Source organism: Salvia hispanica, chromosome 2, assembly GCF_029641045.1.
Source record: "Salvia hispanica isolate PSC_SH4W2 chromosome 2, Shi_PSC_v1, whole genome shotgun sequence".
Lineage (NCBI taxonomy): Eukaryota > Viridiplantae > Streptophyta > Magnoliopsida > Lamiales > Lamiaceae > Salvia > Salvia hispanica.
This window is the reverse complement of record NC_142693.1, coordinates 60919226-61063058: the sequence shown is the minus strand read 5'-3', so window position 1 is coordinate 61063058 and position 143833 is coordinate 60919226. Positions and strand designations below refer to the sequence as shown.

Here is a 143833-nt window from a genome sequence, read left to right as displayed (position 1 = left end):
TAAGTGTACATGACATCATTTTACCCCATTAGATCTTTAAAATCTTAATGCCTAAATTTGGTAGAAGTATTAATCAAATAAGGCCTAGATAGCAATTGATTGCAACTCTATAGAGTCATATTAAAATGCAGATAACACTCTAATGCATATAATCAAAACTAATTAAGGATCATTAGATCTTAAAATAATGGACAAGATTATAGCTCCCGAATTTTTATCAATATTGCACAAAATATGAACAAAGTAATAAATTCGTTAACATGTTAGGAACTACTAGCAATTTTTGTGGTTCTCGTGACGTCAGCATTATGACATAAGTATATCATCACATCAACACTTGCACAAAAAAAATCAACATAATGATGGATTTTTGTGTAAAATACTTGATTATTTGACATGTGTGACACATGGCATAATAAAAGACTCTATTTTCATTCTCCACTTATATAAGCAATGGCAATACTCTGAAATGTGTGATCTGGCCTCGTGTGTCCATTGATGGTGATGCCCGATTGAGGCATAATCTATAAAACTTTGCACCAAGGTGGACATGATCAGTACATCATTATGCTTGTCTCCGTTGATAAAAGTAGTAGTAAAAAACATTATTCACACCATGAGTGCTAATGATGACGACATTCACACCATGAGTGCTAATGATGACGACGACGACGATGATAATAATAATAATAATAATAATAATAATAATAATAATAATAATAATAATAATAATAATAATAATAATAATAATAATAATAATTACTAGAATTGTTGAAACATTAAACATGATACATAGATAGAAAACATAAACAGAGTAGTAGAATTAGCAAGAAGTTGTTAAAACATTACATATCACATAGTAGTAGAAGAAGAATGGAACAATCAAACCTTCGGCTATGGTTTGAACCTCCACTCCTTAAGCTCCGTTGGGGCATTAAAGGGATCGGAGACAATTGCTTGGATAGTGATATTATTATTAGTAGCAGCTTCTTCTGCCTCTACTCTTTTCACAGCCAGCGTCAAAAACATCAGCTCAAAGATGGGCCGCGACTGGACAGCCTTGACAACTTCCACAAGCTCGAAAGTTTTGCTTTTCTGCCATTTAAACATTAATGTTGTTTCAATCATAAACAAAACCCAATAGTTGATCATTCATTAAATACTACTAGTATATGTGTATAGCATATATACCATGTCAACATTGATTTCATCAATCGCAAGCTTTGCTAGCTCATACAATTCATCACGATTTTCGGCCACAGGAAGGTGGATGAAATTCCAGCCCAGCTCCAGCCAACGAGGAAGCTTCACATCCACATCAAAACCCTAATTCATACCAATTACTCAAAACTAAGCAACTCCAAATTAAATACTCACTACAATTAGTATGTTAATATTTGGATTTGATGGACTTACACCGCTATTGCGGACTTGACTGATGTACTTGAGAACGGGCTCGTTGTCGAAGGGGAGACTTCTTTTCATCTCCTCTTTCATATCAGTATCATCGTCACTCTCGCAATAGTCTCTCATAAGATCGAAATCTTCCTTTTCGAAGATCAACTCATCTTTAAAACGGTGCAGCAGCTGATCGAAATCTGTGAATTCCAATACATGCCGCGATTCCTTTGCCTTTGCCTCTTTTGCTATGAGGCCATCGATTTCCTCAATCTCATCACCTCTTTTTCGTTTACCACACAAATCCAAATCGGATGCTGTTTCTCCGATCGATGATTCTACAATCGATAAATTAGGGTCTCCAATCGAGAAATTAGGGGATTGCACAAGATGATTCTACAATCGACAAATTAGGGTTTCCCACGAGAGCCATCGAAGACAATACGCTTTCACGATACCTCTCTGTTTTCATCTCGTGTATAACCCCTCTCTCTCTCTATATATATATATAGGGGTCAAAATATAATGGATTTAATGATCGTGCTTTCTGTCACGGATATATCATATATTGAATTCCTCATACTTCTGTTGTAAAAGGCCTTGATAGCCAAATCTTGCTCATTTTACTCTCTTAAAAAAATATCTTAAAACTTTATATTCATATAATTATCTTTTTTAATAAAATATATATCAAATTAAAGATAATATTATAAGGATTCTTATAATTGAATTGCATATATTTGAATAATAAAATTTGATGTTAAATTTCAACCTAACTATATAAAATGTCAATCTAATACTTGCTTGATTATAGTATTAATATAATTGTGTTGACATACTCCAGTATTTGTGTTGATATTTTTTTTGTTTATATGTTGACATTACGAGAATCACAAAAAGTACCATATTAGGAATAACATTGATATCATTTTATAATAAAAATAATATTTTTTAAATTAATACCGACATCATTTTAAGCCATTATATCTTTAAAATCTTATTGCCTAAATTTGGTAGTACTAGTATTTATAAAATAAGGACTAGTTAGCAATTGATTGCAACGTTGTAGGGTCATATAATTATATTAAAATGATAACACTCTAAAGCATATAACCAAAACCAATCAAGAATCATAAGTTCTTAAAACAATTACACAAGTATAAAGCTCTCGAATTTCAATTGATAGTGCATAAAACATCAACAAAGAAATAAAATCAACATGTTAGAAACTACTAGTAATTTTTATGATTCTCGTGTTACCAATATAATGATATAAGTATATCAACACACAAAGCATGCACAAAAAAAATCAACACAATGCATTTTTGGATGGAATACTTGATTATTTGACATGTGTAACGTAATAAAAGAGACTATTTTCATTCTCAACTAATAGAAAGCAATGTCATCACTCTGGAATGTGTGATCTGGTCTCGTGTGTTTGTTGATGGTGATGCATGAAATTCATGCAAAATATTTGAGACCTAAGGGGGAGATTTTCGATTGAGGCACAATCAGTAGAACTTTGTACCAAGTTAGGCATGCTAGTATCTAATATTAATAGGATATAAAACAAAGTAGTAGTAGAAGAAATGGAACATTCAAACCACCTCTGGTTTGAACCTCCACTCCCTAAGCTTCCAAGGGGCATTAAAGGGATGGTACACAATTGCTTGGACAGTGAGAGTATTAGTAGCAGCTGCCCCAACTTCTTTCACAGCAGCGTAAAAAACGACAGCTGAAAGATGGGCTTCGACATGGCAGCCTTGACAACTTCCACAAGCTCGGACGCTTTGCTTTTCTGCAATTTAAACAGTATTAACAATATGAATCTTTGGCTTGCAGGTGGGCTGATTGGAATGGAATATACAGAGAGGACATTACAAAATTCATGAAGGTGCTGCAAGTGGAGAAATTCTCAAGTAGAGGAATAGTTTCCTATATTTCATTAATTACTATATTAAAGTAATGAAAAATATGTGCAATGTGTGAACTTTCAATATATTGACCGAGGACAAATAGTTTCATATATTTCTTTATTTTTAATATTTGAACTCATTTTTAATTTGTATACTTGTTAATACTAATCTTACTATTGAGATTTAAAATTTGCGTTTTAAAATGGTTTTTCTGTTTTAGTACAATTTATAAAATGTTAACCCGATCTGTTAGATCGATTCAATGGTTTGAAAAACGAGAGTATGAATAGTGGCTAGGTAAATTCATGTATTTTTTTTTTAAATAACTCAACTTTGTTGGGACAAATAGTAATTATCAAATAAGGACTCTCTAAGGTCATGTTAAAATATAAATAGCATTGTACTCACTTCATCACAATAAGAGTCACATTTTGCCATTTTGGTCTGTCCCACAATTAGGGATACGCTTTATTTTTACTATAAATGGTAAATAGGTCTCACATTCCACTAACTTTTCCAACTCACTATTCTTACATTTCTAAAATCTGTTCCCCAATAAGAGTGACTTTTATTGTGGGACGGAGGGAGTTGTAGCAACCCAAAGAAATGACCTTAATCGGAAATTGATTTTCCAATTAGGAAACCGGAGAATAAAGACTCTTGTCGAATAATTTGATATTGAAAATAGTAGTAATGAATAATATGATTAAAATGTTATGAGAGTGGAGATTTTGAAATAGTACATGACTTATAAAGAATGGAAATGATATTAGAAACTAGTATAAATTATCTGTAAGATGTTTTCGCATATTAATTCGAAATCGAGAAGGAAATAAATTGAAATATTAAAGTATATGATTAGAAAGTGATTAAATGAAAATTAAGTGTTGGAAAATAATATAAGGTTGGAAATGGAGAGTTTAGAAGAAATTATATTAAGAGCGTCTCCAATGGCGGACGTCCCGGTAGGATGTCGTCGACGTCCGACCGGACGTCCGCCGTAGTGGCGTCGAAGGACGCCCACGCCCGTCCCATAAGCCCGTCGGATTGGGCTCGCCTGTCCTCCCCACGGGCGAGCAAACGTCCGCCGTAGTGGCGACACTCGGACGTCCCGGTCGGACGTCCGATTTATATATATATATATATATATATATATATATATATATAGGGTTTTGATCTATAAAGACCAGATTTAAATACAGAAATGCAGAACACGGTCATACGTAAGACATTTTTAGGTCATAGTTAGTTTATTTTTAGGTCATGCTAACAAAGCATGACCTAAAATGATCTTAACATGACATAAACCCAAATCTTATAATATGACCTAAAACTACTTAATTATGACCTTCCGTGTTTTGGGTTAATTATTGACCATTAGATCATCTAATCCTAGGGCCAAGATTTGGGCTGCATTTCTGGATTTAAACACATACTTGTTTTGATCATCTCCCTATATATATATATATATAAACTCTATAAATAGGGCTCGTTGAACTTCATTTCATTCACACCACTTGTGTTGACAAGTTTCTCTCTCTAAATCTACAAATTTCATTTCTACTACAATGGAGTACAATAGGAACTCCCCCACCACGAGCGGAGGAAACACACCCACGATTCCCACCGGAACGGAGGGAAACTTTGCGGGGATGAATCCCCAGATGGCAGGGATGAATCCCCAAATGGCGAGGATGACTCCCCAAATGTTCTAGCAGCGGGGATGGGCGGTATGCCGGCAAATATGGCGGGGGTGGGTGGGATGATGCCCGAGGCAGTGGGGATGGGCGGTACGCCGTCAAATATGGCGGGGGTGGGTGGGATGATGCCCGGGGCAGTGGGGATTGGCGGTACGCCGCCAAATATGGCGGTGGGTGGGTCGATGCAGCACAGGAGCCCGATGACGCCTAGGGAATCTGTCTATCGCCCATATATAGATTTGTTGGCCGATGATTCACCTAGTACTGTTCCGGAGACTCAGTACGCCGACATCGAGACTTTCTCCTTTGAGCAGTTGGGGCAGGAGTTGGGGCTATCGCCGATATGTGAGACTCCCGATGAGGCGGAGCCTGCTGCAAGGGCTAGGAGCAAAGGCAAGGGTAAGGCCAGGGGCGGGGGTAGGGGCAAGGGAAAAGTTCCGAGCTCTTCCTCGCACACGGGGGCAGAGGAGGAGGAGGATGAGCGGGAGAAGAGGACGATCTGGACCGTTTGGGAAAATGTCGCGCTTGCGAAGGCCTGGATCGGTGTAGTAGAGGATCCCTATGTCGGGCCGAACCAGTATGTTGACCGATTGTGGCTTCGCATTAGTGAGGCCTACCTCATATGCAAACCGTCTGGGGCGAAGCCTCGCACTACCGAGCAATGTCGGAAACAGTGGCTTCGGTTGAGGCCTAAGCTCAGTCGTTTTGCCGCCCTCTACCAAAACAACATGCGCATGGCAACCAGCGGCATGTCTGAGGATGATGTAAGGAAACGAGCCTTGGCGCAGTACCCCGACAAAGATTTGAAGATCAAAGATTTTGACCAATGGGAGGCCTTTCTCGTGGTCAGGGATTCGCAAAAGCTTTTTGTGGGTGTCGACTCGGGCTGGAAGCTGACGAAGATCAATTCTTCCGGTGAGTATAGCAGCAGTGCTGGTTCGCACAAGGTCCCCGAAGCCGAGGAAGTGGCCCCACTACCACGATCAGACTCTCGCCGTCGTCGTCGCTCGATGGGGCAAAAGGCTGCGTAGCGGATGGCGAGGGGAAGCGGCAGCGGCAGCGGGTCCTACGAGGTCGAATCGGAGGCCCCAGAAGGCGAAGATAACGACCGTCTCGCCCACGCGCAGCTAACAAAGACCCTGATGCAGAGTACGAGTAAGTGGTTTAGCACACACGATCATGTGTACAAAAGGCTGTGCAAGGGTGTGGTCGATGCATGTCGGCGCGATTTAGGAATGCCACCCATTAATGATTATGGCGTCGAGATTGGGGCGGGGACGTCGGAGGCGGCAGCGGCACGGGTGATGGGGATGAGGACGAGGAGGAGTGAGAGCCGAGGGTTGTATTTCTCGACTTTTTATGATTATGTAATTTTTATGTATTATGTATTTTTTTTTAATTATGTAATTTTTTTTAAGTATTATGTAATTTTTTTAATGAAGTATTCAAATTTTCTCGTATTCTGTGTCGACATTTTAATTCCGTAAATTTAAGTCCGTAAATTGAATAATTGTGAATTTAATTTTATTGCAGGAAGTATTAGTGGGAAGTCCTAGTGCAATGAGAAGTCCTAGTAAAATGGGAAGGACTAGTGATGACATGGCAGGAAGTTTTTGTGGGAATTCCTAGTGGAAGTCCTAGTGGGAAGGGCGCCGCGGAGACCCTCTAAGAAGAAGGGTAAAACATGTATATCATGTTTTCGGTGATTGTTTTGACGACGAAAATGACCAATTAATTAAAATAATAAATGAGGGGTGATGAAATATGGTTTATATATTTTTTTATAAGGAATAAAGTACTATTAGAAGTAAGTATTAGAAGTATAATGTGGTGAGAATGAGAAGAAAATCGGAGTTGAATCAGAAATCAGAAATATAATATGGTAGAAGGGCGAAGGGAAAAATCATCTTTGCACATGAAATAAAATAAATTATCTTGTTTAAATCACAGGGAAAGAAATTTTCAGCATCTTTAACATGTTTGGACTTCAATATATGCCTTGAAATTAAAGGAAAATTCTAGATATAGGAAAGGCAAAATGTGTTTAATTGGAATTGTGCCACTTGTGCAATTGATATTAAAGTGATGAGTTGATATTATTTGATATACTTAAAACTTCATCCCCAACCTCATTCTGGGAGAGAAACTCACGGTTCATTGGAGAGAGAAAGGAACCGTGAGGTTCAATTTCTAGCCACGTTCCCGATTTTCATCATACCGATCGTCCGATCGCATAAACCTTAATAAATTGAGTAAGCTCTTTATCCGTACTATTTTTATAGCATGATGGGGTATGTTAGAGTTATAGAATCTGGAAATTTCAACCTTCATAGTACTAAATCTATATCATGTGATTTAATGTTCAATAAATTGTCGAGTACGTAACGTTTTAACGTCGTAAAACATGTCTTGATAGTTTAATTCAAAGTTAAAGTGACATGGTATGAACTTGATATTAGGGTTTATGGTTTTGGTGGTTAGATGTTCATGATAGATGAAATAAATGATTTAAGAGTTGATTTAAACATGAATTGGGATAGAGTTAATTTAAGATAAAACCTTGAGGAGAATAAAACTCCCTGTTCTGCCGTCTCCTATTTTGGATTATTAAGCATGTTTAGAAAGGTGAAAACTTTGGTTTAACAATTTTTAAAACAACTTTGATGAGTCTAGTAATGCCTTGAATATTTTGGAGAATTTTGGAATTCACTTATTACATCAATAAATTGTTATAAAAATACATCTATAACTGTCATAATCTTCGTAACACAACCAATTTTTTTTCTGTGTTTTATCTGAATTATTCAGAGTGCTTGAACTAGAGGTAAATTTGATGAAGCAATTTCTAAAGTGACTATAAGGTGTCTAGACACTGTCTGAAATTTATGAAGAATTTACAAGTACTTTTAGTATTTATAATAATTGATTTGATAGTGTTGCCAGAAACTGTTCGGTTTTGGTAGTTTGGGGAAAACTGTTGATATGTCTCAAATCATCGGGAATTTTCAAGTGAATCCTATTGCATTGTAAACTAGACTTCCGAGGATATTTGAAAATACTAGGTTACACCTCTAAAGCCTTTTGAATGAATATATAACGTTAATGAGAAATCATTCCAACGCAATTGTTATATTAGAAGTTAATTGGTGAATCATGGAATTATTCTACATCTAGGATATTAGATGAGGATAAAGAGAAGAGTTTACCTTATCGTACTATTATTTCTCGATAAATTAATGTGTGTCATAATGATATGAGGTAGTTACACCCAAATGTTAGCAAAGGAAAGGAAAATGGATGGGCGAAAGAAGAATGTCGAATGGAAAGGTTTGGAAAATAAACGTCATCCAAGTAGCATGCTCCGCACTTAAATGGTCTAATTCTCTTGTGTGCTTTAATGTGATTATTTTGTGACCTATTGTCTTGATAGATTATTATTAAGTATGTGCTAAAAGACTTATGAAGTAAAATATGAAAATAAGATTAATTGTTGAATAATTTGGTAATGAGCTATGAAAAGAGGAGAATGCAATTGTGACTATAAATATGACATGATAAGGGTGGAAATGGATTTTAAAGTGAATATGATATACTCCCTCCGTCCCACAAAGATAGTCCCACTTTGATCCGGCACGGGTTTTAAGAAATGTAATGAAAAGTGAGTTGAAAAAGTTGATAGGATGTGGGTCCTACTTTTAAAATATTAGTTTTATAATAAAATGTGAGTAAGAATGAGTTGGTGGAATATGCGGTTCACTACCAAAAATAGTAAAAGTGAAATGGGACAAACTTTGTGGGACGGACGGAAATGGAAAAATGGGACAATCTTTGTGGGACGGAGGGAGTGTTATTGTAACGCCCCACTTTTTCAAACCCTAATTTTCGGGTTATAAAATGTTTGCATTAAATGCCTTAAATGCTATGATATGTGGATTATTTGATGAGTGATTAATTGCATAGTGTCTTTGTGACCTAGTTGCGTATGAGAATGGAGATTGAGTTGAATAGTCAACTTGTTGAAATGTTGACGTGGCTATTGAATAGTCAAAGATGGAAAAAATATGACGTGGCCGTTGAAAGGTCAATGCGTTGAGAAAAAGAGAGGAAATAAGGAAATGATTGATTGGGTGTGAATTTTTGATGCGGAGAAATAATATTGTGGGTGAATTATTTTCCTAAGGGATGAGTGAGAATTGAATAGGAGCATTTTTTTAAAATATGTGGAAATTTTCGGCTATCATATATTGGAGAAGAAATAATATTATTCTTGGATTTAATTATTTGTTTGGGATAATTATCCAAATTAAATCCAAAGTCCAAATACTCTATAATTCCTACATGGAATTTTCGAACCACCACTATAATTTTTCCCATGAGATTTTCGAAAATCTCATTTATTGGAGAAGAGGGAATTATTTATTTATTTGATCCCTTATTTATTCTCTTCCATGAATAAATATAAATATGCTAGAATATCCTACCATATCTTGTCATATCTAAGAAAATATTGCATATCCTAATTAAATTAGGATTTGAAATTCAACTCCCTTGAAGATTTGGAAAAGTCACGCCTAGTTCCTATTAAATTGGGGAGTTTAATTATTATTTTTCTTGCTCCGTGATATATTATTCTACTCCGTGAAATATTTGAATTTAAATTATAGGCTAATTAAATAGTCTATAATTTTCGAAATCCCCATGTTTCTCAACCAAGTTAACGCCAATCTCCTCAAATCTCTCCATATCTTCTCAAATCTCTAATTTATTTAATTATGGGATATTATTATTTGTGACTCTATAAATAGGAGAGAAACCCTAACCCTAGAGATCACAAAACCGGCGCCCACTCTCCCCAATATTTTCGAAAATTCTCTCCCCACTCTCTCCATATTTTCTTCAAGTTTTCTTCAATATTTCTTCATCAATTGAGAAGAATTCAAGTGAAATTCAAGAGATTATTGAAGAATCAAGACTAATTCCTTATTTCTACCGTTCGTTCTTTTGGAAAGGTACTTTAATTATTGATCTCCTCTTCTTCTACCGATCAATCGGTGTTCTTGTTTCCACATGCATATAGATTGAGTGAAGGGGGAATAAATTGATGAATTTTGGGATATATGTGTGCAAGTGTGTGTGTGCGAGACCGTGTGTTTGTGTGTGTGCACGCCTCGGTCGGCGTGCACATGTGTTGTGATCGTGTGCGTGTGTTGTGTGTGTGGAACACTCATGCGTGACACGATTTAATGATGATTTGGAGTTGTTATTTGAATAAAAATGATATGCTAATCATACCTTGATTTTGATTGGTGATTATGAAAATAATCGATGGGAAAAAGGGAAATATGGGAGACATGCATGATTTGAAATCAATGATTGAAACTGATTTATAATACGCCTAATTTAAAGGTGATACTTCGTGCTCTCAGCGTGATAAGCGAGGAGAAGAGAATACTATCAAGCTAAACCGACGAGGTGGGCTTTCTTTTAAAATAAGGACATTGTCCTAAAATGATATTGATGAGAATGAAAGATGTGTTATCATGCCTTGATTTGTTTTGTCGTGCCTATCCCTCGTGGCTATGCCACTATTGATTTAATCGAATTCGGATCCTTGTAGAGCCGCAAACTCTACTTGGGTTAGTGTACACCAATGTTAGACCGAGAGTCAGCGTACGGGTTGGCCGGTCTAGTGACCTGGATTGCGGCCGCATTCCTTGTCATGTAGAATGAGGATATGGTAAACGTCTATGAGAAAAAATGGTTGCGCGACCGTGATATTTGAGAAAGAAGATATTTTGGTGCCTCGGGTCTTTCTAAAGTTAAAACCCCGATGGACACTTGAAAATGGCATGATGATAATAACTATAATTGTGATAAAACTGTTTTCGGCAATGAGCCCATTGAGTATGTTTATCGTACTCAGCCCTGCATGTGTTTTCCTTATGTGCAGGTTGAGTGGTGACGAGCGGGCGACGGTGTTGAGTAGAGAATAATAAAATGATCGGTTGGTACTTAAGGTGTCGTTGTGTCCTCATACATAGCCTCACTTCTTTCTTGGTCGCTTCCGCTATTGATTATGAAAACTGTGATCTTTTGTTGGGATAAATACTTCTATTCTTTCTTTTCGTGGGTATATTTTGGGATATGAACAGTTAGAGATATTATTTTGAAAACTTTGTTAAGCTTTTATTTTAAATAAATCTTTTGTTGGATTCCTTTGCTAAGGCATGATTCTTACTCTACTTAGTTGTTCCTTAAATGCTTTGGTCAAATCATTTTTAAATGAAACCCTAGCCTATGATCTTTGATGCATTTAAGTCTACCTAGTTAGCGAACGCCGCATTTATTATATCCTAAATGGGCGGGTCGTTACAATTATATATGCTGATGAGGTGTATACATCTGATCTGTCTATGATGACATCTGATCTATCTGTGATATGTCTGATATGTCTGTGATAATGTCTGATCTGTTTGAGATATGTCTGATCTCTCTATGATGATGTGTTACGTTTGAGATTGTCGGAAATAAAGTATGCTTGACTATGTCTGCGCCCCGTGCTTGAGTGTATTCTGTGGGTACAATTGGCATGCCATAGGACAACAGCGCTGCATCATCTCGGATTACTCATCTTCTGGATAACCGAAGCGATGATCGTTCTGATCTGTTTGATATCTGATTATCTGTCTGCACTCGAAATGGGTGGTCTGTGCGGAGTCCTCTCGAGGACAAAATCCGCGTCTGCATCTGATTCTGATATTCTGATTCTGTCTCTGATCTGGTCCGTGTACCCTAGTATGTCACTGAGCACTTAATGAGGCTATATGTGTTTGATTATGTGAAAATTTTGGTTAGTGTGTGCATAATAATTGGTGATATGCATTTTACTTTGTACTCTATCCTATTGATTTACAAAGTGATATATGATTATAAATCTGGTAAATCCATGAGATAGAGGATGATGGCTGTTGATATGTTGGATTGATATTACTCATTGTTGGTTTCTAGGCATGTGATGGTTCATGGTTATAGGGGAGATGTTGCCTAAATTATGTTTGAAATTAATAAAATAATAATAATATGATAGAGGTGGTAATATTTTGTAAATAAAACAATAATAAGAATTGTTAGACTTTTTATGTTGTATGATTATTACTTGAAGAGAATATTGGTTAAATTGTTGAGTGTGCTATATGTTAATTAGCATTGGAGAGTACCAGTCGATGTTTGTTCATGTCTGTCTCAGCGATGCATCCTTGGTTGGTCACTGAGCTCTGTTACCGTTAGTTCTTTCGAATGGTTAATTGTGGCATGTTAGCACTAAATAATACTAAGCTACTTTCGCTATAATTGTAAATATCAATTATTGATTTAAAGATTTTTTTTTAATAATTCAAAAATTAAAAATTTTAAATTGCCTTACTTTATGGTACCGGAATTGTGACATCACCTACTCGGCCGGCGGACGATTGAGTAGGGGAGGTGTTACAGGAGTAGTATATATCCAAACCCAATCAAGGACATTAGATCTTAAAATGAGCGGACAAGATTAAAGCTTTCAGATTTCAATTAATATTGTATAGAATATCAATAAATAAGTAAAATAGTCTACATGTTTGAAACTACAAGTAATTTTTGTATTTCTCGTGGTGCCAACATAGTATATTAACAACATTAAGACAATAACATAGGTATATCAACACAATTATATTGATATACTGTACAAGTGCCAAAAAAAAATCAACACAATATATGATCGGTGGGCGGTTGGTGGATTATTGTTATAACTCCACCTCTGGTTTAAACCTCCATTCCTTAAGCTCCCAAGGGGCACTAATGGGATGGAAGACAATTGCTTGGATTGTGATAGTATTATTAGCATCAGCTGCCCCAACTTCTTTCACAGCAAGAGTCAAAAACGACAGATCAAAGATGGGCTTCGATATGACAGCCTTGACAACTTCCACAAGCTCGAAAGTTATGGTTTTCTGCAATTTAAACATTAATGCTTCAATCATAAATAAAGAAAACACAATATTTGATCATCATTATATGTATAGCATAGCATACCATGTCAACATTGATTTCATCAATCGCAAGGTTTGCTCGCGCATACAAATAATCACGACGAGATTCAGTGACAGGACGGGGGATGAAATTCCAGCCCACATCAAGCCAACGAGGAAGCTTCACATCCACATCAAATCCCTAAAATATCATACTACCAATTACTCAAAAACTATGCAACTCAAATCAAATACAGAGTATAATTAGAATGATAATATATGGATTTGATGGACTTACACCGCTATTGCGGACTTGACTGATGTATTTGAGAACGGCCCCCTTGTCGAAGGGAAGACTTCTTTTCATCTCCTCTACCACATCATAATCTTCATCACTGTCGTGTCGCAGTAATCTCCCATAAGATCGAAATCTTCCTTTTCGAAGATCATCTGTTTTTTGAAACGACGCAATAGACCATTGAAATCTGTGAATTCCGATACCTGCCGCGATTCCTTTTCCATGGAAGCATCGATTTCCTGAATCTCATTACCTCTTTTTCGTTTACCACACAAATCCAAGTCAGATGCTGTTTCTTCAATAGAGAAATTAGGGTTTCCCACGACAACCATCGAATACAATACGATTTCACGTTTCCTCTCGTGTATATACACTTCTCTCTATATATATATATGGGGATTTGTTGGCCCCCACTAATCGATTTTTTCCTTTTGCCAGCCGCTCTTTTCAATCTGTTGTTACATAATTATTTTGCCAGCCGCTCTTTTCTCTAGCTATTTGTGCTTTCTGGCAAGTATATCTTGTCTCTTTATGTGTGTTGTTTTTAATGTATATTGTATAAGACCTTGAGAGCCAAATAATCTTGTTCAATTTTCGCTTTTAAAAAATCTCAAAATTTTAAATCTATATAATTATTTAAATTTGATTATTTTTTCCAATGCATGTATCAAATTAGAAGTAATAAAGTAGTATTATAAAGATTCTCCTAATTTGAATTTTCTTATATTTCTATATCGGTCCAATTATACAATGTCAATATAATTGTATTAATATATTTCATATAATTGTGTTGATATTTTAATATATTATATTGATATCACGAGAATAACGAAAAATGTTATTTATAACAAATAAAATTGATATCCTTTTATAAGGAAATAATCTTTTCTAATAAGCACGTGATAGACCATTAGATCTTTAAAATTTCATTGCTAGTATGCCTACCGTCCCAACGAAGTGAGCAAAACTTTTAGATTAATTGAAAATAAAGTAAAATATGAGAAATAAATAAAGTATGCGAGATATGATAGTAAAGCATGTGATGGAATAAAATAGGAGTATAAGTTATTTCAGGATCCATTTTTTAGTCAAAAAAGGATAGTAATTAGCATTGTAGTGTATAAACAAAACCAATTAAGTACCATTAGATCATGAGGGGACAAGATTAAAACTTCCGTATTTTAATTAATAGTGCAAAGAGTGTCAATAAATAAGTATAACCGTCTAAAAATGATACTCCCTCCGTTCTCTCATAGTTAAGGCGGAACTTTTCGGCTCGGAGTTTAAGAAATGAATGTTGAATGTATTAAATAAATAGATAAAAAAAGTAACAAAGAGAAAAAGATAGAGAGAATAAAGTAAAAAGTGAATAAAGTAAGAGAGAGTAAAGTAAGAAAGAAGAAAAAGTTACTATATATGGAAATGATTCAACTATGAGGGAACTTCCCGAATGAACGGAGGGAATAGAAACTACTAGAAATTTAGTTCTCATAGCAACAACATGGTATATTAAAAATATTAACACAATGATCATAAGAATATCAATATAATTATATTGTACAAGTTAAAAAATGTAACACAAAAATATGATCAGGGAGTGGATTACTGTTATAGCCCCACCTCTGGTTTGAACCTCCACTCCTTAAGCTCCCAAGGGGCATCAATGGGATGGTAGACAATTGCTTGGATAGTGATACTATTAGTTGCAGCTGCCCCAACTTCTTTCACAACCAGCGTCAAAAACGACAGATCAAAGATGGGCTTCGACATGACAGCCTTGACAACTTCCACAAGCTCGAACGCTTTGCTTTTCTGAAATTTAAACATTAATGTTTCAATCATAAACAAAAACACAATATTTGATCAATCATTAAATAGTACTAGCATATATGTATAGCATACCATGTCAACATTGATTTCATCCATCGCAAGGTTTGCTCGCTCGTACACATAATCACGACGATGAGGATCACACAGAGGAAGGTGGATGAAATTCCAGCCCACATCAAGCCAACGAGGAAGCTTCACATCCACATCAAAACCCTAAAATATCATACCAATTACTTAAAACTATGCAACTCCAAATTAATTCAAATTAGTATATAATGATGATATTTGGAGTCGATGGACTTACACCGCTGTTGCGGACTTGACTGATGTATTTGAGAACGGGCTCGTTGTCGAAGGGAAGACTTCTCTTCATCTCCTCTACCACATCATAATCTTCATCACTGTCGCAATAATCTCTCATGAGATCGAAGTCTTCATTTTCGAAGATCATCTTATTTTTGAAACGACGCAGTAGATCATCGAAATCTGTGAATTCCGATACCTGCCGCGATTCCTTTGTCTTTGCCTCTTTTGCCATGGCGGCATCGCTTTCCTGAATCTCATTACCTCTTTTTCGTTTACCACATAAATCCAAATCGGATGCTGTTTCCCCAATCGACAAATTAGGCGATTGCACGGAAGTTGTTTCTCCAATCGGGAAATTAGGGTTTGTCATTCGAAGATATTACGATTTTACGATATCTCTCGATTTTCCTCTCGTGTATATACTCCTCTCTCGATATATATAAACAATGGGCTGAATGATGGGCCACCGTTCTATTAAATACTACTACCTCCGTCTTTGAGAAATAAAAATCCTTGACAAAACGGATTTTATTGCACAATTGATAAAATAAGAGAGAAGAAATTGGTAAAATAAGAAAGAATGAGTGAAAAATCAGGAAAAAGTAGATTGAATAGAATAAGTGGATTGTGGGGTCCTCTTCCTGAAATAAATTTTTTTTAAAATTTCTATTTTTAAAAGATGGTCCAAAATGAAAATAATTTCTATTTTTAAGATATGGAGGTAACAAATACGGAGTATATCAATTTCATTTATCAAGAATTTCAAAACAATCAAATTATATTAGTATGTGATTTTCTGAAAAAATCACAATCTACCATATGAACATCTATCTTTGAATTCCAATACAAGGCACGATTCATTTGCCTTTGCCATGGGACAACCACCATAATCGACTTTTCCTCTCCCAATACTATTTTATCGATATCTGATAGAATGATTTGCAAATAAAGTTACTATTGTAAATTGATCAATAATAAAATGCGATATCTTTTTTTAAAAAAAATCACACAAGCATATATGCATGTAAATTAGCAAATAGCAACAAGACTAAAATATGATAAAGTTAGTGAGATATATACGGTACATCCGTACATTATAACGTATGCCTCTGCGACACTTATAATAAGCATAATCAAATCACAAGATCGACTAAATTTTTATAAAAAGGGCAAAAACATGATTGTGGATATATATAGTATCAATCTCTCGATATGTACTTCGATCGTAGAACCAATCACCAACGGCTTCTCCTCTACATCACACATATATATGTCACACCAAGTAATTATTACTAGTATATAAGAAGATTGATCTTACCAAAATACTATATACTCTTATAAAGTATAATATTCTTACTTGTACGAAGTAATGGTGAGCATGTCCAATATCTTCCCATTATATGTGTATGAACATAGCACGAATCCACAAATACCCCTCTTACTCAAAGAGTTATCGAGTTTCATTAATGTCTCTTTAAAAATATGTCCAAAATCTAGAAATATGAATGCCAATGATGAGAAATTAACATTTGATTTCACAATTTGAAAATGGAAAACAAATTAGTTGAAGCTACCTTTTAAGATTCCTATTTCGGTAGCATTGCACTGCGTCAAGTTGCTTAAGCAATCCCAATCCAGACCAGGCATTGTTAATTTGAGATTGTGTTTAATCTGCAAAATGTTAAATTGGATATAGAAAAATAAGTATGGATAACCCTCTCCCTTATAAAGTCTTTTAAGGGATGAGTGGTTTATTTTTAATATTTTTCATGAACATGGATGTTACATTTTGTTAAATGATTGGATCATAGATTGATTTGTTAGTCCCCTCAAAATAGAATAAAACAGTAGGTTAAACTCAATACAAGAATTTTTTTTAAAAAAATTACATTCTACAAAGGTAAATTTATTTCAAAAACATAACTTTGTATTAAGGAATTAGTCTATTCTTTAAATCTATCATGCTTTCTCTGAAAATGAGTTAGGTAGTTAATGCATCACTTAATGTAAATATGTACTCCTATTTTCATTGAAATTAAAAGTAGCCAATAATTTTTGTAATAGTTCAGTAGTCTTTAGCAATTTCTCTTGCATTGTAAATCTATCTCTGGAGAGAGAATTTTTCTTTTTTATATACTTCATCCGTCCCACTATGCATGATTGATTTTTATTTTTATTTTTCGTTGTTAGAACTTAATATCAGATTCACTTAGGAGTACTTGATGTATATGACTTATATTATTGTCATGGCAATGTCATTAGCATTTTTAAGAGTTTTATATTCTTATTTATGCTACTTTATAATAATAACATCTTGTAGCTTAATGGTAAATAGAGTCTATCTCATTAATAATCTATTAGTAGCACCAATAGCACTTTTGAATGATACGATAAATATGGAAGAGGAAAAAAATGGTGTATCAATTGTTGTCATGGAACATAATTTCTTATATAAAGATACCTTCGATAAATAAAGAAGTTGCCTTGTGGAATTTTTTTTTAAGAAAAATTGTTATATACATTTGCACTATCTTGCAGTTTTACAACACTCGAACCTCAAAATGCACGGTAGACCAAAAACTTTGTCAACATACATTGACAAATTTCAACTTAGAATATAAACAAATACTAACATATTGACTTATAGAAAACGATTAGAAATGTACCGAAAATATTTTGTTTTTAGACATTTACTAATCTTGATATAAAAATAGATGCCAATAGATTTGTGAACGAACACCTATATCTTTTAATGCGTGAAGCTAAGGCAATATGGAATCAAGAAGACGTTCTTACTTAGAAGTATTATATACTCCACAATTCGTCATCATCATCTATTATTATCGCAATCATTCACTAGATAAGTGTCGATGACTCGATCGATGTACTTATTTCTTTTTCTTCAAAAAATCAATCCCAATTACCTATTCTTTTTTTTTTTTCTTTTGGAGTCACGAAATAATTATATAAGCTTACTTACTTTGAGCCAGGCGCATTTATTGAGAATATTAATTTTATTCCCATTCACGTACAATATATAGCTAAAATTTGTTAGTTACTAGTATTAATTTATTATCTAGACACGATTCGGCAATCGTTCGTATAATTCTTTTTAATTACTATTATACTTAAAAATTTATTTATATTTTAATATAATTTCGTGTTAAATAAGAAAAAGTATTTCACTTACCGAGGTAGTATTATGAAATTGCTCATTTTATCTTTTTCTAAATATTAATTTCGCTGATGTATTTGTAAATTTTAGGTTGGTCAGTGGTGAGGCTGCACAGAAATTGCAGTATGGTGTGGCAGTAGTGGAAGTGGCGGCGGTCACGGATCATATGGAGACGCCACTCCCAATATCTACAGTGGGACCCGCTAACCTACTTTCCAATTGAAATTCTCAAAATAAATGTACTCCCTCGAAATTTTGTAAATAAATTACCCACTAAATCCCGATCATTAAACTCTTATTTCTACCGGTTATAAGAAAATATCTGCGCCTGAAAATCTGCCGCCTATTTTCACTTTCATCAGTTTTCAAAAATTTATCTTATCAATCTCACATTTCATTATTCATACTCATTCATATTTTATTATAAAACTAGTATATCAAAGTATGACCTACATTCTACTAGCTTTTTACATTCACTAACATTTTTTAAAATCCGACAAATTATTAAGGACAAAGGGAAATAAAATTAGTGAAATATATACTCTATTCATCAAATATAGTACTACATCCTTCTCATTCATGATGATTATATTTTCTTTTTTGTTTATCCCAACTAAATGATCACTCTCTTTATTTCTGGAATAATCCACCCCCCGTCTTTACTTTATTTCACTCAAAAATTTCACTTAAAATCTGATTGCACTCAAGAAACAAGAATGAAATAATCTTGAACGGGACATGAAGAGTAAAAGTGAAATGGGTACATTAATGAAACCAGATGTAAATGATAAAATGGGACAATTGATAGGGACCGGATGGAGTAGTCTTCGTAGTACCGATACAAGTTTAATTTAAATTGGTAAAAAAAACGAGATATAAAAAAATGGCTGAAGTGTTATTAATAAAATTAACACATCATATTATAAAAATAGCTATCATAAATAGATACTCCCTCCGTCCGGGGATTAGGAGTCTCATTTCTTGGCGATATGGATTTTAAGAACTAAAATGAAAAGTGGGACTCCTATTCGCGGACAGAGGGAGTATCAATTAATTTTGATAAATGATCAAAGATAGAAAGATAAAATTATTTTTCAAAGTACTCCCTCCGTTCCACAGTAATGGAGGCGTTTCTTTTCGACACGAAGATTAAGAAAAATTGTGTTAGGTGAGTTAGTAAAGGAAGAATAAAGTGGTAAATGAAAAATGTAGAGAGATGAAGAGAGAAAAAAGTATGAGAGTAAATATATGTTGACTTTTACTAAAAAGGAAAATGACTCTATTACTTTGGAACGGAGAGAGTAGTAAATGCTGGATTTAGAGTAATACTCCTAGGAAATTAATCAAGAAATGTGTGTGTTCCTTGTATATGTCTATACAGTGAGATTGAAATTGTGTGTCCCTACGAAATTCTACTATAAAAAGTGTAAATGTATTGCATAATTTTTTTATAAAAAAAATCATTTTATACTATCTTGGTAAAAAAAATACACAAATTTTTATTTATTTCGGAATTTAGTATAAATTGAATTATTCTCCAACAGGATTGAGTATAGCTCGTTTATTTGTGTAGAATTTTTTACCCTTCCACAAAAATTGGCGAATTCAACTGCCGCATATTTCAAAATCAATAGATTGATTTAATACATTCACATAATCGACTAAATCAAATGAATGATGATGATTATTTTCATCTATAAATGTGCTTACTTCACTCCAAACAAATGTAAGGATTGTGGAACTCTTCAACACCACTTAAAAAGTAACACACTCCATTACCTCTTCTTTCTTAACATGCTTTTTTTCACATACATTGATATTGTATTATTGTAAAATCTCTTTAAAATGATGTTTAATCATGAGTGTAGGTAATTAATAGGTGATTAAGATTATGAATGTGATGGAGGTTATGGTGGTGTTTGTGGTGATGCTGATGACATTTGCAAGCGGAGAAGGAAGGATTGCAGAGTCGGGTGAGTACTCAGCAATAAGTTGCAGAGGTCACACCGCATCGATTCTGGAATTCGGAGGGGTCGGCGACGGGAAGACACTCAACACGGCGGCTTTCCAGAGAGCGGTGAACGAGCTGAGTAAGTACGCATCGGATGGCGGTGCACAGCTGTTCGTCCCTGCCGGTAAATGGCTCACCGGAAGCTTCAACCTCACTAGCCATTTCACTCTCTATCTCCACAAACAAGCAATTCTCCTCGCTTCTCAGGTATCTAGGTATCTAGGTATCCCATGTAGTAGTCATTATGCTTCTCAGTTTTCCACACACAACTAGGTTAATTTATAGCTTGGTTTGATAGCGCAACTGTGTTGATAAGAGGTGTTTCAGGATATAAAGTCGTGGGGCATGGTGGATCCGTTACCATCGTACGGACACGGAAGGGATGCAGCAGGAGGGAGGTATATAAGTCTTATTTTTGGAACAAACCTCACTGATGTTGTCATTACTGGTAAGACCTCATGTTAGTGTGTGTGTATGTTATTGAAGGGTGAATGTGATTGTTGTTGTATATATATATCAGGTGAGAATGGTACAATTGATGGTCAAGGTGGAGTTTGGTGGCAGCAATTTCACAAGAAAAAGCTAAAATACACTAGGCCTTATCTCATTGAAATCATGCATTCACACAAAATCCAAATTTCAAATCTCACCTTTCTTAATTCTCCTTCATGGAATCTCCATCCTGTTTACTCCAGGTTCTCTCTCTCTCACACACACACACAAACACAAAATATGTACTACTATAAGTAACTGAAAACGCTATGAAAACTGCAGTGATATAATTATTAAAGGCATCACAATCCTAGCTCCAGTAACATCCCCAAATACAGATGGGATCAATCCAGGTATGTGAATGTCACTTTCTTCAACCAAAATTCTCCCTATAAACATCAAAACCAGTGATGAATCCATTGCTCAACAGATTCTTGCACAAATACGAGAATAGAGGACGCCTACATCGTCTCTGGAGACGACTGCATAGCAGTCAAAAGCGGCTGGGACGAATACGGTATAAAATATGGTATGCCTACAAAACAGCTGATCATCAGGCGCCTCACTTGCATTTCGCCTTACAGCGCTGCCATAGCGCTAGGCAGTGAAATGTCGGGTGGGATAGAGGACGTTAGAGCTGAGGACATAACGGCAATCAACACTGAATCGGGTGTCCGGATAAAGACGGCGGTCGGGAGAGGAGGGTATGTGAGGGACGTATATGTGAAGGGAATGCGTCTGCACACCATGAAATGGGTGTTCTGGATGACGGGGAACTACGGCTCTCACGCTGATAGTCACTATGATCCTAAAGCTTTACCAGAGATCAAGGGGATCAACTACAGGGACGTGGTGGCGGAGAATGTGACAATGGCTGCTAGGCTCGAGGGAATATCCGGTGATCCCTTCACCGGAGTCTGCATGTCCAATGTCACGATTGGGATGGCAAAGAAGGCCAAGAAGTATCCGTGGACATGCAGTGAGATCAAGGGGGTCACAAGTAGGGTGGTGCCTCAACCGTGTAGTCTGCTGCCCGATAAGGGACAAGACAAACAGGTCATGTGTGACTTCCCAACGGATACTTTACCTATCGATGATCTAAAGCTACAGAAATGCTCCTATGTGAAGAACTACTTGTAATAGCCTGGTTCTTGAACTCAATGCATATGCATTATGATGATGTTATTCGTATGAAACATTTAATACAGAAACGAGGAATCTTGAATTTATCTCATTCAGAAAATTACAGAAGACATCAAATTGTAGTTGGTGGTACGTTTATGTTACTTCAGCACAGCTGTAAAAACATTCACGCGAAGGAAAACACAGGCAAATAACATGCTATGACCTAAAAGGAGTCCTTTTTATGCCGATATATCTCCATCTAGAGAATATTTGTGAGATATACAGATTCTACAAACATGAGAGCACGCATAATAACATATTTCAATGAGTTGGGTCAGGATTGAATCTTACGGATTCCCTCCATATGAGTTCCTTGATGTGCTCTTCAGTAACTGATGGCTGCTCAAAGTCGAAGGAAAAGGGCTGAGGGCAAACAGGTTCCTCGTTGATATTATGAAGGGGTGCTAAATATGGATGACACAGAGCCTCGTTAACTGCAAGCGATCAAGAAAATATGAGCATTAATGAAAAGAGTCGGGATGATCCGATTAAATGAAAACAAGAGAAGGCATAGAATACATAATTTATGTTATACAGGTTTAATGATCCACTATTCAATTTAAAGAAGTACTTGGCTTGTCTGGGAGGGTAACAAACAACCCACTTTCAGTTAAATCATCTACTAAGAGAATTTCATAGTTGATGACTTTTATCTCAATAAAAAATCGAGCTTTTAAATTGCATTCAAGCATTGCCAAAATGGGAGATGCATAACACACATTTCACGAAAGACTTTAAAACACCATCCCATACTTCAATTCAATGATAACAATATAATAGAGGATCAGGAATCGAAAATCACGGGTCACGATTTATGAGCAAGACTGTCGACAAAACTGCTACGCTGCTAGTCCTAGGTGAGGGTTTCTTTTATTAACACAACCATTCTTTGAAATTGAAAAGAATATGACATTCTGATGAATTGAAGCCTCTAAATAGTTCTCAGCTTTGCAACTGTAGATGTATCTTTCAATGAAGGAAATAAAGCTATAATAAACTTCGGCGGAGAATTCAGGTACCATAACATATTTAGATACACAAGGGTTACATAACCATACTTCTACTGAAATACTAGGAAACTTTACCTGTAATGCGCCTGCTTGGGTCAAACACAAGCATTTTCTCTAATAAATCCAGAGCTCCAGGATCACTATTCGAAAATCTAGCAGAAAATTGTTGCTTTGGGTACTGTGGGAGCTGCCTAACATATCTTCGGGCATTGTTGCTTCTTAGAAACCCAAGACTGTCATCATCTGGGGAGCCAATTAGCTTCACAAAATGAAGAGAGACGACACAAAGTCAGTATTTAAACAAACACTTAAAAAAAGAGAACTTAAAAATAGAGAATACGGAGTATGAATTTAAGTGATGATTAGAATGCATGAGAAATGGGATAGCAAGGTTGCAATTTCTAAATTCATATTCGATCTTGTTATATACTACTGTAGAGCCTTCCCAAATTACTGGGACACCACTATATCATCGTGCCCTTAATCGATTTATACTCAAACACGAATATTTAGAATCATTCATGCTTATGCCATCAGAATTTGTAGAGCCGAGCATAACCACAATATCAGCAGACAAAAATTGTCATGATACTCAGATCAGATTATACTAATAAACGTACAAGAATATCTAATATCAAGAAAGCTTGATCATACAAATTGAACATGTAGTAATATTTTTATATTTTTTTGTCCATATAAAGAAGGAATATTGATGCTCATGAATAACAATGAATATTGCACTATAAAAACATATTCAATTGAAATCCTATGTGTCTTTGGACTTTTTGAGCAAGAATACCTCTGTGATGAGTCTCAATTGGTGAACATAATCTTTTCCGGGAAATAGAGGTTGTCTTGTCATGATCTCACCGAGTATGCAACCTACGGACCAGATATCAATTGCAGCAGTGTATTCTGAACAATTCAGGAGCAGTTCTGGAGCTCGATACCAACGAGTAACAACATACTCCGTCATGAAATCAGTCTCAGATGTAGTCCTTGCGAGGCCAAAATCTCCGATTTTCAGATCACAATTAGCATTGAGGAACAAATTACTCGGTTTAAGATCTCGATGCAAGACGTTTGCAGAATGGACATACTTAAGTCCCCGTAGGATTTGATAAAGGAAATACTGCAAGTTTTCATCGAGAATCAGTTGAGTTCCTAGTATATTGAAGTCAAGTTTGACAAATAAAATATAATGAAGGCATCGAGTGTTGTTAGTAGTGTATTTGTACAATGCAGAACAAACTAGATCTCATCTATGAGATAAGAAGGCGAGGCCAAACCCGACAATGGTCGTCGGCTAATGGTTGGTTGGACCGGATAATCTGGTGAAGATCAGTGTCCATAAGTTCATAAACAATGTAGACATCGTTGAAGTTCTCCTTCTGAGGTGGCCGTATTATGTCTTTAATTGCGATCACCTGTTACAGTAAGAAAATAAAATATTTAGGGAACTGGCCCGAAAACATTCACAAAGACGTGATGACTAGTTATATAAGTTGTAGAAATATGTCCCTGATTAAGTAATACTATCGCTTAGAAAAAAACTAATTGTTTCGGGGAGTGAGGTCTGTTAATTTTCCTGTTCACCTAGAGAGCTATAGAAATAATTCTCAATGTGCCACCTCCTCTTTTATCCATTTCGATTAGATTCAGTATTGAAACTATTTACATCTCGGTTAGATGATTCCTATATGATAATATGAGCATCATGAACAATTGAACCAATAAGACACCCAAAATTACAAATCTAAAGAACAAAATTGCACATGAAATAAAGGGTCAAATTAAATCTTGAAATTATCATAATGGGAAGAACTAATGGCCGAAATCCACTGGAAAAATGAATCTCCTGATGCATACGAAAAAGAAGTGCTGACGATCTACAGGGTTTAGGTGAAAAAGCTCACATTATCATGATCCATGTGAAGTAGAAGTTTGATTTCTCGTAATGTCCTCTTTGCATCAATTCTGTTATCAAATGCATTGCCAATCTTCTTAATGGCGACTTCTTCACGTGTCTCAGAGTTTACAGCAGCACTGAAGCAAGTAAAAAAGATTTAATTCCCCTCAATCATTGATAAAATCAGATTTTTTTTGGCAAACAGGATGATAAACTAACATTTTCAGATTCTAATTCTAAAACCAAATCTAAAATCGTGTTTCAAGCTTTTGGGTTAACAACAATAACAGTCTTAAAAAATACACAAACATCCGCACAAAAGATAACTTGCAGAGAAACTCAATAGCTACCTACCAATTATAAGAAAATTAAAAAAAAACACAAACCATGTTTGATATCTACAAAATGAGATGCGTCCTCATTACTCATCCCATCACATTGCCGTTGTGATAAGATCATAAGAATAAAAGTTTGCATCATGCCAGTTGGACAATGATATATAGGGAAAGATTTGATGAGAATCCTGATACACTAAAAATGTGTATATGATAATATAACTATAAACCAAAGTCAACAGAGTCAGACCATCAGATTGCATTCTATATCAATATGCTTTTTTTAGGGAAAAAACATCATCCATTAGTTATTTACTCTTTGAAAAACCTAAGTTTCCACATATGCCCATGTTCTACGAATGCATAATTATGCTAGTCAGATTATTTTATGATACTACCAGCTGCACTTTTCGGTTACCCATTTCCAACCAAACTAAGTGCATCATTTTATAGCAAGACCGATTATCCGAGAGAAAAGCTAGAGCTCCTCGTCATATAAATCTGATCAAGCTAAAACATATAAGCTCCCTAACGCCAGCACCTCCCTAGAATGGGGCTCTAATACTTCTTATAACTTCAACCCCGATGCATCCGTATTTTTACCTAGACCGAAGCCATTAAAAAGCATTCGATTCACTTCAGCTCAAACAAACGGCACAAAAGCAACACCATACAGTCCTTGTCAACTTCACATTTTCATCAATTCAAAACCCCACCAAGCAGAAAGCAACAAAGGCAACCCGAAATCAAACCATACAATGATCAAATAACCAAAAACCCTACTTGATCAAATCACATTCAACAACAGATTAATCAACATTTCCAAGTCAACCACAGACGAAGAGGCAAGTCAACAACCAAAATCAACCACAAAATCCAATCCTCAAGCAACAGAAAACCAAATTTTTCGAAGCAAATCAAATCAAGCAGCTCGATTTTAACAGAGAAGAGAATCGCCCGGATCATTACCATACAATGCCGTACGCCCCACGGCCGACGGGCCTGAGAGGGACATACTTTCTAGAAACTTCGAAGAGGTTTCCGTACAAATTGTACTGCGTGTATCTTCCGCCATGAGTTGGCACGCCATGGAAATTGTTCCCACCGTGATCGCCCGAACTCGGCTCCTTAGACATAGCCGACACAGCCAGCAAGCACAAGGCGCGGGACCCTTTGTAATCCGAAAGAAATATGAGAAGAATTGAAGAAGCCCAGTTTCAAAGACTGGATTTTTTGGTAGGTTGATGGATTTGAAGCTTTGGGGATTCGCTTTGCCTGTGAATTTTGAACTGGAATAACTTGAGATTACCCGTGAACAACTTTCAACCATATATTTCTAATTTCTACACTATAGTTGACTAGACTACTTTTCCAACAATGAATAGTATTCTATGTTAATTGTTAATTCTCACTTATGAGAATTTGTATTACTCCAACTTGCAAAAATACTAGTACTACTAGTTTGAGTGAATATAGTAAAAATCAAATGTAATCAAAGGAGAAAATGTAGAGTAATCCCTCAGTTCCATTCAAGATGATCATATTCTTGAGTGACACGGAATTTTAAGAAGTGTTGTTAGGTAGAATAAATAGAGAGGAAAAAAAATAGTTGAATATTTTAATGAGGAGATGAGGTTATTTTCAAAATTGAAAATTGATCATCTTGATTGAAAAAAAAAAAAAGGAAATGTGATTATCTTGAATTGGAGGGAGGGAGTATGTTTTATTTATTTGTATTCATAAAAAGAGAACTGGGTCACTTTTATTGCAAAGCACATTGATATAGTCCAATATGCAAAATATTAATTGAAACAAAATAACTAAAACATCGAATAAATGTGTATTAAAAGAGGATTACATTAGAACTCTACAACCATTTTTGTAACAGTGAAAGGAAAAGGGTGTATTGCTGCAAATGAGAATTTATGGATATGAGAAATAGACATAGTAAAAACTAAAAGTGATACTACAACATTTTGCTTATGAAATTATGCATGGAAATAATCTCTTTAAAATAAAAAGAAATATATGAAAAAGGTTGAATATTCAATCTTTTCAGAGTGATGGAAGCTTTATGGTTGTTTTATTGTTTATGGAGTGGCCTTTAGGAGACACCAAAATATATATGTATGTGTCTAGTGGTTGTCAACAATAATTTTTCATGGTGAGTTATTGAGTAGGATATGTTGCGAGTGGAATAAGAGATTTTTATTTGAGTTAAAAATAATGACAAATGAGTTATGACTGAATCAAAGGAAAATTGTGACAAGTAGGGAGTGAATAGAGAAGTATAATTTCATAAAATTGGATTCATTACAAAATTACAAAAATCATTCATTTCGCATTTGCTAATCAACAATGCTTTAGGCACTAACTATAGAAAAAATGGTGATAAATAATATTTTGGTACATTGAAAAGCCACAAATCTGTGCACTATCTCCATCTAGTTGATGCGTGATGGTTGTTCATACTGCTGCTATCTCCTTCACTAACATCAGGTGTACCTTCGTTGCTTTGTTTGTTAGTCACCTCCGAGCCTCGATGACTTTCTCCGCGGTGGGAGCTCGTAGAATCACGAGCAATTCGTTTCTCCTGGATTTTTACGTGACATTTTAGTAAACACGGAGCTCAACATTAGGACAATGGACCATTCGTCCTATGCGTTTTGAGGCGTACCTCATTAGACAACAAGTCCTCGGATTCGAGCATGTGTATTACATGGCCCATTTTTGGCCTCTTCTGGGCATCGGGATCAACGCATTTAAGGGCTATCAAGATTAGACGTTTGAGCGCTTTCGAAGCAGGCATTTCAGCCAATTTCGGATCCACTACCTCCTCCGACTTTCTGTTTCCAACCATCATTTTCAGCCACTCGACCAGATTAACCTGTAATCATGTACTCGTGAGCGTAGCAAATAAACGCAGAAACATCAGACGTTTCTTTGGATTTTACTAGGATTTACCTCTCCCTGTGGTCGGTTATAATCAACAGGAGTTCTTCCGGTAATAACCTCCATAATTAGTATCCCGAAGCTATAAATATCACTCTTCTCGTTCAGCATACCCGTGCAAGCATATTCTGGAGCAACGTATCTAGCAGGAGAACGAATATTATTAGTACTAAACTTCGAAAATCAGCTTAACGTAGATATATCAAGACAAGTTTACGAACCCAAATGTTCCCATTACTCGAGTTGTCACGTATGAGCTCTCCGAATTCAAGAGCTTAGCAAGCCCAAAATCTGACAGCTTTGGATACCATTGACGGTCGAGCAATATGTTGCTGGACTTGATATCACGGTGAACAACCTTCGGTTCAAGACCTTCGTGTAAATAAGCCAAGCTGCCACAAAGACAAGTCGAAGATTGTAAAAAACAAGGTGCACAATGCAAGAGATCATACTAATCTTACACCACATACCCTCTTGCAGTTCCTAAAATTATATTCACCCGGATATCCCATGTCAACGGGCTGACTTCCCCGACATCTCCATGAAGCCACTGGTCCAAATTTCCATTATCCACATATTCGTAAACTAGCATCCTATATCAAAGAAAATGCGCGTTAGAACAAAATGATGCTCAAATGTGTAAATCATGCGATGACTAGCGAAAATGGACTAAGTATTAATCATACCTATAAGCCCCTTCCACGCAGTAGCCATACAGCCTAACAAGATTCTTGTGTCGGACTCGCCCTATTGCATCAACTTCTACCTTGAACTCTTTTTCGGCCTGTCCCCTGTTTAATAATGGCACACCATGGCTTAGCTGACAAGCAAAATGATATAATACATTCACACATGTGACATAAAACTTGCTAAATGCAGTTCCTAAATTACTAACTTGACATTTAACGATGCAAACGATCAAATGTTCCAACTCCGAGATGCATAAGAAAATGAAGGACTACTGTACAATTTAAAAGCATATGGCTCTAGTACTGGACTTCAAGTTCAATCAACCATTCTAGTTAAGCCATTGTTGCTCGGTGCGTGCATCAGACTATCTATCCGAAATGAAAAAGTTAACCATGACAACTGAAATTGCAGGAAGCAAAAAGAAGAAGAGACTCACTTGTTATTGAGCAAGTTCTTTATAGCAATCTTCGTATTATCAGCCAATACACCGTAATACACAATACCATATCCACCTTCCCCGATCACATTCTCATCTGCCAATCCATTCGAGGCTGCCTCGAGTTCCCTCAGAGTATACCACCTTCCCCATCCCAAATGAGACACCTCCGGCAACGACCCACTACCACCTCCACCAAACGACCACGTGTCGGCCCCACTCGTGGCCCTGCTCTCGCCACTCGACGCTCCCCTATCAGAAAACACCACCCTGTGCTCCACTTTCCCCATATCTATCTGTATCTCCGGAACAGCCTAAAATATCAAATATCCTCAAATTAGTCTAGAGCAACATAAACAACAAGATGATTTGATGAATTACATTATTCCAAAACAATTACTACAACTGAATAGTTAAATAACTCACTTCATTAACAAATACTACAGAATAATAACCATTTAAATTGACATGTTTCATGAAATAAAGTTGGAGCAATTGAGAAAAATTGAATCTTTCTTGATTCAACATTTTGTTTTCAAGCCAAATTTGATTAAAAATTCATGATTTGAATTACAATCCTTGAAAATTAGAGTTGAAATTAAGAAATTAGATCTCGGAATGAGTATACCTGAGGCCCAATTGGGCGGTGATCGGCGGCGGCGGAGACGATCTCCTTAATTTCCTTGGAGACGACGGGAGTAATCTCGGCGGCGGCGGTGATCTTGCCCTTGGTGGTGATGCTGCGGCGGCGGGAGGCGGTGATGCAGAGAGATAAGAGGAAGAGGATGAGCACAATGACGGCTCCGAGGACTATCCCTATAACGACCCAGAGGTGCAGGCCGAAGATCGAGGTCCTCTTCGACAGCTGCGTGTTCAGAAACGCCGCATCGAACACCGACATTTTTGAGTCTAGTGTGGGAGTAGTGAGAGAGGTGGAGGAGCCGACATGCGAATTGAAATTGGAGCGACTGGAGCGATTGGATGCAGGAGCGGGGAAATTGATATCGGAAAGCCTCCCGCCGGTGAAGTTTATTCGCCGGCGAGCTGGTTTGTGTGTGTGTGAGAGAGAGAGAGAGGATTAGTACATGAAATGGGCGCCTGTCTGAGTGTAATACACACTGTCCGAACGAAAATGTGCCCACTCAGTCTACCTTTTTTTGTATTTATATTATTATTAAAATCCACGTAATAAATTTTGTAATACTATTAGTAATAATTTAACTCATATGATTTGAAATATTCGAATACTACTAGTAAATATATTACTCATAACATTTGAAAATGAAAGTATTAAATGAAGATTATCACATTGAATTATATCTTTTACTAATGTTGAAAATAATACTACTACTATTTGTTATACTGATTGAAACGATATCGTTTAAACATAAAAAAACGACGTCGTTTGTACACTGATATAAAACTTACGGATATAAAAATTGAGAAAATTTTAAAATTTTGAGTTGTATACCAATTTTGGTAGTACTCCATTTACCAACTACGGAGTATTTCTATAAAAAAGCAAATTAATTTGACATTTTTTCACTCGACTTATAACATTGCTCCAAATAAATTCATTAGTTTTGGATTATTTACTTCTATAATCCTAAAAAAATGTTATATAAATAGCATCAAATTTCAAAAAGTGTTCGAAACTTCGAATGAAGTAAAATGAGCGAAGAATGTTATAATTATATTCTCAATTTTTGAGATGGGATAAATATCAGGGAATAAGAAAATAAGCTAAAGTGGGAGGAGAGTATTAAAAAAAAATTGAATTTCTTATTTTTATTAGTAGTTCTTCAAAGAATAATTATACTATAAGTCTATAACAGTTTTCATGTACATGCCATTTTAAACATACATTAATTACTCATGAAACGTTGGGATAACGAAATTTATTGCTGCATTGACTTTTGTACTATACTTATGCATATTAGGTATATAAACAAGTACACAACAATGAGGATTTGCTTAATAATAAATCCGTTATAAATGGGTTTTTTATTTAATTTTTATTGTAACTTCAACTAATTTTAGTATTATTTTATTCTTACATTGATAAAATGCAATTCAGATTTTGAAAAATAGGACAAGAGGAATTTTCACAAAATGAGGCAAATATGGAGTAAAGGGTATATAACTATTTTAATTTATCCAATAACAATAATTAATATTTAATTAATACTATAAGTAATGGAGTACTTACTAGTACAATATTACTCTAATTATAGTGGGGGACTATAATATTGCCATATAGCATCACTCTTTATTTTATTTACATCAAAATTTCTACTACATCAAAATATACTGAAATATTGACTAACTATACTACTGAAACTTTGAGTATCTATGTTTGACTTTGATTTAAGTATCATGAATAAATTAAATAAAATGATGTTGTCCGGTGAATTAATAATTTAAGTTTGAGTTTAAAGATAGTTACCTTTATTTATTTTATTTCGTTGAAGTAGTTTTATTGTAGCATACATCGAACTCAATTCCAAACAAAATACTTATGTAAACAATCAAATTTATTTATTTTGGTTATTAATTAATAAATCTATCTTCAGTTGCATACCAACACAAATTAATCTGTGACCAAATTTTGGGGCCAATTTCCAACGGTCTGGTAATGAATTGAGACACGGTTTCATCTACAATACCAAAAATAATCAATACGCTCCTATTCATTTAATCAATTTATTTTGTTGTTGATGAATAACTAAGCACACAACCACAAGGTGTGTTTTTATTAATAACACAGCTCATATGGTTTGTTTGTGTATGAGTTAATTCCCGTGAAATTTGAAAATTAGGTTGCAATGTAATTTAGTTACTTTATTTTACAATACGATTTTATAATTGTTTCAATTAAAACGTCATTTTTATAATTTAATCTGATCAATCAACAGATTATTATACAAATAGTATTTTAGAATTATGAGTCATAGTCTGTGCTGTACTGATAAATTATTATTATTATTATTATTATTATTATTATTATTATTATTATTATTATTATTATTATTATTATTATTATTATTATTATTATTATTATTATTATTATTACTTTCTTGAATAATATAAGAAATTCACTTTAACTATTAGAAAAAATCATACTACATGTTAATAATAATTTAATTATTACGTCTAGTAACTAAATTTAATTAATTAATTTTTATTATCTTTCTATTAAGAAATATATATTCTTAAAAATCATATATTTCAATAACCTTACTTTCTTATCAAAAAAACGACCCTACGTACAATCTCCAATTATGTCGATTTAAACATGGTTGTTACTTTTTACACACACCTATGAACATAATAAAATTTTATAGTACTACCTCTGTCCCTAAAAATTTGATACATGTTACAATTTCGGTCCGTCCCTGAAAATTTGATACACTTCACTTTTACCAATGTTGGTAGTGGACCTCATATTCCACTAACTCATTTCTACTCACATTTTATTATAAAACTAATACTTTAAAAGTAGAACCCACATCCCACTAACTTTTTCAACTCACTTTCCATTACATTTCTTAAAATTCGTGTCGGGTCAAAGTGTAGCAAATTTTGGGGGACGGAGGTAGTAGACATTTTATGTTGGCAAAAGTTGGGGACAAGTTCTAGTGTCGAATTTTTACAAAAGTATGTTCATTGAAACTAGTTTACAATATCTCAAACGAGATTGATGCATCACATGGTACATACATTTGAAAAATTATTAGTTTGAGACTGAGTTAATATTCTTATGCCACATGATCATGTAATTAAATGGGATGTGTACTAATCTTTATGAGCACTTGATTTATTTTAATATAATCTTTACGTAGTGTCCTTTTTCTAGGTATAAGTTATAGCTTAATTTAGAGGAATTATTCACTTTTATTAGCCTTCACTTAAAAATATAATTTGGTAACCACTACAAGGTCATTTTCTGGAAGTGATTGATCCAGTTGGTACATATTCACTATCTTTAATTATTGGTGTCATAATTAAGGGGAAGAGTGTTACTTTAGGATAACTAATTATACTGCCACTTTTGTTCTTTTAGGCTTTCATTATAAAGTTGAATTATTTTGCATCTTACAATAACATTTCATTTGTTTGTTTTATCATACTAGTAAACTAGTGCAGTGTTAATAAAGTCATCACTGCATCGGCGAATATATACGTCTTGTAAGTGAAAATATATTTCTTTTTTATACAAGATTTAAGAAAATACTATTCTTTAGTTGCATGCAAAAAATAATAGAGTAAAAAAGAGAAAAAAAATTTAAAAATTTAAAATTTTAATTTTTGTCAAAAAGAAATTAATCCTTATCTAAAATACGAATTGCCTATATCAAGAGATCGACGGAAAAAGTAGTACTCCATATATTAAAGGATAATATACTATTATAACAAAATTATCAGTCAATCTGGGCTTTTGGTGTAGATGCAAAAATAATTCCCCCTCTGTCCCGGCTACATATATATCCCACTTTTTCTAAATAAAAGATTAAAAAAAATGGTGGAATGTATATATATTCTAATTTTATATACTTAATTTTGAAATAAAATAGTATGTTACTAGTAAAATATGTGGCCCGTTTATGAAATACTAGTATGTATAAAATGAAATATTTAATAGGGAATATACTTAAAATGAAAAAAAAAATAGAACAAATATGGAAAGACAGAGAATATGATAGTATTTGAAATATTGCATAGTTAGGGGATTTTTGGTCATGACTCATGAGCTGTGAATATGGCTTGAGGCGGTAACTAAATTCTACGGAGAAACATAGAAAGCTTAAAGCAAGTATAAATATTCTTATTTGTTTTAAAAATTATAATGAAAATATATTCCCACTTAAACATCAAAACAACGAAGTTGGAAAATATATTTCCAGCTTTCAAAATTTATTTTGATTTAAAATAACAATTTTATAGATTAATTTCATAAATGATTACTTAGCTATGTTAAACGTATAAAATTAAAATAAGTGAAAACACGGTACAGATTCAACAATGTAACAATGAAAAGTACTACTACTTCGGATTCATGCTCAATTAATAGTGATTTGAACATGGTACCTTCATAATTTTAAATTTCTAAAACTCACTACTATTAGTGAAAATAATTAATGACAGGCACATGGTACCTAAGTCAAGAATCTGAAGATATTTAGGTAACAATTATTTAAAATTGCACTTTCTCTCCACTAAATTATTACATCATACAAATTATATACTATGTGCTTTGGTTATTTAGTAAATTAATTGGATCATGAGAAGTTCATATTAACCTTTTAAATTTGCTAAAATCACATATTACTATTAATTTGTGTGAACTAAATATATAGGGACATGAGGGGTATAATATTTTGATAATTGTAATTTGAAAAGAACCATATAATTTTAGTAAGCATGAAATTATGTTAATATACTTTAATCAATCGTGCCAATTGACTCTTTACTATGTCATTATAGTTCTAAAGAGCAAATAACAAATTCTTATTCTCAAACCAAACACCCTAAAATAAACAAACTGCACCAAATTTACTAAAAAAAAGTCAGCTTTATCCCATTGGCTTTTACTACGACTTTGTAACGTTCATATCATACACCCTAAATTATGTACAATAATCATAAAGTGACACACGACAAGTAAATTAATAGATACCTACCAAATTAAATATTATAACCAAATAAAATTTATAATAACCCTCCTATAAAGAATAATGTCATGATTGGCTGGATACTTTTCCAATCCTTCCTTCTTAAGACTTGATTTCAGGCTTTATTTTGGCTGAACACTTTATTTTCCCATGAATGTTTTTTTATCAAAAGAGGCAAGTGCTTTTCGTTACGTTTTGTTTTCTATTCCCTTTATTAATTGGACTTTAAGAAACCATTTTTTAACATAACTAGTATTGATTTTCATTAGCTGTTCTCCCTTATATTTTTAAAAAACACGAAAGTTTGCCTTCCAGTTAATATGAAATCGTGAAATAATTTAATCACTAATTTGTGCAACTACTACTGTTATACTGGAGTATAAGAATAACATAAATGGGCCTTGAATTGGTTACTGTGTGCAGGGTTACCAAGCCTACTTAATATTGGGCCGACCAACGAATTCTGTTAGTTCGGCCCATTAGTTTATAGTCATCTTTAACAATCAAGCCCACGAATATTATCTAAGCTTATTTATTCATCACTTATATTGGAGAATTTTGCCTGTGGTTTAATTATACGTAAATAAGGGGAATTTTGGAGGTATTTAGGTAAATAATTTATAATTTAATTATAATTATTTTTAAAGAATCATAATGGTAATATTTTTAAATAATTCATCATAAAGCATTATTCATGTTTGGTACGAAAGTAATGAACATGTAATCTAAAATAAGATATATTAATAGTTCAACCAATATTTATAAATTACTATGAATATATTAATCTGAAAGACTTTTGAAGATAACAAGTAAAGTATTTTTATTAGACAAAGCGGAATTCATCGGCTTATTACTTACATCAGTTAAAACACAAAAATATAATTTACGTAAATTTACACAACCCTAAACCCTAAATATAAAAACGCAAAAATATAATTTACACAACTTCTATTTTAATGGGAGTAGTGGCTTTTAATTAGTGGGAGTAGTGACTCTTGATTAGTTGGCGTCCCACATTTACTTAGTTTTATTCAATCCAAAGTCATTTTTTTCAAAACTCAATGGAAAGTTTGCTACCATCTGCACAATCGAAGACGGGCTTTGGCTATGACGAACTTGCAATGTTGATATTGTTGTGATCTGGGAGAAAACGAAGGGAGAGTATGCTGGCCTCGAGCACGAGGTTGTTCCTGGGGTCGTTGAGAGCTCGAACGTGTTTGTTTATTGAATTTTTTGCTATGTTCATTTCTTTTGTTGATGCAATTTACTGAATTTAGGAAATAACTTTGTAATGTTTAATTTTACTTGGTCAAAGACGGATCGGATTGGATTTCATGATAATATGAATAATTTGGTAATATATGTTCCCTTAAGTGAATGTAGAAATTGAATTTTTTTTGAGTTCTGCGATTGCTCACATAGTGTTAGAATCAATCTTGTGCTACTTAGTACTTGCAAAAGTAACACTTATTTTCTGGATAAAAAGATTTGAAGTAATTAAACTAAAATTATTTATCTTTCATTTCATCATTGCACACATTAAAATGTAGCGTGTACATTATGCTTAAACTATGAAAGCTTACACTTATCCTATTTCAATATAGTGTATCACATTTATCATATTGTTCAATACTATCAATGTTTGAACGAGTAATTGTCATGAGACATTGTTTGACCATATACACATTTTTAGACGAAGATCTTGGGGATAAATATTCACATGCTTTATTTAAAAAAAAAACTCAAGAATTTATGTTACCTATTAAGAATAACATTATTTTTTCTACGTATGACAATGCTGATGTAGAATTTGAAGTAGACATTTGTGATAGATTTAGAGTACTATGATTATTAAATTAATATTGAACGATAACCTTTTTTCTTTAGAAACTAAAATTTTTAAAACTTCGATAGCTATGATTATTGTTTAAGTATTTTATCTAATTATTGATTTTATATATTGCAAATTAATTTTGTTACTTTTTAAAGTTGTGGTATGACATATTTATTAATTACATATATTTATTTTATGTAGTTATAGGTGAGACGAATGACTTTAAACAAGATAAATGAGTTCTTTTATCTTTGAGTTTTGTTTGGAGAGTGACAAGTTGTGTAGAAAAGTGAAGGTTTCAGTTTATAATGATGAAGTTAATGATTTTTTTTTAATTTTAAATGAATGTAGTGTATAAATAAGTTTTTTTTAATAATTATGAGTAATCAAAAAAATTTGTTACTCTTTTTGTTCATTGTTAGTAGTACATTTTTGTTTACAACTTTAATATAATAGATTAATATTAATTCTAATTTTATTTAATTAAATTATAGTCTTTGGAAATTAATATGTTGAAATATTATAGTCTGTGCATAGCACAGGTGTGATACTAGTGCTTATTTATTCATCACTTATATTGGAGAATTTTTCCTGTGGTTTAATTATATGTACTATTTTTTCTCATTAGGACTTTGAGACTTTCTATTGTCGTTGTATATCTGATAAATTTATAACTAATGTGTATTTTAAAATCAACATAACTAATACAAGGGAAGTGTTATATTGCTAATTCAATGCTTAATTGCTAACTACAACTCAATAATTGCCATTAGATATTCAAATTAAAGGCCTAGATCATCAACCACGAAATGTCAATACGATCAACAAAAAAACGTCAATAAGACTATAAGATTAATTCCAATAAAAATCAATAGGGGTATTAATGTCAAGTTAGTTATAACTAACTTTTAAAAGAAATCTCAAAACTTTAAATTCATATAAAATATATCAAATTAAAGATAATTTTATAAGGATTCCAACGATATACTACATGCATATGTTCCGACGTCAAAATTTGAAAAAAAATTGAATTTTTTTTTTGAATTTTCGTATTTTTGACGAACAGATTTATGTCAATACACCTTTCATAATATGTCAATATTATGCTTGTAAAATGTCAATATGAAATTGTTTTGACATTATTATGTTTTCGTGTTGATGTATTTCATACACTGTATTGATATTGTATTTCTAAATCCTAAATTTGATAGTTGCTATTATCTTTTTAATATTAAAAAATGAAAAACAAAATTACACATGGTAAATTGTAGACCACAATTGGCAACTAAGGGATGAGTTAGCAATTGATCACTCCCCATTAATATAAAGTATGTTTCCTTTCTCTATTTATAATAATTGGAAAACATAAAATTTCAGTCATGCGAATTTTAAAAAATTAATCCATTATAAACCTAACATTAAATTGATCACGACTTCGCTCATTGAAAAAATGCTTGGTGCCTGTGAACTCAGAGACGGGCTAGGTGGACATTCCTACCTTTTGTATGAACGTTCCTAGCATTCAAGTTGATATTATCTGTTAGTAATTTTTTCCAACATAGTTTACATCGAAACCAATCATTCGTCGATAATCTTGATTACATCTATCGGCGGAAAAATTTGTGTGGTTAATATTATACTCTCTCTGTCCCATTAGAAATGAAACGTTTTCCTTTTTAGTTTGTCCCACTAAAAATAAAACGTTTCCTAAAATAGAAACATCTCTATCTCTACTTTTTCATCTCTCTTACTTTATTCTCTCTTCTTTAACTCACAAAACAACACTGCATAAAAACTTGTGCCAATTCCCAAATGTTGCATATTTAATGGGACGGAGGAAGTAGTATTTTTCAGTGATATAGCTAGTAGCCATTTAGTGCTATAGCTAGTAGCCATTTAAAGTATTTTGTACACTTGGTTGTTTTCGCTGAATATAAACATGTAAATTAAAATTGAGTTGCCATGATAGGTAATTTGTTTGGCATATGGTCCCTAAATCATTTTTGTAGTAGAGTCGGCTTGTTTATGGCCCTATAAAGTGCTCTTCAATATTGCGACATTTTATCACCATGCACGTTTGTGAACCAAACTTCCCCACTTGCTCTTTGAAATGCAATCTCTTCACTTTCACTATTGCAATGGTCCACTTTACTTGATCTTTTTAACCTTTTCTTCTCCCTTTTTATGTATATTATGGGGGTGGGGAAGATTCTCTTCCTCAACTATGGGTATTTTTTCTCTAATCTAATGTGAATTCTATATGATAAATCAAGCGGAAAAGATACATACTAACAAGTACGGAGTACTATAGTATTTTTATCCATATCTCCTTAAAAAAGCAGTTCAATTAAGGGGCAAAGTAGATTGAATTTTTGCTATTTTATTTACGGTAAAGTTAACGTTGATTGATTAATATTTAGTAGGAGATAGTCATGAATGAAACTCGATAACTCATAAACTTTAGTCATTGCCTTCTCCTAGGCTTAGTTCGGTAGGTTTATAAAACTATCGTAAGTTAAATTATCATTGGTATAAATTATCTAATAAAATGTGATTAATAATCTATTCTGCATGTTTCGTATGCATTAAAATAATCTAATCTACAGTTATTATAGCTACCAAACTATGCCTAGTAGTAGCTAATAGTAGGTTTGTTATGGAGTAACTATTTATCTTATTTCTGAATAAACAAAAAAATTTAACATAAGCGACTGCGCAAGATCGACTTGCAATAATGTACAATGACTTTTTGTGAACGAATTGGAGCAAAAAGTGGCACAAATGTCTTCGTTTTTCTCTTTTTCTTTTTTTATACTGATTTTGGAAAAATGTCTTCGTTTTTCTCTATTCTTTTAGTAGTACCATATATATTTGAAAAATCAAGTGTAACAAATGGCAGAAATCATATTTAGAAAATCTGGTGTCTGACATACCTATTAAAGCGTGATCGGGTTCATACCTCTAATAAATTTTGTTCGACTTTAGAAATACCCACTTTACTACTAAGTCATTACAAGGAGACTTTCAAAAATATAAATATAAATTGAAGAAAGAAGAAAAAATGGAAAAACACCAAAATCAATTTACTTTTAATTAATAGGACAAGAAAAGAATAATAAAGGGATTGATGAAGTTGAACACATAGCAAGCACACTTAGAGCACACGAATCACGATTCTTAATTAATAAAAACTCATGACTCCACACTTTCCCCTTTATTTTGGAAATACACTAATCCCACCATTTCTTACTCAAATGCTCTACTCTAGAATAAAGAAAATAAACATTAGACCACATGATAGTATTTGAAATTATTTTCCCATTTTCTAAGTTGATTGCGTTATAATAATTCCAAATGCAGGAAGCAACAAGTGCTAATTCTTATAGCTGGTGACGTGGAGTACAACTGTATACTAATTGCATGTACCATGCATCTTTTGGTGAATATGCAAAGATTTTGACATTTGGAAATATGTCAACTACTGCCATGTCACACCCAATTCAATTTTTTCACTTAATCCATTATACAAGAACGTCGTGTCATTTATGAATCAGATACTTTTACTTCTTTTCAGTGCATAAAAATTAATGTGGAACAAATTATGAGGGCAAAAAATATCAAGAAATCAATATTGGATGATTAATTAGTTTACTAATAGTGAACAAAATCTAGGCGCTGTCGCACCTTTATATCAATCCCTATTCATTCTCCCATCAATTTCAAAAACATTCTACATAATAAATTCATTTTCCCTTAAAAAAATCCCTAAAAATAAAAACACTATAAATAGTTATAAAAGACAGGGAAAAGCATATACTAACAATTAAATGGATCCACAAAGAAGAGGGACGCCGGGGGGTGGCGGTGGCAAGAGAGCTATGCGGGCGGCGATAGCGGCGTTGGCGGCGGCGGTGTTTGCCGGCTACCTTGTTTTGTTTGTGGCGATGCCAACATACGCCTATAAACATACATGGCTGCCGGCGCTCCGAGCTAAAACCACCACCACTTACTTCGGAACCAACCAAGGTGTCATGACTCTCAAGATTTGAAAAAAATTACATTTATTTTCTTCATAATTGTAATTGGTGGAACATTTGGTTTTCTTTGTCACGTGTTAATCAGTACATATATTCTCATTCAAATGTTATTTTCAGGTGCAAATTTGTTGGTATTCACATCTCCAATTGTGGTAATTGCACTATTGGGATGTGTGTATCTTCATCTAGGCAAGAACAACAACTCCCAAATCAAGAATACCAAGAGGTATTTTGCATATAAACCATAATAAATTAATACTATAATTTTTTTTTTTTGAAATATTATTAGTTGTGATGGACAGTGGAGAAGGAGAGAATCGGATAGGGATATGGAAGAGGCCAATGATCATCAAAGGGCTAGGAATTGTTTCAAGAATCGAGCTTGCTTTCTTCCTCATGTTTATTGCTCTTCTTATTTGGAATTTAGCCACCTATTTACACAACGATTTTGCAAGAATTACTACCATTTCTACCGCACGAAGTGGAGAAAAAGTGTAAGATATTTTAATTAATTAGTTTCCCTCAATCTATACTATATTAATTGACACGTAAAATTATTAATTGAATTCGAAATTATGGAGTTTGTTGATGTGTATTGAATTGTATGAATGTGGCGCAGGTGGGAGGCGAAGCTGGACATGGCGGCGCTCCGGCTGGGAATGGTCGGAAACATAGCGTTGACTTTCCTATTCTTCCCGGTGACACGTGGCTCATCGGTGCTGCAGTTTTTGGGGCTAACGTCGGAGGGTAGCATTAAATACCATATATGGGTGGGCCACATTGTCATGACCTTATTCACCGCTCATGGCCTATGTTACATCATCTACTGGGCTTCCACTCATCGAATATCACAGGTAATTTAATTTTCAAAAATATATACACCAAAATGAGATTATTTTTGGTAGATGATGAGATTTTTTTTCGACTATATATTACTATAATTCAACTCCTCATTACTATTAACTCAAGTATCCTTATTATGGTTATAACAATATGAAGTAGTCATTTTGTTATATTTAATATTTTAGGTAGTTCACAATTGATTATAGTAGTTTTAGTTTTAGAACCGTTCTATTTTAAAGATTAATCATTAATTCCTAATAATTAATTAAGGAGCAAAACATGTAAGAATGGGGTTTCTAGTTTCTACCTTATTATCTTAAACCAGCTATATTTTATTTTTATTTTCTTAAATGGCTATTTTATTAGTCATTGGTAAAATATATTTCATGCTATATATCGTTTATCGGTCGAAACTGGATGTTTATCCGAAGAATTACTTATACATAAATCTTTTTTTTTAAAGATAGCTAGAGGTATATATACAACTTTTATTTTTGAGTGATGGTAATGTATATATAGTGCTCTGCGGTGAGGATTTGTATTAAATTTGGATAGTAGTGCACTCGTCTTTTACATGTATGGCACGTGACACCATATAATAATACTTGCAGTCTGCCATTTTATTTTATTTTATTTTATTTTTATTTATTATATTCCTCTTCTTTTTGATGAGGTGTACGTGCTTTGAAGAACACGCAAATTAATCCCTCAATTTAATAATAGTCTGCATGGATAATTCTTACAAATATGCAATGCTCGTGTTTCTGTATATATGTGACAAATCTGTATCATATAGTATGATAAAATTTCACATAGTAGTAGTTATTAATTATTTGAAATTTAATGATAGAGAAACATTAGTTTGTCTTATTGTTATTATTAGTTATAGTGATTACTATACTACTTGTGATAAGATTATTAACATTATTACAAATTAAATTTAGAACAATCATATTCATATATACCCTGATTTTAAAAAAAACTGTTCCAATTCATAAAAACACATTTGTAATAAGAATATTGATCAAAGCTTTTGTGTAAACTTCAGATGATGAAATGGGAAAATACAGGAATCTCAAATATAGCAGGAGAGATATCTCTGTTAGCAGGATTATTCCTATGGGCTACCACATTTCCAAGGATTAGAAAAAGAATGTTTGAGCTCTTCTTCTACACACATTACCTCTACATTCTCTTTGTCTTCTTCTTCGTGCTTCATGTTGGCGTCAGCTACGCCTCCATAATGCTCCCCGGCTTCTTCCTCTTCATGATTGACCGATACCTCAGATTCCTCCAATCGAGGCACCACGTTCGCCTCGTCTCCGCTCGGGTCCTTCCTTGCCACACCGTCGAGCTCAACTTCTCCAAGAACAAAGGTATATCTAACATATATATGCACAGGCAGAATTTATAAATTTTAATTTCAAATATTCGTTATAGTATATCGGCTCGACAAGTGGTCAAATCGGTTCGATCGGTTGAACCATGAACTGATAGCTAGGTGCATCCTTTACAATTTAAATTTTTAATTGGAATTGATGAATCCTAATTGAGATAATGGCTTGTATATCTGGATGTACACAAGTTTTTGCATATTAAATCTATATGCATTTGTAGTAACACTATTAATATATGTATTGTTGTTTTGGTTGATGATTTATTGTCAGGTTTAAACTACAGTCCAACTAGCATCATATTCATGAATGTGCCAAGCATTTCTAAGCTGCAATGGCATCCATTTACTGTTAGTTCAAGTAGTAGTTTGGAGAGTGATAACATAAGTGTGATCATTAAAAGGGAAGGAAAATGGACTACTAAACTCATTGACTTGGTTGCTTCACCCACTCCGCCCGATCGCCTCGATGTCTCCATCGAAGGGCCTTACGGACCTGCCTCGACCGATTTCCTAAGGTATGCAATCCACTATATACCATCTCTACTTTACTCTCACCCCACTTAAGTACACACTACTATATAAAATCACGCGTCGAACAAGCAAGTGTGTCTCTTTGAATGATGCAAATAGAGTATTGGAGTGTAAGATAACTTACTCAAAATAGATGTGACATTTAATTGTAGACACCCATTTTTTAGAAAATGAAACATTTAGACATGCAAGCAATTGATCTTGAAGTCAAGTAGAGTAGTAGACCATAGAATGTATGCTTGCTTATTAGATATAATTACTCCCTCCGTCCCAGAGAAGTTGGCACACTTTCTTTTTTAGTTTGTCCCACAAAAGATGTCACATTTCCCTTTTTGGAAAAAGTTCTCTCTCACATTAATATAAAAATTATATTTTCTCTCTCCATTTAACATACAAAACAACACCTCCTAAAATCCCATGCCATTTTCAAAGTATGCCAACTTCTCTGGGACGGAGGGAGTACTATATATTGATCAGATATTCACATATGAGTTGTTTGACATCGAAAATGTGAAGTAAAAACAAGTTATCATGGGATGACACCTCACTATATATTATATTGTTAATTTGGTTGATAATGTTTCAGTATCAAGTATGCTTCAATGAATGAGATTAGTCCTCGTAAAATCTAACATCAGGCACAACGTTTTCTGCAGGCACGACCTCCTAGTGATGGTGAGCGGTGGCAGCGGTGTGACCCCGTTCATCTCCATCATCCGCGACCTCATCCACACGGCCGAAACCCTAAAACACCCGACCCCGCAGATCCTCCTCGTCGCCGCCTTCAAGTACTCAGCCGACCTCACCATGCTCGACCTCATCCTCCCAATCTCCGGCGCCCCACCGCACCTCTCCAACCTAAATCTCCAAATCGAGGCCTACGTCACCCGCCAGAATCAGCCGCCGCCGCCGCCACAGGAAAACGACAAGTCCCCTCGCACAGTCGGGTTCAACCCGAGCCCGACCGACCCGCCCCTCGCCGCAACCCTAGGCAACGGCAGCAGCTGGCTGTGGCTCGCCGCCGTGATCGCCTCGTCATTCATCACCTACCTCGTGGCAATCGGGATGTTAACGAGGTACTACATCTATCCGATCGATCGGAACTCGAATCGAGTGTACTCCACGGCCGCGAGAGCCGCGATCCACGTGGCGATCATCTGCGCGGCTGTGGTGGCGGCCTCGACGGCCGGATTTTTGTGGAATAAGGCGCGGGCGGGAAAGGAGACGACGCAGATACGGAATATGGCCGCGTCGCCACCGTGTGGCGACGCGGAGATGGAGAGCTTGCCGCGGCTGTCGCTGGCGGAGTCCATCAATGTTCACTATGGGGAAAGGCCGGATCTTAAGAGTGAGTTCATTTTACTTAATTATTAATTAGTTATGAAATTAAAATATTTATATAGGAGCATATTCTTTTGTTTAAATCTATTTATTAAATGTCACTTCTTAAATTATTAAAAATTTGAATATATATTTTTGATAATTTTCTGGCTCCGCCCGTGCACAGGATATTTGTTCGAGCGGAAGGAGTCGAGTGTTGGAGTTTTGGTTTGTGGGCCGAAGAAGTTGAGGCGTCAGGTTGCGTATATATGTTCATCGGGTTTGGTTCAAAATCTGCATTTTGAGTCTATCAGTTTTAGTTGGTGATTTCTGATCAACAACGAACTCTCAACTTTGTACACAAAATCGTTTATTTTGTTTGATGCTTAATATTTCATATAGAAATGTTATACTAGTATGAATTGGGTTGAGACGCTATGTCTATTAAAATGACACTCGAACACGAGTAATATCGAAGTAAATCAATTGTAGTAACAAATTAAACAACGAAACAATAGAAGATGGTTTCGTGGTGTAGTTGGTTATCACGTCAGTCTAACACACTGAAGGTCTCCGGTTCGAACCCGGGCGAAGCCAAATTGTATTATTTTTTGTACTCTATGTACATTGAATTCACTTTGGCTTGTTAGCTTGAGCTACCAATGAAACTTAGCTTGAGTTCCCAATCTCAACATTGCCTTTGCTAGCAAACTTCAGTAGTAGTGTAATCAGCTTTAGAGTGCACCATTTCTCCACTAATTGTTGATAAACTAAATATGTTAATGCAGTTTTATAGAAGCAAATTGTATTAACATTAATTTTTTAAATGCCACTACTTTTAAAAATACAACAAGTAAAAATTTGGAATTTTTTTCCCAAGGTGGATGAAATTCAGAGATTCCCAAAAAAACTTGATTTTGGCTTCCAAAAATCCTTGCTTTAGTCACCTAATCCTAACCTTGCTATTGGATCACTAACTTCTTCATGAGAGAAACTTAATTTTGCAAGCTAATTTGATTTTTTTGATTGATTTGATAATCTAACCAGCTTTTGGCGGTAGAGAATTAGTGTAGGAATTGCCATTTTTATGGAGTACATTTTTTTTGCATTCATTGTGTTCTTTTTTTTTTTTTCTGTTTTTTTATATATATATTTGGGAGAGAATGTCCATTAATGTGGCGTTGAAGTTCCATTAAAAAATTTCAATTGAAAATAATTTTATGCATATTTACAAATATATACAATTGGGACAATTACATTAATTTAATAAATTATTTTTCAGAACATTGCTTAATGTATTACTAAGAATAAAATAAAAATGATTGAATGGATGGACTCTAAATAGACGTTTCTGTCTAAGAGAAATTATTCATTTCAAATTCATTGGCCAAATTTTTTGGCCTGCATTAATAAACTGGTTTGATTTTTTTACAGTGATAGATAAATTAATCGCTTTTTTTCTTTATTTGGAGCTATTCCTGTTATCCTTTTGTTTAATCGCGTAAAGATAAATTTAAAAAGTTAACCAGTGTTAACCCCGCCACTATCTATCCGCTGGCTAAAAAACATTGTAATGGAATAAAATAACAAATACTAAGTAACAAATCAATCAATACATATATAAAGCCCCAGTTTTTTTTGGCCCATTTTTCCCGCCTAACTTAATGAAATTCTTGCTAACCATACTACATAATTCAAGAGACATATATTATCAAATATTATTCCAAGTAATACTCATTTTACAGCAAGATAGGCAGATTGGCAGCTGTGTCAGATTATATGGGAACTATAAATTGATCATTCCAAGACAAATAAATATCCAACAGCTATCTAACACAACAAGTAAGCATCCACTAATTATCTTGCATAACATGAAGCAGACTGGAGTTATTTATATTTTAGATTCCATGTTTTGCCTCTTAGATAAGACAACTTCTACACTTTCTGTACTTGAAAAATTGGCTGATCATTATATACCCTATAAAAAACAATAAGAACGGTTATAGAATAATAAGACCAAACAAATTGCTCACAAAATGCAAACAATTAACATCTGCATAACAAATAATAATACTGCAACAAATTGCAATAAAACCTAAAGCTGCCCAAGGTTTATCGAACCGGCGGTTAAAACCGAAACCGTAACCGCCGGTTACGGTTCCGAACCGAAACCGTGAGAAATATCTCTAACCGAAATCGTGAATTTTAGAACCGTGGTTCGGTTCAGGTTCCAAAATTTTCGAACCGAAACCACGACCGAACTATCGGTTAACCGGCGGTTTCACGGTTCCGAGCCGCCACTGCAATGATAAATTTAAACATAGTTAATCCTTATATTAAAACTATACTCCACTAAATAAAACATTGTTGAATGATCCGATTTTTGAGTTTTATACTTTTATAAGTAACTTTCATTTTTGGAATTAGTAATATTCGTGGAAACAGTAATGTGGGACGAAATTTTGCAGCAAAAATAGCTTTATAATACTACTCCCTCCGTCCCATTTTAGGAGTCCCGGTTGATCAATTTTGGGCGTCTCGCTTTAGGAGTTTCGGTTGAGATAAATTAATAAAAAATGCCTACGAAGTGTTAAAAGTGGGTCTCAACATCACTACAACTAATGAAAAAATGTTAAAAGTGGGTCCCAACATCCACTATAACATTTATTTATTGGACACTCAATTAAAAGTGGGTCTCAACTTCCACTACAATATTTATTTATTACACATTCAAACACTTTTTTCTTAAAACATGTGTCCGACTCAACCGTGACTCCTAAAGCGGGACGGAGGGAGTATTTGATAAAATTGGATGGTAATTTGGAAAACGAAAAGATAATAAAATAAAATAAACTAAATTACAAGATGGAGTCTATGGAGTATGGACCATTGATTATGATAATAACTTTATAATACTATTTCGTATTTTATTTAACACAATTATTTATGTATGGAGTCTATGGAGTATGGATTATTATTAATAAATATTTATTGAACATTGTTTAATAAAACTTAGAAGAATTGATTACTTTATATAAAACATAATACTCTAATTAACATTGATTAATGAAATTGTAGTCTTCAAAATTGATTGGTTGGCGGTGGGTGATGGCTACACAATTCAAAATTGATTGCACAAAACATCATTTTTTTAATTTTTTTTTTTGAAATGTTCATTTTAAATTCAAATTGGATCTCATTCCCCCTATTTATATCACTTTATAATTTGTTTGTAAATTATATCATATTGTAATTTGTTTGTAAATCTTATCATATTGTAATTTGATATCATTTTCACTTTACTCGTCCTAATTCAATTTAAACTATCCATTTCCTTGTTTCAATTTATTTTATGAATTTCAAACTACATGGCAAAAAAAATTAAGAGAAAAAACCGCGAAACCGTGAAACCGAACCTAAACCGCTACGAACCGTCCAAAAACCGGCAGTTCGGAATCGAAACCGAAACCGCCGGTTTTCGAACCGAAACCGAAACCGTGAAACAGCCTCACGGTTCGGTTCTGGTTCCATATTTCCGAAAACCGGAACCGGCGGTTTCGAACCGAAACCGCCGGTTCATGAACCGTGGGCAAGTCTAAATAAAACCTAGAACATTTGAAGAACAAATACCTATTACACATGAATAATGACAGATAATAACTTATTAAGTTTATTGAAATCTGATATTTGATTGACTAATATCAATATTTAAAATAAATCTATACATATATAAAGCCCCAGTTTTTGTGGGCCCATTTTTCCCGCCTAACTTAATGAAATTCTTGCTAACCATACTACATAATTCAAGAGACATATATTATCAAATATTATTCCAAGTAATACTCATTTTACAACAAGATAGGCAGATAGGCAGCTGTGTCAGATTATATGGGAACTATAAATTGATCATTCCAAGACAAATAAATATCCAACAGCTATCTAACACAACAAGTAAGCATCCACTAATTATCTTGCATAACATGAAGCAGACTGGAGTTATTTATATTTCAGATTCCATGCTTTGCCTCTTAGATAAGACAACTTCTACACTTTCTGTACTTGAAAAATTGGCTGATCATTATATACCCTAAAAAAACAATAAGAACGGTTATAGAATAATAAGACCAAACAAATTGCTCACAAAATGCAAACAATTAACATCTGCATAACAAATAATAATACTGCAACAAATTGCAATAAAACCTAGAACATTTGAAGAACAAATACCTATTACACATGAATAATGACAGATAATAACTTATTAAGTTTATTGAAATTTGATATTTGATTGACTAATATCAATATTTAAAATAAATCTAAAGAAATATGAATTCAGTGAGTTAACTTTCTCAAGTTTAGATGTCCACACCTATAACTAACTTTTGCATAATAAACAGTAAGGCCAGATGTTGCAGCAAAACCAAAAACATATCAAGAACCAATGAGTATTAGATATGAATACATTGAAAAATAAAATTAAGTTCAAATATCCAAAGGATAAATTTACTATCTGGAACAAATGAATAATAATAACAAATTAAAATTAAAAAAATGTACAGAAATTAAAATTTTAAATTTACTATAAATAGAACAGAATGCAGAGATAAATGCTTTCACTAATTGGTAGAGAGTAATAAGAAATGTACATACCTAATTTTAATTTACTAACACATTTATATATTTAAAAATAAATCTCAAGAAAAATAAGTTGACAGGTACACACCTTAACAACCTAACAAGTACATACTAATTGTCTTTAGTCCAGAACTAAGTTTTACATGACAAATAATAAAGGCACAAGTTGCAGCAAAACCTAAAACATCACTAAATCTGAAGTTAAACTACGAGCTCAACAAAAACTATGTTTATTACACATGATTCTATTGAAAAACTAATTTTAATCCAATTATCCAAAGGATATATGTAAAATCATATTCAAATTCAAATTTCAAAAAATGAGCTAAAGCACACACACTCCTCTATATATAGAACAAAAGACAAGGAACAAATGCACTCACCATTTCAGATTCTATATTCCAACAATGCCTCTGTTTACTTTGCTAAAGATCTTCAACCATATACTTCCAAGTGGGTAATCAAAACTAGATGTGTTAGAGCATATGAAGTTTCTGCAGGAAGCAACAAGACAAATATAAGCTCCCTTGATTGTGTTCTTGAAGATAAGGAGGTATGCATCTAACTTTACAGTTTTATTATCAGTAATGAGATATTCTAAATTCTACATATTTTTATTGCAGGGGAATCAGATTCATGCAAGTTTCCCACGTGATATAATGCATAAATTCAAAGACCAAATCAAAGAAAACAAAGTTTTTGTATTCGCAATTTCTTTGTGAATAGAAACCGTGTAACAAACAGAGTCACTACAAACGAACACCGCCTATTTATGAACACAAAAACTGAAGTTCTTGAAGTGGAAGACCTCAAATTTCCAGAACATGTCTTCCAGTTCAATAATTTCAAGGAAGTGGCAGAAATAAAAAGAATTGATAAGGAGCCACTATTTGGTAGAATTCCTTTTACATTTCGTGATTTTTGTTAAAGCTTTATACAAATTATATACTAATTTTATTTATTTATTAACACAAATATAATGGGTGTTGTGGTGGATATTGGAAATGAGGTGACACAAGGAAACTCTAAACTCCTAGAGTTGCAGATCATGGATAAGTAAGACATCTTTGCTTTGATATATGTTTTAACCAAATACTAAGTCACATATTAAATTTTCTATAACTAGGCACAAGAAAATTTATTGCACATTGTGGGGAGAACATGTAGACTCTTATTTACATCAAATGGAGACTTCTAAAAATGAAACCATTCCAATTATAATTGTGAGATTCTGCAAGGTCAACATGTTTAAAGGTAATGATTTGATTTGTACAGCAACATATAGCATTTATAATATATCACAGGAACTATATATTTTGTATTCTAATATTTATATGATAAAATGCAGGTCAAAACAGGGTTGAAACATATTTTAATGTCTCCAATGTGCTACTAAACTTTGACTGTAAAGAAGTACATGATCTACGCAAATGGTAAACAAACACTTAGTAGAAAAACATTTTATAGACACAAGTTATGAAATCTATTCTAATAACCATACCACACAGGATTTATCGAGATGCAAGGATTAGTCTTACCAAACACAATGTTGGAAAAATTATCAAAAAGGCTCTTGATGAATATGAGGATCTAAAAATAACAAGTCTTGAGGATGTACTATGCTTAGAGGTTCTTTGCAATATAACTTATACATTTGTATTATTCTAATTCTAATTGCATAGTAGATAAAAAAATTATTATGTAATTAAGTTTGTTGATGCATGGACACAGGAAGGAAACTACTGGATTTGTGGAAAGATAGAGACTGTGCTACCTCACTATGGGGAATGGTTCTATTTGTCATGCAAAATATGTGGCAAAAAAGTTGATAAAAAAGGAGAACAGTACTACTGCACCAAATGCACTAAACACTATCATGAAGCAATTGAAAGGTACTATCTCTTTTAAAGCAGTTTATCTGTTACTCCCTCCGTCCCAGATAATTTGGGACACTTTGACCCGGCACGAGTTTTAAGAAATCTAATGGAAAGTGAGTTGAAAAAGTTGGTGGGATGTGGGTCATACTTTTAAAGTACTATTAGTATTATAATAAAATGTGAGTAGAAATGAGTTAGTGGAATATGGGGTCCACTACTAAAAATGGTAAAAATGGGACAAATTATGTGGGACGGCCCGAAATGGAATACTGGGTCGAATTATCTGGGACGGAGGGAGTATATATTAGTATTTCAAAAGAGAACTAATAAAATTGTTTATTACAGATATAGGTTTGTTTTTAATGTAGTAGATTCAACCTTCAATGCATCACTATTGATATGGGACAGAGAGAGTCGCCAAATGATGGGAAAAAAAGTTGGAGAGGTTGTACTAGCAGATAATGAGGTATATAAATATAAATACATATATCAGTTTTAAATAACAATAATTTAGGCTTGTAAACCAATATTATTTATTGAATAAAACAATTTTATTTTCAGGTAGGAAAAGAGGACTTCATACCATCAGAAATTGAAGAGAAAATCCTTGGAAAAACTTTTCTATTCAAAATTATCCTGCGTAATGACATGGAATACAGAGTGAATTACCATTTTAGTGTTATCAAAATATGCACTATACCACATGTAATAGAGAAATATGTGCCAGCATCTCTTATATCACAAAATACTGAATTAGGAGAATCAAGCTTAAGTTTCAGTGACCTTCTCTTTGGATCAGACATTCTTAATGAGGTATATATTCTCAAATACAAAAAATTTATATAATAATCATTGCAAAGGGCAAACATAATTTTTGGTTGTTGTATTGGCAGATGGGAGATGATGGCATGCATAAACCAGTTGCATCAACTAAAACATGTGCAAAAGGTGAAGAATGGATTATGAAAGCATCACTCAAAAGAAACTTGGAGGAAGATTTCGACAATTGCATGCAGGAAAAAAAGCTGAGTAATGAAGAGCAGGAGGCTTGAAGATTGATGCTTAGGGTTTAAAATCAAGAAAAGGCCAATCCTTTTGTCTTTTGGATCTGATGTTTTATTAAAACCATTAGACTGTAAATAGAGGGCATTAGTATTATTATCACTTAGATGCAGTGAATGCAATTAAGATTGGCCTGTTATGTATTAGGATTTTCCTGCTGCTTTAGTATGTGGAATATAAGTAATGTCTATTAGTATTTTAGTTTCAAATGCTAAATATAATTAAAAACTATTTTTATATATCAAACTAAAACTACAATAATTTTATAAAAGCAGAATTTAAGGGGACAAACAATCACTATATCTACTAAATAAATAAAATAAATATTATTTAATGTAGTTAATTAATTAATACACTTAGGTATTGTGTAACATCCAAACCTTGAAATAATCTTGAAATAAAAGCAGTACATAAGAGGAAAGACAACTCAATCAATAATAAATGAAGTTGATTATTTATTAATAAAATAAGGTGTAGTAATTTATTTACTAATACACTAAGATGTAGTGTAACATCCAAAAGTGGAACTAATGCAACACATAAGATAACAAATAATTGAATCAGATATATAAATAACATGTTGTGAAATATAAAAAAAAACATTTTAAAAACATGCAGTACATAAGATTATAATACAAAAAAAGTTTGAAAGCAAAAATAATCCAACACATGATAGAAAAGAAATAATGTAAACAATTAACAAATAATCTTAATTCTTAAAATTACAAGCATACATATGGACTAATTACTAAAATTTAAGTGGACTCTGTATTCACCTAATAAAAGCAGATATATGCAGATTTTTTGACCATTAGTTATCTAACAAGTTAGAAAAGTTGTTTAAAATTGAGTTAACTCAATATTACACTAAAGAAGCATTCATTGACCAATGGTTATTGGTCTCTTTTAATAAAGTTGCATTGTTAACCGTGATCTGTGATAAACCTTTACTAATACCTATATCAACTCATAATTACATAGGTGATCACAATTAAAATTTAAAATATTATTTAACAGTGGACAAACATGAATACTCTCAGAAGAAGAATTTTTAAATCACACAGAAGACTCACCACTCAGTTAATCATTTAGATATTATGCTACTCCTTTATTTCGTAATAATAATACTATTACTGAGTATGTGCATATTTGTTGTTAACAGAAATTAAAGATTGAGGAAGAAGACAATATAGGCCACACTCTGCAACCAACAAATTATTTGCTTTGATGTCAAAGAAGACAAGCACTATGAAAAGGCTTACAAAATCTACAAAGCTTACTTTATCTATTGAAGCCCAAACACAAAACAAGACATGTATTTTCAATATATGTTTTAAGCTTTGTAAAATGAAAATTATGCAGTTAGGTAGAAGTTTAAGACATACCTAATGCAACATATTAACATGAATTCGGATGAAAATTGATATTGATCGTTTTCTTCTCCGGTTTCACTTTAAGCTACATATATGTAATTTGATGTCAATACCTACATGTTAAAGAAATAGTTCCCTAATAGAGAGTAAATATTAATGAGTAGAAGGAATAAGAAACTTAACTTATTGATACAATAGTTTGTATGCACTGCAAATTTGTCTCCAGATCATCTTTTCAGCGTTGTTTCAATCCTAAAGACTAAAGAGATATAGATTAGATTGAGGTAAACATCTATATGTGCAAAATCTTCGAAAAAATTTAGAATGCAACTGGAGATTCAAAAAAATGATTAGTATTTCACAAAAAAATTTAGCGGAATGAGCATACTTTACATGCCCATATAAATCACAACTAAAATACGACTTAACTTCCATCACATAATCAAGGAAGCCCTAACAATAGTTGTAGATTTATGCTTAAATGTTAGATCTACAGCCGCAAATAATGTAGAGTAAAGTACAAAAAAAAATTCTTAGATAAAAATTACAGATCTGGAGTATGAATGTTAGTTCCTAACCATTGAGGGTCAGGAAATTGGCTATTCCATCATTTCTGTAAAAAATTCAAAACTATAAGAAAAGATTAAAATTCCAATATAGATCTAAATGTGATGCGCTCCAGTCACGCTAAAAATCGCAGTTAACATAGATATATGGTAATAAGGTAGATCTAGAACCGAGATTAGTGTAGGATGACCTCTTCTTCACAGATCAGGAGCATTTTTATGGATTCCTACCCATTGAGGTGCAGGAAATAGCCACTTCCATCATTTCTGATTAAAAAAAATCGAAAACTATAGAAAAGCTTCAACTCGATTGTTCTTAAAAATAAGCAATCTGGGTTAAGCTTTGAATACTATTTTATAATAAATCTAACAAAAATAAAAAAGGATGCATTTCATATAGAGTGAATGTGAATATTGAAAAAGACATATTAACAAACAAATAGAGAATGCGTTTGATTTGAGCACTGGAGAAAATATGAATTGATTTTATAAATGAAGATAAATTTAGGGTTTGCTTATATTAATGAGCATTTATTTTGTGGGCTTTTGGTAGATGTGGTGTTTTTTATTCCATTAGGGTTTGCTCATATTAATGAGCATTTATTTTGTGGGCTTTTGGTAGATGTAGCGTTTTTTAGTCCATTACTAGACCAAAAAATGCCTAATTGTTTGCATTCACTGCTCTCTCATCATACATATCAAATAGAAGTAGTATATATAATATTTTGGGGAAGGATCCTATGCTAACGGAGGAATTCACAACACCCTTTCCATTATATTTTCCATTTTCCTTTTTTTTTTGACATGTCAATTAATTAAAATAACAATAATATTCAGTGTTTTGATTTATAATTAGTTATTTTTATTTTTTTTAGTTTTTTGTTGTTTTTGTGCACGTTTTATTAATTATATATCTTTACAACATGTCTATTGCAGAAAAAAAAAATATTATTGTGTATATAGTTGTTATTACTATAATTTAGCTTATATAAAAATATTAACTAATGTCAAATTTGAAAATTAGAGTTTATTGTTATATTAATAAATTAATCAAATCTAATGTGGGAGAGAAAGTGTGAGGGGGAATAGATATTTAATGTAAGAGAAATTAAAACAAAAAAAGAAAAAGAAAAAGAGAGCATTGGTTTTGTGTCGGCGGCGGCGGCGGCGATTTGGTGGTTGTGTGGATTTTCCGGCATATTGCCGTGGATGCATCGGTAAGGTTTCATGGAACGGCGCCATCAAGTGTGTTGGGAGAGAATAGCTTTTATATGGTTGTATAGATTATGGTTTTGATCTCAAGTGCATTAGTTTAATTAGTTATAGTCTAATTAATTCAATTAATTTCGTACTAATCTAATGTAATATATTTAGGCTCATTATTTGGCCTTTTTAATGTAGATGGGCCAATTTAATAAATAGGATTGGGCTATTCTTATTATTTTTTGGGCATGTGTTTTAATTTTTATTGGGCCGTTTAATAGTGTTTTGGACTTTATAATTCTTATATAATTATATTTAATATTTTGGTATTTAGCTCTAATATTTTAATTTTATTATATTTTTGAAATCTATGTATTTAATATTTTATATTTTAATATGAATAATTTATGCCTAAATGAAGTTATTTTATTCATAATATGATGTAATTAGGTACATATAGTTTTCAACATTTTGGTTAAAACTTTTGACATTTTTGTTCTTATTCAAGAGTTTTATAACTAAGGAGTATTTTCCAAAACCTATAATAAGAATATTTTGGTTTTGCTTAAGTTTTATTTGAACTATTCTATTAAATTTTTATAGTTAATAAGAATAATTTGGTTTATAGAAGTATTCCTTGAATTATTTTTTGTTTAACTCAAATGTACTAATATTTTTTTTTTGAAGCTTATGTTGGTGGATCCGTTGAAAGTCCTATTATTATAAGTGATGTTGTTCGTGATGAACTTACGGAAGAGAGCACTATTGTTTCGTCTTCATTGTATCAATGTGGTGGCATTTTTTATTTCTATTAAGATTTAATTTTATTAATTTTTTATTTATGTAAATTTAATGCATATGGGTATACTACATTGATAACTATTTTTATTGTTTATCTTTTTTAGTATTATTATAATAATTGAAAATTAAAATTATTATATTTAACCATTTTATTGCTCTTAATTTATTTTAGTTTTTGTTTTCTATTTTTATTTGTAAATATGTTAATAGAAGTACAAATTTAATGATATATAATTTTTTATTTGTAGATTATTGGGATATTGGTGATGCTTTGTTCTCCTGTTCGCATTGTGGTGCATTGTTTTGGTATGAGGAACGTCTTGGCAAACCGAATAAACCCAAGAGTCCGAGATATTCCCTTTGTTGTATGAATGGGAATATTGAGCTTCCTTTGATGATAACTCCTCCCGAAGTTTTATTGCGTTTGATGTTCTCTAACGATGCCAAAAGTGTTCACTTCTTGAAAAATATCCGTTCATATAATTCTATGTTTTGTTTTACTTCTTTGGGAGGTAAAATTGATAATAGTTTAAACACCGGTCGTTCTCCTCCTATTTTTCGTTTACATGGTGATTCACTTGGATTTTACATGATTTCAGAGGGTAGTTTTACTTGAATTTGATCGTATATTGTGTATTTTGAGACATGGTTTATAGCTACTTCTCTATGTTATTGGTATTTTGACCATTTTGTGAAGAATGTGTAGAAAAAGGGTCGAAAATGAGCTTAAATGGCGAAAGGTGGAAAAAGGACGAAATTGCAGCACGAGGCTGGCGACTCGCCAGCTTCGCATCAGTACCAACCTGGCGACTCGCCGGGTCCTTCGCCCAGAATTGCCGAGAGCAGCTGGCGACTCGCCAGCTTCACCGTACAACGAACCTGGCGACCCGCCAGGTTCGGCCGACAGATCCAAACAAGGAAATTTCGAGCCCTATTTAATCTAATGTGCATGGGACGCCTCCTAAAACATTCTACACGCCTTCAACTCCAAAAATACTACTTTTTCACCTAGGAAGAAGAGAAGAACGAGCAGAGGACGAGTATTCATCGCAAGATTGAAGACGAGACCTCCAATCCGCCCCATCCAATTCTAGGAGTTTCTACTTTTAGTTTTATTCTTGTTCAAACAATGTTTTTGAATATTTCTTTGAATATTTCTTTGACTTTTGTGATGAACATGAGTAGCTAAATCCTTCGTAGAGTTCTACGGGGGAGATACAATCATCCTTATGTTTAATTCATTTCCTTTTTCTACGCCTTGGCTCATGTGGTTATTTTGATTTCTTCTGTGCTTATACATTTATTTGACTGATCACCTTATAAATGCATGTGGATTTTACTACAAGAACTGAGAAGTGAGTAGTTTAATTTGAAAGAGAAGAAATTGACGTCTTTGCCAATATAATCGAGAGATTTGAGACCTTTGAATGAAGCTAAGTATCTTAAGAGCTATTAGGAGTTGTTGCCTTAGTTCTAGGAAGGAGACTTCGGTTCTAGGTAGCAATCTACAAATTATATGCTTTGAGAAAAGATATAGTTTTACCTTAGTGATAGCTTAATAACCCTTGAGACCCTTTGTTGGCATAGTTAGGAAGTTAGTTGAGCATAGGATAGTTGTTGTCGATCCCGTAGGATTCTACCTTCTCATCCTTGATCTACATCCGTTTTCTCTTATTTGCTTTAGTTCTCTATTTGTTTTTAATTGTTTTTACCTTGCTTTTAAATAGATTTAGAAAACCCAAAAATCCGATTTATCTAGATAGTAGTTGAGGTTGATTCGTGGTAATTAGGTTAGCACTCGTTGTCTCTGTGGATACGATACTCTTTGCTTACTATTTGCTACATTAGCCCCGTACACTTGCGGGTATACTTGTGTTAAAAATAAGTTGAGTCAAGTTTTTGGCGCCGTTGCCGGGGACAATTTTGTGTTACTATAGCCTAATATCGTGATAAAAATTAAGATTACTAATTTAGATTTTACTTGCTTTATTTTTCATTTCTTTTTGAGTTATTCTCACTTTCGTGTTTTTCTTTTCAGGTTGTATGCTCACTCGCTCTAAGGGGCAACCATTAGAGTTATTCGATCCTGAGATCGAAGCATCCAATCGAAGGAGAAACGCTCAGAGAAGGCTCAACCAAAGGCAATCACTTTCGCCTCATAAGAGAGAACCGCCTATTCTTGTTGCAGTAACAATGGCGGATAACGGAGAGAACAATGCACCACATCCAGATCCGGTAGTCCAACAGCTCCAACTACAACTTGCAGATTTGGTGAAACAAGTTAAAGAAAAAAATGAACAACAAGCCCTGGTGCCAGTGCAAAACATGTACGTTTACAGAGGTGTAGAGGACCCACCAATTGGCAACGATGGGATCGATGCCAATCATTTTGAGCTCAAGCCAGGATTGCTAAATATGGCTGAGGCTAATGCTTTCGCGGGGAAGGCCAATGAAGATCCCAACAAGCATCTTACTAAGTTTATTCAGATCAGTAACACGGTGAAGCTTAATGGGGTGAGAGATGAACAAATCAGATTAAGGCTATTTCCATTTTCCTTGAGAGATGATGCTAGAGACTGGTACGACAGCATGGGGTCAGGATCTGTTAAAACGTGGGATGCCATGGTAGACTTATTTTTGGAGAAATATTTCCCACCCAGTGAAGTTCTAAGGAGGCAAGCAGAGATAATTCAGTTTAAGATGAAACCTCATGAGACAATCCGAGAAGCATGGGCTAGATTCAAGACACTGCTGAAAAGATGCCCCAAACATGGTCTAAGCCCGGGACACCAAGTCATAACTTTTTATAGGGGATGTACTCCAGAGGCAATGCGTGAACTGAATTGGAGCGCCGGAGGAGCATTACTTCAATTAGGAGAGAATGATGCCATGCAAGTGATTGAGAGAGTAGCTTCCACTGATGAAGGATGGAATAATGAAAGAAACACGTCATACAGGGTGACCTCCGTTGTAGAAGATGATAGGATAGACAAGCTGTCTCAACAGCTAGATCTTTTAACCACTCAATTGGGAATCATGGAGATGAGACAGCCTGGACCAGAACTGCAGGGAGGGGTTGAAAATGTGAACTATGTGCACCAAGGAGGAAATAATAGGAACTTCAACAACTATCGCTCCAACCAAGGTGGTGGTAACTACAACAATTATGGTAACAAGGTGTATCCCAATCTTTCATATGGGAATCCCAACAATGCTCTGCAACCACCGCCAGGATTCACAGTGTCTAATGGGATGGTAGAACAGCAGAAAAAGCCTACTACTGAAGACATCTTAGCAGCATTCATGAATTAGACTACCAAGTACATGGAGAAAACTGACAAGTACATGGAGAGCACTAGTCAAAGGTTGGGGAAGGTTGAAAACGACGTGCAAAGCTTGAATGTGCATATGAAGAGCATTGATACTCAGATAAGCCAAATCTCTCAAGCTGTGGGTGTCCATCATCAGCCAGGGCAATTTCCAGCACAGACCATAAACAATCCCAAGGACTGCAAGGCCATAAATTTGAGGAGCGGTAAGAGCTATGAAGGACCTTCCATGCCTATAGAGGAAAAGAAGAGTACTCCAGCGGAGGATGGCAAAGCAGAAGAGAATTCTAAGGGGAAGGACAAGGTCGACGGTCAGACAGAGAAAGAATCAGTGCCAGAAAAGATGCCCTCTCCGCCTATTCCTATGACAGTCAAGGTGCCTTTCCCATTCGAGATGAAGAAGAAAAAGATGGATGAGCAATTTTCCAAATTTCTTGATATTTTCAGGAAAGTGCAAATCAATATACCATTGGTGGAAGCTTTGCAAGAGATGCCAAACTATGCTAAGTTTTTGAAAGATGTTATCTCCAAGAAAAGAAGGTGGGGAGAATATGAAACTGTCAACTTGACAGAGAGCTGCAGTGCGATAATTCAGAAGAAACTGCCAGCCAAGCTTAAGGATCCCGGTAGCTTCACTATTTCTTGCATAGTGGGGGACAATCAAGTGGGGAGAGCATTATGTGATTTAGGGGCAAGCATTAATCTTATGCCCCTATCATTCTTCAGAAAGCTTAAGATTGGAACATTGAAGCCTACTACTATCACACTACAAATGGCAGACATGACAGTCACATATCCTAAAGGCATTGTGGAAGATATTCTAGTGAAAGTCAATAACTTTATCTATCCGGTGGACTTTGTTGTGCTAGATATGGAGGAGGACCAAAAGATCCCATTGATTTTGGGAAGACCTTTCCTTGCTACAGGGAAGGCAATGATAGATGTGGCAAAAGGAGAACTTACACTTCGCCTTGACAATGAGAGCATTACTTTTTCCATCTACAAGGCGATGAAAGTACATGATGATGAAGAAGTGGAGATGATAGAGCATTGCAACTATGTGCAAGTGGTGGAAGATTGTGTTGAAGGAGTGGCCGAGATCAACTCTTCACATGATCAACTTGAGCGATGCCTATTTCAATCTCTTTATTCTTCTTGTATTAATGAAATAACTGATGCTAACTCTGAATTACTTGATTTTGTAGGTGCACTTGATTCCGCCGAAGAGATCCCTCGTCGTCATCAAAAATTCCTTCCATTAAGGAACGAGGATGAAGAGAAAGAAAAGGAGAAAGAAAAGGGAAACAAAGTTGAGCTAAAGCCATTGCCAACTCACTTAAAGTATGCATTCCTTGGAGAAAATGAAACATATCCGGTAATTGTATCTTCTTCCCTATCTGTATCTGAGCTTGATAAGTTGTTGAGAGTCCTTAGGAAACATAGAAGTGCTATTGGATGGTCTATTTCTGACATTAAAGGGATTAGCCCAACTTTGTGCATGCATAAAATTTTGTTAGAAGAAGGGTATAAACCTAATGTTCAAAATCAAAGAAGACTTAATCCAATTATGCAAGATGTGGTTAGGAAAGAGGTCATAAAGTGGTTAGATGCAGGAATTGTTTATGCCATATCTAACAGTGAATGGGTTAGTCCAACTCAAGTTGTAGCTAAGAAGGGTGGTATGACAGTTGTACAAGGAAAGAAATGATGAATTGATAGCCACTAGAGTTGTGTCCGGGTGGAGAGTTTGTATTGATTACCGTGCTTTGAACGCAGCCACTAGGAAAGATCACTTCCCACTCCCTTTTATAGATCAAATGTTAGATAGGTTGGTAGGATATGAGTACTACTGTTTTCTTGATGGGTATTCGGGTTATAATCAAATTTTAATTGCCCCAGAAGATCAACATAAGTCTGCATTTGTGTGTCCATACGGAGTTTATGCTTTTAGGAGAATGTCATTTGGTTTATGTAATGCTCCAGCTACTTTTCAGAGATGCATGATGGCAATTTTTCATGACATGATTGAGAAAATAATGGAAGTGTTTATGGATGATTTTTCTGTTTATGGTACTTCTTTTGATCACTGCCTTGAAAATCTAACAAGTGTGTTGCAGCGTTGTGAAGAAACTAACCTTGTTTTGAATTGGGAAAAATGTCACTTTATGGTTAGAGATGGAATAGTGTTAGGCCACAAGATTTCTGCTGCAGGGCTCGAGGTTGATAGAGCAAAGATAGTGGCAATTGAGCAACTCCCACCACCCACGACGGAAAAGGGAGTTAGGAGCTTTCTAGGACATGCCGGGTTTTATAGGCGGTTTATCAAAGATTTCTCTAAGATATCTAAGCCTCTATGTCATTTATTAGAAAAAGATGCTGCATTTGAATTTTCTTCTGATTGTTTGCAGGCATTTGAAAAATTGAAGAAGGCGTTAGTTAGTGCTCCAGTGTTAATCACGCCGGATTGGACTCAACCATTTGAGATAATGTGTGATGCAAGTGATATAGCAGTTGGGTCCGCTCTTGGGCAGAAGAGAGATAGCCTTTTCAGAGTGATATACTACGCAAGCCGCACTTTGGACTCCGCGCAGGCAAATTACACTACCACAGAGAAGGAGATGTTGGCGGTTGTGTACTCGTTTGACAAATTCCGTGCCTACTTAATTGGGGCCAAGACGATAGTATACACTGACCATGCAGCAATTCGACATCTTTTTGCTAAAGTAGATGCCAAGCCAAGGTTGATTCGATGGATACTTCTGCTACAAGAGTTCGATGTAGAGATTCGAGATAGAAGAGGATGTGAGAATGTTGTGGCTGACCACCTATCAAGGTTAGAGAAAGCAGTAGAAGGAGAAAACTTGGATGTGCCAATCAATGAAGTATTCCCCGATGAGCATTTGTTTCTTGCTCAAGATAACCACCCATGGTATGCTCACTTTGTCAATTTCTTGGTGGCCAAAATAATCCCAACCAAATTATCAACCTATCAAAAGACGAAGTTCTTCCATGATATCAAGTTCTACTTCTGGGATGAGCCGTTCCTTTATAGAAGATGTGCAGATATGGTGATAAGAAGATGTGTGCCGAATGAAGAATGGGAAGCAGTGATTAGACAATGTCACTCGTCCCCATCTGGGGACATTTTGGAGCAAATCGAACAGCAATGAAGGTGCTTCAAAGCGGCCTTTATTGGCCAAGTATCTATGGTGATTGCCAAAAGTTCGTGGTTCAATGCAATGAATGCCAAAGAACCGGGGGTGTGTCAAAAAAGAAGGAGATGCCAATGACCCCGATCATAGGGTTGAATTATTTGATGTTTGGGGGATCGACTTCATGGGCCCCTTTCCATCATCATGCGGTCATCAATACATTCTTTTAGCGGTGGATTACGTCTCAAGATGGGTAGAAGCCATTCCCTCCCACACCAATGATTCCAAGGTAGTCATTAAATTTGTGCAAAAGAATATATTTACTAGATTTGGTACTCCACGAGCCCTTATTAGTGATGGAGGTTCACACTTCAACAATCGATGGCTGGAAAGCGTGCTTGCGAAATATGGAGTGAAGCATAGGGTGACGACACCATACCATCCTCAAGCCAATGGCCAAACTGAGTTGGCCAATAGAGAGATCAAGCAAATCTTACAAAAGACAGTGAGCTCAAATCGGAAGGATTGGTCACTCAAGCTCGATGATGCACTTTGGGCGTATAGGACGGCATATAAAACCCCGATAGGGATGTCACCATATCAATTGGTGTTTGGGAAATCATGTCACCTTCCAGTGGAGATGGAACATCGCTCACATTGGGCAGTGAAGAAGTTGAACTTAGATTTCGCTAAGGCAGGCAAAGAAAGAATGCTACAGTTGAATATGCTTGACGAGTTTAGACACGAAGCCTTTGAAAATTCTTCTATTCTCAAGGAACGAATGAAGGCGTGTCATGACAGAATGATTGAAAAGAGAGAGTTCATTCTGGGGGAAGCAGTGTTGCTTTTCAATGCTAAACTAAGCTTTTCGCCGGAAAGTTGAAGTCTAAATGGTCGGGGCCTTACATTGTTAAAGAAGTGATGCAAAATGGCACATTGGAGTTACTAGGGGCAGATGGAAAAGTGTTCAAGGTGAATGGACAATATGTCAAGAGATTCTACAGTCCGGATCAGGCGAGGGAAGTGTTCGTCCTCAAATTGGCCTAAGTGCAAGCTTCAAGACGTCGAGCCAACGACGTAAAACAAAGGCACTTAAGGGGAGGTAACCCCTAGTAGGTAATCCTTGTTTTTATTTCATTTTTCCTTAGTCTTTTAGTTTGTTTTTTTAGTCCATCGGTAGCTAGTTTTCGAATTTCAGTTTTTTTAAAAAAAATAAATAAATAAAAACATCAAAAAATCGAAAAATCCCGTAGGTAACTGGCGGGTCGCCAAGTTCGCAGTAACACGAACCTAGCGACTCGCCAGGCGTGTCGTATATCTCTGTAGGTGCTGGCGTCTCGCCAGATTCGTCAAAACCCAACCTGGCGACTCGCCAGGTATGTTTAAAAAATTGTCGTAGCTAGCTGGCGCCTCGCCAGCTTCGTTCCTCGCCCAACCTGGCGACTCGCCAGACACGTGCAGCGGTAAATTCAAAAGGTAAGTTTCGTTTTTTTACTTTTTTTTTACCTTCTCTTCCCCAATTTCGAACCCTAACACCCCCAACACCAAATTTCTTCCTTTCTTTTACTACATTCTACCAATTAATCTCAAATTCCTTCCACCCATTCGCTATTCTTGCTTATTAGAAGAGATCCACCATGTAATTTGTTGATTTTGAGTGTTTATTCAAGAAGACAAGTGAACTCTTACTTTTGCTCGAAATTGTGAATATTAAACTCAAAAGGTACTTTCCTTCACTCTAATCTCCATTATTGTTGATGGGTTTGTGTTAAAGTTGAACTTTTGATATGCTAGAACTTGTTTTATGATGAAATTCTTTGAAGCATTGGTGGATTATTGTTGAATTGAGTTTTATTGAGGTGTTCTTGTTGATTACTAAGATTTGGATGCTTCTAGACTTGGTTTCAGTAGAATAATTGTGTTGGGAGGTATAATTGGTTCAAGGATGACATGTTTCTTAATGGGGGATATTGTGTGATGAATTGTTGGGAATTGCTATAGGGATCGAGTCTATCTCCCTAAATTGTGGTTAATGGTTATAAGGATTGAGTCTATCTCCCTCGTTTGTTAGTTAATGATGTTTTAGGGATCGAGTCTATCTCCCTAGTTCTATAGGAATTGAGTCTATCTTCCTATGTGAATTTAGTTTATGCCTACTTCATGATGTGTCTTTTAACTGAGTTATTGTTTTTGTTACATAGAGACATGAAGTAGATGAAAGTTTGGGGGAGTTCGAGAACCCACCCCTCATACTTTATTCTTTGGTGAACTCACACATTCTTTTTATAGGTACATGTCTTCCACAGGAAAAGCCGAGGCACCGAGCAAATATGGTGTTCGAGGGCTCGATCAAGAACAGAAGCAGGCATGGGACAGACTATCCCGCAGGCCAACTGTGCCTACTCGATATTTGAAGGAGCATATGCTAAACTACTTAGGAGTAGAAGCAGACGTAGTAAAGTTGAGCTTAGTGGGCGAACCAGAGCAAGGAGTCCATGGATTCCTATTTCGAGCTTACCCGTCCTTCCGCAGATATACTTTGGAGTTTTTGAGCTCCCTAAGGGTCATCAAGAGGAATTTTGGCAGACACGAGCTGATAGATAGAGTAGAATTTCGGTTAGACAATCAAAACCGAGTTCTCACCTTAGCCGATTTCGATGTTGTGTTTAAAACTGCAATGGATGGAGATTAAGAAAACTTTAACCATGATTCTTTTTGGAAGTTGATCACATTAGAAGAGCACTACACAGCCGGCACCTCCAAGGCGAGTGCCATTCGAAATCCAGTGCTGCGACTGTGCCACAGAGGGATCTCGAATTCGATCTTTTCCCGCTCCGACAGTGGAAGCATTAACAGTACCGAGATTTTCCTACTATACAGCCTTCTTCGTGGAAAACTCATCCATCTCAATCAGTATGTCCCTTTGTATTGGGAAAGAGTTGCTAGGAATAACACAAGGACGATCTGCTGTGGGGGATACATCACTGCTATCTGCAGTTTCTTCAACATCGAGCTCAACCCAAATCATATAATTCCAGGAGAGATGTACTTGACTTATGATGTCCTTCACCAAATGGACGTACTCAAGAGGGATCAGAACTGTTACGCCTATCTCTATCAAGGCTCACGAGGTGATCATTTTCCCCTGCCTAGCCCAGATTTGACACATGTTGATGGATGGAGCTTCCAAGCTAATTGGAAGATGGATACATCTGCACACCGCCGAGTGGTGGCGGCCTTCCCTGCATGCCTACCTTGGAAGATGAGACAGTATCCACTTGCAGGTCCATTTCTTGACCCGGGAGTTGAAGCTGGTTCGAGCCAGCATATAGCCATTCATGAGGATGCGGAGGAGGAAGAAGATGAGATGGTCGAACCTTTGGGAACCTCTCAGAGGTATCAACAAAGGAATCGAAGCAAAAGAAGGAACCAAAATGCCCGAGATGCAGAGTTTCAAGAGTCTGTCACTCACCAGCTGGAGCAGTTGCAAAACTCCTACACCGACTTGTCTAATCGAGTGGATGAGCGGTGGGATCAACAACAATCTCAGTGGGTGCAGCATCAACAGTGGCATGGAGAGTGGAACCAAACTTGGGATCAGCATCAGCAAAACCATGACCAGTGGCAGCAGTTCTAAACTAATCAATGGAATGCGATGTATGATCGGGATATGCACGCAACACGAGTTTTGGAGGAAGTGCAAAGGGAGCAACGAGAGAGTAGAGATCAGTTAGACCAGCTGACTGCCATGATGAACCAATGGAACACCAACATTTTCTCTAACTACCCGCCGCATCCACCACCACACTAGTGCAAGGTAAGTATAACTTCTCCACCAACGTTTCAAACTCATTCTTTGCGCAGCTTTGAATAAGTTTGGGGGGGGGGGGTGATATGGTGGATAGTGACACTTACGAGGTACGTATTTTTTTTTAAGATTTATTTTTGCCTTAGTCGTTTAATTGACTTTTAGCCTTATTTTGTTTTAGTTTGATAGAACTCCATGAATTTTGCTTTGATTGGTTGAGATTTATTGAAAGAAAAATTTTGAAATTGAATTGGAAAATTTGGTAGTAATTTGGGTGAAGACTAGTCGTCTATGATAAAAGAACCTTCCACTTTGAGCTATCACTTGACCATTGACTTGAGAATTTGAGTAATAGGATGCATAAGTAACGAATTGCTTGTTTGCCTTGATTCATGCTATTTGCCCAGTGAGACTTGAGCTTTTAATTCTTTCATGTGTGATTTATCATCAATGGTGTATGTGTTTCTAGAACTTGCTCCTTGTCTTCTTGAGTCTACATAGTGACCTTAAAGATAGGGGAAGATGTTAGGCTATTGTTGTTAGCCTCATTTTTACCTAAACACTAACCTTATTATGTAATAATACCCTTGATAGCCAAGTTTGAGCCTATTGTCTTTTCTTTTGTCAAGCTAATCAAAGGGGTTGGGAATCCTAGACTCTAGAATTGTTGAGCTATGAAAAGAAGAATTTGGAGAGTTTAGTTGTTGAAAGAAATTGGTCGTGTTTAGCTTATCAAGTTGGAAATTGGTTGTACTTAGAAAAATAAAAAATAAAAAAAGAGAAAAGAAAAGAAAGAAAAAAAAATTTAGTATATAGAGAATAATTCAAGGTCTTTGGAAGTTGGGAAGAAATTAGACAAAGTCTAGTTATTGTGGAAAAGTGTTTTGGCGAATGGTTGAAGTTAAAAGTTGTTTGTTGTGTAATGTCTTAGAATTTCACATCTTATGGGGAATTTAGTCACTTTAGCCAAATATTACCCTACCTTACCAAAGAGCCTACATTATAACCTAAACAAAAGACCTTTCGGACTCTAGATTTATTGTCACACGAAGTAGAGGAGAGGTTAGACATTGAGCAAGCCTATGGTAAACCATGCATTTTTGATTGATTTGAGTGTTACTTTATATCTTATACACTTTGAGTGAGGTGATTATACATACATATATACATCCCAAGTGAAGCATGAATCCAAGGTGATATACGAGTTAGTAGTAAAAGTGCATTCGACGGCTTAACTTGATGGAATTTGTATTGTGATATGCTCCTTTATTCCGTATTATTTGAGACGATGATGATGTCTTAAACTCTTTTGAATCCAAGTTTCTTCTAGTTCTTTTTCTTCATTGCTCGAGGACTTGCAATTGTTTAAGTTTGGGGGAGTTGATTCACTTGGATTTTACATGATTTTAGAGGGTAGTTTTACTTGAATTTGATCGTATATTGTGTATTTTGAGACATGGTTTATAGATACTTCTCTATGTTATTGGTATTTTGACCATTTTGTGAAGAATGTGTAGAAAAAGGGTCGAAAATGAGCTTAAATGGCGAAAGGTGGAAAAAGGACGAAATTGCAGCACGAGGCTGGCGACTCGCCAGCTTCGCATCAGTACCAACCTGGCGACTCGCCAGGTCCTTCGCCCAGAATTGCCGAGAGCAGCTGGCGACTCGCCAGCTTCACCGTACAACGAACCTGGCGACCCGCCAGGTTCGGCCGACAGATCCAAACAAGGAAATTTCGAGCCCTATTTAATCTAATGTGCATGGGACGCCTCCTACAACATTCTTCACGCCTTCAACCCCAAAAATACTACTTTTTCACCTAGGAAGAGGAGAAGAACGAGTAGAGGACGAGTATTCATCGCAAGATTGAAGACGAGACCTCCAATCCGCCCAATCCAATTCTAGGAGTTTCTACTTTTAGTTTTATTCTTGTTCAAACAATGTTTTTGAATATTTTCTTGAATATTTCTTTGACTTTTGTGATGAACATGAGTAGCTAAATCCTTCGTAGAGTTCTACGGGAGAGATACAATCATCCTTATGTTTAATTGATTTCTTTTTTCTACGCCTTGGCTCATGTGGTTATTTTGATTTCTTCTGTGCTTATACATTTATTTGACTGATCACCTTATAAATGCATGTGGATTTTACTACAAGAACTGAGAAGTGAGTAGTTTAATTTGAAAGAGAAGAAATTGACGTCTTTGCCAATATAATCGAGAGATTTGAGCCTTTGAATGAAGCTAAGTATCTTAGGAGCTATTAGGAGTTGTTGCCTTAGTTCTAGGAAGGAGACTTCGGTTCTAGGTAGCAATCTACAAATTATATGCTTTGAGAAAAAGATATAGTTTTACCTTAGTGATAGCTTAATAACCCTTGAGACCCTTTGTTGGCATAGTTAGGAAGTTAGTTGAGCATAGGATAGTTGTTATCGATCCCGTAGGATTCTACCTTCTCATCCTTGATCTACATCCGTTTTCTCTTATTTGTTTTAGTTCTCTATTTGTTTTTAATTGTTTTTACCTTGCTTTTAAATTGATTTAGAAAACCCAAAAATCCGATTTATCTAGATAGTAGTTGAGGTTGGTTCGTGGTAATTAGGTTAGCACTCGTTGTCTCTGTGGATACGATACTCTTTGCTTACTATTTGCTACATTAGCCCCGTACACTTGCGGGTATACTTGTGTTAAAAATAAGTTGAGTCACATGGTCAAAATTACCACTTAATTGGTAGTTTGCTACCGCTGCATGGTGCACCTCCCAAGTTTGCTCAATTGTATATTTATGACACGGATAATGAGATCAATCATAGAATGGAGTCCGTGAGGTATGTATTTATATTTATGTAATTTCGGTGTTAAAATTTAGTTGCATTTTGAATATTTAATTTTAATGTAGTTATTATCTTTGCAGGGAGGGAAATATTGTTAATGATCTTCACTCTGAGATTGTATGTGACTTACAATTTATGTTGAATGAGTATAATGTGTTGGTAAAGTCATTCCGTTTGGCTAAAGAAATGATCAATCAACAAAATCCATCAAATGTGAAATTGAGGTTGCTTGGTAAAAGAGGTAGGGATGGAAGGACTTATAACCTACCTTCTGTTTCTGAGGTAGCCATGCTTGTGGTTGGAGATTTTGACCACGCATTAGGTGATAGAGACATTATTGTTGAAAAACAGTCAGGGAAGCTACAACGCATTAATGAACTTCATCCTTCTTATCTTGCATTGCAATATCCGTTGTTGTTCCCTTATGGGGATGGTTATACAGAATTCATAGGTTTTTCTGATTCTTCTACTTCCTCATTGACTAATAGAAAGAGAGTTAGCCCTAAAGATTTTTTTTCGTACCGCATGCATGATAGAGTTGCTGAGTGTTCTATTATTTTGTATGCGAAGCTATTGTTTCAACAATTTATTGTGGACGCATACACTATGATTGAATCTGGACGATTGACGTTTGTTCGAACGCAACAAAAGAAATTGCGCGCTGAAATTTATAGCGGGTTGGAGGAGGCCGTTCTACGTGGTGAAACTGATAGTTCCAGACATGGAAAACGAGTTATCTTGCCTTCCAGTTTTGTTGGTGGTGCCCGGTATATGATTCAGAATTACCAAGATGCGATGGCTATATGTAGATGGATTGGATATCCAAATCTTTTTATAACATTTACGTGCAATCTTAAGTGGCCTGAGATTCGGAGGTTTATTGTGATGCAGTTATTTACACCATTGAGTTTCAGAAACGTGGATTGCCCCATGCACATATTTTGTTTTTTTTAAGCAATGAGGATAAACAACCTCATCCTCGACGCATTAATGAAATTATATCTGCTGAAATTCCTGATCCATTGATTGATCCTTATTATTATGAGTGCGTCAAAGAGCTTGTGATGCATGGTCCATGTGGTGTTGTTCGAAAATCATCCCCTTGCATGCGTGATGGACGTTGCACTAAGTATTATCCCAAGAAATTTGTTGCTGATACAATCTTTGATGATGATGGTTATCCCATTTATAGGCGTAGAGATAATGGTCTGGTTGTGTTGAAGGATGGTGTTTCTTTGGATAACAGATATGTTGTTCCTCACAATCATTTTCTCCTTATGAAATATGGTGGCCATATTAATGTTGAGTGGTGCAATCAGTCCCTGTCAATCAAGTATTTGTTCAAATATGTACATAAAGGTTATGATAGGGTGACGACATCTTTTTTCCAATCTGGAGTTGATGGTGTTGAAAAAAATCTAGATGAAGTAAGTTTGTATTATGATTGTAGTTATGTATCATCTTGTGAAGCTGCTTGGAGAATTTTTGGGTTTGAGATTCAATACAAGGATCCTTCAGTTGAACGGTTGAGTTTTCATCTTCCTAATGAACAACATATCATTTTTTATGAAGCCGATTCATTGGATAATGTCCCGAATCGTAGGAAAATTCATGAGAGTAAGTTCTTAGGTTGGATGGAGGCAAATATGATATATTCTGAAGGGAGAAATTTGACATATGGCGAATTTCCGACCAAGTTTGTGTGGAAGAAGGATCATTGGCAACCTAGAAAACAACGTTATTTGATTGGGAGGTTGTTTTATGTTGCTCCTGGTTCTGGTGATATGTATTACTTGAGATGTTTGTTGAATGTCATTAAGGGAGCTACATGCTATGAGGATCTTAGATTTGTTAATGGTGTTCAGTATGATACATTTAGAGATGCATGCTTCACTTTAGGATTGTTGGATGATGATAAAGAGTATATTGATGAAATTGTTGAGGCTTCTTTTTGGTCATCTGCCCATTCACTAAGATTGCTGTTTGTAAGTCTGTTGTCATCAGAATCTGTTTCTCGACCGGATGTTGTATGGCAAAAGTGTTGGAAACATTTATCCAATGATGTTGTTTATAACCAAAGAATATTAAGGAATCAACCATGTAATTTTTAATTGAAATCTTTTTGTTGTATTTATTAAATATTTTTTATGTCGGCCTAATTACATACATATTTTTATTACTCCAGGTTTGGTGCTGAGTGATGATGAAATTCAGAATTTTGTGTTGGCGGATATTGAGAAATTGTTAATGAATGTTGGTAAAAGTTTGCGTGATTACCATGGTATGCCGTATCCAGAATCGCGGTATTTTGAAACATCTGAAAATACATTGATCAGCGATGAGTTGTGTTATGATCGTGAAGCTTTAGGAAGAGAACACTTGGAATTTCTTTCAAAGTTCACGGTAGAGCAACTTCATGTTCATGATACGATAATGTCGTCTGTGAATTCAACTGAAGGAAGAATGTTTTTTGTTTATGGTTATGGAGGTACTGGAAAAACATTCATCTGGAGGTCTTTGTCAGCAGGGATTCGTTCGAAGGGAGGTATTGTGTTAAATGTGGCTTCCAGTGGCATAGCCTCTTTATTGTTACCTGGAGGTAGAACAGCTCACTCACGCTTTAAGATTCCTATCAATGTTAATGAAGATTCTATGTGCAATATAAAACAAGGTACGGATCTTGCCGAGCTTATTATAAGATCGAAACTTATCATTATCATATGGGATGAAGCTCTGATGATTCATAAACATTGCATAGAAGCCGTTGATAGGACTTTTAGAGATATTCTTCGTGTATTTAGTGAGTCCGGTATGGACAAACCGTTTGGTGGAAAAACTATAGTTTTTGGTGGTGATTTTAGACAAATATTACCTGTTGTTCCTAAAGGGAGTCGACAGAATATTGTGAATGGCACCATTAACTCTTCATATCTTTGGAGTAATTGTACAGTGTTGAGGTTGACCAGAAACATGAGACTGTTGAGTGTCGAATCTTCTGTTGAAGCTTCTAAGTTGAAGGAGTTTTCATCTTGGGTTGCTTCTATAGGTGATGGAGTTGTTGGTGGTCCGAATGATGGTGAAGTCGTAATTGATCTTCCCTCTGACATTGTACTGTCTAATACTGGAGATCCTCTTAAAACCATTGTTGAGAACATATATCCTTCTTATATGGATCCTGAAGAGTTGAGCAATTGTTTGCATGATCGTACTATACTTGCTCCCACGTTTGATGTTGTTGATGAGGTTAACCAGTTCATGATTTCGATGGATCAGTCTCAAGGTCGGGTATATTTGAGCTCTGATAGCATTTCAAATTCAGATTCCACATCGAATGGTTTTGTTGAGATACATTCAGTTGAATTTTTGAATAATTTGAAGTGTTCAGGTACCCCTAATCATGAATTGATGTTGAAAGTTGGAACTCCAGTAATGTTGTTAAGAAATATAGATCATTCTAATGGTTTGTGTAATGGCACCAGATTGATAATCACCCGGTTAGGTGATTATGTTTTGGAGGCCCGTGTCTTGGGGGGGCATAATATTGGTCATAAAGTTTTGATTCCGCGAATGTCATTGATACCGTCTAATCCAAGGCTACCTTTCAGATTCCAACGACGCCAATTTCCTTTGGCTGTATCATATGCAATGACCATTAACAAAAGTCAAGGCCAATCTTTGTCCCATGTTGGATTATTTTTGAAAAACCGGTCTTTAGTCATGGACAACTTTATGTTGCTATATCTAGAGTCATAAGTCGTGAAGATTTGAAGATTTTAGTGTGTGGGGATGAGAATGATAGTAGAAGTAATTCTACTCTTAATGTTGTTTACAAAGAAGTCTTTCAAAATGTATGAATTATTGGTGTTAGAGAGATGTTTGTAATGATTTTATCGAGAAGATGTTTGAATTCTATGTTGTGTTTTGTTTACTTTGGCATTTAGCATTTTTCGGTCTTTTTAATATATATCCTGTTTTATTTCTATTTCTTTCCCCCATGTCCTTTCGCTACAGTGGTTTGACAGACTGATAGATGTAGAAGTAAATGTATGATTTTTAAAGCTTCATCATATATGAATATAAAATTTAAATAGTTTCTATTCTTGATTTGCAATAATTTCTAATTTACCTTACCAAAGTTTTTGGTGTACCGAACTTCGGTATACCTTATTTTCGGTATGGAGAATTTCTATACCTATATCGTACCTCATTTTCGGTATACTGTACCGAAGTTCGGTATACCTTACTTTTGCGGTATACCTGACTTTCAACATTAATTAAAATAGAAAATTAGATTTATTAGAATATTATTTATATTTTATAATTTTAAAAATAAATTAAATACTTATTCATAATTATATTTATATTTCATAATACATTTTATAATTTAAAAATATATAAAATATATTTTATATATAATTGTGTTTATATTTTTTTGGTATATACCTTAGTTTACGGCACGGTATACCAAAAATTCGGCATTTTCGATATTTTTTCGATACGATAAGACCGATATTTTGGTATTTTTTTTCCAGCCCTATGGAGGCTTAAAAATAAAGAGGTCCATTAGACTACATATAAAGAAGAAGTGTATTGTGTTCAACGATTACACAATATTTGCGACGCCTCTAATCTCAGAATACCTATTCCCACAAAAAACTCACTAATATTTTAGAGTTAATCTAAAGCTGTATACTATTTAAATTTCTATGCCTTTAACTGCTTTCAAGAAGCTATGAGCCTATGAGCGTTGCACATTGTTTAGGAGTCGTATACCTTAACTAATGTGCAATTATATTTTTGATTGATTGTAAATTACTAAATTATTCAAAAGCTGATAAAATCTGCTTCAAATGCTTTGCACAATACTCAATATCTGCAAAAGAAGATATATTCTGAGAAGTTTTTGAGCTTTTTCACCGTTCATAAAATAAAATTTAACCAAAACAATTTAAAGTTGAAATGACGGTGATAGCTAGTAAGTCCCTATGATCTGACAGCTCCTATCATGCCATATAAATTTCTAACTTTTGGATCCAGAAGTGATAATATATGTTTAACATATTATGTAATATGATAATCAAATATTGCACGATGTTTGGCGGTAAAAATGGGCCCACAAAAACTGAAGCTTTATATATGTATAGATAGATTTACATTTTTCATGTTCTTGCAATATATTAGGAGTACTATTTGATATGATATTGCAATTTTAAAGTTGAGGAATGAAAATTAAGCACAAATAGTATGTTACCATAAGAAATAAAAAAGATCTTTAAAGTTTATACCACGATATCGGTTCTTATTTTCATTAAAAATATGTAATTAACACGTGAAAATTATGTGACCCGTGCATAGCACGGCCGCGTGGGTGATGATACTATTTCTAATTTCAGACTTCATTTTTATCATGGCTGTGGGTCTTATCAAAGAGTGGAGATAGAGTAGCCCAACAAATTGAGAGAAGATAATCAATTATTCACATCCGTATATGATTTGATGCACATAGCCGATTTGATTAGTTTTTTAAATATAAAAATCAAATTATACTAATAATCCAAACAGAGAAATTATACTAATATAAAATGTACAAAAGAAATTATCAAAATATGATCGTTTATTAATCCATGTAGGATTAGGATTACGATTTGGATGCTCTATAAATTCCATACACGCTAATCAATCATAGTACTATCAAACAGGCATGGCACCAAAGTGTAGGCATATTTTGACTCTCATCATCACTGTCGTCGTCGTCATCTTGCTTATGCTATCGACCCAAACCAAGCGAAGGCAAAACAACCCGCGTTTTGTGTTCGAAAAACCCAAACCTTATCTTCAAACATATAGTTATCTCGAATTTGGTGCTTCGGAAGAACAGATTGTAGAATTAGCCATCAAAACCTATCAAGAACATTTTTGGAATCAGGCCCAACGGAAAAATACGATGCTGAGACGTTGTAATTGATGAATTCCCAGATTAATTAGTTAGTAGTATTTCATATTTGCAGTTCCTTTTTTTTTTTTAATTCCAGTTTTCTGCCTATTGATTGTTTGATGAAATAATTAATACTTTTAAATATAATTTAAAATGTTATGAGCATCATTCTGTCACAATACTCAATTTAATCCTACCCTTTTCTATTCATTTAAACTAGCATGCAACTTCATAATATTCCAAAGCTTATCAAACTCAATATTGAAGATACATAGTAGTCAATAGTCATAATAAAATGACGCATATAGAGTTCATTAGCGGATTGCGATCTTGCTTACGCAATCAACTCTAACTATTACGTTTCTCATCTAGGTCGGTTTCTAATTCTATGTACTCCCTCCATCCACGAATAAGAGTCCCGTTTTTTCATTTTTGTCCGTCCACGAATAAGAGTCCTGGTTCATAATTACCATAAATTGTAAAGAGACTTCACATTCCACTAACTCATTCCACTCACATATCATTTAAAACTAATATATACAAGTGAGACCCATATTCCACTAACTTTCTTCCACCCACTTTTCTTAACATTTATTAAAACCCGCACCATTTAGAAATGAGACTCTTAATAGTAGACGGAGGTAGAGCTGCCCAAGGTTTATCGAACCGGCGGTTAAAACCGAAACCGTAACCGCCGGTTACGGTTCCGAACCGAAACCGTGAGAAATATCTCGAACCGAAACCATGAATTTTAGAACCGTGGTTCGGTTCAGGTTCCAAAATTTTTGAACCGAAACCGCGACCGAACCGTCGGTTCCGAACCGCCGGTTAACCGGCGGTTTCACGGTTCCGAGCCGCCACTGCAATGATAAATTTAAACATAGTTACTCCTTATATTAAAACTATACTCCACTAAATAAAACATTGTTGAATGATCCGATTTTTGAGTTTTATACTTTTATAAGTAACTTTCATTTTTGAAATTAGTAATATTCGTGGAAACAATAATGTGGGACAAAATTTTGCAGCAAAAATAACTTTATAATACTACTCCCTCCGTCCCATTTTAGGAGTTCCGGTTGATCAATTTTGGGCGTCTCGCTTTAGGAGTTTCGGTTGAGATAAATTAATAAAAAATGCCTACAAAGTGTTAAAAGTGGGTCTCAACATCACTACAACTAATGAAAAAATGTTAAAAGTGGGTCCCAACATCCACTATAATATTTATTTATTGGACACTCAATTAAAAGTGGGTCTCAACTTCCACTACAATATTTATTTATTACACACTCAAACACTTTTTTCTTTAAACATGTGTCCGACTCAACCGGAACTCCTAAAGCGGGACGGAGGGAGTATTTGATAAAATTGGATGGTAATTTGGAAAACGAAAAGATAATAAAATAAAATAAACTAAATTACAAGATGGAGTCTATGGAGTATGGACCATTGATTATGGTAATAACTTTATAATACTATTTCCTATTTTATTTAACACAATTATTTATGTATGGAGTCTATGGAGTATGGATTATTATTAATAAATATTTATTGAACATTGTTTAATAAAACTTAGAAGAATTGATTACTTTATATAAAACATAATACTCTAATTAACATTGATTAATGAATTTGTAGTCTTCAAAATTGATTGGTTGGCGGTGGGTGATGGCTACACAATTCAAAATTGATTACACAAAACATCATTTTTTTAATTTTTTTTTTTGAAATGTTGATTTTAAATTCAAATTGGATCTCATTCCCCCTATTTATATCACTTTATAATTTGTTTGTAAATTATATCATATTGTAATTTGTTTGTAAATTTTATCATATTGTAATTTGTATATATAAATTGTAAATTTGATATCATTTTCACTTTACTCATCCTAATTCAATTTAAACTATCCATTTCCTTGTTTCAATTTATTTTATGAATTTCAAACTACATGGCAAAAAAAATTAACAGAAAAAACCGCGAAACCGTGAAACCGAACCTAAACCGCTACGAACCGTCCGAAAACCGGCGGTTCGGAATCGAAACCGAAACCGCCGATTTTCGAACCGAAACCGAAACCGTGAAACAGCCTCACGGTTCGGTTCCGGTTCCATATTTCCGAAAACCGGAACCGGCGGTTCCGAACCGAAACCGCCGGTTCATGAACCGTGGGCAGGTCTAGACGGAGGGATTATAAGCTAATGATACATTTTTACTTTTTTTCGATATTTTCCACACATTTCAAATATTAAGTTGAATGAATGATTGATTTGTCTCTTCAACTTGTAAAGTACTACCTCCGTCCACGATTAAGAGTCTCATTTCTAAATGGCGCGAGTTTTAAGAAATGTTAAAAAAAGTGGGTGGAAGAAAGTTAGTGGAATAGGGCTCCCACTTGTATATATTAGTTTTAAATGATATGTGAGTGGAATGAGTCAGTGGAATGTGAGGTCTCTTTACCATTTATGGTAATTATGAACCGGGACTCTTATTCGTGGACGGAGAGAGTATAAAACATCTAGAGTTAGTGTTTGATATGAGGGAAAATCCTACTAAGTGTTAAATTTCACGTTATGCAACTTATGATTAAGGTAATTTGGTTATATAAATATATATATGTGCCACACAAAAGACACACACAAGTCGTGATCAAGAAAGTATGCCAACGATACATGTAAGTTTAAAATGAATATTAAGGACTAGATTGTGTTGTATATATGAACAAATGTAGCATGCTTTTTTTGATTACTTGGAGTTTAGCATTTGTACATTTTCTCTTCTAATATTCTATAACCACTTTGAGGTTGTAGTTGTCGTACTCCTCTTGTTGCGCCTTCTGAATTTGTTGTGCTGAGGCCACAACAGAAGCGCGACATCTACTTATGCCAATTACTTGGAGGGTCGAGATATCTCCAATGTCTCATGGGATTTCCTCTAAATCATTGCATCCGGTTACATACAACTCCCGGAGAATAGGGAAATTGGTCTCATCGGCTCTCCAGTGCACTATATTTAAGGAAATGAGGCGCAGACATTGCAGCGAACGGAACTCATCTCCTTCTGTCACCTCCCACACTTCTTCCTCTGCCTCCCCATCTCTTTCAAACACACAATCGCTTATTACAAGCACTTCCAGATTCGGTAGCGCACATAGAGTTGTCAAGAAACTCCGAAACACCACACTACCAACTAGAACCAACTTTCTAATATTACATGGAAATATGAGTTGGTGCAGAAAACGGCTACCGTCTTTATTCAACTCAGATTCGCATCTTAACTTTTCGAGTTTCCGGAGATGGCTAAGATCAACTTCAGTGTCGGGTGAGTCGATGTAATAGATTCCTAACTTTATGACATTTGGGATGATCTCAAAGAAACCACTCCTAATCAGAGAAGGAGTTATCCTCACAAAGTAAATCGTCTGCAGTTTCTTGCAAGCACATCTTATGTTGTATCCTTTCCCAATTTCAATTGTTGTGTACAACTTGAGATGTCTTAACTCAGACATCTCCCATATCTCAGATGGCAAACCAAGCGTTGTCGGTTGTTGACAAATCAAGGTTTGCAGATTCCACAATTTTGATATTCCAATCGGAAAACCTGAAGTGCACGAGAAACCTAAGTAATGTAAGTTCAGAAGTTGTAGTATTTCTTTAGGTAACTCTTTGTATACCTTGCTCATTACATCTAGCACCCGAATCAATCTTAATGCGGAAAAGATAGGAGATAAAAACCAATTTTCCGTGCATATAAAAGATCGAGCACTTGACATCAATCGGGGTGAAGCACACACATCTTCTATTCCAAATGGTGACAGAATACTAACACGGCGCAAGGAATTCTTGACGTTTAAAAACTTCTCCTTGTTAGCCTTCCTTATGCATAGATCCTTCAAAAGATCATGGATTGAGTAACTCATTGGTTTTCCGTTCTTCTTTTTTCGTTTAACGAAAAGTAGATTTGTAACAGCCCGCCTTTCTAGGGTACAATAAATGCGGCGACTGCTACCAAAACGGACTTGAAAGAATTTGACATAGGCTAGGGTTTCATTTAAAGAGTTTTGACCAAAGTAATTAAAGGAACTATCAGAGCAATAAGTCAACGATTTAACCTAGAAGCTTTAATAAGTAAAAGAAAGGTAACATAAATTACGACCAAAAAATCTCAAGAGTTTGACATAATTTCCAAGAAAACCACAAGAAGTCTAAAGCTTCTAAACCGAAATGAATAAGTGCAAGGTATCCAAAACAATACTAAAGTGTATAAAAAATTCAGCGGAAACGACCAAGAGAAAGTGAAGCCATGTATGAAGACACGACTACACTCGAAGTTCAAAACATCCATCTTAATTAATTAATATGCTCAACACCCGCCACCGCTCGTCGCCATTCAACCTGCACATAAGGAAAACACATGCAGGGCTGAGTATTTTGAAATACTCAGTGAACTCGTTGCCAAAACATTTTATAAGTTATGCCACCCTTACCATAGTGAACTCGAGTTTTAAGCAGTTATAAGAGAATATCACGAGTATCACAAAAATTATTTCCATAGACTGGCCAGTCAAACAACTCCCCACTTTTCTCATCAATTTTCCACAATCACAACATTTCCATGGTGCGACGAAAGTGTGGCCACACTTTTCGCCCACGAGACCGGCCGACTAGCAAGGACGGCTCCCGATCCCACCGTGTACGCAGCCTGGTAGGGTTTGCGGCCCTACTCAGACCCGAATTCGTTTATACATATCCATAGCCCTATAGCCCAATGGAGCGAACTCACAAACTAGGTATCAGGCGCACAATATCATAACAAAACAAACATAGACATGGCATAACAGTTAAACCACCCTTATTTCTCCACATTCATAAATTTGCACATAAAAGAGTTTAAGAGTAAAGCCCACCTCGATTGCTTAGAATTCAAGTATGTTCTTTCCCTTTGTTATCCTGCTTCGCAACCGAGGTTTCACCTTTTAATCACATAGGCATATATCACAAATCAGATTCAACACAAACTCCTAACTCGTGCATGTCTCAACGTTTTCCCTTTTTCCCATCGATTTATCTTAACATCATCAATCATCCAAGGCCATGTTCATCTCATAAGTTCTATTCGCATTTCAACTCTAGATCTAACATCAACATATGTCACACAAGAGTATTTTACCAACATACACACAACACACACACGCAACACACACACACACGCCACACACATGCACTCACGCCATACACATGCATACATATTTCCATATCCCCTTTATCCCACTTTCACTCAAACAAGATGCATGAGGGTTCAAGAATACCGATTAATCGGTTGGAGAGGAGAGGAATCGAGTAGAAAGAAGAAGATTAATATGAGAATACCTTTTTGAGAAAAACGAACGGTAGAAACGAAGTAAAGACTTGGTTCTTCAAAAATCTTGAGGCTCAAACTCTATTTCTTCTCAAAGGATGGAGGATTATTGGAGAAAAGTAGAAGAAAATTGAGAGAGTGAGAAGAGAGGGAGAGAGGCGTGTATTTGGGGTGGGGGCGATTTCTTTGGGGCTAGGGCTTAGGGGTTTCTCTTATTTATAGAGCTCAATAAAATCTTTAGGTAAATAAATAGAATATTTGGTAAGATTTGATTCTACACAATAAAATATTGTGGAGTAGGGAAGAAGAAATAGCAAAATGAACTAGGTCTCAAGGCTTGTAATTTTCGAAAATTATGGCCCTTATTTAGCCAAGATTTTGTTTGGTTTATTTTACGGAATAGAATAAAATATCACAGAGCAAAATAAAAATAAGAGTTCTCCCAACTAGGGATTGAAATAGGCGTGTAGTAGCCCTTTTAAATAAGGAATGGATTTTTAATATTAACTAAAATAAGGTATGACAAGATCTCTTGAGGTATAGAAAGATTTGGTAGAATATTTAAATTCTAGGTATGGAAGGAAATCAAACAAGGGATCAATTAAAATAAGATAAATTCTTCCTTCCCAAGAATAGGTGATTTTCGAAAATCACCAAGAATAAAGGGGGTGTCGTTTTTTTCTCATTGAGGAATAAGGAATAATTGGGTTTTGGATTTAATTTGGATAAATATCCCAAGAATTAAATTAAATCCGGAAAAATAGAATTCCCTCTCCAAAGAGTGAAGGGGTTCGAAAATCTCAAGAATTAGGTGGCTAGTATTTATGGAAATTTTCCCTAATATTCTCACTCACCCTTAAACAAATAATTCACCTCATCATTTAATTAATCACATGCCACATCATATAATCAACAAGTTTGACTTTTCAAACTTCCAACGCAGCCCTAAACTCGATTCGGTCAAAGAAACTCATGCAATAAATTCATTCATCAATTAATTCTCGTCTCCCATGTCATCAATAAAATTCTAGGGCTCTAAAATTATGGTTTGAAAATTCGGGATGTTACAAGATTCCTCTCCACTAGAGCTTTTAAGTAATCCTCGGCCTCGTCCTCCAAACTCTTATCTCCATTATATTTCACAAATTCTTCGCCTATCCACATACTCTTAAGTCTAGATCCCTTAATCTCGTAATCTTCTGGAAAAGCTCCCATATACAAGAAACATGGTTTCAAGCGAATCAGTAAGTGGTTATAACTCAAGGAAAGTATACTGGCGAAATGCTCGTCTGATTCAACAATTGAAGCTTTTATATCCGTTGAAAAATTATACCAAACATTTCTTGATCTTTCAACCTTTGACAAGAGCCCTTTGATCACATGAATGGCAAGAGGAAGCCCACTGCAATCACTCCCAATTGTAGCCGCCATCTGTCGCAATTCGCCAGGGCAATCCTCTTCCCCAAACACAATCTGGCAAAGTAAATCCTGACTTGCAAACTCGTCTAGCAACTGCACATGATGCAGACTCTTCGAGCCATGACATACTTGGATTTTGCTTGGTATTAGAGAGTAATCTTGCAAGGTTTTGATCACATTTCGTCTATTATCGGATATGATTATGATTACTTCTCTATTATTTTGGTATTTGACCATTTTGTTAAGAATGTGTAGAAAAAGGTTCAAAATATATGGATGTGCAGCAGCCTTGGTTTGAGACAATATTAACTGGAGATTTTGAAGTCCAATCAGCCCCTAATGATATCAATCTCTTAGCCTTCGAAAGAGCTTCGCGTTGGTATCTTGCACGCCTCAATCGGAGTTCGGTAGAAGAAGTTATGGCCGTTATAAGAACACTGCGCGTTCCAGAAAATTCCACGCGGCCGGGTGAATTAACCACCCGGCCGGGTACGGTGTTCTGCGCGGAAACAGTCAGAAAGTGGTCCAAAATGACCACCCGGCCGGGTGAATTTTACTCTTTATAATTCCACTCGGTCGGGTACGCTATTTTGGCGTATTTTTATGCCAAAACGCGATTTTTTATGAAGGATTAAAGGGAAGAATGCCTAGGGTTCACAGATTGAACATTCTACCGCCTACCACACACTCAACACTTGCCCAAGAACACTTTGAAGAGAGATTTGAAGATTGAAGACTACAAATCGAGTGTTTGGAGTCTCTAATCCATATAATCGTTCCACAGGAGTATCTATTTGCTTTCTTTTATGTATTTGAATGTATTTGATTGAATCCCTTATTTTGGTTTTCATGAAGAACATGAGTAGCTAAATTTATTGTGGAGTTTTGGTGAAAATTACAATGGATGTTTGTGATTAATTCAAGGACTTCTTTAGATTGCTTAGCTCTTGTGGTTTCTTTGTTCATTCTTGTGCCTTTTTAATTCAATTGCTTAGCTACCAATTGGGTTTGTTTACCTTTATAGTTGTAATCGAGAGATACCTATCTAGGTTTGATAAAAGAGTGAGCATCACTTTGATAATCTACACTCGAGAGAGGGGAACCTTTGTGAGGGTTTGAGTCTTTTGTTCTTTGGAGTTAATCTATACATATTAGAAGGAGACTTCAATATTAAGGGTTAATCAACGGGGTGAGTACACTCGCGAGGGGGCTCAACCTAGACTAGCGACTTTCCTTGTAATCCTAGAGACATAAAATGGGTAATCGAAGTTGTTGAATCAATTGCACGACAATTCCATTGTAGTTGGATCCAAAACTCTACTCTTCTCTTTGTGGTATCTTTTCACTTGTGTTTATTTCCTCTTGTTACTTTTAATTCATTTTTCATTGTTATATGCTTATAGTAGTGTTAGAACAAAACCTTTTCTCTTTGGATTATCTAGACAGTAGTCGAAGTTTGTTCGTTGTACTTGAGTTGATACAATCTTGTCTTTGTGGGATACGATACTCTTGCTTGCTAATTGCTACACTAACCCCGTACACTTGCGGGTATTATTTGTGTTAAAATAAGTTGAGTCAAGCCCGCAACACGTTCCGCCACATCAGACTCCCTAGTGGTGATCAGAATTCGACTCTCATTATTATTATCCGGGAAACATATCCTTATCACATCCCAGACTTTCGTGCTCCATATATCATCCAACACAATCACGTATCTTCGCTCAAACAACCTCTTACGCAATATATCTCTCAACTCATAATCTCCACATCCAGCCAATTTATTTCTTGCAATTACATTATATATTTAATTTTATCTTGCAATTACATTTATCCATCCTAAGCTACTTGTTTCATATTTCATTTTCGGTTGTATTAAGCTACTTGCTCCATTTTTTTTTGGCAAAATTTTTATTGTCTCTCATATTTTACTTTTTTTTCCCCTACTTTGGTCTCTTTTATACTTTATCATTTCTCCAAAAAATAAATAATTAAAGAGAAAGTATTATAAGATTGAGAATAAAGTAGTATACTAATGAGAATGAGATTAAACTTGTGGTGGTATTGCAAGGACAACATTGTCTCCTTTTTGACTACTTTTTGATACAATCTGTTTTTCTTGACTCGAATAATACTCTTTTGTCCGCGATTTATATGTAGATATTGAATTTTAATTTTTAATTCTTACTCCTATTTATCTCACAAAAATATACTCTATTTTTTAAATTTATTCGAATCATTAAATAAATCGATTCAAAATCCACCCATAATATCCTCTTATTGAAGATGACTATTTCCTTGTGATTTTATCTCTGTGTGTTGTCCATATTTTGCATTGTCAAGTTTTCACTCCTTTGTGATTTCAGTATGATGTTTGATTTGTTGCTGTTTCTTTACCTAATCAAAATATATATCTTTCATGTTCATTCTATCTGGTTTGAGGTTTAAGCCTTCCTAGCTTTGTCAGGAATAGGTTACCTACACCATGTGAAAGAGCAAGATAGATAGAAATTATGTCCCCTGAAGTATTGTTGTTTATACTTCTATGAATTCTGACCTACAGAATGAGAAAATGAAGATTTTATTTTCTTGATATTAGGATTCTGTTTATCTTATGTAATAATATGCTACTTAATTATGTCTTCTTGTTAGGTGTTGATTTCATTTTGGTTAACATTCATTCCAGTGTTTTGATTGTTAATTACTCCCTCCGTCCCCGATTAATTGTCATTCTTTTCTATTTCGGTCCGTCCCTCAATAATTGTCATACTTCATTTTTACCATAAATGGTAAGTAGGTCTCACATTCCACTAACTCACTTCACTCACATTTTATTATAAAACCCATATAAAAAAGTGGGTCTCACGTTCCACTAACTTTTCTTTACATTTCTTAAAAGTCGTGCCCGGTCAAAGAGTGACAATTAATCGGGGACGGAGGGAGTACAACAGAGCAACATGATTAATGAGATTGGCACATGCTTGACTGGATAGGTTTTGAAGTGGTGGAGTAATTGTTGGCAGTGCTTTGATTCATGAGTTGTAGTACTCTAGAGAAGTTAACAAACAAACCCTATTCATTAGACTGAATTTAGAAGTGGAAATGCTTCAATTAAGGCTTTTGTCTGTTGGAGACCAACAACTTGCTGCACCATTTCAAGAAATTCCACCCAGCCTAGGAGTGGTTGAGGCATAACAGATTGGGTGTTAAGTATCAACCTCTGCTTAATGGTTTCCACCTCATCTATACTTTCATCCAATTTGCATCTAAAAGTGATGATTAAAAAGAGGCAAATAAATATACTGCATCATAAAGTAGTATATAACCAATCCAAACCACACATGACAACAAAAGCAATCAATTAAATAAAAAATTCAGCAATTTATTCTATCAATTCATCCTACTAAAGCTAGGGGCAACCAAGAAGAACCAGCTATGCATGCTAAGATAAATCAACCAATAGTAATGAAAACCAAACCTTAAGATTCATGATGTTTTCCAATTGCCGGTTGTAGTGTGGTGTATGACGTCGACGTCATTTTTGACAACAACCACTATGCCGACGAGAAAATATCCCACATCTGACGATGAGTTAAATACTCTACAACTGTTAACAACGATTTGGCCCCCCACTGACAAAATCCTGGCTTCGTCGCTGACTGTATGCATGTATGAACTGCTACCAGCTAAATGGTGATTGTTTGAACTATCCCAACAATTATAATATGCATTTTCAAGACATGAACAAATAGACTACTGATAGTCATGAGCTATCGAATTTCTTAATTATTGAACAAACCATTTGCATCTTGTGTGGGTATAGGATTTTGGTTGTGGAATATTGTTGCGATTCTATCATAAATTTTTCAAAATTTGGTTGTTCTGGAAATAAATGCAGACAAAATTAAATTTGATCTTGTTCATTCCCATGTATGTTTTATCTCCCCTTAAACATGTACAGAAAAGATAAGATAAGATGGTTGAATTTGAGTATAATCAGTGGATCTGTATGAAGAAAGTGTTGCCAGTGTAAAGGGGAAAGAAAGAAATGGAAATGAGAGGAAGAAAAGAGTTGCAACTTTGCAAATAGAGAGAGATCCATTCCACTGCTTCAATAATTTATTTTCCTCAGCACTATATGTCTATATTATAAATGACAAAGAATCTTTCAAACCTAAGTCCACATATGAATTTCTCTATTAACAAGATAAAACGTGCAGTGCAAGTTCCTCATGTATGCTTTCTTCCAATTTCCAAGTAATAGCGATATTAAAAAGATGTAAAGAAATATAGTACTATGCATCCTAATTGGTAACTATAAATGAAAACCGAAGCAATGGATTAAATATAGATTTCAACAAATTATTCTCTCATTTAATCCTACTAATGCTAGGACCAACAAAGAAGAACTAGCCACACATCCGAAGTATTGATAACCAAACCGTAGAATTCATGATGTTTTCCAATTGTCGATGGTAGTATGTCTCCGAGATGGTGGAGTTTGGATGCTTGATCTTCTTCTTCTCCTTCTTCTACTTTTTTATTCTTGGTCGTTGTCTCTCTATTTTGTGGAGTGTGGAATGCCAGAAACCGCCACCTCTTTTCCTCATTTAAATCTGAATTTCACCAATCTGCTACAACGAAGATGTTCTGGATAGAGCACAATGTACCACACATGCGTGTGGAATGTTGTGATGGATCCGGCAGTCCACGTGCATGGAATGTCTCTTAACTTTGCTTTCTATTTGCGACTTCAGCCAGACTCCATTTTCACCTATGCGCTCTACATAAAAGGAAAAATATCACATTTGTAATTTAAGTTATAAAACATCTAAACATGAACAAAACCAAAGGGTTAAAGACGAAAATCTTCCTTCTTAGCCTCTTAGGTGAAGAGGTGATTGAAATTTGAAAAAGCAGATAAAACGTGTCTCCAAACAATAAGGATGGGGACAAAAACATGCAACATTGCAAGAGAGAGAGAGCTCTCCATTGTTGCAATAGATTATTTTCCTCAACACAAAGAGCAGTGAGGTGTTGAATTGATTGGGGCAGGCACTCCCAGTTTTCCACCACCTTCAAATATAACTTATCGAGTTGCAACATCCACAGTCTCCCTAATGCCAACACTGCTCTCCCTTGACCACTCCACACTCACATCTATCTCTAACTCTTTCAACCTGCCTAAACTCCAACTCTCAACAATACCACTTGCCATGAAAGTAGGAATACCTCTAATTGTCAATTCTTTGCGACGAGGAGATGATTTAGTAGATTATTTAGGCTCCTTAATCCCACCAATCTTAGTACCTCGATAGTGAGCGAGGATGACTCGAGCATTATTTAACATGGAAATTCCATCAGCTTTTCGCACCCTTCAATTCTCAGCTCATGGAGAATTCCTTGATATTTCTTTGCTCTGCGACTCAAATTCTCAATTGACTTCAGTTTTGGACAGTACAAGATGATCAACACTTCTACAGAATTGAGGGTGCCCAGCCCATCTTCACTCAACATAAGGCACTCTACAATCCCTAAATTTGAGACACTTTGATTGTTATAGAATAACAATTCATGAAGACTTTGTAACAATTCATGAAGACTTTGTAATCCCTCTAATTTATATAGAGTATAGGTCAATTTTTGTCCTAAACATATAACCAAAATGCGAATTTTGTTCAAAATATTCACTTTTTTTAAAAACAGGTTCATAACAAATGAAAATATGGTCGAAGTAGTCCTTTTTTTATGGTTCCATATAAAAACTAACGGTGTTGCTAATTGCACGGTGGCATTGACCATTAATTTTTTGACGGAACCGTCAAAAAAGGACCACTGGGACTTGGATTTTATTTGTTATGGACCTATTTTTCAAAAAGTGAATGTTTTGAACCACATTCATATTTTGGTCATATGTTTAGGACAAAGATTAACATTTACTCATTTATATAGTATGAGAGATTTTAAATTTTTTAATCAGGGATTATCATTTATGAGCCTCACATTCTTCAAATCCAACAAACAAAGATATTTCTGATTCAAGTGCTCCAGCATTGTTATAAAGAGGCAAATAAATACTCCCTCCGTCCCAGATTAAGAGTCACTTTTTGCCATAAAAGTCCGTCTCAGTTTAAGAGTCACATTTAGAATTTTTCATATTTGGTCATACAATTTTACCCAATTGTTCATCTAAATTACATCAAAATGTCATTATCTACATTAAAATAAACCAAAACAAAAATAAAAAACTAAAAAGGCAAAAAGGGACCCATCTTTAACCATCCCACTTCATTTATTACACACTCCACCATCTCACTTCATTTAATACACACTTCAACTCTTCTTAAAATCCGAGCCATAACAATAAGTGACTCCTAATCCGGGACGGAGGGAGTATACCTTATCATAAAATAGCACTACTCGATACAAGCAATCCAAACTGTTGGGAAGAAACCAAACAATGCGAAAGCACAAACAGTGTTCTTTCTCTCCCAATAACACAAGTCAATAATCATTTCTAACACAATGTGGCACAATATATATCAACGACAAACAAACGGCAGAAATATGAGAAATAAAGTGAGACAATAATTTTTACGTGGAAAACCTTTTCGAAGCAAAAGAGAAAAACCACGAGACTTGAGAGTCCACTCAAAAGCTCCACTATAAAATGTTATGCTACAAGATCAAATATCGAACCTCTAAAACAAGTATAAACTCCAACTAGGTTGATAAAACAATCTTAAACAAAATTATACTTACTTGCTACGTCATTGATCCATCACTGATTTTCAGATTGGGTAGGGTGTGCCACTCCGAATCAATGTGTAGTTCCGGGCAATCAGTAATTTGTAACAAGTCTAATTCAGTGAGACGCTTAAATGCAGCCACAGAGGGCAGACACCTCAACCTGTAACAACCAAGTAGGCATAATTTCCTTAGAGAAGACTGGTTCCCCAGCCACTGGGGCAATTCTTCGACCCCTATATTTTCTAACTCCAATGTATCAAGAGTAGTGAGATGTTGAATTGATTGAGGCAGCCAATCCCAATTTTCAACCCCTTTCAAGTATAAGTGAGTAAATGAATTGCAACATCCTTGCAATATGCGATCCACAGTCTCTATAATGCTGAGACTAGTCTCCCTACACCACTTCACACTCGCATCTATTTCCAGTTCCTTCAACCATCGAGAACTAGAACACTTGATAGTCATGATATTAGGAACACCTTTGATTGTCAAATCTTTGAGACAAGGATATGATTTAACGAAGCAGTCAATTAGCATTGGTAGATTCTTTAGGCTCCTTAATCCTTTCAATATGAGTACCTCAATTGTGGGTGCAGACGACTCCAGAATTTGACATGGAAATTGCACCAGCTCTCTGCACCCTACAATTTTTAGCTCACGGAGGATTCCTTGATATTTTTTTGCTCCGTGACTTAGATTCCCAATCGCCTTCAGATTTGGACAGTCCTCGAGGATCAACTCTTTTAGAGAATCGAGGGTGTCCAGCCCATATGGCAATTCACTCAACACATGGCACTTTACAATCCATAAATTTGAGAGACTTTGATTGTTATAGAATAACAATTCTGGCAGACATTGTAATCCCTCTAAATTGTATATTATCAGAGTTTTTAAATTTTTGAATGAAGGCGAATTTATGAAGTTCAGCTTCTTCAAATCCACCAAAAAAAGAGTTTTGAGATTAGGCAAGTGCTCCAGCATTGGGATTTCCTCACATTCTAAGCACCCCATAAGTGTTATCTCAATCAAGTTATCAAGTGGTACCCAAGAGCATTGAGACCCATCCCATACTGCCATCTTCTTGCACCATGTTGGAAATGTTTTGCCTTTGAATCCTTTAATCTTCAATATCTTCAGATTTGCATGAGGTTGGAGGCCTTCCAACACACTCTTATCATTTCTCTCATTGTCACTATCCTCATCCCATTTCAACGCTAAATTTGATATGTTTGACTTCAACAACACATTTGCTTTCATAGCTTCTTCCTTGTCACACACCCTTTCAAGATGCTTAATCTTTAGTGTTCCTTTGAGATTATTCAAACTTTCAAGCTCTTCAATTTTGTAGCCCTTCTCTGTGCCCACTTCAAACTTCTGTAATGTTTGCAGACTTGTTAATTTTCCAATCTCTTTACCCGACCGTAGATAAAGATGCCTTAAGTTAATCAAGTACTTAATGGAACTTGGCAGTCTATCTGATACAATAAACCTGTTTGTTCTTAGTGTTTGCAAGTGATGGAGTTCACCAATCCACTCTGGCAGATTTTCAATTCTTGTACTGGATATATTAAGATATCTCAAATGTATCAATTCCCTAATTGAATCAGGAAACTTTGTATAGCATTCACTGGTGAGAGTTAGACTGTGCAAACATTTGAAATTTGAGAACAAGGTACCACAAGTTTCACCTTCCAAGAGTAATGTTCGCAAATGCTTGGCCACTTGTTCCTGAATATGACTTGATTCTTCTTTATAAAACATGTATCGAATTGGGATGTTGCCATTAGCATCTATACATATATAAAAGCCGAGTTTTGACCTTCTTTTGAAATATTTATAAGTTTTGGGTATGAATTTTAATTATATATAAATTTTGGTGTAACTAACAATCATGAATAAATTTTGGTGTTAAATTTCGTGCAGTTATGCAAGAAATATGTGCATTTTGTAACTGCCAATTATGAATAAATTTTGGGTCATTATTCTTGCAATTAATTATAATTATTATTCCCAATGACTGTGAATATGAAGGAGATTTAGTATCATGAGAATATCCGAAATTTTATACATCCCATTAATACATTATAATATATCTATTTATACATATAAAAGGATAATTTTAGAAAATATTACAAAAAATGCATTTATGAGTATTATGATAAAATAAAATAAAAAAGAATTAACGATAGAAATTAAACGGTTTTGGTTTTACGGTCAATCCTAATTAACACATTAAATTTCTCTATATTCTACAACAAATGCTAATTAATACATGAATAAGAAGAGTCAATTGAAACAAAGCAAATCTCTATAAATACCTCATTCACAAAATAATTCTCTTACTCAAGTTCAACAATGGAAAAACGCCAGCATAAGACGATGGGTTTTTGAACAATGAAACTCCATATCTGGAGTTACACTGTTTACGAACACATTTTTTTTCTAAAATTGTATTCGAAATGTCAATATTTTGTTTTATTTTGAAAATATATAGAAAGTGTTTATAATTTATTTCAGGAAACAATATAGAAAAAGAAGGGAAGGCAAGAGGAAAGGAAGAAAGAGAAACCGATATAGAAGAACGACACGAGCACTTCAAGAGGATTTGGTGGTGAATATTTTGCTGGCAGCAGTATAAGAAGATAAAGAGAAAAGGAAGGATTGCATAAACAGAAGAGGGAGGGTTTAGGAAATGAAAAATTTGTATGCAAAATCGTACTACTATTGAAAATGGTAGAGATATTTTCCATATGGAGTATAATTGTTTAGTATAATATATATATGTAACACTAAATTTTGAATTACATTTACATGCATTACATAAATCTAAATTAGTTACAATCTATCCCTATAATTATGCATCTATCCCTAAAATTATGGAATTAAATTAGTGTTAGGTTTTGAATTTTCAAACAACATTCCATTCTTTACACTTTGATTACATAATATAAAATTGTATTCGTGGATTCAATTACGATTTAAAAATTAATTCTACCATAATTACATGAATTACGAATTATTCTACTTTCAAGATTGTTTACAAATATAAGTACACTTACGAATTATTGTTTTATTTACTATTAGATTTTATTCATATTTATACATGTGTGCTTTTTATTTGTTTTATAGTTCATCATTTTATCATTTTATAATGATATTATTATCTCCTAATATTTCATTTGTATATAAAATATTTTATTAGATTTATATACTCTACCTTGGTATATATTTCTAAATTTTTTAGTCTTATGTAATATGTAATGATATTGTCACTTATTTTATTTATTCATAATATCAAAATGATAGTACGAAAATATTTTAAGTCGCGCATAGCGCGTGGGTTAATACTAGTTATTAGATAAAACAGAAGAAGCGAGATCATGCACGAGATCGTGCATCACCCAACTTTCCACATTTTCATAATTATCTCTCTTCGCAACTTGCAACAAAGTGTTCTGTAGCAGCACATTAAAAAACATGTTCCCCACAGACTCCATATCATCTTTTCGGCTTGGTTGAAGAAACCCTTCTGCCATCCACAGTTCAATCAACTCATCCTTCTCGATTTTCCGACCTTTGGGAAAAATCAAACAATACGCAAAACACTTTTTGAGTGACGGTGAAGGCAAATGATTATAACTCAACTTCAATATATTTGAGATATTATCACCTCCTTCATCATCCGAGAGCCAGTTTTCTTTGATAGAACGCCACTCTTGTTCGGACTTGCAGCGGCGAAGCACACCCCCAACAACATTTGCAGCTAAGGGCAAACCCTGACATCTTGTTGCAATCTCTCTTCCAATATTCTCAAATCTTGATGGAACTTCTCCATTTCCATCACTAGCATTTGCTTTGATAATAGACCAACAATCATTATTTGATAAGCCTTTTAAAGGATGAACATGAAATGGCCCAGTAATTGAAGCAACCTTTTCCTTCCTGGTAGTGATGATAATGCAATTGCCCTTTGTAGAGGTAACCCCCTCCATGGAATTCATAAAGTCTTTCCATTTCAAAGCATCTTCGTTCCACACATCATCAAGAACAAGAAGATAATTTTTAGCCTTGAGAGCTTCTCGAAGATTTTTCAGGATAACTTCCTTGATCTCAACTCTATCACCAGTATTTGAAGTCAACGTTGAATAGATTTTGTTGAAAAGACTGATTGGATCAAAAGTTTGAGAAACATGAACCCAAATAAGTGATTCGAATCGAGACATTATGCTTTCATGATTGAAGACTTTCTTGGTCAACGTAGTCTTCCCCATGCCCCCCATTCCGACAAGAGCAGCAATGGAGAAGGTCTGCTCTTCGGGGATATGGGTGACCATGTCAACTAGTATGGGCACATCATCATCCCTTCCAACAAAGATTGGATCACGACTAAATGAATCTGTCTCAATGGAAGTTTCAGCCGCAGCAGCAGGTGCATTCAGAAGTATGCTTTGAAGGCGAAGATCTATTGCCTTTTTGTTCATACACTCAAACTCCGCATTGATATTTTTGATAGTTTGAGCCATATTATGCCGACGCGAAATGCGTTTGCAGAATGAGAAGCATGATAGTACCCTATCCTTGGCCTTGGGACTGGGATTGGGTGTCTAGGGTTCCGGAGAAGTTGATAGCTGAGTTCGTCCAACACATTATCAGCATCGAAAGCCACAACTTCAAGCTGGCTTTAACCATACTTTGACAGCCTTGTCAGAGATGGATTTCTTCTCAGCATCATTCAAGTAGGCTTGAATCATGTCCAAAGTCCTCTGCAGCTGTTGGGCAGCTCCATCGAGACCTCGAATCAAAGAGTACTCTTCCTTCAAAGCGTTGATCAGGTTCTGAACAAGAACTTCAATGGCAGCAGCACCTCCATCCATGGTTTCACACAGAGAGATCTAAAATGAGAGAACTTTTTAAATAAGCTCTTAATTATAAACCTATGAGTGATTATTCAAATACTCATGCACTATCAAAAAAAAATGTACTCATCCATCATATTATTGAACTTGTAGCACTAATAAGTACCACCAACATACGTTACCATAATTCCAACACTTCATCTCTCTATCTCTTGAAAAGGCATATAATATATCTAATATTCACTTTTTATGAGTACTACTATTTTTCATATCCACAAAAACAACAAGCTCCTTCTTTCAATTCTTTATGAATTTTAAAAAATAAAGAACCAATTTACTACTCCCACAAATAAATCTCAGTCACAAAATTATGATATCAATATATAAATCTAAGAAAATACACACAACACAAAGATAGGACAATCCATGATACTCGCAGCAAGATGAAACTTTACAAGTTGATTTGACATAAAAATCCCATTAACAAAAAATGAAAAAAAAAATAACTTACTTGTTGCAAGATTCAGTCGCAGATGGTGAGAGAGATCTAGAGAAGGAAATGCTTGCAAGTTTATCTTGAGAAAAATAGTATAGTATCTATAAACTTGATAATTATATCCAACCACTTTTTGGTACAATCAATTACTCCATATGTCTGCTTTTTCTTGACTCAAATAATACAATCAACGTTAACATACGTACTTTTTGATATATGATCACGTGTATACTTTTTATTATTTTAAAAACTTTTAGCTACAAATTTATTTATTGCAAACATCTCTAAATTTCGAAATAATTTTGAAGTCTAATAACTATATTGTATTACTCCCTCCGTCCCAGATAATTCGACCCAATATTCCATTTCGGGCCATCCCACATTATTTGTCTCACTTCACTTTTATCATTTTTGGTAGTGGACCACATATTCCACTAACTCATTCCTACTCACATTTTATTATAAAACTAATACTTTAAAAGTAGGACTCAGATCCCACCAACTTTTTCAACTTACTTTCCATTAGATTTCTTAAAACCCGTGTCGGATCAAAGTGTCCCAAATTATCTAGGACGGAGGGAGTAACATTTAAAAGTTCAACATTTAGAGCATCCATGATAGGGGCGGCGCAGCGGCCGCCCCGATCGCGGCTAAGCCGTGGCTGTCTATTGTGGTGGAAGCGGCCGCCTCGGAGGCGGACGGCTTTTGTGGGGCGAAAGGGCTTTCGCCCCGAAAGCGCCGAGGACAAGCCGGAGGAGAGAGAAAAGCGGCGGCCGCCGCGGATATCTGTTGCACGGCGAAACCGCGGTCGCCGATTTCCAATTTTTTTTTTTTTTTAAATTTCGAATTTTTAATTGTTTTTATTATAAAATATACAACAAATAAAATAAAGTGAAATGTGGCTAAAAAAAGTGTCCACTATTGCTGCGAAATTTTTTTTTGTGGCCGTAGACAAATAAAAAGTGGCTATGGACAAAAGACGTAAAAGTGTCCAGCCAAAGTGTCAAGTGTCCAACCTATTGTTGATGCTCTTACAGTCACATGGAAAAGTAGTTAGTTGGAAATACCTGTACAACCACTCTCTTCTAGCATTAAATTGTTGGTTGGGCGTGTCGGTGAACAATCTTAGTTTTTTCGATTTAATACATAAAAGTAAATTTTAATAGTTTCAATTATCCCAAATATTTATTAAGCTGATGGTTGATAATATCCAAAATATAATCGAATTCTGAATTTTTTGTTGAAATAGAAAATAAAATTGTAATTTGGTTAGCTTTTAATTAGGTAGTTTAGCATTTTTCCAGCCTATATAAAGGCATTTTATTGTAAATTGTAGTTAATCCTTTGTCAAAATATAGTCCATTAAATCAAATTTTCCTTTTCTCTCCATCTCTTTAGTCGAGCATTTCTTCAACCTCTTCTATGGAGGTTTCTTCATCCATTCCACTTCTCCAATTTCTACATTTTTCCTATAGAGTTTAAAACCTTGGCAGTAAAAGTCATGAACTTGATTTTATCTGGGATTTTCCCACAACTGATGTTTCTTAGGAAATATAATCATACATTGCATTTATCGAATCAAATCCAAATTTGATAAAGATGACTACCAAACATGGATGCTGAACATTCAGCTTGAACAATTGTTTAAGAACAAGAAGAAATTTCATCCGACCAACAAGCGGCTCGTCCGTCGGTGACGTCCACTATTGCGACAGACGAGCGGGCGACGGACGTCATGGACGGTGAGAGGTCGTCCGCGGTCATGCGCGGACATCCGTCGAGTCGTCCGCTATTGTGGTGACTTGACGGACGTCCCGACGGACATCAGTAATTTTCAATTTTTTTTTTCAAAACTCTATTTATGCGGCTCGTTGAACTTCGTTTCATTTGCACCACGGACGAGCGACCGGCTAACGCATTTATTATCATGCATAACATGATCGTCGAAAGGAAGGCCTAAAACAAAAACATATCATACCGTCGGGCCGGGAGCACTCCGACCCCCGGAAACCCCATTCGGCTAGCGCCAAACTATACAGATTCAAGGAATAACATGTACTTTGTTTGAATCGTTTTTTGGTTTGGGATGGTTTTTTTTAGTGAACCATGTATTTTTTTTTTTAATTTAAATATGTATGTTTTTTTTATAAATAAAATGGTTGCATTTTCCCTGTATTCGTGTTGAAATTTTAATTCTGTAATTGCGTACTTGTCAGCTATTGTGCAGTTGGATGTCCTAATAACGTGATAGTGCAGTGAGATGTCCTTATGACGTGATCGGAGGTGTTTTTGGAATGTCCTTGGGCTTGTCCGTCGGGATGTCTGCCCCTATTGTGGATGCTCTTAGGAAACAATTATTTAAACCGCACTTTCTCTCTTCTTAATTATCACATCATACAAATTATATACTACTAGTATTAACACCTGTACTATGCACAGCACATAAGAGTTTCAAATAATGAATACAAAATATAATAAATGTATAGAAAATATAAATTCTAATCAATGTGAAGATTTAAAAAAGCAGAAATGTATTTATCTTGTCTAACTCTAAATGAAGAATTTACTAGTCCCTAATGAATGAAATATCTATACAATTTTAATTTATAATTTAAATGGAGTAAAAACAATAAAAATTAATGACAAAAAGAAGATGCGTAACTATGTTCAAAGAATATGACTTAATTATAATAAGATATACAAATAAAGAAAATATGTGTGAGTAAAAATATTTATTGATAGTGCTATGGTAGTCATTAATCCAAATAAAAGGTAAATTAAAATTTAATAGCTTCATTAAAAAAATTAATTGAAAAATTTCTGGAATATTAAACATATCCACATTAAATATATGAATAATTTAAATCAAAAAAATTTAAAACTTCTTTGAGAAGTCAAGTTAAAAAATTTGTATTATCCAATAATCACACTTTAGTTGATTATTTATTTCTTTTGTTTAACTTCAGACCATAGCATAACTTGATATACATGGCCAAAGACTAAATGAATTTTTAATATTAGAAAGAATAAATTTCTTACTGCCCTCCACATATACGTATAAAAAGTAAATTATCACTTAAAATAACTATAACAATTTATGCATCTTGGTTGTTTTGAATAATGGTGACAATTTACACTACTATTTATATTAAGAAGTTATACAAACTTTATAAGTTAGATTTAATTTTAAATATATATAATTTCATCTTATTCCGTAATTATGTACACTAAATTTAAATGTAAATATATTTATATACTATATAGCTTTAATATTAAATATAAAATAATGAATTTAGTTTTATATTGCATATGATAATTTTAATATCTAAAGGATTATAAAAATATTCAATAAATCAGTTATTGAAAAATTTAATTTTTATAATACGTACATACTATTATAATTGTTCAAAATCTTGATTGAGAAGCTATCATTTAATTGAACCAATTTTCTATCCAATGATTGTCATTTTTCAAAATGACCAAAAAAGTAAACAAAATAGCTTTATATTTTCCCTCCGAAAAGGACAATATTGACTTTTCATCCAACTCTCTCATTTAGTAGTATAGATAGATTATGGAATTCTCGATCAACCAACGACAACTACAACGAAAAGGAATAAAAAATGAATGTCTAGTCAATAATCTAAATAAAGAAAAATGAACGTCTGGTCATAATCTAAATTTCTTTTCCAATTTTAAACAAAATTTAATATATTTGTAATTTGTGCAAAGAAACACATTACTCACTCAACTTCCAATTAATAAATAGTTCATAAGTTACACAAATAGAAATTATTATTGTTAATAGGATAGAAGTAAATTACAAAAAATTAAATTTAGGATATTCGCCCTAATATCTTGAAACTTTAAAAAAATTGGATTTTTCCCTTTTAATAAAAATAAAAATAAATATTTATATATATTATATTAAAAAAATGACATTGTGATTTTTCAGATATAACAATAATGGGCCGCACGGAAACTATAAATCTGGCCCAAATTATATATATAAATATTACAACAGGCCTAATAAATTTTTTCCTCCATTAAAATGGCCCAAAACAAAATAAATTTAAGATTAACTTAATTTTTTTTTTATTCCCTGATTAACTTAATTCAACCAAATCTGATTAACTTAAGATTACAATTATTAAATCTGATAATTAAAATACATTAGGAATAATTAAGACATACACCATATGAATAGAACTGTCCATTCATACGCCGCCACCCAACAAAACCCTAATTTGGGACACGGAATTGGAGTTGAATTGGAATTGGAGTTGAATCGGAATTGAATTGGAAGGAATTGAATTATAATTCAATTCCAAATCCTATGTTTGGTAAAAATGAGAATTGATATGAAATTGAATTGACATGTCTGATATTCATATACACACTACACATATTTCACACACTACACATACTACACACTACACACACTTCACACACTTCACACACTACACATATCACTACACATATTTCACACACTACACACTTTTCAATTTTTATTTTAGTTTTTTTTTAATTTTTTAATAAAATTTTTATAAAAAAAGTAATTTTTTTTTTAAAAAAAAATTATATTTTTTTAATTTTAATTTTTTTTTTTAAATTTCTTTTAGTTTTTTTATTTAAAAAAATTATTTTTTTAAATTTTTTAAAATCTTTTAAAAAAATTTATTAGTTTTTCTTTAAAAAAAATTTATTGAAATTTTTTTTCAATTATAGTTCATTATTACTCTGGCAAGTTTTTATTGAAAAAAAAATTAAAAAAATTTAAAAAATAAAAAAAATTAATAAAAATGTATTTATTCAATAAAATATTAAATTAATTGTAAATTAATCATAACAAAAGATTTAGAAACTGTATAATGTGTGAAATACGTGAAATGTGTGTAGTGTGTAGTGTGTGAAATATGTGAAATGTGTATAGTGTGTGTAGTGTGTGAAATATGTGAAATGTGTGTAGTGTGTGAAATATGTGAAATGTGTGTAGTGTGTAGTGTGTAGAGTGTGAAATGTGTGTAGTGTGTGAAATATGTGTAGTGTGTGAAGTGTGTGTAGTGTGTGTAGTGTGTGAAGTGTGTGAAATGTGTGTAGTGTGTAGTGTGTGAAATATGTGAAATGTGTATAGTGTGTGAAATATGTGAAATGTGTATAGTGTGTGTATTGTGTGAAATATGTGAAATGTGTGTAGTGTGTAGTGTGTAGAGTGTGAAATGTGTGTAGTGTGTGAAATATGTGAAATGTGTGTAGTGTGTGAAGTGTGTGAAATGTGTGTAATGTGTGTAGTGTGTGAAATATGTGTAGTGTGTGTAGTGTGTGAAATGTGTGTAGTGTGTGTAGTGTGTGAAATGTGAGTAGTGTGTGTAGTGTGTGTAGTGTGAGAAATATGTGTAGTGTGTGAAGTGTGTAAAATGTGTGTAGTGTGTGAAATGTGTGTAGTATGTGAAATATGTGTAGTGTGTAAAATGTGCGTAGCGTGTGTAGTGTGTGAAATATGTGTAGTATGTGAAGTGTGTGTTGTGGCTATATAGTGAATTTATCTTATTTTATGACTATTTGGAATTCAAATTTTCTATCTTTGATATGGAATTCAAATTGTGGAATTGGAAGATTTGGAATTGCAATTCAATTTCAAATCCAAACATTTTTGTGGTGCCAAATATTAGATTTAGAATTGAAGGCTCCAATTCCAATTCCACACCTCCAATTCCATGTTCCCAAACACAACCTAGGAGTAATTCCTATGAGACTAGTTTAGAAGCCCAAATAAACTATTAGCCCAACTAATTATCCCATATAGCATATCTCTGTTTCTGGTTACCGATTTATAACATCGATTTTCAGCTCCTGCCTCCCAGACTGCCACAAATCTTTGTCATTTTTTCTTCCATTTTCGCATAATACACTAGGTAAACATTTAGCATGTGTTGCTGTACGAATCGATTCCAAATCCGGCTAATAAATAATTCCAATCTAGCTCTTTTCATTCGATTTATTATTGGACACTTTGTTTTCAGCATCGCCGCCTTGAAATAATGAGGTATGAAGCAAACAGCATTGCCGCAGTTTGGGACGAAGAGAGCTAATATTTACGTTTCATCTCTTTACCATGTCGAATCGGGAAAAGTATACTTCAATTCTGCAAACAAGCATCCAAACCAGACGTCCTTTCGCTGTAAAACTAGCACACGCCGGCATAATCAAGTCCGGCCTCAACTTCGGAGTCATCTTGATGAACCGTGTCATAAACGCATACGCGAAAACTGGATTTCTCTTCGAAGCCCGCAAAGTGTTCGATGAAATTCCCGTCAAGAATGTGTCTACGCACAACACCCTCTTGTCAGCTTATGCAAAACAGGGGAAGACCCGCCAAGCGCTCGAGATATTCGACGAATTGCCGCAACCAGATTCTGTTTCCTGGACCGCTCTGATCGTTGGGTACAATCAAAAGGGGCGTTTCGGTGCTGCTCTCGCAATGTTTATGGAGATGATCAACCGTGGCTCGGTACCCACGGAGTATACATTCACTAATATTCTCGCGTCGTGTGCAGTTGTTGAAGCGTTGGATGTGGGAAGAAAGCTGCATTCTTTTGTGGTTAAACTAGGCTTGTTCCGTGCGGTTTCTGTTGCCAATTCTTTGCTTAATATGTATGCAAAGTCAGGTGATGCAGCAACAGCAGTGGCTGTGTTTGAGAGAATTGAGCTGAGAAATGTTTCGAGTTGGAATGCTGTCATCACATTGTATATGCAGAGAGGTCAGGTGGAAGAGGCGTTGGCTCAATTCGAGCAAATGGAGGAACGTGATGCGATCTCTTGGAATTCAATGATTGCAGGCTACAATCAGCGAGGCTTTGATGCCAAAGCTCTGGGAATGTTTAGGGGAATGCTCAACGAGTCTAGGCTGAAACCCGATAAGTACACACTGGTGAGTGTGCTTTCGGCTTGTGGAAATCTTCAAGCGTTAGCATGTGGGAAGCAAATTCATGCTTATATTATTAGAGCTGAGTTTGACACATCTGGACCTGTTGGGAACGCGTTGGTGTGCATGTACTCAAAATGTGGCAGTGTTGGGTTAGCTAGGAAGATGCTTGAGGCGTGTGGGACATGTACTCTCAATGTCATCGCGTTTACAGCTTTATTGGACGGATACATCAAGGCTGGAGACATGAATCCGGCTAGGGAGGTCTTTGATTCCTTGCAAGAACGTGATGTGGTGGCGTGGACAGCAATGATCGTGGGGTATGCTCAAAACGGGAGCAACAATGAGGCGACTAAGCTCTTTAAATCAATGTTTGAAGAAGGGATTGTGCCTAATAGCTACACCCTTGCAGCTATGTTGAGTGTGAGTTCAAATCTTGCTTCTTTAAACCACGGGGGGCAAATCCACGCGGTTGCAAAGAAATTGGGGGAAATGTCATCTGTTTCTGTGGGGAATGCGTTGATCAGCATGTATGCAAGGGCTGGCAACATCACATCTGCAAGAAAGGCATTCAGATTGATACAACAAATAAGAGATCCAGTCTCGTGGACTTCAATGATCACCGGTTTAGCCCAACACGGGCATGGTGAGGAGGCATTGCAGCTCTTTGAGGATATGCTGTTGTTGGAGATTAAACCGGACCATATAACCTATGTTGGGGTGCTATCAGCTTGCACGCACATGGGATTGGTCGAGAAAGGGCGTAGCTACTTCACAAAGATGATAGATATCCATGGAATCGTGCCAACCTCTAGCCATTGTGCTTGTATGATTGATCTCTATGGTAGAGCTGGACTTTTGAATGAGGCTCAAGATTTTATACTTAACATGACAATTGAGCCGGATATCATAGCTTGGGGTTCGCTTCTAGCGTCGTGCAAAGCTCACAAGAATTTGGAGGTTGCTGCAATGGCCGCTGAGAGGATGATTTCAATTGATCCAGACAACAGTGGAGCCTATTCAGCTTTAGCAAATGTATACTCTGCTTGTGGGAAATGGGAAGAAGCAGCAATAATAAGAAAGTCGATGAAAGATAGGAAGGTGAAGAAAGAGCAAGGGATTAGCTGGCTGCAGATCAAAGGTGAAGTCCATATCTTTGGTGCAGACGACGCTCTACATCCACAACGAGATGCAATTGATATTAGATTGACAAAGATTTGGGAAGAGATCAAGAAGATGGGATATGTTCCGGACACTGATTCAGTCTTGCACGATCTTGATGAGGAGTTGAAGGAGCAGCTTCTCAAGCATCACAGTGAGAAGCTCGCTATCGTGTTTGGAGTGATGAATACGCCGGAGAAGAGTACTCTGACTATCATGAAGAACCTTAGGGTGTGCAACGACTGCCACTCTGCTATCAAGTATATATCAAAGTTGGTTGGGAGAGAGATTATTGTTAGGGATGCTACACGCTTCCACCATTTTAGGGCCGGGGCATGTTCGTGCAGGGACTACTGGTGAAGCATGTTGGCATCAACTACGCCTCCATCATGCTCCCCGGCTTCTCCTCTTCATGATAGACCAAGACCTCAGATTCCTCCAGTCGAGGCAGCACGTTCGCCTCAACTCTGCTAGGGCTCTTCCATGCCACACCGTTGAGCTCAACTTCTCCTAGAACAAAGGTATTCTATCTAACAGAGGTGTTGCACTTTTTCAGCATAGATATACTAGGGAGTAATGCGTTGCCTCAAACACCGGTGTGTCGGTGAAATAACAAGTGGTCAAACCAATTTGACCAGTTGAACCTTGAGATAATACCTTCTTCACTTACTGGCCAACTTAAATTCAATTGTTTGTTTGTTTTCATTTGCCAACACAGCCTGCCCTATAATATAAAGTAACTCTTGACATTCGTATAGTGATTACAGTCCTCTCTTAGATCGATGTGTGATATTTGTTTGGTTTCATTTGTTCAGGCTACCCTATAGAGTACATGGGTGCATCCATTATAACTAAATTTCTAACTGGAATTGAAAATTTCTAGTTGAGATGGATACACTGTATGTACATGAGTGTACATGAGTTTTTGCATATTTAATCTCTTTTCATTTGTAACACTATTTATATTTGTGTTGTTGTTTAGGTTGATGGTTTTTTGTCAGGTTTAAACTATAGTCCAACTAGCATCATGCTCATGAATGTGCCGAGCATTTCGAAGCTGCAATGGCACCCATTTACTATAAGTTCAAGAAGCAGTTTGGAGAGTGATAATGTAACGATCATCAAGGTGTAGGAAAATGGACTACTAAACTCATTGACTTGGTTGATCACCTACTCCGCCCGATCACCTCGATGTTTCCATTGAAGGGATTTATGGACATGCCTCAACTGATTTGCTAAGGTATGCAATCCAATATATACTCTCTCTACTTTATTCTCGCATCACTAAACACACTACTGCATAAAATTATGCATCAAACAAGCAAATGGATCACTCTGAGAGTTTGAGTGTTATATAAGTTGTTCAATATAGATTACAGAACGTCATTCAATTTCATTTTGAAAAATTGAAACATGTTTTGATGGTCATAGGTAGTATACTCATCAAATAAAAAGACACGCAATTTCTCTTGAAGTCAAATAGACCATAGAACATAAATGCGAATCTATTAGATTTAATGTTGAGATATTCGCATATGAATTGCTTGATTATGGGTTGCACCTTACCATATATCGGTTGGTTGATCTTAACTCCAAGTATCAAGTACGCTTCAATGAGACAGATTAGTCCCCTATCCTCGTAAAATCTAACATCAGGCACACCGTTTTCTGCAGGTGAACGATCAGGGATGTCGGGAACAGAAGCTGTTATATTCTAGGAATATCAATCAAGACTTGATGTGTTTTTCTTAGATTTCATTGTTATGTGTAGAATAGTTTGTTACATGATAGCATTGCATGCATCTCCCCTGATTGAAGGATTATGTATAACCTCTCCACATTGTGCATGATTTTCACTTTGTTTTGATATTAATTTACAATTTTCATATTCTTGCAATACTCTGCATATTTGAAGTTGAGAAATGAAAACTAAGCAGTACAAATAGTATGTTACCATAAGAAAATACTATAAAATTAATATCTTTAATTTGATCATATTATATTTCTTTTTAATGTAACCACAAGTTATATGATCACTTATTAAAGAAGATCTATAAATGCATTTCTTAGTCTAATTTCAGACTTCATTTTTTTGGAAACAAGGGACAGCCATGAAACAGATCTGATTTGCAAAACAACTTTATTAGAAAATACTAAGGGAGTATAGAGTGGCCCATCAAAGCGGAAGAATATAATAAATGATTTTAGACTCACATTTTTTAATCTTCTATAATGATTTGAATCTTTGATGCACATAACAGATTTGATTTGTTTTTTAAATATAAAAATCAAATTATATTATAATCCTAATAGATAAAGGATATACAAAATTTATAACTGATAAAAATATAACAAAATATGAACGTAATTAATTCGTGTAGGATTAGGCTTAGGCTCTATAAATTGATACAGCCACATCACAATACTGAAATTCCATACACACTAATCAATCATAAGTATAAAATAAACAGGCATGGCATCAAAGTGTATGAATATTTTGTCTCTCATCATCACCATCGTCGTCGTCATCCTGCTTACTCTCTCAACCCAAACCAAGCGAAGGCGAAGCAACCCGGGTTTTGTGTTGCTAAAACCTAAATCTTATCTTCAAAGTAATTATCTCGAATTTGGTGCTTGGGATGAGTCGATTCTTGAATTTTCCATCAGAACCTATCAAGAAAATTTTTGGGATCAGGCCCAACGGAAGATGCGATGTTGAGACGTTGTAGTTGATTCATTTTTTTAGTTCTTTTTTTTTTGTAATTCAAGTTTTCTGTCTATTGATTATTTGATGAAATATGTTACAATTTAAATTATTATGAGCAACATTCTAGCACAATCCTCAATTTAATCGCACATTTAAACTAGCGTGCAACTACATAATATAATATTTCAAAGCTTACCAAACTCGATATATAGTAGTCATAATAAAATGACGCATATCAAGTTCATTAGCTGATTGTGATTGTGCTTATGCAATCAACTCTAATTACGCCTCTCATCTAGGTCGGTTTCTATGTATATAAAGTAAATAAGTATTAAGTTGAATGAATAATTACACCTCTCATCTAGGTCGGTTTCTACGTGTATATATATGATTTTGGAATTGGTTAATTGCTTATAAAATCGCAAAGTATGTCATTTTTGGTTTGTCCTAAATTTTTCAAAATTTTAATAATGAATCACAAAGTTTCAAAATTTTCAATTGTCCATTTAACCAATGTTGTTTTATTGTACTCCATTTTTTAGTTTCTTAGTCTTAAGATGACATCGTTTATTTGTCTACGTCGTCATATTAATACATGACTACATCATTATTCATCGAAATCATTAAAAGTTTTACATATATACACCAATTTGTCGAGACATTTTCCCAGAAATAAATCATCGTGGAACAATTGATACTTTTTTAAAATATCATAATTTGGTGTGGTACTCGATAATAAAATTATGACAATGGAATGTACTCAAGTTAGAAAAAATGAACATATAAATGAAATGATAATTTCTCTGCATTTCTATTTATCCCTTCCATATGAGTAATCTCAACATACTCTCAATTCTAATAAAAAAATTGGAGATCTGAATCACAGAGCAATGGTTGGAAAATAAAAATATACAGAGATGCCAAATTAAAAACAAAGGATGCAAAATCACAAAACCAACTGACTAGTTAGTTTGCATCCTTCTTTGTAACAAACAGTCATCCAAATGAATTTCCACAGAAAAACAAAGATCTTCAGATGTCTCAACAGTTACACCATACAAAAGTCACACACAAGTCTTGATCAAGTAAGTATACCAACGATACATGTAAGTTTAAAATGAATATTAAGGACTAGACTGTGTTGTATATGAACAAATGTAGCATACTTTTGATTGCTTGGAGTTTAGCATTTGTACCTTTTTGCTTCTAATATTCTATAACCACTTTGAGGTCGCAGTTTTCGTACTCCTCTTGTTGCGTCTTCTGAATTTGTTGTGCTGAGGCCACGACAGAAGCGCGACATCTACTTATGCCAATTACTTGGAGGGTCGGGATATCTCCAACGTCGCATGGGATTTCCTCTAAATCATTGCATCCGGTTACATACAACTCCCGGAGAATAGGGAAGTTGGTCTCATCAGCTCTCCAGTGCACTATATTTAAGAAAATGAGGCGCAGACATAGCAGCGAACGAAACTCATCTCCTTCTGTCACCTCCCACGCTTCTTCCTCTGCCTCCCCGTCTCTTTCAAACACACAACCGCTTATTACGAGCACTTCCAGATTCTGTAGCGCACATAGAGTTGTCAAGAAACTCCGGAACACCACACAACCAACTAGAATCAACTTTCTAATATTACATGGAAATCTGAGTTGGTGCAGAAAACGGCTACCGTCTTTATTCAACTCAGATTCGCATCTTAACTTTTCGAGTTTGTGGAGATGGCTAAGATCAACTTCAGTGTCGGGTGAGTCGATGTAATAGATTCCTAACTTTATGACATTTGGGATGATCTCAAAGAAACCACTCCTAATCAGAGAAGGAGTTATCCTCACAAAGTAAATCGTCTGCAGTTTCTTACAAGCACATCTTGTGTTGTATCCATTCCCAATTTCAATTGGTGTGTACAACTTAAGATGTCTTAACTCAGACATCTCCCATATCTCAGATGGCAAACCAAGCGTTGTCGGTTGTTGACAAATCAAGGTTTGCATATTCCGCAATCTTGATATTCCAATTGGAAAACCTGAAGTGCACGAGAAAGCTAAGTAACGTAAGTTGACAAGTTGTAGTATTTCTTTTGGGAACTCTTTGTATACCTTGCTCATTACATCTAGCACCCGAATCAATCTTAATGCGGAAAAGATAGGAGATAAAAACCAATTTTCCGCGCATATAAAAGATCGAACACTTGATATCAATCGGGGTGAAGCACACACATCTTCTATTCCAAATGGTGAGAGAATACTAACACGGCGCAAGGAATTCTTGACGTTTAAAAACTTCTCCTCGTTAGCCTTTCTTATGCATAGATCCCTCAAAAGATCATGGATTGAGTAACTCATTGGTTTCCCATTCTTCTTTTTTCGTTTAACGAAAAGTAGATTCCTCTCCACCAGAGCTTTTAAGTAATCCTCGGCCTCGTCCTCCAAACTCTTATCTCCATTATATTTCACAAATCCTTCGCCTATCCACATACTCTTAAGTCTAGATCCCTTAATCTCGTAATCTTCTGGAAAAGCTCCCATATACAAGAAACATGGTTTCAAGCGAATCGGTAAGTGGTTATAACTCAAGGAAAGTATACTGGAGAAATGCTCGTCCGATTCAACAATTGAAGCTTTTACATCTGTTGAAAAACTATACCAAACATCTCTTGATCTTTCGACCTTTGACAAGAGCCCTCCGATCACATGAATGGCAAGAGGAAGCCCACTGCAATCGCTCCCAATCGTAGCCGCCACCAGTTGCAATTCGCCAGGGCAATCCTCTTCCCCAAACACAATCTGGCAAAGTAAATCCCGACTCGCAAACTCATCTAGCAACCGCACATGATGTAGACTCTTCGAGCCTGCAACATGTTCCGCCACATCAGACTCTCTAGTGGTGATCACAATTCGACTCCCATCCTTATCACATCCCAGACTTTTGTGCTCCATATATCATCCAACACGATCAGGTATCTTCGCTCAAACAACCGCTTATACAATATATCTCTCAACTCATAATCTCCGCATCCAGCCAGTTCATCGCTGACCTTTTCACTCGGGCCACGAAGAAGACTAAACAGAATTTCCCGCATGTTGGGAACTTGCGAAATCGCAGCCCATCCCCGATAATCAAAGTGAGACACAATACACGGATCTTCATAAATATTCCGAGCAAGGGTGGACTTACCGATACCTCCCATACCAACGATGGGGACGATCTCCAGCTTCCTCTCCACATTCGTGAGACGATCCTTCAATTGCAACAGATCTTCGTCAACTCCCACTAAATCTCCCTTAAACCTCAGGGAAGAAGAAGAAGAAGCACTCTTTTCCTCACATTCCACCAGCAAATCTGGTGTCAGATCATGCAAGAAAGCCAGCGCAGAATCAAGCTGTTGAGTTAGTTGTTGCAGATCTGGTGTGGAGAAGGTCAAGATCTGGCTTTCTGGGTTGGAGAGCATTTGATGAAGCATCTGTGATTCAATGATGTCTTCTGTTTTATACACTACATCTCTGATTTGGCTTTCCAGACTTGCTGCTTTGGTGTGTGGAGAATTTTCAAGAATCTGGATCAGAGATTGAGCTTTGTGGAGGAGGGATTGGAGTTGGGGTTTGTTGTGATCAAAAGTCCAGTGGGTTTGTTGAGGATGTAGGATTTGTTGTAGGATGGTGATGAGAGATTGAAGATTGTATGCCATTTTTTTTACATCAGATTTCTTGCAGCAATGAGAGCAAAAAAAAGACAGTTATCTTTGTTGACTGAGATTAGAGCACAAGCTATCACTCATACCAGTAATCCACTGAGTATGGTCTACATATATTTACTCAATTATTGTGGCAATATAAGTAATACTCTTTTGTACTCTATGTTACTGGTTTCATTTTTTTTTTCAAAAACTTTATCCTCTGGCCGTTATACTCTTTGTTCATTTTAATTTTTAAACCTCAATTTTTTAAATCTCACTTTTAAATTTCAAGTGAAAAATATTACTTGTACAGTATGAGAATGGTCCACTGGGTGAATTTCAATTTCACAAATTATCGAAAAAAATCATGAAATCAAATCAGATTAAACTTGCATATACAAGAAACATGGTTCCAAGTTAAGTAAGTGATTATCCTTATCGAGGCTCTCCACTTTTAATCCATCAAATGACTACATTATTATTCATCGATATCAACAAAAATTTTACACGTATACACTAATTTATCACATTTGCCTAGATATAAATCATCGTAGAACAATTGATAACTTTTAAAATATCATAATTTGGTGTGGTCCACTAGGCACCGAGCTAATTACCTTTTTTTTTGTAAACCATATAGCAACAGCTGTTATTTACCTGAACTTACATGTACTCATAAAATAATAAAATTATGAGACTCAAGTTAGAAAAAAATGAATATCTAAATGAAATGATAATTTCTCCTTATATTTTGTTATCCCCTCTTCCATATGAGTATTTTTATTTCATCATACCAAGGTAAAAAAATGAAATGAAAATAAGAAAATCATTCTATCCTCTCTTATACATTCCATTACCATTCTATCATTCGTATAAGGCCCATCGAATAATTTCTCAGTGACATTAGTTTGTCCGAACTGATTTCACCATTTTTTGCAGCTTCGAGCACATGCTGAAAAGCCATATCAAAGACAGTGAAAGAGTGAGTAGTTTTTGCCAGTTATAAATTGTTCTCCTCTTTATTTCCTTGACTGACGGTAATCGATATTTCTATTTAAAATTTCGGAATAATGGTGTCAATTTTGCTGTTTCATGAGAAATTTGGGAAAATAATGTTGTTTCTATTATTTCAGGACTGATTTTGTTTGCGAAATTCTGAAGTTCTTTGTCAGTTAAAATTGATGAAATGTTGATTTCAAGTTGTTTTTACTTCTAAATTGTGCTGCTGCAGTTTTTTTTTTAATCTGCTGGTTTTTGCTTAGTTGTTTCATGAATTGAATGCACATTCTCACTTATCAACTAAGCATTTTCTCCCTTTGCTTATAATCCACCTTCAAAAATTTATTTAAATGTTCAATCAACATAAAATCCTCAAATGGTGACTACTATAACACTACACTGTTGATTCATTTATTGGAAATCTAACCAAAATACCAAGAGTTCACTCAATCCAGAGGTTTCTTACTTTGATTTACATGAGTAGCACTTTGTTTTCAGCAGATTCAAATACTCAGAGCTCTCCTGCAAATCAAAAGTTGATTCAAGGTCTACTTTCAATTTAAAAATCATCTTATTAGCTGAATACTTGCCTCTGTTTCCTCATGATCATACGTAAATTCCTCATCATTTGTATCCTCGTCGGCGCCCTCGCCTATAAACTCAATATTAGTGCCAATTTTTCTGTAAAAAGTTATAGATGATCATTATACAAAGCTGCTACAATCTTCATTGCTCCTTGTCATTCACATATAATACCTTCATCATAATCCTCTTCTTCCGTATCGTCATCATTCTCTTCTCTCCTCATTTGTGTCCTCATCAGTGCCCTTGTCTATATCCTCAACATCAGTGCCAATTTTCAATAAAAAAATGAAAGGTAATCCTTGTGGAATGCTAGCTACTACTCTCTTAATTGCTATAGTACCTTGATAATTCCTTCTTCGATTGGCAATTTCTTCGTAATAATCCTCTTCCTCAGTATCCTCATGATCGGATGTATATTCACCATCATTCTCTTCTTCATCATCACTCTCGCCTGTATCCCCAACATTAGTGCCAATTTTAAGTAAGACTTTTAAAAGATGATCATGAACAAAGCTACCACTGTCAACGTTCACATGTAAAATACCTTCAGAATCATCACCTTCGTCTGCATCCTCAACATTAGTCATATATTCATCATCATCATCATCAGTGGTGGATCTGCCGTAATGAATTTGAAAGAGGAGCATTGTGCAATGTTAATACTAAACCAATAACAGCTATGATTCCATATGATTCACTCAACTTATAATAGCAAACATAATCCCAAAAAAGTCACAACTCTTAAATTCAAAATAACTCAATAATGCTAACATTGGTTTTGATTTTTGAACATGCGGATAGAAAACGCGGTGTCTCACCTGTCCAGCTCAGATAAGTCGAAATACCCTCCGTACCTGAAAATTGATTGAAATTATGTCTATTGTGAGCCTAGTCAGAATTTGTTCTCTCAGAATTATCTTGAGATATGTATTAAGACAAAGAAGTAATTTTGGTTTGCAGTCGGAGGACTAATCTTACACATCTGAAAGCAGTTGGTTTCTCGTAAAAAGAAGAAGAGGCAATAATGTTGTAATCGGCTGACACAAGTCAAAGCTAAAGGATTGCAGTCTACTAATTCAATCTCTATGGTACATGCATATTGATCCAGAAAACCAGGCTCGTCGATCTTTCTTAGTTTGTAGCAATGTTTCACGCTTAGGTATTTAAGCCTAGGGAGGCTTTTGTATCCCGGTTTCCATTGCACCAAATCACTCTCTTCAATTAGAAGAAACTCAAGACTCGAAAAACTATAGCTTTTTGTTTTCCAACATGAACCCCAGAAGGCATAGGATCGCAATTTGAGCACTTCAAGATTTGACAAAGAGCCAATGGCATCCATGTATTTCCATGGAAAGCCCATGCCACTCAAATGTAACCTTTTCAAATTACGTGGCAACTTCAATGTCCCTGGGGTCATCGGGAAATCATGAACACGCTTGACCACAGGATTTGTGATACTGAATTTGAGTGTCTCCAAACATCTGACTGTTGAAATGCAACCAAAGCAACTCAAAAGGTCGTTATGGTCATCATAAGGTGTCAGCTCAATCTGTATTCCTAATTTCTTTATGTTAGGAATTCTTCGGTAGAGTCTCAAGATAGTACAAATGCAAGCATTCACACCCACGAGCGTTGAGAGCTTTTTCAATGAAGCAACATGAGATGGACCTACAAGGCTCTTTCCCAAAATCTCAATATGCTCCAACTCTTGCATGTCCCATATTTGAATTGGTACATATGATGGAGCTCCACAACGTCTAATGATCATGTGTGGATGGACAATTAAGACTCGAAGGTTGAAAAGTTTGGATATGTGACGAGTTCTCCATTGCACGTTAGAGCAAGGTACTTTAGTTGGACTAGTCAAAGAATTTCTATTGGGAAAGTATAGAAACGTTGTGTAAGGGCATCTATCTTCCCTAGCAAGCGGAAACCGACATCCATAGAGATTGGATACCGGTGGTAAGGACCATAGAAGAGGAGAGAACGTGCAGAGTATGCACAGTTTAATCTCACTGAGTCACAAAACTCATTCATGCTAAATAAAATGTTATTTTCAAGACACAAGCCACGCTGACCTTTCAAACATTCTCCCAAGGCATCAATCAACTTATTTATGACATGATAAAACTTGGTCTTACTAGCTTCTCCTCTACACACGTGCCGCCACGAAGAATGAAGCCAGCAAGTTTTATAAATGCTAACATAAATCTCTTGTGAAGTTCTATTCACGCTCTTCAAGTTGTGTAAAACAAGACTGTAGTGGAAGGCTAGCTCTCTCAAACATTCCCGATCATACCATAACCCTTCCGCAGTGAGCATAGTCATGATCTTGTAAGTGGGATTGTCATAATCTTGAGGGAAAACTCCCATAAAGAGAAAAAGGCATTTTAAGAGATTGAAGTAAGTAGTTGTAGCTTGGGAAAAGTACCTTTGATATTTCATTATATGCATCCGTGAAAACTGAATTTCTCTTTTCTGCTACTTTATTCTAGTAGGCTGGGTCTCTATTCTGCTCAGATTTCAATAGGATGCCGGCAACAGTGAGTATCAAGAGAGGGAGACCTTCACAAAGCTTGGAGATTTTGGTGGCAGCTTTGTGGAGTTGAGGAGGGCAAATCTCATCACCGAACACCTTCTCACATAGTAGATCCATACTCTCTTCGTCGTTCAAAAACCGCACCTCATATAAAGAATCGTTATACACATAAGCATTCATCACTTTTCGATGTCGACCAGTAAGCAAGACATGAATACATCCACTTTGGATGTCTCTTAAGGAATCTTCCAAGAAATTCCATACATGTGTTTCCCAGACATCATCCAACACAACGAGGCAATTCTTTCCATCCAATCTTTCTTCCAAGCAATAATCTATTTCCCCATCTCCTCGTGTGATTCCACATAGTTGAGCGAGAATGCCTCTTGAAATTTGATTGGTCGGTTCAGGAACTCTTTCCAGGGTGACCCATGCGCGACACTCGTATTTGCTCTGAATTTGTGGATCTTCGTAAATTTGCATGGCAAGAGCAGTTTTTCCAACGCCTGTCGTTCCATAAAGTGCAAACGCGTACTTCCAGCTGGGAGATCCATGCATCTCGATGAGTTGGCTTTTGAATTGTTGGAATTGGTCTGATAATCCAATCATCTTTGAGTTGGTTCCGGGAAAACCAATGACTGAGGAAATAGGTTCGTCTTGACTCTAATTCGTAAATGTAGTCCTTCTCCATGTCCTTGAGAGTCTGGTTCAAGGAATGGACATCATGTTGCAGACTCTGTAGATCAATGGAGACTATCTGAGGAAGAGTTTCGGATCGGGAAGGAATCTGTTGAGTGAGAAGGGATTCCAATGAGTCTTCAAAATTCCATATTGCCTCTTTGATTCTTCCATCCAAGGCATTCACCTTCTTCCTGCTCCTGCTCGGACTAGTGTTGTCCAATCTTTCCAGAGTTTTTGTCAATGGCTTCAACTTCTTGTAGACGCCTTGTTGATTTGTTGAGACCGGCCAACGAGGCTGACACGAGAACAACGGAGAATATTGTCGATTGTGTTCCTAAGAGATTTCACAGCACCATAAGCTGTCATTTCTCTGATATTATCAAAGCTGGTGGTGGACTGGTGGTGGTGGAGTGGTGGTGGAAGAAGGAATAAAGAATGGAGAAAATGGTGTATGATGAGATCTTTGGTGGTGGGGAATGTGGCAATGGTGAAAGAATATATGTGATTGAGCAACTTCCTTAATGTGGACAGTAATTGATTGTTGTAAGGTATGAAGGAAGAGCTGTGGTTTGTTGTTTTGTGGACAATAATTAGCTGTTCTTTATTCAATTGAAAAGAGCGATATGAAGCTAATAATCTGGAACTTTTATTAGAAAAACTGGTAAAGGTGGATACATTTATTGTTTGTTTTATGTGAACGTGGACATGTGGTTTCTTGTTTACTAGTATTAAATTGTGTATGATTATTTTAGAGCTGGAATCACCTGTAAAGAAAAAGTTAGAAAATCATGGAGAATAGAACATTACAATAATCGAGGAAACAACGAAGGGAATATACATGGATCACAGACACAATGAGTTATATAAACAACGAAGGGAATACAAGATGGTTTCGTGGTGTAGTTGGTTATCACGTCAGTCTAACACACTGAAGGTCTCCGGTTCGAACCCGGGCGAAGCCAATATTGGTTTTTTTTTTTTGTTTTTAAGATTCAAGTCACTTTGCCTGTCTACCATACTGCCATTGGAACTGAGGAAACAAAATACTAGATTATATATTTAAATTCATCTTACTCTAAATAATTGAAGTTGTAAAAAGAACAAATAATGAAAGCTTTTAAGGTGTATGGCTGTGCAAATATGAAATGTTATTTATAGCTCAATCATTAATTAAAAGAATAAAAAATCCGACCTGCCGGATTCGAACCAACGACCTAAGGATTTCATCACATACTACAGTCCTCCGCTCTACCAACTGAGCTAAGGTCGGTTGCTGTTTGATTGTCATTGGATAACTTTACTATCATAAACTAAGAGGCCAAACAAAATCAGTATACATTCTCTAATTAGAACTACATAATACTCGTTGAATATAAACCCTCCTGCATTAATTTTATGAGACACAAGATTTCATCTATGAAGTTCAAACTTCAAACCAACAGAAAGAAAATAATGAGGATTTTGAATGATACAAAGAAACAATAGTATAGTTATATCCTTATAGCAATGAAATATTATTCGAAAATGTGAAGCACGAGTTTTACAGCATCCAACACATATTGCTACACAGACAAACAAATATACTACTAAAACATGAATGATACTGATGCATCATGGTGATGATCACGATTTCTTGGAATACATGGACTCCACCTTGCCATCATTCCCACCAAGCAGCATATACTTATCCTTCCTAGTCAGCTGAGTGCACTCAAAACCCAGCGCATCCGCCAAGATCCTCTGCACATGGTTCGCCACCTCGATCGACGACTTCCCCCCGGCCTTCACCGTCATCTCCTCCGGCAGCCTCTCCAGGAACGTCACCTCGTACGTCGGCCTCGGGTTCATGAAGTAGAAGTAGGCGTCCCAGAACTTGACCCCCCTCACCGTCGTCCCGTGGAACATGCTCTGCTTCAGGTTCACTGCCACCGGCACCACCCGGTCGCTCAGCTCCGCGAACAGCGCGCTGAACCGCAGCAGGTACGGCTCCCTGCACGTCGTCCCCTCCGGGCACACCACCAGGTCCCCCTTCTGCAGCAGCGCCTTGATCATCGCCGCGTCCGCCTCCCTGTCCCGCGTCAGCGCCACCGCCGGGATAGGCGACAGCAGCCTCGACAGCTTGCTCACGCTGTACGTCACGCACGACACCTTGCGCCCCAGCGCGATCGCGATCACGATGGGGTCCAGGGCCGTGCGGTGGTTGCACACGTAGAGGTTGCCCGGGGAGCTCGGCGGGGGCGGATTGCCCTTGATCACCAGGTTGATCCCCAGCATTGGGTAGGTGTAGCGGACGATGCGCTCCGGGAGAGGTAGGTTGAAGTAGACGCGGACCAACGAGAGGACGAACCCGAATGGCAGCCAAATGTAGGTCACTAGTGCGTTCAGTGGCGTCGGTCGCTGGACTAGGCGGCCGTCGTGGAAGATCAGCCGGCTTTTTAGCCGGTCGACCGGCAACGGCTTCGCTGTTTTGCTCGGGTGCACCATGTACCCTTCCTGTTCAACATAACCATTACTTGTTACACAGATCAACCACGGTAAAAATAAATGAGCTATATTCCTTTTCGAATTGTCACAAGATAAATAAATCAATTACTCTTGTCAAAAAAATCAATAACTTTAAATGGAAGGAAGGAGTAAATTGACTTTATCCAAATTTAATTGGAGGTGCAGGAGAGAATATATATGTCACATGACTGTCCATCTCTGGTTGCAGTTGAGAAAATACTGTGATATTTACTCACATTAAATTAGCCAGCTTGATGTGATAAAGTTTCGAAATAAATTTGGACACATGCATTGTTAAAAGTTGGGTTATTAATGTTGCCTCCCTTTTAGGTCTCAAAGCCCAACTACATTTTACAACACCAGCAACTGCTACATTTATTAGATGACTCCAATATAATTAGTAGTCGTATTTAATTATTTTAGATTTCGTTTTCAATAACGTTTATGTCCTTGTCTAGACATATAGATTAGTACTATTACTATTTGACCATATTAAGTATGATTGGCCATAAACATTTAATTTTTTAAAATTTCAAAGATAATAGTAGTACTATATTTAGCATTTGGCATCACTCTATTGTTTTAGTTACTTATTAAATTAGGAATATATTCTCATTATGTGTATCTATGTCCATATAGCTTTTCCCCTTTTCTAATAGATAATGTTTTAGAATGAGAAGTAGTAACCGAATCCCCAACTTTTCAACTTATTGGTTAGAGATAGAAATAAATGTCAATATACAGTTAACGGAGGGATTCATTCACCTGCTCATTTATTTTCATTGGCATATTATACAAAAAACATGTGATGAAATTTAATGCTCGTTGAAAACCAAAAACATGCAAGAAAGCAAGTCATCATGAATATGTACACATTGACAGATATAGAATCCTACATAAATCAAGAAATATTAAACAAGCATTTTCGAAAACCATTGATCTATGTCAAGTCACCATCCTTCTACATAATAGGAGTACTACTATAAACAATATTTTTCTCCTAATTTACCGAAATCGACATAATTTAATCAAATTTCAACGGATCAGGTCGTTCACCAACATTAATTCGAATTATATGGCTAGTCAACCTACTGTCACAACTCACAAGAATACATAAACAATTCCAAATTAAGTTGATGATATTCTAAGCTATGAAATTCAATATTAGCGCTGTGCATTATGAAAGTATTGGCGATTTTTGATGCTCCGATTGAAAATAAATTCCAAGTTCAAATCAATAATTAATTAGGATAATCACATAGAAAATCAACCGACAACAGTAAAATCTCAGTTAATCACATAGAAAAGCATGAGAAACACCTTCAATTTGAATCGATTACTCAAAATTGGAGCTAAAATGTAGAAGGAGAAGAAGATAACTAACCTTGCAAATTGACATGAAATCGTGGTCAGATTCCCGATCTCCGATTCCGATATCCGGCTTCTCCTCTCCGAACTCGCGCAGCACCCCCAATTTCTTCAAATCCCCGACCAAAACCCCTGGTTTCTTCACGAATCCCGTCGCCTTCTTCGTCTTCGGATCTACCTCGATCTCCGTCCCGATCACCTTATCTCCGCCCAAATAGTCCTTCACGAACGGCTCCACCATGATCGTCGGATTCGCCGTGATTATCACTTTCCTCTGGCATTTCTCGAACACGGCGTAGCTCTCCGGCCGCACGTCGGTGGCGTAGAACCGCGGCAGCACGGCGCGCGCGGCCAGCTCGATGTCGCGCACCTTGATCCCGGAGAAGGAGATGTAGATCAGCATCTGGATGGCGAGGGCTTCGGAGACGAAGACGTAGGCGACGGCGATGAGCGGGAAGGAGAGGAGGAGGATGAGGCCGCGGAGGAGGCTGCCGGCCTCGATCGCCACGAGCATGAAGTAAGGGAAGGAGGAGCGGGAGATCAGGAGCGTTCCGTCGAGATCCGCCGCGATTGAGTGGCGATTCGAGCTGGAGAGGTCGCATTTCTCGATTGAGGGGAAGCGCGCCGCGGCGGCGGCGGTTTCAGCCATTTTCGTCTCTCTCGAAGTTTCGGGTGTTTGGGTGTGTGAGGGTTTGTGGAGAGGTTTATGTATGCATGAATTGTGTGTATTAATGAGTGTAGGTGTGATTTGTTGGGGAGGGAGTTATTAGAGTTTTAAATGAGGATGGAGATGTCAATTGACAGATATGCCCTCTTTTCGGTGGTTTTTTTTTTTTTAGTTACAGTACCTAAATATTACTCTTTTTTTTAAAGTTTAAATACTTCGTCTAAATTTTTGTTCACTTAAGATGACCCATTACTAAATATAGAAATCTCTTTTGTCTCTACTTTACTCTCTCCACTCAACACACAAAATAAAGTTACCGCTTAAAAAAAGGGTCATCTTCCTTGAAACGGATAGAGTAATAAATATTCTAAGATAGCAAGAAGAAGAAGAAATTGGTAAGATATTTTTTCTTTAACCAATTACTCGAGAAAAAAAGTATAAGATGGTGAGAGCACTACTCCATCTCATCCTGGTGGATTTGAATTCAGAAGTATATTATACAAGTAACTTCTCTATTTACTAGTATATGAGAAATATAAATTTCATAACACTGGATATAAATTTCAGTTTTGCCACTTAATATATGAGATACATTGTGATTACACACCATCCATACATATTCCCTCCATTTGATAAAAGAAGTCTCATTTTTGCTATTTTATTTCTTTTGTTAATAGAAATTTCATTTTTTTTACTATAAATAATAAATAAATTTTATATTCCACTAACTCATTTCATTTCACGTAAAATCTCATTGCCATACAATTTTTATTATTATTATTATTGTTGTTGTTGTTGTTTAATATGGGCATGTATTGTTGATGCACGTTACTAAATAATCGTCAATTTAATCCAAGAGTAGTTGCCGCTTTACTACCTAAATTCTGCCTGGAATTTTGTTTTCTTGATGTATAGAACACACAATTTAAAGATATACTATTTCTTCTTTGACAGTATTTGAAAAAGAATAAATAATTTTCAAAAGTTTTTTTCGTATGCTTAAAATAGTCCTACATGATAAGTTGTTGGACGAAAGCTTTCTTTCTTCATTACTTATAGAAAACGCTGCAATGTTTGGTGGCCAAATTTAATTATACAACTAGTAGTCTAGTACATTTAATGGGTGTTCCCCTCCACCCTCCACCTCCCCTAAAATACGACGTTCAATTTCTTTCATAAAATATAAGTAATGGAATTGAAATATAGTGATATATATATTTATTACAGTATGTAAATTAAGAATCATTTATTCAATTGATCTGGAAGATCCACAAGAAATTAATGCATTGTGCTTGCCAAATGAGAATTCCGCTTCCTCAAAATGCAGTTAGTTTTTACTGTAAATATAATGATTTTATACATTAATTATAATATTAGGCACTCTGATAGTAGTACATTATATACAACTAGTATCACACCCGTGCGATGCACGACATGTTAACTTTCTGTTCGACTAATTTGAGTTTTGAGCTCACATTTATGAAATGAGAATAATAAATATGGAGTATCATTGTATCAATTTATAAACTCAGAAATGTATAATTGATAACAATAGAGTAATTATTATACAAATAAAAACGTATATAATCATATATGTTGTGAAACTAAAACTGTACACAAAACACACATCATTGAGAAAACTTTTCGATCTCTACCAAATAATGATCAACGACAAAACCATATATAATGATCAACTTTAATGTTTAATAAATAAAATACGGTTCACTATATTATGAGTTTTAAAATATTAAAATTTTTTGTTACAAAAAAGTGAACATTATTATATAAAAGTTGGCGCTTAAAACGTAAAATATAATTTCAACATAGGTTGATTTTTAGTACTTTTCACATTTTAATAAAAAAAAGTACAAACGTATTTGTTAACTTTAATACTTACGTGCGTTAAAACATAGCAATTTACAAATACAAATAAATGAACAAATCAAGAAACCACCGATAGCCTTTCATTATTTAAATAAAAACATAACACAAATATAGCGATAAAAAATAACTTATATTACTACATAATGATTTCAGAATAATATATTATCCACCCTAATTTTTTTTGTTATTTTAAAAACAACTAAATAAGTTCAAAATAGGCTCAAAATTAATTTAATAAAATTAACAATTAAAGTAGAGTTTTAAAAACAAACTTTTTCAGAAAATAAAATACAACTACCTTTTTAAATTGTAAACAAACAGAATTTACTAATGGAGAATAATTAATTCATAAATTCAATTGTTGCTAAATATAAATAGCCTCAGTGGTCAGTATATAGAACATAACATGTGGCCAAGCGATTATTCTGGAAAATCAAATCAAATAAGAACAGAATTTAGAAGAATTTCATTAGCATGAAAATTAATCAATCACAAATCTTTTACTAATCAATTACAAATATTTAACAAAGTTGAAACATTAAGGGTTTCCCTATATCCCCATTGCAACACCACCTCCCAACCTAAATCATGGAATGACGCTTCCACTGGCATTCCACAATGGCACGCCGACACAAGATAAGAATTGGATGGTCTTTTAGGGTACCAACGACCGTCCTTTTAAATCTCACCGATTCAAGCAAAGTAGCCTTAAATCATAAATTAAATCTTCGCCAAAATTTTCATCGCCACTATGATATGCGCTGCGAGGCTCGAGTTTGATGGAGTACGCTAACACAACGATCACTTAGTTGAGAAAGTCGTATTGTTTTTCTATCGATATTTAATTTATAAGAGCAGAATGGTTTGAGAATGTATGATGATTGAACGATCCTTATAGAGAAGAAAATGTTGCAAGCAATATAGAAAATTAATGAGATGAATATGTGGGAAGTAGAAAGGGCTAGAAATTCATTGACTTTTTGTAACCGCAAGTTTAATGCGCAAAGTTTGACTGACCATTATTATTAGTGATTGCAATTGCATTAAAGTTATTATATCAAATTGCTATGATGGAATTCTAATCGTAAAATACTCATGCAATGAAAGGTAACTGCCGTATTAAAATCATTTATTATTTTGAAAATTTCCATAGTTCCATATCGTCATCTATGTATCATATTGGTGTAGTGAACGGTAATATGAATTAGTTTATTGCTTAATTCATGAGGTAACTAACCGCCGTACTAAGCAAATACTTAAATTAGTCCAAAACTTGTGAACATTTCAATTTTATACCTAAAAATTCATAAATATTCTAAACTATGGCCAAAACTCGTCTTTTATATATATATAGATTCTAATATCATTTGGTTAAGCCATAAAAGTCATAAATCATAAAAGTCAACTAGAAATCCATTGTCTACAAGCATAAGAGATCTAATTTTTCTATACATAAAAAGCACATTATGCAAAGAAATTTATTAAGTCAAATTCACATTTTCTTTTTCTTACCACACTCAACCTACAAGATGATCAGCTCAAGTTTTAGGCTTAGTAGTGTTTTGCTAATCATATTTACTGATAAAGTGACATGATAGTTAATCGAATTAGCCAAGACAAATTACAATCTTCATTTCTAATTTTTTAACGTTGTTTGTAGTATTAAATAAATTTAATATATAATTAAATTAAATTCAACTAGGTGCAAATTTGCTCAAATCATACTTTTTAAGTATACAAACCGACACTTTGTACTGGTGAATTATAGGTTGAGTTATGACTAGTATCCTATAATTCACCAAGCAAGATTGTGAGAGCATTAATTATGTAGAGGCTTATCATAGTTTCAAAAACATTAATATTGCACCTACTTTAATCTAATTCAGTTGGTAGCTGGGGTGTCTATCGTAGATAATGTTCATACACAGAAATTTTATTGAAAACGAAATCAAATTTGTGGCTATCTGTTTGATAGAGTTTAATAATTATTTTTCATTTTATATTATGAGAAATACCTCAAAGCAACACTTAGTTTTTCTCACCCTTTATTTAAAAGCTACAAATAAATAAATATTCCTAATTGTACCAAATTGTTTGGTATTTAAACAATTGTATAACTCATACTTTAGATCAAACTTGGCGAAGGTGTAAAATGAAATATTATGAGTTTATTTGATTTAAGTTTAGAGGTACATATCAGAAAGTCAGAAAACAAGAAGCATTTTACACCTATCCGTAGTGGTACACTAAAGCCTCTACACAAGAGAACACCTAAATCTCATAGAGAGCATGATGTAAGGGGGTCGCTCGCGTCGCCAAGAATCGTGTTAATGGAGTCGAAACTGTCATTGTTCGTCCTGTTGGAGCCGAACGTGCGGACATGGTCTGTAAGGCTCCCCGACTGTCCAAAGATGCTTTAGATCACCTCTCTTGTTCGCCAGCACTATCAGAGTCCCTGAAAACACAAAATTATCGTGTGTTGATTATGTGAGACATGCTGATGAATTTGAATTAGGACACGGGGTTTGAGTTTAACCTAGAGTGAAAGGGACAATGTATAGTAAGGCAGGCTGGCCATGTCCATCCATCAGATTCAGAGCCACATAAGTAATTAGCAGACCTGTTGCCAGTAATTTAAAAAATGCAATAATATCAGTAAACATCTCTCTCTCTCTTTCTATCTCCAACGAAGAATGATCGCTTACCTAAACCATAAGCCAGCATTGCCCACAGGAAATATCCAGCTTTTAGGCTTTTATTAGACAGCCAATCATACCTGCAAGAACCCATGCCACGCGGTTAAAAGGTGAAGTTTTCGCCTTCATGCATATATTTTGCAGCAGACCATTAAATCTCAGCCAATCATAGACTTCCAAAATACTATATTTGGTGAAAGCTTGTGAGGTGTGTGCAATATGAGCATGAGTTGTCATAGGTTTGCGATGTTTCTTGAAGTGAAAAACCCAAACATTAGGTGAAGTTACTACTAAGCCATGTTATTGAGGAGAAAATGTGAGGTCTCAAAAGAAAACTAGATTATGAACTCTTCAAGAAACTCGGGGTTAACCATTTTGGCAAACTCTTCAAGAAAATGTGTCATATGGGGATGGATGTCAAGTAGTTGCTTGCAATAGGGTCACGGGCCCTTATCCCAGTAGGCCTGGGGCGTAACAGGATAAGAGACAGGAACGAGAGTTAAACATGGTGGTTCAAACCTTAGGGAAAAGGTTACTAGCAGTCCAGGTATGATAATATCACCAAATCCGATGATACTAAATCCACCCCAAGGATCGAACATTCGAGGGATTTTGAGTAGCATGGGAATACCATCTTCTCCACTTCCGTCACCACGAGCTACCTACAAGAAAGAACCAAGAACACAGTTATAAGGCAGCTATCGAAACTGACAAAACTTTATATCCTGCTTCATTTCAAGATTTGAACAATTGCTCACCACTATCATCACGCTCTTATGGAACCACCGTTTTGACAAGAAAACCCAAAAGATGTCGTACAAGAACGAACAGCTCAGTAAAACTGTTCCAACCTGAGGAATCCAAGGATGGACTGTGATCAGATCAAATAAATTCAAGAAACACATGTATCCGGATAGATTATTTTCAGCCCGAGCATGTTTTGTTTGATTTTATGGCGTAAAACACCCTCCGTTGTTTAAATATCCAGAGAGCAAAATGTTGATACTTCGTGTAATGTATAATAATACTCAAAAATTTCAGAGATAAATTTACAGGTATTCCTTTTTTTTTATAGTAGTATATACTATTTTTATGTTTCAGAAGGGTGGTGGGTCAGGCTTGTTCAGGAATGGTGTTTTCCCTAGACAGTTGACACAAAATCAAGAAATAAATATCCCGTTACAAGAAAAATAATACTAGTAGATAGAAAGCAGGTAGATTAAAATGCTTCCAACAATAGCTTGGTGATTGCATCAAAGAAAAAGACACTATCTAGTATAAGTGTATAACATGAGTCTCGATAACCACCTTGAGATTTGGAATGCGTACTATTTGGAGAACAGTTATGATAAGCGCAATTCCCTGTTACAGTGATAAATTTCAAGATCAGCCAAACAATTTAGTAAATAGCATTCATAATCTACGTCAGAAACAACATAGTATATAAATTTTCATCTTCTTGAGAAACAAGTTAAGCCATGAACTGGAATGGAATGGCAAGTGAAACTAGTTTGATTCCTATAGCATGAAGTTCTACTGCAGATTGACTTCTCAAAGCAGAAGAGAAAAAGGCAGCTTATGAGCAAATTTACGACAAGCATATTTTGGAGCTGTCTTATTTTCTAAATGTAGCATTTATGAGCAAACTCGCATGAATCAATGAACGCAAACAATTTTGCTCCTCCTAATCAACTATCATATTTTACTTTTGTTAGCATTTGAGTTTAACACGATTACTAAGCATAGAATTTTACGTAATCTAATGAAACTTTTAGTGCTATTTGGATCTCATTTTAATAAAGCAAACAATACTGACAGACAGAAATATCATTCTTACAAGTATATCTTGGCCAATCCAAGCGATAGAGGCACTGCGGTACACTGCCCATAAAACAGAAAATGCTACGCAAATTGGAGAAACAGCGAGTGTCAGATATGATACAGATCCGAGAACAGGTATTTTGACAAACGACTCTGCAGCATGTTCAAACCATCTGAAACTATATTTCAGTAATGTAAGTCAATGCTATGAGAACATAGGATTGCAAACGTATCGAGCAAACAACAGTGCAGCTCCTCTGCTCCACAAGCAAATGCACACCCAAACTCAATCATTAGACACACACATCAATCCATGCATACACCACACAAATATATTAATTAAGCATAAGTTAAAGAACAAATATAACATACCAGGCTAAAATGGCCACTAGACAAGTTTGCAACCCCTGTGATACAAAAACAAATGAAATCAGTGTTCAGTTAAAGTCAGACGTAGCAGCCAATATTCTCATGAATTAATCAACGAAAGCAAGCTAGGTGCAACATAATATACCCCAATAAAAAAAAATTGTCAAATGAAATATTGGAGTACAGTGAAATTCACATGAAGACACAAAAATGTCAAAAAGTTTTCGTGGGTCACTTCAGAGAATCTAATGCATAGTTTGAGCAATAATCATGCATAACCGAAAATCTATTCACTGGCATGAAAACCCCACAAAGAACTTAGAATGTCAGAAATGATATCATACCTCTACACCACCTATGCAAAACACAACCACGAGAATTTCAATGAACCAGTAAGACATCAACTTGTAGAGCATAACCAAGAAACAAGAGGCAAACACGACAAAGAAAATTGCCGAGGCTGTGTTGATCTCGATTAGACCACTTGAATGGTGAGTATCGCTGGTTAGGTGTTCATCAAAACCATCCTGATAGGTTAACATTAAACATCAGAACTGCACGAGGACCCTTATCTTTCTTCTATTATTAACAACGTAAGCTTATACTGTACAACGCCCTGCACTACCTTTAATAGCTTGTCGTGCTCAATAGCTGCTTCTCTAGCACTCCATGCAGACCAATAAGATGCACACAAGACAGTGCCGACAGCCATCAGCCATAAAAACACTTCAGCAACATCAACCAATGGGCGTTTTGGCGAGTAAATCTGGATGGAAACTGAAAATAACACCTAGATCGTGAATGGATGCAATAGACGAACTGATGCGGACAGAGAACATACAACTACATAAACCTTGTAACACAAGCATCTTGGTGGCATAAACAAATCCGTGAGTAAATATATCAGGTGCTATTCTAATGATCAAAACTTTGGAGGCCAAAGCTTACCATGCGAACTGTTTTTCATGCTAACTTTCAAGCTCCCACCAGCATCTTGCGGAAGCATGACTACTGGTATGCCAACATCTACAACAGTCTCATTTTTCTCACACACCATCTTGAAGAGATCTGGATGACAGCACCATCAGGAGGGAACCATGAAGTATCAGCAGCGCAATATCAACATCTAATTAAGTTTAGTTGTCAACATTATAGTAATGATCCATAGATGAGTCCCTATATAACTTTTAGTGGACACTGGAACGGCGTATGAGAGGAGTAACGAGAATATCACAATATTTAGAAATGAAACCAGAGATTACTACTTAAGAATCATGTGCATTTCTAAAGAATATCTGCTACGGAAATTAATTCATTTAGTTAGAATTGTGAAAGGTGTTCAGCTAACCGGAAAGCTATAACTTTATCATGGTCCTAATACAAAAAAAATGTGGTATGCTGACTGAGAATATACCTGTCTGATTGTTTATGATGATTAGAGCTGAAGCACCAGCGGCTTCTGCAACTTTTGCTTTTGTAACAAAACTGCAGTTCCCCCGGTGCACCAAGATAGCCTCACCAGTCAGCTATGGAAATGCAAAACGGATTAATAAGCCAGGTATAAATGGCAGCTTTTAGAAGAACGCCACAGGAAAAGATAAACAAATAGTCACAACAGTTGCAAATGTAAACGAGAAGAATACCTTGTTCCTTGGTGTACTACAACAATCAGGAGGGTCTGCAAGAGAAACTATAATCTGGTCGGCACGCTTCTCCTGTGACTCCAATGTCGGACCAAATCGAGCACCGATACCAACGAATTGTGTTACCTCAACACCATCTAGCCAAATAGGGACTTTAACCTATTGAACAGCAATGAACTGCAACTTCAGCTGATCATATTCACATAAACTAGTGGAGGAATTCGGCTTGGATTTCTTCAAATTTCATTCCCTTTAACAATTCATAAAGATCTATGATCCCACTAATACCAACAATTCATAAAGAAAGTTATATCAACTTCAGCCTAAACTATTTAAAACAAAATCTTTTCACACTATTCCTAATACCCACCTTTCCTTCTCCATATAATGACTAACAGACCAACACACAAGATTCAAAAACATCATAATTATAGGCAATAGGAATACTAATATAAAAGACATAGTAATAATTAAATAGCAAAACAAAATCTATACTGAATCAGACCTTTAATTATATCATATAAAAACACAACCAACTGTAGAAAGTAAAGCCCTCCCCAGAAACAACCTTCAACAATACTCCCATCAGCCATAAGTACCTCAAAAATCAAAACTTGCAACCAACCACCAAGAAAAAAACATCAATTATAAATAAAATCCGTTACCTTGTCCAATTTTTTATAAGAAAAGTTGAATTACTTTAGTGAAGGAAATGCAAAAAGGCAAAAGCTTTAAACTGCCAAAAAAGTAAGAAGAGAGAGAGAATTACCAGTACGAAATTGTTGTCACAGCCAGGCTTCTTGGGAGCAATATCATCTTGGTGAACTATGTCGCCAGCAAAGACGAGGGAAGAGGAGAGGAAGAGAGCAAAATGTGAGTAGAGAAGTATGGTCCTGAGGTCCATGAATTGGGGAAAGGGGGAAAATATCTGAGGTGAGAGAGATCAATTGGGTCAAATGGGGGCTTACTTGAAATCCAATTTTCTGGTGATATTATTGTTGAGATGCGAAGTAGTGGGAGACAAAAAGCATGAGAGTTGAGATATGTACAAAGAAATGAGAGGAAAAAGGAGAAAATTGGTAAGGGACTGTTTGGCACTATCGCATTTTCTACTCTGTCACGACGGGAGCGCCACGTTGCGACCGTTAAAACCGGTTTTGACTTTTCACTACAGCCGCCTTCCACTCGTCGCGGAAGTCAGCGTGCGCCCAACGCGCTTCTGTAAAATGCTACTGCGATTTTGACTCTTTGATTTAATAATGTAATAAAAATTTGTTAAAATAGGTAGAGATGAATGTATAAGAATTGTAGTAATACTACTCCATAATCCAATTTTTTTTCATATTTTCTATTGAAAAATGATTTATAAATATAATTGATTTAAAATAAATTACATACTAATGATTTTGCAATAATATTTATAAAATGTAATTTAACTTAAGTATTTTCATATTTAAAAAAAGATTTTTTTTACTAAATATTTCTTAATTAATGCGAATCAAGCTCGAAATCCCATAAAATTTACCATAAAATTTTCATATCATTTCTTTCTTATTGCTACATAATAATATAACACATGATATTATGAATTTTTAATATAATTCAATTAAATCTAAATAATAAGGGCATTATGCACATGTACTGTTTACGTACACTTCTTCTGTTCACTAAAAATAATCCATATTGGATGGCACGCAACTTGAACTTTTGTATTGTAATCCTGTTAAACTATGTTTATGGATCCTAGTATTATTCTAGTGTTGTCTTAGGATTAATGAATTTGAAATTAATATTATGTGATAAAGATTAGATCGTTGATTTTGAACATGAAAATAACAATTATTTTTAAGTTGATAGCTAATGAATACACTTCCTCTAGTAAAGTGAATCATGATATCCACTAATACTATTTCAATTATTTATCTCTTTTATACTAATTTCGCATTAAAAAATTATATCTGTAATAATTTTTCTTGAAATGGTATATTATACATAGATGGGAAAATAATAACTTATGTATGTTTTGGAATGGCCTAACGCTAACAACGTACAAACTTGGTAATTCTTTAAATCAAATTTATTTTTTTCCAAATAATTTATCAGTAGTCTTTGTAGTTTGTTTGGCATTGAGTGACTGCATGTTTTCAATAATCAATAGGCCACTTTCTCATGTTGAATCTTTATACTGTGATCCTCTTAAACTATATATAGTTTTATACTTTTATGTGTTTATATGCATGGTGGTTATTTTTTAATGTCTTAAGTTGAAGTTTGCTTCAGCGGCAATCGGACATCAATTCAAGTGAATAATCTATGTTAATAATCATATAAAATAAATTAAGTGATAGTTTTTTCAATTACATTAAGAGCTATCTACTTCAAATTACAAAAGTTTATGCAAATCTCTCTTAACAGTACAATTTCCATATTTTAGATATATATATCGATTAAAATAATAAATATACTGTATATAATTAGAAGAATAAAAAGAGTACAAAATTTGACTGTTCTTGATTCGTTTGAATAATGTAACAAAATTGAAATTTATTGTAAAATTAATATTCCAAAAACAGTTAGTAGTTGAAAAGTTAATGTGTCGGCGTCAACAAATTAAATGCGTTCGATATAGACAAATTTATTAACTTCGATATTTATTTATTTATTTTTAACAATAAGAACTTTGTTAACAATTTTGCAATAAAAATCATGTCAAATATAAAATTATCTTTTTCGTCCTATCAGCGTTGAGTCTTTTATGACAGAAAATGAAAATTAAGAATAAATATTTAATAAGTTAATGTTAGAATTAATGGGATAAAATTTTCAAGCCGTGTACAAGCGCTACTCTAACTATTAGTACAATCGAAGAAAAATAACAACAATAAATGGAATGAAAATTACAACATAAATAATGAACAAACTGAACTATAAATCGAGTCGAGGAAAGCCCTCCTTCCGCAAGACAAATTACGCTCCGGCTAGTGCTCACGGAATGGCGTATTGCCCCCAAAGATAAAATAACTTCCTTCTAGCATGCAGAAGCACCTCAAACCCGCTAGGCACCGGCGAACTTGATGGAGTTCTGAGAATCAAGCTAGACAATGCTCCTATAATGGCTAGTGCACACTATGATGTAGAGAGATAGAGAGAAGAGATAGTGATTTTGTTGGTATGTTCTCCTCTCCCGAACTCTACCTATTTACAGGATAGGAGAGGCCACCTCCAAAATCTTAGCATTAAGAGATACCATAAACCAATTGGAAGTTACGCTGGATGAAAAGCCAAAGGTTTGGCCACATCAAAAGTTTCCCTCATGTTACACGTTTAGTTAAGAAAATAAAGTTGAATCTTTCCTGATAGGTATGAATATTAAGAATAAATATTTATTAAATTAGGAAAATAAAGTGAGAGAAAATAAAATAAAAAGTAAAATAAAGAAGATTAAATGTGTTGGAAATTGTCATATGACGCAATTATAATTGGAAGATCGAAAAAGAAGTTTTAATAAAAATAGCAAATCATATATTAATTCATAAACAAGTAATACTAATCACCGACCGTGGGGTGCAATCAAGTGCGGTGGGAGTGGGAGTGAACGGAAGCGCGTGGCAGACAAAATAGGCATCACCGGCTGAGGCGGTGACTACTCCGTATTTTCGGCCGTACAGATGAGGCGGCTCATTAAAGCTCATCTATGTAATAATTTCATGAGATTCAGGTTTAGCCGTACACTTGCTTGCTATCCATCACATGGTTTCCTTTTTTAATAAAATAAATAAATCCGTCTAATTTTATTTATAGTATTACGAATTAGTTTTACTACTATCAATTATTTAAATTAATTATGAAATATGAAATACCTACAAAATTTTTATATCTATATACTATGTATATTTATCATTACTTCTTAATTTTTTTTTACAAGATAAATCCTGATTTATCACATGGATTCTTTGGCCCTCTACTGCTCTACATAATGAAACCATTTTTTTTATTGTGAGGTACTCCCTCGTTCTTTATCATATTTCTTTTTGGCATGAAGTTTAAGAATAGTGTGTTAATTGGTTAGTAAAAAAAATAAGAGAGAATTAAGTAATAGAGATAAAGACATAATAAAGTATAATACTCCCTCTGTCCCACTAAAAATGAAACGTTTTCCTTTTTGGATTGTCCCATTAAAAATGAAACGTTTCTTAAAATAGAAATAACTTTATTTCTACTTTTTCCTCTCTCTTACTTTACTCTATCTTCTTTAACTCACATAACAACACTACATAAAATCTTGTGCCGAAAAGCAAACGTTTCATATTTATTGGGACGGAGGGAGTAAAAAATTACTTTTTGTTAAAAATAGAAATGACTTAATTAACTTGAAACTTTTCAAAATAGAAAAAATGACTATATTAACATGGAATGAAGGGAGTACTAACTATGTAGAAGGGTGATTACGGGTCTAATTTTTGGGTGAAATTTGTTCTATCCACTTTTATTTAGTTATATATCAAATCAAATTATTTGTTTTGTTGAAGATGTATATGTATCATCTACCACTTTTGCCGTACGCAATTTTTTGTGGTGGAAATTTGAATATCATCGATGGATAATGTAATCTTCATGTCGGATAATTATATTATCTCACTGTGCAAATGAATTATCCCATGCAAAAATTGGACTAATGTAAGTTTTCAGTTGGACAAAAATTAATTTTATATACGGACAAAAATTGTGGCCACCATATAAGTTGATAGATTTTAAATGTCTTCACGTACACCTTATCAGCATTTGGTGGATATTTGTACATTTACATTAACTCACATGTACATGTAGATAATTGTACATTTACATTAGCTACCTTCTCGCAAAGAAAAGGTTGAAACTCCACAGCCAATAGCCCCTCACATCCCGCTCGATATTATTTGATGGATGTTCAATCAGAGTACATAGTAACCCGCTAAGGGAGTGACGTAGTCCACTGTCTTGCCAGAAGCAAAAAAAAAAAAAACATTAACTCACGTCTACATTTTCATGGATTTCTCTTTGTTACTATTCTTTTACCAAAGTGTTTAGTTCGTAATAAGTTTATCGACCTATTAAATGAATTTTGGATTCATTTGTGGCATCAATTGTTTCATTGCTCATTGACGTCGTTGTTCGTCTTGTTCCACTGTGAGTTGTTGTCTTCCAAAGCTCAAGGATGTTGAGTTGTGTGTTTGACGTTCCCTCTGCAAGCGCAAAAGGTTCCACCCCAATAATTTGTTACACCCGACAAATGATCGCAAATCAAAGACTAGCTTGTATATTTGAGCTTTCAAACTCATAAATCAGGTTTCTTATGCTTCTTATGTATCGTGGAGAATATCATTGGGGTACGTTCCTCTTTGCCTAACGAGGATTGTATCACTCACTTCTTTTAGCTACTACTTAACATTGATACACTCCTAGTAGAAATGTTCAAAAACAGTGTTAAAGAATCAAATATGCAATTGCATTATATATCTAGTTCATTAGAACTAACTAGTATCAACCCCCGTGCGTTGCACGACCCATTGAATTTTATTCACATAAAATTAAAAGGCCAATTAAATAAATAAAATAATAAAGATAAAATTATACAAGATTTATAAATTACAAATAAAATTATATAAATTTTATAAAAGTAAATAATATTTATAAACTAAAAAATAAATAGAGACAAACATAAAAATTAAATAAATAATATTATTAACAATGTTAAAGACTTTATTGATCATGTAATCGAAACACAGACAGTAACTGACCCGTGTTCAATCTATTATCAATCCAACCTCCCATAAAGGTGAACTCAACAATATAAAAGAATATTTTTCAAATAATGAACACATTTGAAGTCTTTAGAGAATATTAAACCTTGAAAGACAACATAAGCAACATACATCTTGAAGAATCTTATTATTCTACCCTTATAACAACATAAAATTTTGGTCTTTTGGTTTTAAGATGATTTCCCCAATGGTTCTTTATGCCAAAAAAACATTCCATAAAAACAAAGAACTTATGCATGGCATCGTCAGTACTATGCAAAACAATATACATAAATTTTATTAACACGAATTTAGATAAATCAACAAAAACAAAATGTTGGAAAACAAAAGAAAAAAAACCAATGAATTAACACTTACTATGAATCAACAATTTTAATCTATATAAGTTGAGAATTGTCATGTGTAATAATCTTTCCAGAGTCAACAATTGCTCGAATAATACATATAAAAAATAAAAGCAACAACAATGTTAAAAAATAAATAATGATATTATAATTTAGAGATATTTAAAAAGTGTCAAACAGTGCATCCTTTAAGACAATGTTATTACACAAATAATAATAACAATAATAAATATTAATACAATTGCAACAGTAGTACTAAAATAGGGAGTACTAAAGAGTGGCTTTTCATCAGTTTTTTTATCTGCCTGATTAGATCATTTGTTTTAAATGTATACATAAATCTTGAAAACTTGGAGTCGTTGACTTCAGATATTCGTGTTCTAGAGCACATAGTAATTGTGAATTCATGATCTGCTTGATTAGATCAATTGATTTAAACATGGCTTGAATCCTAGTGCCCTACATGGAAAAAATAAACAATTAATGGTTTTAGATAAATAGCTAAAAAAATGTAATAAGATAAGAAACGAAACACATACCACACGGTCGTGGAAAATACATTCCAATGAGATTACATTGGAGTTTGTCTCCACGTTGAATGAATTCATAAACACACACGCACCGCATCGAATGACTGACAAAGTATTGCACCGTACCGCATCAAATTCTTTTTTTTGCAGTATATTTTGATGCAATGAGGAAAGGCAAGAAAGAAGTGAATTATAATCTTGCCCATGCTACATATTTATAGAACAATATTGAAGAGTCCTACTATTTTGGATGTTACAAACCCTATGAAATTATTATCATAAATATAAATATTCACCTATAAATTTAAGTTTGTAACGGTTGTAAATCATTTAGTATTATTCAATTGAAAACCGTCCATTGGCACAATCATAAAATGTTTAAATTAAAATTCAATATTTGATTACTTATGGAATTATAACATAAAACGTCATCTACCAAATTTGATAATTTTTAGTAAAATATTCTCATATCAATTTAAGCTAGTAACGGTAATAACCTATTCTTTTTATATAGAGTGTAACTGTATTGACTAATTATGTTTAAATTATGCTTAAAATTTATAAATATTCAAATTTATACTCAAAATTTATAAATGTTCAAATTTATACCCAGATTTCATAAATATTCAAATTAAGGCCAAAACTCGCCTTTTATATATGTATAGATATGAAGATTGCTATTTGTAGTTGTAGAAAGGATTAGGCTTTTGGCCAAACCCATACAATTTTGGCCCCGAGACCAACGTAATGCGATTTCATTGATACTTGAATATTCGATACGGTGAAACCATGGATATAAAGTGATATTTTGGTAAAACGTCAAATTAGAATTAGGATAAAAATAACAAAAAAAATTTAAGCGTTAATTGCTTATTAAATTTCGAAGAATAGGTAATTTTCGGTTTGTCCCAGACCTAAAATTTGAATGATGATCGCAAAGTTTTAAAAATTTTCTATTGCCTTATTTGACCAAATTTATTATATTTTTTTGTTTTTTAGGTCAAAACTATTAAATTCAATCTTCCATATCGTAGCAATAGTACACTTTTACGTTTTTATCTTGGGATCATCAAAATTTTACATGTGTACACAGTACACTAATTTAACATCATTTTACTTTATAAAGAAAATAATTACTATGAAACAATTGAGAAATTTCAAAACTTTATAATTTTTCATTTAAGTTTTAAAAGACAATGGTAAAATCAAAATTAAACCAAACTTAGTGGTATTGCATTTAATTGATGGGATATTGACATCTAATATCACGAAACTTTCAAAAAGTTGAGTTTTTCCCACGAACTTTAAAATTGACAAATAATATCACGAACTTTATCTTGAGTTTGTTTTTTCCCACGAATGAAAAAATTCATGTTATTTTAATAGATTGAAGAACAATTTTTAAGGGTGTGCTTCAAGAAAAACTATCTTCAAATATTGAAAAAATTGAAACTTTTGAAATTGTTGTCGAGAAATTACGAAAAAAAATCGGTATCATAGTATTATTTGTGGGAATTTTTTCATTTGTGGGAAAAAAACAAACACGTGATAAAGTTCGTGATATTATTTGTCAATTTTAAAGTTCGTGTGAAAAACCCAATTTTTTGAAAGTTTCGTTATATTAGATGTGAATATCCCTTGATTAATTAATTTAAATAAAAAGCGTTGATGTGAAAACGCGATTTGAGCAACAAATCTTGGTTCCAGCCGGTGGAGCTGCACAATCCCTCACGATTTGATCCGTATGAGAAAAACAGCAAACCCGGCAAGATGATGGTGGATCTCAGCTCCTTCTCGGAAGAGAAATTCGATCCTAAGAAATGGATCAACAACGCCGTACAGCAGCGGCACCCTCAGGATCCCGTCGAAAAGCATCTCGTCGATCTGGAGATGAAGCTGCAGATGGTGTCCGAGGAGATCGCCGCCTCTCTCGAGGAGCAGAGCTCCGCTGCGCTCCTCCGCGTCCCCCGTGCCTCCCGCGACGTCCTTCGCCTCCGTGATGACGCGCTCTCGCTCCGCTCATCCGTCGCCAGCATACTGATCTCGCTCAAGAAGGTACTCTCATTTCTGTCGCACGTGTCTATCGTCACAATAATGTCGCTGGAATATAATATTTCAATTCAGTTTAGCTTGAAAATCCGAATTAGAGATGAATGTATTCGGATGAATGCGGATTTGTGTTTACTGATTTGGAATAGTTACCAACGAAATTGGTGAAAATCAGAGAAGCAGAGTAATTTGAAGTTGCTAATTGAGTGTGAATTCGCAAACGAAAATAGTTTGTTTACTGATTTAGAACGTTTTAACATGAATCTGGTGCATGCGTAGCAATCCTAGTACTTAATCCTAGAATTGTTTGCTGATATGATCAGGAGTAGTTACCTAGTGTAACATTTTTGTGTCAATTTTATTTCGTTCTGTAGGCTGAAGGATCCTCTGCAGAGTCAATCACCGCCCTTGCTAAAATTGATACAGTCAAGAGGAGGATGGAAGCTGCATATGAGACATTGCAGGTCTAGTTATGATTTAAATTTCTTATTTAGGACTCTCTCAGCTGTTGGCTATTTGTTTCTTGTTGGTCAGTGGAAGTTTTTTCTGTTGTTGAACAGGATGCTGCTGGATTAACACAACTAAGCTCAACTGTGGAGGATGTATTTGCCAGTGGCGATCTCCCACGAGCTGCAGAAACGTTGGCTAACATGAGACATTGTCTTGCTGCTGTTGGGGAGGTATTCTTTTCCTAACCCGTGCAATTGTTTTGTTTGTTGCTGAGAATCTGCGAAAGAGTATTGATCAAGAATTTGGGATGATTAGGTTGCTGAATTTGCTAATATAAGGAAGCAGCTTGAAGTTTTGGAAGATAGACTGGACTCAATGGTTCAGCCTCGTCTCACAGATGCATTAAACAATAAAAAGGTAGCCTACATAATTGTATTTTACTTCTACAGGTGAATAGTTATTTTTTCTTGGATAGTGTTTATCCGTGTCAATTTTTACTTGACATGGAACTTGATTCCCTTTCTGACTTTCTCTTTCTCTTGTAGGCTAATGTCGCTCAAGAAATGCGGGGAATCCTTATTAGAATTGGGAGATTTAAGTCTCTAGAGAATTACTACACAAAAGTCCACCTCAGACCCATAAAGAAGCTATGGGAAGATTTTGACTTAAAGCAACAATCCAATAAACTTGCAAATGAGAAGAATGAAATGGAACAGTTCTCACGTAGTGTGGATTCAAAATCCAATGTGCCAACACTATCTTTCGCACAATGGCTTCCAAGTTTCTATGACGAGTTGCTACTTTATCTTGAGCAAGAGTGGAAGTGGTATTACTTGTTTACATTCGCGTATTGATTCTTATTGCATTATTTAGTCTGGCGTTGTGTTTGACTCAAGTAGGAGATATGTTTTATGAAATGCTCATTCCTCTTCAGGTGCATTCTTGCTTTCCCCGAAGATTACAAAACTCTTGTTCCAAAATTGTTGACTGAGACGATGGCATCCATCTGTACAAGTTTTGTAACCCGTGTTAATCTGGCTACTGGAAATGTTGTCCCTGAGTCTAAAGCATTGGCTAAAGGTTATTCTCGATCTTATTTGTTGTATTCAGTTTCTTTCTCTGGAATTATTATGTTACAGTTATCTTAAGCTCAGAATGTTGATTTGCATCTTAACTTTGTTTGAAAAAAATGGGCCAACTCCTTGATGCACTAAAGTCTAAAGTAGACAAAGATCTTATCGCTTGTGACATTACCCTTTCCCAGTCAAGTCTGATGAAACACTGGATCCCACTGACATATATTTATGCAGTTCTTTAATTGTAAATTAACCATTTTTTACCTTTATAAATTTGGATCTCAAGCTGTAGCTTAGTAAAGAACAAATCAGTACAATCTACAAACTAAGGAAATGGAAATGGATGTTGATGGTCTTAGGCAGTTTACTTCTAGCTTTGCAATGTTGGCATTGTTTGATTGCTCATTCTCTTTTGAATCCTAAGTTAAAAATGATTGGCTATTTGGCTGACTAGTGGCAATTCTTGGAGTTATATTTACAAAATAATTGTTTGTAAGCCTGCACAAATTTAAGAAAATGGTAAATTCATAAAACTTGGAAAAAAAGCTACTCTTTCTTTCCTCTTGAATTTGAAGGGGAGGAAGTAGCTGTGATATTTTCCTTTAGTTAGTAATACACTCTTTTTCTTTTACTTTCATCCCATTGAAGTAAACAAAGCCTTAGTATGACTTAAAAAGGTATTGGTAGGATCATAAGCTGGTGTCGATGAAGTTACTGTTCATTTAACTGGTGTACAGATTAAATTGGTATCTTTCCTCTTCTAAGGATGGTGTAGAATCATAAAGATGGCTTTAAGACTAATGATACATGTGAATTTGTGAATCTATGTCTGATAAATTCCAAGTCAATCATCTGACCTTTGATTTGAGCTCAATATTTTAGTAAATAAGTGTAATCCCATATTGATTTCTTCTTGCCCCTCTCTTTCAGGTGTATTAGACATCTTATCTGGTGATTTACCCAAAGGTGTCAAAATTCATACAAAACATTTAGAGGCTCTGATAGAATTACACAATTTAACTGGGAGTTTTGCCAGAAATATTCAACATGTGTTTGCAGATTCAAATCAGCATGTGTTATTGGATACACTGAAAGCGGTCTACTTGCCATATGAAACTTTCAAACAAAGGTAGTCCATTCCGCACACATTTCTGATAGGCTAGTATTATGAAGTAACTGTTTCTCCACGCCTCCAGTTCCTTGGTTTAACTAGGTAGATGTTTGGGTTAAGATGACAACTTCATATACGAGGATGGAAATTATATGCCGGAAACTAGATTTATATTTTTATTAAATTTACTGAGGGGAACATTGTTATGGAAGATGATTCTAGTTTTATACAATGACCAATGAATATTTAATTTTATTATTATAAATACCTTTATATGCAAAATTCCTCATGTAGATATGGGCAAATGGAGCGTGGTGTTCTGTCTGGGGGGATCGCTGGTCTTGATCTTAGGGGAGTTAGTACTCGCATTATTGGTGTCCAGGGAGTTGAACTCAGCGAAACAGTGAGAAGAATGGAAGAAACCATCCCACTAGTTATTCTACTTCTTGAAGCTGCCATGGAAAGATGCATCAATTTTACTGGTGGTTCTGAGTTAGATGAACTAATTCCTGCCCTCGATGATGTAACAATACAATACATAACCATCCTTCAGGAAAATCTGAAAGCATTAAGAACAGTGTGCGGAGTGGATGTAAATGTGGATAACGTTGTAGGAAAGAAGGAAACTGGGTCAGACAGACATGCTCATAAAGTTGATTTTGGTTCCAATGAGGAGGAATGGTCTTTTGTTCAGGGTGCTTTACAGATTCTCACCGTTTCAGATTGCCTGACAAGCCGAATTTCAGTCTTTGAAGCTTCCTTGAAGTCCACACTTACTCGACTGAGCACTAATCTGTCATTTTCCGTGATCGGTTCAAATCTTGACCAGAGCCAATCACATTTGGATGACAATGATGGAACTGGGGGTTCTTCAACAGCAGGAAAAGCTTCCTTGGATGTTGCAGCTCTCCGGTTGATTGATGTCCCTGAGAAGGCTCGGAAACTATTTAGCCTCTTAGAACAGGTACTTGCCATCATTCCCTTAATCTTAAGATTTGAGGAAACAACTTTTTGATGCCACCTTATATTGTCTGACAGAAACTAATCATAATCATTGATTTACTTTCTGATATACTTCAAAAAAGGGCTAAAACCTACCAACCTAAAGAAACGAGTTATATTGATCACATGCAACATAGAATAAGTGCTTCTTGCTTAACGAGTTTCCCTTGGTTCTTGTAGTCCAAAGATCCCAGATTCCACGCACTTCCACTGGCTTCGCAAAGAGTAGCAGCCTTCGCTGAGGCAGTCAACGAGCTAGTCTATGACGTACTGATACTAAAAGTGAGACAACACTTCAATGATTTGTCTAATCTACCAATATGGTCTTCTGTTGAAGAAGCTAGTGCTCACCGTGTTCCAAGCTTTAGCGCCTACCCTCAGTCTTACGTGAACAATGTCGGTGAATACCTTCTTACCCTACCCCAGCAACTGGAGCCCCTTGCCGAGGGTATTTCCAACAGTGACACCAATGCTGAGGATGCACAATTTTTCGCAACTGAATGGATGTTCAAGGTAACTATACTCGCTTATTTACTTTGTACTCAAATGTTAAACCCAAGTGTCTCATCAGGGTATGAATCTGTAGGTTGGTGAGGGAGCTGCTGCTCTTTATATAGAGCAGCTGCGCGGGATCCAGAAGATCACAGATCGCGGAGCACAGCAGCTATCAGTGGATATTGAGTACTTGAGTAACGTGCTGTCGGCTCTGTCAATGCCAACTCCCCCAGTTCTTGCCACATTTCAGACATGCTTCTCAGCGCCAAGGGATCAGCTCAAGGATATTGTCAAATCGGATTCTGGAAATCAGCTAGATCTTCCCACTGCTAACCTTGTGTGTAAGATGCGTGGCGTCAGACTTGATTAGTGCTCATCATCGTCAACCTTTTCCAACTCGCTTGAATGACGATTCCATTTTTCCCTCATACATTAACTCTTATTGTATGAAATAGAGATTATGTGATTGTAAAAGTGCCAATATTGGAAAAGCAGCTCTGCCAAAAAATAAATTTATTTTTGTGAGAACTCTATGAAGAAGATATGTTGGAGAAAGGATATCTAGAATTCAAAAGTTAATATTGCTAACTGTTAGTAGTTCTTAAAACCAAAATAATTGAGCCAGATAATAGTTTGTTCACCTAGGAGTTAAAAATATTGTTTATTCAATTACACAATATATATTGAAAAATGTGTGGAAGGTTAGAAAAAAAAAAAGAAAGAAAAACCATTATTTGACTCAATTCCAAAATGATCACACTAAAAATGCCCATGTTTGCATTATTAATAAATTAAAGTAGGAGTACATTTTTATGCCATCTTATTTCCGTGTAAGCATATAAAAATGGGTAGTCACAACGAAAAATATTTTCGTCCTGCGTTTCATGTGCAGTAGACCAACATCGTTGTCTGCCCTGTTGAGCACCGGACCTCATAATTCATCGGTACATGCGGCGGCAACGCCTTCTGCCATTGGAGACTTCTATTCAGTTTCCGGAGATTCGAGGCAATGATCTTATAGTATGTCTATTTAGTGCTAGCTCTTATATTTCTTTGTTTAGCTCTCTATGCAAGATGCTTCATTGAACACTATTGTTTTGAGTTTTGACCACATCCAGTTTAGGTAGGGAAAAGGTAGTTCAGGATTGCAGTTTGCTTAAGATCAATAAACTTATAATCTTGAGTGATATTGTGTCCGGCTCCGGCAGGATATAAAGGTTTACTGATCAAATATGAGATTCATCATTGACTGAATGTTTAACTTTATATGATCAAATGAGACCTAGTAGTATGTGCGGCTTTTATTAAGCCGCACACTGGTGCCATACTTCTCTTATGATGTAATCTTTTCTCTTTCAATTTTTTGGATTTTGATCAAAATATGAAGTGATACAAATTTTCAGCAAGAATAAAATGTTTCATCTATTATTACCAACAAATCTAAATGAGGCTTCCTTTAATTTGTTTCACTAATTCTGTTGGACTATCTGTTTACTCATTGCTCGTCTTCTTAACAGCTCGAAAATTTTCATCGACGGTATCAAACTCCATGGCTCATACTCAGTATTTAATAACACAGGTTAGTTTCCTATGCATGGAACGTAAAACTCTACTGCATTTTGCATATATTCAGATGTCAAAACAGTTGGAATTTTTGTATACGGCAACCTTTTTTTTTATCCAATTGATATGATACATATAATTGGGGAGTGATCAATTGCTAACTCATCATTTAATTGCTAACTACAACTAATTTAAGGCCATAGGATTTTAGAAAACGTGTGGTCTACAATTTGCCACGTGTAATTTTCGTTTTTGTTAATAAAATCAAAAAAAGATTAAAAAAAAGTCCAAATTAGGGTTTTGGATGAAAATGCCAATATAGTGTTTCGAAAATATCAACACAATGCTTTGAAAATGTCAACACAATCTCTTTAAGAATGTTAACTCATTGCTTAAATTGACATTCTACATGTATTATATTGACATATTTTATATAGTATGTTGACATTTATGCTTGTACGAAAAAATTAAAAAATTTCAAAAATTTCAAAAATTTTGACGTCGGAATATATGTATGTAGGATATCGTTGGAATCCTTATGAAATTATCTTTAATTTGATATATGTTATATGAATTTAAAGTTTTGGGATTTCTTTTAAGAGTTAGTTATAACTAAACATGTAGATAATTGACATTAATACCACTATTGATATTTTTTTGGAATTAATTTTATGATTTTATTGACGTTTTTCTTTGATCGTATTGACATTTAGGGATTAATGATCTAAGCCCTTAATTTGAATATCTAATAGTTATTATTTAGTTGCAGTTAACAATTAAGTTATGAGTTATCAATATAACACTATCATAATATGGGTGTTTGATATAATTAAGGTAAAAAACGCTAGTTCCTAATGTAGCTAGACTCAGCTAACCAGGAAATTCAAAGGTCATGGATATAAAAGAGAAAATCTGATAAGAGGCAAGCATAGAAAGACACTAGAAAAGGAGAAAGCGGATGTATTTGAATTATGGAAAGAAAACACCCCAAATGATGGCTATAAAGCGAGATATCATACCACAGCCACACTGCAAAAGTTTATACAGAAAACACAACCTAATCTAGCTTAGATGCTTAATAATAACCTACTCCTGTCTAAGGAATAATAACAAAAAATAGCCGAAACCCTTGTGCCTCACATAACCCTGTTATCCTGGTGCATCTCTATCAAAATCTAAGGTGCATGAGGTTTTTTGCATTTTCTGGAAGCCTCTCTTTTACAAATTCATTGTCTTACAGGAAATGCAAGTGTATCTGTGCTTTCTACCTTTGGCCAACTTAGAGGAAGAAAAAGACACAATGAGCATTTAGAGAATCAGTGATTTTCAGTTCTTCCGTTGCTTGACCCAGGGGTAGACCTGCCCAAGGTTTATCGAACCGGCGGTTAAAACCGGAACCGTGAGAATTTACCCGAACCAAAATCGTTGATTTTTGAACCGTGGTTCCGTTCAGGTTCAAAAATTTTCGAACCGAAACCATATCAGAACCGCCGGTTCCGCGCAGTTTCAAACCAGAACCGTGAAAAACCGCCGGAAAACCGTGAAATCAAGCCGGAATCGCAAAAAACCGTCGGTTTGGAACCGTGAAAAACCGTAAAAAAAAACGCTGAAAAACCGCCGGTTCGGAACCGAAACCGAAACCGGCGGTTTTGGAACCGGAACCGTAATCGCGAAACACCCTCGCGGTTCGGTTCCAGTTCAACAATTTTCAAAACCGGAATTGGCGGTTCCAAACCGTAACCGTCGGCACCTATCTCTACCCAGGGGGGTAAATAGTCGTGTTAGAATGCCTTGAATCATTACTGTTTGCCGCTAGCCAAACGGGGGTCTCGCGGAGTGGCCCCCGGCCCGACGGTATAATATGTTTTCTGTTTGGGCCTTAATTGTTGTATTAGGCCCAGTTCGTCGTTTGTACCTATTTAAATAGAAGTAGGGTACGAAATAATTGTATCTGAAAAACCGCAGTTATAATACAATTTGTTCTCCGTTCTTGCCCGTGGACATAGCCAACACAACGTTGGTGAACCACGTAAATTATGTGTCTATTTACGTTCTTTTGTTTTTCGATTCACAATTGCCCTATTTGTCAAGTCGTGATGAGGAACATTTTGAGAACTAGCAACTTCGTTCAGTTTTTATGTTTTGTTCTCCTTGATTAACATAAGAGCACTCCCAATGGTTAGGCGTTACCGTCGGCGAAAAATCGCCGAAAATCGCCGGATTTTCGCCGGGCGTTGGGGTGATTTCGGCGATAATTCGGCGTTAATTCTACCGATTCATCGCCAACTCCCGATTCATCGCCAATTTATCGCCGAATCATCGGCGCCCACTGTAGGCGCGATTCGGCGATTTTTTTTTTTTTTTGCAACCAACGGCTATAAACAGCTATAATTCCTACACTATATATAATTCCTCCTCCTCCATTCATCACACACAATCTTCATTCTCTCAA

At 35.1% G+C, this 143833-nt stretch overlaps 12 protein-coding genes, 1 long non-coding RNA gene, 3 other non-coding genes and 5 pseudogenes across 24 annotated transcripts; 10 read left to right on the top strand and 11 right to left on the bottom strand.

Annotated features, from left to right (window-relative positions):
- Window positions 1–797: 797 nt before the first annotated feature.
- LOC125223909 (uncharacterized) lies at window positions 798–1838 on the bottom strand. Its single transcript, XM_048127253.2, has 3 exons — window positions 1417–1838; window positions 1192–1326; window positions 798–1095 (listed from the first exon to the last, which is right to left on the bottom strand). The coding sequence occupies exons 1-3, from the start codon at window positions 1531–1533 to the stop codon at window positions 895–897; spliced, it is 453 nt and encodes a 150-aa protein (XP_047983210.1). The 5' UTR covers window positions 1534–1838; the 3' UTR covers window positions 798–894.
- An 18470-nt stretch (window positions 1839–20308) lies between these two features.
- LOC125200689 (putative polygalacturonase) lies at window positions 20309–22369 on the top strand. The gene is made up of 6 exons (XM_048098424.2): window positions 20309–20394; window positions 20501–20850; window positions 20971–21091; window positions 21164–21338; window positions 21418–21488; window positions 21566–22369. Exons 2-6 carry the CDS (start codon window positions 20524–20526, stop codon window positions 22273–22275), a joined length of 1404 nt encoding a protein of 467 aa, XP_047954381.1. The 5' UTR covers window positions 20309–20394; window positions 20501–20523; the 3' UTR covers window positions 22276–22369.
- Window positions 22334–26876, bottom strand: LOC125200691 (mitogen-activated protein kinase homolog MMK2). Its single transcript, XM_048098425.2, has 6 exons — window positions 26544–26876; window positions 25247–25376; window positions 24620–24757; window positions 24130–24462; window positions 23406–23589; window positions 22334–22754 (listed from the first exon to the last, which is right to left on the bottom strand). The coding sequence occupies exons 1-6, from the start codon at window positions 26708–26710 to the stop codon at window positions 22582–22584; spliced, it is 1125 nt and encodes a 374-aa protein (XP_047954382.1). The 5' UTR covers window positions 26711–26876; the 3' UTR covers window positions 22334–22581.
- Window positions 26877–27851: 975 nt separating this feature from the next.
- Window positions 27852–30782, bottom strand: LOC125202823 (putative serine/threonine-protein kinase At1g01540). Its single transcript, XM_048101295.2, has 8 exons — window positions 30281–30782; window positions 29653–29966; window positions 29213–29317; window positions 28997–29119; window positions 28748–28918; window positions 28539–28668; window positions 28252–28461; window positions 27852–28167 (listed from the first exon to the last, which is right to left on the bottom strand). Exons 1-8 carry the CDS (start codon window positions 30551–30553, stop codon window positions 28009–28011), a joined length of 1485 nt encoding a protein of 494 aa, XP_047957252.1. The 5' UTR covers window positions 30554–30782; the 3' UTR covers window positions 27852–28008.
- A 10161-nt stretch (window positions 30783–40943) lies between these two features.
- On the top strand, window positions 40944–46088 carry LOC125202894 (ferric reduction oxidase 2-like). Of its 2 annotated transcripts, XM_048101588.2 has the most exons (8): window positions 40944–41184; window positions 41313–41421; window positions 41498–41689; window positions 41815–42049; window positions 43087–43414; window positions 43706–43949; window positions 44622–45313; window positions 45473–46088. In XM_048101588.2, exons 1-8 carry the CDS (start codon window positions 40986–40988, stop codon window positions 45610–45612), a joined length of 2139 nt encoding a protein of 712 aa, XP_047957545.1. In that variant the 5' UTR covers window positions 40944–40985; the 3' UTR covers window positions 45613–46088. The 2 variants fall into 2 exon arrangements, with proteins under 2 accessions (XP_047957545.1, XP_047958283.1); XM_048102326.2 differs by lacking the exon at window positions 40944–41184 and having other exon boundaries at window positions 41330–41421; window positions 41485–41689.
- TRNAV-AAC (transfer RNA valine (anticodon AAC)) lies at window positions 45809–45882 on the top strand. Its single transcript has one exon. It is a non-coding gene; the product is annotated as a tRNA-Val (tRNA).
- Window positions 46089–49094: 3006 nt separating the features above from the next.
- On the bottom strand, window positions 49095–55198 carry LOC125197359 (uncharacterized). 5 transcript variants are annotated; one of them, XR_016134890.1, is made up of 6 exons: window positions 54811–55198; window positions 54416–54491; window positions 54245–54317; window positions 52381–52433; window positions 50304–50414; window positions 49095–49372 (listed from the first exon to the last, which is right to left on the bottom strand). It is a non-coding gene; the product is annotated as an uncharacterized LOC125197359 (long non-coding RNA). The 5 variants fall into 5 exon arrangements; XR_016134891.1 differs by having other exon boundaries at window positions 54990–55198; XR_016134892.1 differs by having other exon boundaries at window positions 54416–54484; window positions 54990–55197.
- A 2031-nt stretch (window positions 55199–57229) lies between these two features.
- On the top strand, window positions 57230–71454 carry LOC125199267 (uncharacterized). Its single transcript, XM_089065251.1, has 5 exons — window positions 57230–57368; window positions 69798–69918; window positions 70005–70729; window positions 70816–71351; window positions 71395–71454. Exons 1-5 carry the CDS (start codon window positions 57230–57232, stop codon window positions 71452–71454), a joined length of 1581 nt encoding a protein of 526 aa, XP_088921377.1.
- On the top strand, window positions 58996–63301 carry LOC148932835 (uncharacterized; annotated as a pseudogene).
- A 104-nt stretch (window positions 71455–71558) lies between the features above and the next one.
- On the top strand, window positions 71559–73111 carry LOC148932834 (uncharacterized). Its single transcript, XM_089065250.1, has 3 exons — window positions 71559–72024; window positions 72110–73008; window positions 73106–73111. Exons 1-3 carry the CDS (start codon window positions 71559–71561, stop codon window positions 73109–73111), a joined length of 1371 nt encoding a protein of 456 aa, XP_088921376.1.
- Window positions 73112–73131: 20 nt separating this feature from the next.
- LOC148932833 (uncharacterized) lies at window positions 73132–73778 on the top strand (annotated as a pseudogene).
- A 4999-nt stretch (window positions 73779–78777) lies between these two features.
- LOC125199257 (late blight resistance protein R1-A-like) lies at window positions 78778–82646 on the bottom strand. The gene is made up of 4 exons (XM_048097332.2): window positions 82284–82646; window positions 79651–79746; window positions 79531–79561; window positions 78778–79457 (listed from the first exon to the last, which is right to left on the bottom strand). Exons 1-4 carry the CDS (start codon window positions 82644–82646, stop codon window positions 78778–78780), a joined length of 1170 nt encoding a protein of 389 aa, XP_047953289.2.
- Window positions 82647–89396: 6750 nt separating this feature from the next.
- LOC125218829 (putative disease resistance protein RGA1) lies at window positions 89397–94895 on the bottom strand (annotated as a pseudogene).
- A 5553-nt stretch (window positions 94896–100448) lies between these two features.
- Window positions 100449–104708, top strand: LOC125213118 (pentatricopeptide (PPR) repeat-containing protein). 3 transcript variants are annotated; one of them, XM_048113488.2, is made up of 4 exons: window positions 100449–100648; window positions 100757–103340; window positions 103802–104059; window positions 104494–104708. In XM_048113488.2, exon 2 carries the CDS (start codon window positions 100849–100851, stop codon window positions 103177–103179), a length of 2331 nt encoding a protein of 776 aa, XP_047969445.1. In that variant the 5' UTR covers window positions 100449–100648; window positions 100757–100848; the 3' UTR covers window positions 103180–103340; window positions 103802–104059; window positions 104494–104708. The 3 variants fall into 3 exon arrangements, with proteins under 3 accessions (XP_047969445.1, XP_088920028.1, XP_088920027.1); XM_089063902.1 differs by having other exon boundaries at window positions 100449–103340; window positions 103821–104059; XM_089063901.1 differs by having other exon boundaries at window positions 100449–103340.
- Window positions 104709–106451: 1743 nt separating this feature from the next.
- Window positions 106452–109309, bottom strand: LOC125209068 (late blight resistance protein R1-A-like; annotated as a pseudogene).
- A 1419-nt stretch (window positions 109310–110728) lies between these two features.
- On the bottom strand, window positions 110729–114624 carry LOC148932832 (putative late blight resistance protein homolog R1A-10; annotated as a pseudogene). Its single transcript, XR_016135324.1, has 6 exons — window positions 111766–114624; window positions 111606–111641; window positions 111332–111405; window positions 111128–111238; window positions 110959–111034; window positions 110729–110883 (listed from the first exon to the last, which is right to left on the bottom strand). The product of XR_016135324.1 is annotated as a putative late blight resistance protein homolog R1A-10 (transcript).
- A 271-nt stretch (window positions 114625–114895) lies between these two features.
- Window positions 114896–114969, top strand: TRNAV-AAC (transfer RNA valine (anticodon AAC)). The gene has a single exon. It is a non-coding gene; the product is annotated as a tRNA-Val (tRNA).
- A 224-nt stretch (window positions 114970–115193) lies between these two features.
- On the bottom strand, window positions 115194–115277 carry TRNAY-GUA (transfer RNA tyrosine (anticodon GUA)). The gene is given in 2 exon segments: window positions 115194–115229; window positions 115241–115277. It is a non-coding gene; the product is annotated as a tRNA-Tyr (tRNA).
- Window positions 115278–115473: 196 nt separating this feature from the next.
- Window positions 115474–118604, bottom strand: LOC125201744 (putative glycerol-3-phosphate acyltransferase 8). Its single transcript, XM_048099984.2, has 2 exons — window positions 117897–118604; window positions 115474–116500 (listed from the first exon to the last, which is right to left on the bottom strand). The coding sequence occupies exons 1-2, from the start codon at window positions 118527–118529 to the stop codon at window positions 115631–115633; spliced, it is 1503 nt and encodes a 500-aa protein (XP_047955941.1). The 5' UTR covers window positions 118530–118604; the 3' UTR covers window positions 115474–115630.
- Window positions 118605–122579: 3975 nt separating this feature from the next.
- On the bottom strand, window positions 122580–128017 carry LOC125201743 (signal peptide peptidase-like 4). The gene is made up of 14 exons (XM_048099981.2): window positions 127730–128017; window positions 126961–127119; window positions 126732–126843; window positions 126266–126385; window positions 125943–126094; window positions 125662–125844; window positions 125321–125355; window positions 124965–125127; window positions 124436–124489; window positions 123886–123978; window positions 123647–123789; window positions 123137–123207; window positions 122968–123051; window positions 122580–122886 (listed from the first exon to the last, which is right to left on the bottom strand). Exons 1-14 carry the CDS (start codon window positions 127862–127864, stop codon window positions 122777–122779), a joined length of 1614 nt encoding a protein of 537 aa, XP_047955938.1. The 5' UTR covers window positions 127865–128017; the 3' UTR covers window positions 122580–122776.
- A 7316-nt stretch (window positions 128018–135333) lies between these two features.
- On the top strand, window positions 135334–140346 carry LOC125201109 (conserved oligomeric Golgi complex subunit 7). The gene is made up of 10 exons (XM_048099034.2): window positions 135334–135690; window positions 136059–136148; window positions 136245–136364; window positions 136450–136551; window positions 136680–136960; window positions 137069–137214; window positions 138141–138339; window positions 138616–139285; window positions 139504–139836; window positions 139910–140346. The coding sequence occupies exons 1-10, from the start codon at window positions 135406–135408 to the stop codon at window positions 140186–140188; spliced, it is 2505 nt and encodes an 834-aa protein (XP_047954991.1). The 5' UTR covers window positions 135334–135405; the 3' UTR covers window positions 140189–140346.
- The last annotated feature ends 3487 nt before the right edge of the window (window positions 140347–143833 follow it).

What these genes read in the sequence shown, in the direction of transcription:
- LOC125223909 (XM_048127253.2), bottom strand. Translation starts at nt 1,533, where the DNA reads ATGAGAGACTATTGCGAGAGTGACGATGATACTGATATGAAAGAGGAG. An exon ending in GTCAAGTCCGCAATAGCGGT is followed by an intron (nt 1,327 to 1,416) that starts GTAAGTCCATCA and finishes GGTATGAATTAG; the next exon opens with GGTTTTGATGTGGATGTGAA. An exon ending in ATGAAATCAATGTTGACATG is followed by an intron (nt 1,096 to 1,191) that starts GTATATATGCTA and finishes TTTAAATGGCAG; the next exon opens with AAAAGCAAAACTTTCGAGCT.
- LOC125200689 (XM_048098424.2), top strand. Translation starts at nt 20,524, where the DNA reads ATGAATGTGATGGAGGTTATGGTGGTGTTTGTGGTGATGCTGATGACA. An exon ending in CACTGATGTTGTCATTACTG is followed by an intron (nt 21,092 to 21,163) that starts GTAAGACCTCAT and finishes TATATATATCAG; the next exon opens with GTGAGAATGGTACAATTGAT. An exon ending in CTCCATCCTGTTTACTCCAG is followed by an intron (nt 21,339 to 21,417) that starts GTTCTCTCTCTC and finishes TGAAAACTGCAG; the next exon opens with TGATATAATTATTAAAGGCA.
- LOC125200691 (XM_048098425.2), bottom strand. Translation starts at nt 26,710, where the DNA reads ATGTCTAAGGAGCCGAGTTCGGGCGATCACGGTGGGAACAATTTCCAT. An exon ending in GGGGCGTACGGCATTGTATG is followed by an intron (nt 25,377 to 26,543) that starts GTAATGATCCGG and finishes TACTTGCTTCAG; the next exon opens with TGCTGCTGTAAACTCTGAGA. An exon ending in TAGCCGACGACCATTGTCGG is followed by an intron (nt 24,463 to 24,619) that starts GTTTGGCCTCGC and finishes GAAAACTTGCAG; the next exon opens with TATTTCCTTTATCAAATCCT.
- LOC125202823 (XM_048101295.2), bottom strand. Translation starts at nt 30,553, where the DNA reads ATGTCGGTGTTCGATGCGGCGTTTCTGAACACGCAGCTGTCGAAGAGG. An exon ending in ACCGCCCAATTGGGCCTCAG is followed by an intron (nt 29,967 to 30,280) that starts GTATACTCATTC and finishes TTGATATTTTAG; the next exon opens with GCTGTTCCGGAGATACAGAT. An exon ending in ATTTTAGGAACTGCAAGAGG is followed by an intron (nt 28,919 to 28,996) that starts GTATGTGGTGTA and finishes TCTTTGTGGCAG; the next exon opens with CTTGGCTTATTTACACGAAG.
- LOC125202894 (XM_048101588.2), top strand. Translation starts at nt 40,986, where the DNA reads ATGGATCCACAAAGAAGAGGGACGCCGGGGGGTGGCGGTGGCAAGAGA. An exon ending in CAAATCAAGAATACCAAGAG is followed by an intron (nt 41,422 to 41,497) that starts GTATTTTGCATA and finishes TGTGATGGACAG; the next exon opens with TGGAGAAGGAGAGAATCGGA. An exon ending in GGAAAGGCCGGATCTTAAGA is followed by an intron (nt 45,314 to 45,472) that starts GTGAGTTCATTT and finishes GCCCGTGCACAG; the next exon opens with GATATTTGTTCGAGCGGAAG.
- LOC125199267 (XM_089065251.1), top strand. Translation starts at nt 57,230, where the DNA reads ATGTTCTCTAACGATGCCAAAAGTGTTCACTTCTTGAAAAATATCCGT. An exon ending in TCCTCCTATTTTTCGTTTAC is followed by an intron (nt 57,369 to 69,797) that starts ATGGTGATTCAC and finishes AAGTTGAGTCAC; the next exon opens with ATGGTCAAAATTACCACTTA. An exon ending in TTGAAAAAAATCTAGATGAA is followed by an intron (nt 71,352 to 71,394) that starts GTAAGTTTGTAT and finishes CATCTTGTGAAG; the next exon opens with CTGCTTGGAGAATTTTTGGG.
- LOC148932834 (XM_089065250.1), top strand. Translation starts at nt 71,559, where the DNA reads ATGGAGGCAAATATGATATATTCTGAAGGGAGAAATTTGACATATGGC. An exon ending in AATATTAAGGAATCAACCAT is followed by an intron (nt 72,025 to 72,109) that starts GTAATTTTTAAT and finishes TTATTACTCCAG; the next exon opens with GTTTGGTGCTGAGTGATGAT.
- LOC125199257 (XM_048097332.2), bottom strand. Translation starts at nt 82,646, where the DNA reads ATGGCGGCTACAATTGGGAGTGATTGCAGTGGGCTTCCTCTTGCCATT. An exon ending in CTCTAGTGGAGAGGAATCTT is followed by an intron (nt 79,747 to 82,283) that starts GTAACATCCCGA and finishes GATCTTTTGAAG; the next exon opens with GATCTATGCATAAGGAAGGC. An exon ending in TGCTAGATGTAATGAGCAAG is followed by an intron (nt 79,458 to 79,530) that starts GTATACAAAGAG and finishes CGTGCACTTCAG; the next exon opens with GTTTTCCGATTGGAATATCA.
- LOC125213118 (XM_048113488.2), top strand. Translation starts at nt 100,849, where the DNA reads ATGTCGAATCGGGAAAAGTATACTTCAATTCTGCAAACAAGCATCCAA.
- LOC125201744 (XM_048099984.2), bottom strand. Translation starts at nt 118,529, where the DNA reads ATGGCTGAAACCGCCGCCGCCGCGGCGCGCTTCCCCTCAATCGAGAAA. An exon ending in ATTTCATGTCAATTTGCAAG is followed by an intron (nt 116,501 to 117,896) that starts GTTAGTTATCTT and finishes TATGTTGAACAG; the next exon opens with GAAGGGTACATGGTGCACCC.
- LOC125201743 (XM_048099981.2), bottom strand. Translation starts at nt 127,864, where the DNA reads ATGGACCTCAGGACCATACTTCTCTACTCACATTTTGCTCTCTTCCTC. An exon ending in TTTGCATAGGTGGTGTAGAG is followed by an intron (nt 125,356 to 125,661) that starts GTATGATATCAT and finishes TTTGTATCACAG; the next exon opens with GGGTTGCAAACTTGTCTAGT. An exon ending in TACGCATTCCAAATCTCAAG is followed by an intron (nt 123,979 to 124,435) that starts GTGGTTATCGAG and finishes TGGATTCCTCAG; the next exon opens with GTTGGAACAGTTTTACTGAG.
- LOC125201109 (XM_048099034.2), top strand. Translation starts at nt 135,406, where the DNA reads ATGATGGTGGATCTCAGCTCCTTCTCGGAAGAGAAATTCGATCCTAAG. An exon ending in ATGCATTAAACAATAAAAAG is followed by an intron (nt 136,552 to 136,679) that starts GTAGCCTACATA and finishes TTTCTCTTGTAG; the next exon opens with GCTAATGTCGCTCAAGAAAT. An exon ending in TATGAAACTTTCAAACAAAG is followed by an intron (nt 138,340 to 138,615) that starts GTAGTCCATTCC and finishes TTCCTCATGTAG; the next exon opens with ATATGGGCAAATGGAGCGTG.